Source organism: Chaetodon trifascialis, chromosome 3 (assembly GCF_039877785.1).
Source record: "Chaetodon trifascialis isolate fChaTrf1 chromosome 3, fChaTrf1.hap1, whole genome shotgun sequence".
In the NCBI taxonomy this organism is placed as follows: domain Eukaryota; kingdom Metazoa; phylum Chordata; class Actinopteri; order Chaetodontiformes; family Chaetodontidae; genus Chaetodon; species Chaetodon trifascialis.
The window spans coordinates 5489583-5613881 of record NC_092058.1 but is presented as its reverse complement, the minus strand read 5'-3'; the positions used below and the strand labels follow the sequence as shown (position 1 = coordinate 5613881).

At 43.8% G+C, this 124299-nt stretch overlaps 1 protein-coding gene across 5 annotated transcripts; it reads right to left on the bottom strand.

Moving 5' to 3' along the window:
• Window positions 1–10148: 10148 nt before the first annotated feature.
• On the bottom strand, window positions 10149–98068 carry LOC139328621 (plasma membrane calcium-transporting ATPase 1-like). Of its 5 annotated transcripts, none has more exons than XM_070958473.1 (22): window positions 97367–98068; window positions 64174–64597; window positions 50728–50925; window positions 49432–49689; window positions 48550–48675; window positions 47601–47726; window positions 44525–44560; window positions 38130–38303; window positions 35873–36087; window positions 35432–35674; window positions 34147–34388; window positions 33764–34001; window positions 32166–32345; window positions 31498–31585; window positions 31187–31293; window positions 27885–28076; window positions 24627–24840; window positions 24266–24477; window positions 23828–23935; window positions 22283–22465; window positions 17022–17235; window positions 10149–13652 (listed from the first exon to the last, which is right to left on the bottom strand). In XM_070958473.1, the coding sequence occupies exons 2-22, from the start codon at window positions 64367–64369 to the stop codon at window positions 13648–13650; spliced, it is 3555 nt and encodes a 1184-aa protein (XP_070814574.1). In that variant the 5' UTR covers window positions 64370–64597; window positions 97367–98068; the 3' UTR covers window positions 10149–13647. The 5 variants fall into 5 exon arrangements, with proteins under 5 accessions (XP_070814574.1, XP_070814576.1, XP_070814577.1 ...); XM_070958476.1 differs by having other exon boundaries at window positions 13270–13652; window positions 17146–17235; XM_070958475.1 differs by lacking the exon at window positions 44525–44560.
• Window positions 98069–124299: the final 26231 nt, after the last annotated feature.

Genomic DNA, 124299 nt, shown 5'->3' with positions numbered 1-124299 from the left:
TCGGGTACGACCTCCAGACCCTTTATAAAGCCCCTGACACACACACACACACACACACACACACACACACACACACACACACACACACACACATCTCAGACCTCCCATAGGCTTCAGAGTCACAACAGATTGAAAGTCAGGTGTTTGATTTGCTAATGAAACCAACGTCAGCACCATCATCTGTCTGACATGTGATTTTGTGTCTGTGGAGGGAAAATATCAAAGATTTTGCACGTTTTTTGTGTTGATACAATCCCAAACCGCCTCCTGCACCCCAGTCTGACAGCGGAAGAGGTTCACACACTCACACACACCCTTTACATAATCAGGTGTTTTGAAAAGGAGGATGAAATTCAATTGAGGGATTATCATTTTTCTATTTTCTGGTCTAATCCGCCTCGCTCCTCTCTGGGAGATTCAGGCGTCTGACAAAGAGGAATTTAGAAAAACGGTTTTATTGATGTTGAGGGAGCAGACACACAAGCATGAGTCAGAGTGGAGAAACTGAACGTCAGCAAACTGTCTGTCAGCGCAGGTGGAACTTTTAACGCCGCTCTGTTTGTAGTTAAGATGCTTGTCGCCTGGAGCTCTTCTCCAGCTCCTCGACATGACGACCAGCGGCACTAATGAACCCAAATAAACCGCAGTCTCTGGTTGCCGCGGTGTCGCCGCATGCAGTCACCGTTAGAAACGCAGTCGTCTTGACAACAACTTCCAGGACGAGTTTCCCTCAGTGAGACATGCGGGCCGCCGTCAGAGGCGCGTGGGCGGAGACGGAGAGAGGAGTGATTTAGTCCATTAAGTGATGGCGGTGTGAAGACATTCAGAGACAAATGGAGACGGACGGAGGAGAAACAGAGACGTGGTCAGACTGAAACAGAAAAGGGAGAAAAGAGGAGAAACCGGTCAGAGGCCGATGGTTCAGACCTGATCCAGCTCAGAGCTCTGATCAGTGATTAAAAACTCCTGCGTGGGTGCGCAGAGCCTCGAAGGGCTTCACGTTTCACACGCAATTAACTTTGTGTAAAACTTCAATCTCATGTTCTTCATTAATAACCCATCACTTAGTAAAATACCCGTCTTTAACAGTACAGCAGGTGAGGGTAAACCCTTGTCTCTGATGCTGCGTTTCAGCAGGATTTGGACTCAATAGCAGACAGTGGCGTTGCTAGGGTCTCTTGGGACTCCAAGCAAAAAATCCCTGGGGCCCCCACCCCACCCATGCACGCCACAAAAATTTGGTTTTTGCACATAAATGCACAATTTTTGGGACATTTGAGATGAAAACTGGAAAAATAGATTAGTGGTTCTCAAAGTGAGGTCCAGGGACCAACAGAGGTCCCTGAAAGCCCAGACCTATCAATAATCCATCCATCCATTATCTATACCGCCTATCCCTTTCGGGGTTGCGGGGGGCTGGAGCCTATCCCAGCTACAATGGGCAAGAGGCGGGGTACACCCTGAACCGGTCGCCAGCCGATTGCAGGGCCACATGTAATGACAAACAACCATTCACACTCACACTCACACCTACGGACAATTTAGAGTCATCAATTAACCTAATGAGCATGTTTTTGGTCTGTGGGAGGAAGCCAGAGTACCCGGAGAGAACCCAGGCATGCACGGGAAGAACATGCAAACTTCACACAGAAAGGCCCCGCCTGACCCGGGGATCGAACCGGCAACCTTCTTGCTGTGAGGCAAATAAGTGGCCGGGGCTCCAAGCAACTGCCTGGCTTACCTGTCTGCAAGCCCCACCCCTGATAGCAGGTATGCAGACAGGGAACAAAGGTACAATATGGATTTATTGAATGGATAATGGAAGGAGACTCCAGGTATGCAGGAAACTAAAGCTGGGGAATCCTGGGAACAGCAGGTGAGACACTGAGGTGGAGAGCAGTTCAGGGATACGCTGGAGCACACAGAGCTCAGGTGGTGTGAGTACAGCATTGAGGGCAAGCGGTGAAACTAGGTGGGGATGGTTGTGGACCGGAGGCTCAAGACAGGTGGAGACAAAAGGTTGGAGCTGGAGATCGGTGCAGGAGAACTCACACTAAGCTGTGAAAACAATGAGCCCGCTGCAGTCCACAGTCTTTATGCTGTGCTTGATTGTGATGAGTCCCAGCTGTGCTGGATCCAGCTCCCGGCCACCTGGAGGACCACAACCAGCCTCTGCCAACCAGGGCCACAAACAAAGCCCTGCACCTCTTCACAGTACACAAGATAATAACTGAGTATCCCAAACCACCACAGCTGTTTCTTTTTCCTAATTATGCTTACATGCTTTTACTTGAGTCACCTTTTCAATGCAGGATTTTTACTTGTAACAGAGTATTTTCAGAGTATGGTATTAATAATACTTCCTCCATCACTGTCCAAACCTGTAGAGAGAGGAGACATGAAGGAGACAGACTGACACTGTTCAACCTGAGTCCTGGAGTTGATCTGAATGGAGATATATAGATTACTATAATAATATAATGACAAACTTTATTTGTGTGGCACCTTTCAGAGAAGAAATGCTGCTCAAAGTGCTTCACAGCATGAAAACAGGGATGGACACTATTTTTTCCTTTTGCTGACAAAGTGACAGCGATCAGTTAAAGTGTCTCGGGATCAGTCGGTGCATTGGAGCAGGACTGTCCTCGACTGTCAGGCCTCAAGTTTTACTCACGTCAGAGTAAACTGTGAAGTGCAGCACACATGATATGTGTCCCAGAGCCAGAATGGTCCAGAATCAGCCTCAGTGGTTTAAATCTGATGGTTCACGGATCAGAGGCAGCCTTTCCCTCCGCCTGCACTGATCAATGGCTGATCAATGATCTCACTGTGTGTCAAAGTAATATTTACTGACATTGATTTACAGAATTAAATGTTATTTCTGTCTATCGCCATATGTTTGACCCGCAGCAGCAGGTCTGTCAGATGTAGAGCAGCCTGCGTCCACATGGGGGCAGTGTTGCACTGAGCTGACAAAGAAAAGTTTCACAACTGGAGCTTCAAATTTAGGCCAAGACTGAAAACACTAAAGTGAAACTACAATGAATTGGGACTGTTAGGCTGCGCCCCCTAGAGGTAGCAATGATCATTACAGCCACAATTAGAGCCTCAGCAGGTGAGGAGCTGAGGGTGTGAAGTTTGTCCTGATAATGAGCTGAAAGGAAAGTCGTAGGGTCGCTGGACTCTAAAGGGTTCGACACCTCTGGAGTGGCCAGAGAGAGAAGATGCACGAACCTGTCAGTCATACCCGTTACTATAGCAACAAGGATGTGATCCCTCACCGGCTTCCCACCCACCTGACGCAACAGCAACCTCAACCTTTTCAACCAGACGCTGAACATTAGAGAAAGTTCAGAGAATATATCAACATTTCTGTCGCATTAAGTTCTGACACCAGGGCTGAAAAATGTTTGCATGTTGAAAAGAACGAACCAAAAATCAGAGCTGCAAAGAAATGGACACATGGACCTGTGTTCATTTAAAAAAAAAGAAATAATATCACGATATGAGATGTGGCATCAACAGAGAAAAAACAAGTCTGTAAGATCTGATGTGTGCACGTTTACAAAGTAAGCCTGTCTAAGCCTATCAGATGTCAGTGCATAATGTGGATGGAAATCAGCCCAAAATAACTTCACAATAGCAAACAATTGAGTAAATCAGTTTCCAAAAAGCATTTGAGATCAGCTTCTGTGCTGTGACCACGAGTTGTTCAGGGTTTTAACCAGTAAATCCAGTATGAGGAAGCTTTTCAGTGTTTCCTGCATGGAGCATAAAGATGAAACAGGGTTACTACGATACTCTGATCGGCCTGTTTTCAGTTCCCTACTAGTTTTACCTCCACATGATTTACCACATGGGCGAGTTATGAGATAAATGTCTGCTCTTGTGGTCAAGCAAACAGGAATAAATTTACCAGTTTGAGCATGTTTGAATGACGAGCATCAGGAAGTGAGACTGCACGCCCCACAGCGGTGGCTCCCATCTGTACTGGGACCCCTGCGGAGGTAAACCTGTGATGTGTGATGACGTCCCAGTCAATAATATAAATGGATATCCACTGACTGTGCATTACTCTCAGCCTTGTGTTGAACTTACCTTGAGTGTTTTTGTAACAGGTCCACATATAAATCCAGCACAGGAGCTCTCTGCTGCTTATCATCCGTCAGTCCCTCTCTATGAAAATAACCTAATTTCTTTAACTTTTTAGTCAAAAAATAAAAGATGGGTTAAAATGAGAGTGAGTCATTATGAGGCCGTGGTGGGAAAATCACTTGTTTCATCATCTTTCCAAGTTCAAAGCATTTTGATCATTTTCAAATGATCGATACGACTCTGCTTCTTTTGGGTGTAACAGCAGAACTAAGCACCTTTTTTACCTTTAATGAGAGCAATAACACACTGAGGACGTTAACAAATAAACCTAATCAGAGTAAATAAAATCAGACAGACTGATTATTAAAGGACAAGCCTGGTTTTATTCTACATTTTTCTAACTGTCAGTAAATCCAACAAAAACACCAAAACCAACGACGTGTCTCTCAGCTTCACTGCTTCCTATTGAAGACGCAGATCTTTAAAAACAGCTCACAAATGTATTATTTGAAAATGTCTCAGTACTTTCATGAAACAGCTGGTGACTGTAACTGAAAACAGGAGGAAATCGGTCATTTATTGGGGACTATTTTCAATGGCGGATTAATACACAAATACACATAATAAACCACAGTATGTGTGTGTGTGTGTTCATGGTAATGAAGGAACATGTCAGCTGACACTTGGTGTGCTTTAAACACCAGTGAGCTCCACAGAGGAAGAAGACATCAGGCTTTGATACTCAGATAACACTTGTTCATGGTTTTGGTCTTTTTATGAGATTTAAATGTTGAATAATTAAAATATTGAATATCACCTGAAGGTCTGCGCTCCTTTCAACCCTTCATCATAATCCTGTCGATCTGAAGTTTCTTTTTATGGACAAAAAGTAATAAAGTGCTGATCTTTATTAAAGCGTCCAGGTTTGTGCTCTGTTACATTTCACGATTCATTTAATGAAATTCACGAGGTGTTGAGATCTCACTGCTCCCAGCACGCATTGCTCTCAACTCAAGCCACATTTTGGATCCCAGGTCAGTAAACGCACCAAAAGTCTGGTTTCAATAGAAAAATCTGCATGAAGAAAAAATCACAAATTGACACCAATTTATTTCAAATTCCAATGGCTTTATTTTATGTATATAGATTTGTATATATTTATATATATTTATATATTATATATATACTCATGTAACAACTTTTACTCAGTTGCTTGATTATCATCTTTTGTTCAGCTTAAGTTCAAACGACATGACACTAAGACCAAGGCATTCCACACGATCATATCTTACAAAAGAGTAAAGAAAACAACATGAGTGTGTGCGCCTGTGGCACACACACACATACATACGTCAATGTACAGGTATCGTGGTTCTGTTTGTAGAAAGAACTAAAAAATCAAAAGTCGGTGGAGACGGAGACGAGGGGACAGAGTGAGAGCGTGAGGGAGAGAAAGCGAGGGACCGGATGAACGGCTGGAGTCGAACTGGAGGATTCTGTTGCATAGATTGAAGCAAACAGGAGGAGGATGTTTGATAGAAACAGACAGGATGAGAGTGAAGGAGGGAGAAGGTGACACACACACTGAGGAAACACACCTTCACCGAGCAACAGCCCACCTGACTCACACACACACGTGGGGAAGCACAGGAAGTTTTATTTTGGCTCACAAACAAATCACTGCTGAGGCTCAGAATCTGCCAGACAGGAGCGAGGACACGACCGAAGACACTGAGGTCACGTCCTCCATGTTTAGCTTTACGGCGACAATGCTAACATGCTAATTCAGCAGGATCAATATTTACTGCAATCACCATCTTAGCTTGGCCTTTTAGCATGCTAACATTTGCTAATTAGCACTAAACACAAAGTGCAGCTGAGGCTGATGGGAATACGGTTAGTTTTGCAGGTATTTTTGGACAAATTAAACTTTTGACCCGATAGAAGAAAAGTTCAGCGTAACACCAAAATGACTTTAATTAATTATTCAAGGGAAATAAATGCTTGCAGGACATTTCATTACAGTCAATCCAATAAACATTGAGACATTTCACTCAAAACTACAAATATCAACCTCGTGGTGGCGTCAGATGAAACGTCAGAGGATGACTAAACGGCTAAACTAAATTTCACAACAATCCGGCGACAGTTAATGAGATATTTCAGTCTGGACCGAAGTGGTGGATCGACTGACTGATGCCGTCACGTCTGTTATATTCAGGACGTCTGAACGGTCAGTGATGTTTCCGGTTTGTGGTGAGTAAAACTTTGACGTCAGACTGGTGATTAATCCTCACGATGCAGTCCATCATTTCTAAACACTATCTGACCAGTTTTAGGTCAAAAACACACAAAGGTTTGAATGTGTGCTCAGCAGAAGTGTATTCCTGTCTGTGTGGAGGCGGTTTGGATCCAGACCTCCACGGAACTGAAAATCAGGTCACCGGATGAATCAAACAGCATAAAGCCAAACACTTAAAGAGCGGGGCTAAATTTTGGTTGCATTGAGGGCGAGTTGGATTCATGACCTCAGTATTTCTTGAATCCTGCTGCCAGATTTGCCAAACCGACATCTCGACGTACTTTAACGTGCCCGCAAAGTCCCACACTGTCAACACGATCACTTGACGGATATTGTACAGCCTGAAAACCAAAAATAATCCAACATTTGAATCAAATTTGAGGAGAACAGTTCAGCCGTGTCAGAACTTTGTATCGAACAAATAACCTGATGTGTTCATAAAACATATCGTCACTCACTTTTCTTTAAATCTCTGCTGCAAGGAATGTTTGATAAAATACAAGTTTAGCCTAGCTTAGCATAAAGACTGGAAGCAGAGGGAAACTGCTAGCCTACCTCCATCGAGGAGAAAAGAAAATTTACCTTCCAGCTCAAGTGTCTGCTTTATATGCTGTTTGTTTTATTGTTCGAGGCTTGTGTGGCTTTGGCAGGTTTTTGTGGTTTTCATGCTGCTTTGGACTTTAAAATTTAAGGCAAACATGGTCAGATTCAAATGTTTTAACAGTCGGCCATGTTTTTCTTGAATTACAAATTGTCATCACAACAGCGCTGCTCTCAACTGTCTCACTGACAGCGATCAATATTCATGTAAAGTCTGATTTTTTTTTTTAAATGTGTTTTAAACACATCACTAAACAAACAGGTTCAATGACGATCTCTAAAATTCAATTATTAAAGAATTGTGGCCAAGATACAAAACGAATGGGACATTTTACTAGAGCTGAAACAATTAGTAAAAATAGTTGTGGATGAATTTTCTGTTGATCAATCGATCGGAAACTACTCAGATATCAAACATTCTTTGATTTCAGCTTCTCAAATGTTGTGATTTGCTTTGATTTGCTGCTTTTCTTTGTCATAAATGGAGCTAAACTGATTATCTTTGGGTTTTGGACAGATGGAGGGATTTGAAGACGTCACTTTGCACTCTGGGAAATCATAACAGGCATTTTCTGACATTTTAAAAAAATGACATACTGATCACTGAAAAACAAAAAATCACACATAAATCAATACTGAAAGTTGCAGCCATACAGTTTACAGTCGTCAGTGCGCTCTGGTGGACGAACTGAAGGTCTAAATGACCTTTTCTTATATATGCTGATGTGGATGCATCTGTAACGAGACAAATCAGACTCTGACATGCACACAGCAAACTCCATTATCCTCATTTCTCTCCCCAAACTGGCCCGTAGAGAGAAGCAGGAGGATGATGGATGATGGAGATCAATGGATGTGATTGGTGAGATGACGACACCTGCAGAGCGGAAGCCTACCTGAACCACATGCTGAGTGTTTGAGGTCTGACAACTGTCACCGTCTCCCTCCTCCTCTCACTGCACAGATGAGTGGGTGATGAGTTCAGGACAATCTGTGAATCTGAGTGTTTGTTTGTTTGTGTGTGTGTGTGTGTGTGTGTGTGTGATGGGAGGATGAAACTGACAGATCTGTTGTTTCGTTTCTGGACAAATGAGACGATGGAAACAGAGAAGAATCTTCTTTCATCACTCTTTCATCAATCCATCCATCAGAAGTCACACAGCTTTAATTTCCTCAGTGTGTTTCACCTCACAGTGCAAATACGGGCGTGTGTGTGTGTGTGTGTGTGTGTGTGTGTGTGTGTGTGTGTGTGTGATGTTGTGGGCGTGTGTTTTGCGATCCATTTGGAAAACAAGTTAACATTTGGGATGTTTCATTCCATACTAAAACATGCAGAACACAGAACATTGAACACATATACTGAACAGTTAATTTTATCCAAATGCAGTTTCTTTTTTTGTTGTTTTTTTTTATCTCTTTTCGCACAGAGTGGCTTTAGGCTACACAGAACACGACGGAACCAATCGCACCAGGTTGGACATATTGCTTTAAACCACCAAATTTTGTATATATGTCATGCATGCCACATAGATGATATTATGTTTATACAAAAATAACACCAACGCCTATTACTGTGTATCATAGTAATTACAGAAAACAAATCTTTTTCAGTCTTTTTTGCAATGAAATTCAACTGAGAAACCATATATATATATATCTATGTATTCATATCTAATATATATATACACACACACATATATAAATACCAGATATAAATATATAGAGATAATATATAAATATCTAGATACATGTTAAGTGGTTATGACTTTTCCAACTGTGATGTTCCAGTTCGTTTGAACCCTTTTTTTACTGGTGATTTTTGAGGTGGATGTGAAGGTTCTCCAAAGAACTCCTTAATATCCGACGACAGGAAGCTGTTCTGAGAAAGGCAGCGCTCTGAAGAGGAAGCAACGCAGTCAAAACGCAACAATTACTGGATAAGAAGCGAGTTCCTTTTCCCATACAGAGGTCCTATTGGAAAAAAACTAAAACCAGGTGGGTTTTCAGTCCGCAGCCGAGTCTCGTCTGGACTGTTTTATTTGTGACGCAGCTGAAACCAGACGCACAAACAGGGCTGGAGCGTCTCCGCCGGCGGGGCTGCGCTGCACGCCTGGCACGAGACGTGAGGGCAACCAGTCCAACCGACGACCACCACAGCCACGCCAGGCCTATGGCAAGAGCAGAGGGGCAATCTTATCCAGGTGGGTGGGAAGGGGGGGTCATGTGACGGCAAACTTTCCAACCAAACTTGTACAGAAGAAGAAAAGAGAAAAGGACTTTGGCAGAACATTCTTAAAGCTTTGCTGGGCGATGACTGGCTGATTGCCCCCTCTCCCCGGCCCCCATCACCGACACAGACAGCAGGTACACTTCATTCACTTATATGACAATATTTACATGGCGCTGACCGCAGGGGCGCAGGTGTGCCGTCAGATTCAGCAGTCGGACAAAACAGAGAGGAAACTCGCCATCGTTCGGAAGGTGCGTCTCATTTAGAGCCAGCGGACACAGGGCAGGAAGAGGAAGTGATGTCACGAGCGCTTTAACAGTCCTGCTCTCTTCCCAGGAAATGTTTCTGAAGTTGTATAAAATGGCGATGACACCTACAGCTGCAGCTGCGTCCCGCCACAGGCTCTGAATCCTTACGTGTCCGAATTTCATGACCAAATACAAAATTAGGAGCGAAGCTGGAAAATGTGCCGTCCTTTCCGTCTTAGACCGGGATTTAGACCTCACAACCTGGGGTCCAGGACGAGCCGAGTCATGATTGACTGACATTTGTAATGATCAAATGAGTGACAGAGAACATTTTAAATGATCAAAAGCTGTTCGGTCATTACGGGCTCTGCCAATGAGTTAAAGTTTCACCAAACACTCCCGAAACTCAAGACCTCCAGGCTGGAGTGGTTTGTTTTCTGACATGGGCCGGCTCTGCTTTGCTCTCTCGGTTTTGATTGGTCTGATGGGGTCGGAGCTCGTTTCGGACGAGGGCGGGCGCGCCCTTTCGAAGGAGGCGGAGCCTGAAGCAGGACACAGCTTTGATCTTCTATCAAGTTGTCAGCTCCAGTCAGTTGGAAAACAGCATCAATCCACTCGTTCAAAGAAATCAGTTGTAGAAGCTTCAAAGTACAGAAACAAAGAAACCCAGAGGTTGGATAAATAATTATACACTCCCATTTAATGTTTGATACAGTTAGCTGTATTCACGTTGCATTGGCTGAACTCTAATGGAGTTGGATAACTGCGAAATCACATAGCGTGTAGTGTATCAAAACATCTTAGATAAAGTGAATATACTCATGTAAAAGGGGGCTGATGAGAATAGATTGTTGAGACTCCAATTGAACGGCCAACAGGAAGTAAACAAGTCACTGCAGGTTTCTGAGCCCTAACATCAGGTGACCAAGACGACACACGTGGCATAAATATTTAGAGAGCTGTAAAAAGACAGAGTCCACGTTAGATCATGTCATTCATGTACTGTACTGTCACCAAACTCTTCAGCCTATACATATATATTCATATATCTCCAAAATATTAAAAAGTACTTAATATAAAAATACAGAAGAATTGTAAAAAATGAGCAAAACATTGAATTTTATATGAAAACCATGCAAGAAAGATTCCCCATTTAGTTAAACAGTAACTCTAAGACTCAGGAAAGCGAGGGAATGAAAGGGAAGTGGTCGGATGAGAGAAGCGCAGGCGAACTGCCACCCACTTTCTTTTCATGTAAACATTGTAGAGGTCCTTTAAACTTGGTTCGGCAGTGACGACTGAAGATTTTCTCCTTGCTTTTTGGTCATGTTTGGAGTAAAGGGCCGGGGTGGGGTGGGGGTGGGGGGTCGAGGGGTCGGGGGTGACAAAGTCCAAAGGAAACCTCGATAACAATGAGATAAAAAACAATACAGACAACCTATAAAATATGGCTCTGAGTTACATAGAAAAAGCTCATCAGAGGGGAGAGGAAGAACCTAGTTATGACAAAAAGTTGGAAATATGGCAGTAGTAGCACATTACTTCAATAACGTGTCCTAGTTCATAGCTTGATGGCTGCTAGTCAGACTAAGAGGGGATTAGACGCATCGCTGCTTCTGATTGGAAGATGATTCCTTCTTTTAAGACAGCGGACAACGGCAGGCAGGAAGTACTGAGCGGCAGCAGGGACACACAGTGGATTTAACTCTACGGGCTGACTGGTGACATCATCAGTCTCCCATAAACCTCGGTGCGGACGCCACGCCGACGCCTGTCGATCAAACACGGCCGAGCGGAGAGGGATGACGATCGAACGCCTCCTCCGCTGCCGGCCGTGTGATGTCACTGACGGCTGATTTCGTTTCTGTTTGGAAAATCTGACAAACGAGGGAACAAAAACATCAGAATTGGTACTAAGATTTGTCTTTAACACAGACAGACGGTCCAGACCCTGTTCAGAGACGCATTAACTTCCTGTCTGTTGGACTGAACTTCCTGCGCTGTGACCTGAAACAGACTCATCGATCGACGTTAAAAGGTCGTTCCCCTTTTAACGTCCTCTTAAAGCAGAATTTAGAGGCGTTTACGTATACAGTCAGCGGAAAGACACATGTGGGCACTAACGCTGAACTCGCTCTGGGGAGACGCAGCCCGGTGGACTGCAACCCAGATCGGAAAGAAGTAACTAAGATCTTTTATTTTGAAGGGACACAAGGATGAAAAGTTCTCTTCCTGTGGCCCAAATGACTGTGAGGGTCCACATGACATAAAGGTGGTCACCTGTGAGGACGGTGCAGGCAGTGGTTGGCGGGGGGGTCACCTCACAGTGTCACGGTCACAGGCTGTCATTTGTAGTTTTTATTGGTTGCCAGACTTCCAGAGGGCGGGTCTTATCTAATATGAGCCAATCGGGGGGAGAGACGGCAGAGAGACAACGAGAGAGAGGAGGGAGGAGGTGAGAACGCAGGAAAGAGATGCACAACGAAGGAAAACAGTCATCCCTGAATCAGTGTGGTTTAGTCTCTGTCCTCAGCTCAGCGCGCGGCTGTCGAATCCAGAATGAGCGAGTGGCGAGCGACACTTTGGGCGGTGAGTGGAGTTTCAGGTCCCTTTCTTGTTGTAGACAATCAAGGCATCCAGCGTTGTGTTGTGGCCCCATTTCATCAGTACTACATCTGCTGTGACGCCAGCAAGAAAGGCACCATGGCTGACCCCCCCCCCCATCTGAGCTGGGATGGGCTCCAGCCCCTCGACATGTACTCGTGTCTATCGCCTACAAGAGCGTCGATGTGTGGATGTGTGGAACACGCATACAGAGTATTTCAGAGCTTTAATGTTTCCTCTCTGTGAGTATTGACGGGTCTGCTTGTGTCTCATTGTGGTAACAGGATGTTCGGTCCTGCAGACAGGAAGTTAACGGAGCGCCGAACAGACGCTGCTGCAGACGAACACACACATGGTTGTCTGAACAGAATCTCAAATATTCATTCCTAAGTTATCATGCGACTCAACACGAATGAAACATAACATGCATCCTACTAGAGGGGGAAACTCGAACCGCACTCCTGTTTCCTATCGACACCGTGGACGCATTCGGGGAGGGGCAGAGAGACCCAGAACCTGGACTGGATGAGCTGAGGTCAGCCCCCGCTGAGCGGAGAGCGAGCCCTCGCTAATGTGGTTTGCAATTTTTGGGTAGTAAACATTCTGTCCTTCCACATGCAACACAGCAGCTAAAGAAAAACCAACACGTACAGACACGATAAAGGGAAGAACATGTTTTTAACAGTTGAACCTTGAAGACTGTAGTGTCACAGGACATTCTGAGGAGTCTGAATCAACCATCAATTAACAATCTTTAGAAACAAACGAAACAAAAAAAGGTTACATTTTTGCATTTGCCTAAAAATCTTCTGAACACCAAACCCGGCTGTTAGCTGTGTAGAGGAGCGAAAGCGTATGTACATGAGAATCACTGCACTCTCTGAAAAGTTCGGTGCCGTTTTGGAGAGCGTCACGCAGGAATGAAGCGAGTACAGAACACGACATGCTGCTGCGAGTCCTGCGAGGATCGAACTCGACGTAGTTTAAAAGCTTTTTAAAACAAACATCAAGTAAAAAATATACATGAATGGACAAGGACAGGCCTTCGGCAGCGGAGACGCTGGACTCCGCCCTCTGCTGATACGTGTGTGTGGTGGTGGAGCGACAAACTTACAGGCAGAGCGACGCCACAGTCAGTATGAAAAACACAACGTGGCAGGAATGACTGAGGGGGGGTGAAGACGAAGTGAAGCGCGAGTGTGTGCAGGATGAGGGGATGAGCAGAGTGATGACTCCCCTCCTCAGCGCGACAGTTCAGTTGGTGGGATGACAGATGATGCTGATAGAGAGGAGGGAGGAGGAGGAGGAGGAAGGGGGGAGGAGGAGCTCAGATGGATGGCTCGCGGCTGTGGGGGGAGGCGCTGGGCGGCTCTCCTCCTCCCTCCGCCCCAGAGGAGGGGCTAGGGAGGGGGTCGATCTCGTCTCCAGTCTCCTCGATGGGGGGGATGCGAGCCTCCTCCTCAGACATGGGGACGAACTCGGGATGGGCCATGAAGCTGTGGATGGAGCTACGGGACTCTGGGCTCTCCAGCCCCGCGTACAGGGAGCTACGGAACGCGTTCACCACCTTAATCTGAAAGAAAGAAGGAAGACAAGCGTCAGAGGAAGAGCGCAACAACAGCGAGTGTGACATCAAACAGGCAGCAGGGGCTGATGGGACACATGGCGGTCGTGCGTCTGAATCTGGGCGGGGAGGCGCAAACCACAAAACACAACGTTAACGAGGGAAACAGATGTCGGCCGGATGAGGACATGGTTGGAAATGAAAAATAATCTCCACAAAACATCAAAGCAAAAGGTAAAAAAAAAAAAACAACGTGATGTCAAACGGCAACCAAAAATCCACCAACAGGCGGCCGAACGTGGAGCGAATCACAACAGCTGCAACACACACATGCACGCACACACACACATGCACGCACACACACACATGCACGCACACACACACATGCACGCCCACACACTTTTTACCTGTAGCAGGAGTCACTGACTTTTAGATCCCACACTTAAATATTTAAATTATGTGTCCAAAAGTATGCGGACACCTGAAAATTACTTTGATGTGAGACATTTTCCGTCAATCTGCTGCTCTGGCAGCCTCCGCTCTGCTGGTTTCAGGCTTTGCACCAGATTTCGTAATCTCTTTGCAGGGATTTGCTCCCATTCAGCCATGGGAGCATCAGAGGTCCAACACTGATGCCGGGCCATCGGGTCTGGCTCACAGTCAGCATTGGAGTTCATCCCAAAGACGTGAAAGGGGTTGTGGTGGGGGCTCCGTGCAGGGCCATTGTCACATTGAAACAGGAAATGGGTTTCCCCAAACTGTTCAGATAAATTTAGAAGCACACTATTGTCTGAAACATGATTGTTTACTCTCATTAACGAAGCCCAAAGAACAGGAACAGGAAAAACACACCCAGACCAACATTTGGAGGCGGAAGGCTGTCCCTCAGACTTCTTCCTACTGTAACAGCGATTTCCTGAATGAAAATCCTCACGTTTGTCTCACCTGAAGCTGAACCTGCTCAAACCTCAAATAAAAGATCAGTCTGCCGGGACAGACTCTTCGGTCCTCACAGGGGACACGTGTCCTCACAATGTGGCTCAGGGTCCGGTCCTCCAAACACAAGGAACACACAGTAAACACTGAGGCTTGAAGCTGAACCTGCAGTCTGAAATGCATCCGTACTCTGTTCAGGTAGCTCCTGGTTTAAAGCGCAAGCTGCCTCCTTTCAGACTGTACTTCATCGGATTCAGACCTACGTTATTCATACTGGTGCCACAGGGCAAAAAATGGAGCCCTCTGTGAGACGAAGCAGTGTTGGGACACTACACGCTCCAGGCGTTCACTGTATTAATCCTTTGTGTTCATTTAATTAAACACAATCAGGAATATGCGTGATCACAACACGAACTGAAATAACAGATGGTTTTCACAGGGCCCCTCTAAAACACAAGGACCCATCCATGTTTATATTCTACTTCAGTGGTTCAAATTCACTGACAAAGCATCAATAATTCAAATATTGATGCATGAAAAATTATATATAAAAACCAAAAAACAACTGATATGCTGGAAAACAGTTCTTTCGGCCTCCTGGGGTCTGGAGCCCACTTTGCCAACTGGTAGTTCAGCCTTGATGGTATCAGCGCGAGAACACAACATGTTCAGTAGATACCCAGCCCCAGTAAGCAACACACACACGCGCACACACACACACACACACTGGGGAAAAACAACAAACACATGCACACTGTTAAGTATTTATAACAACGCTCAGAGTCAGAATCATTTTGTCCTCTAGCTGCTCTCTTCTCTCTGCCTTAAGTCGTTCCTCTGTCATGAATCCACAGAGGCTGCAGCTGATCACACTGATTTATACGCACCAGCAGACACTCTTCATCATAATTAATAACCCTGCAGTTCAAAGCTCTCTATTACTGAACCACAGGAGAGCTGCAGGCTGAGCACTGCAGCTTACAGCATGCATGCAACCATCACACGCACACACGCGCACACACGCAAAGCTCACAAGTTAAAAAGCTCTTGGCTGTTAAACCATGAGAGACTTGCTGAGCCTGACAGATTTAACCCTGCTCAGGATTAACCCATAAAATTATCTTGGTGCCCAGGCTGTCGCCTCGGAGAAAAGGAAAAAAAAACCAAAGAAAATAGAACGTGGATTTTTTTTCCTCTCTGTCACGAATCAGAGCGACGCACAGCTTCTTTCTCTTCTCTGTGGCCACGCGTACCAACAGTTACGATCTGTCATCGACTCGTCAGGCAGCAAGTCACATCAGGGTTAATAAGATGCATGTTAAAGAGTTTAAATCTCCACAACATGCAGGAGGAGAGGCAGCAGGCTGAGAGGGAGGTGATGAGAGGCGTTTGAAGAAAGTGGAGAAAGGGATTAAGATGGAGGGAAATAAAGCTACAGCAGAGGAAGGTGAAGCAGGAAGCACACAGAAACAGTGTTGGAGGTAGAAACACAGATCAGGTCGTCTGCAGGTTCATTTTTAGAGCGTTTAGGTGGTTTTCAGTTCAAGAATAAAGCTGGTCGTGTTCTGTATGTTTCCTGCTGTCAGCACGTGAAATGAAAAGACCTGTTTTTGTCTCGATTAAAGTTCAAGTGTGTCGGCTTTAGTGGCGTACCCTGAATACCCCTCCCCTTACCCTCCACCACAGTAAAAATGCAAAGTCCCTCTCTAGAGAAAGTGTTCGTCCATTCTGGGCTACTGTAGAGACATGGTGGTGCAAAATGGCAGACTCTGTGGAAGAGCGCCTGCTCCCTCTGTAGCTATAAAGAGGTCATTTGAACAGAGCCAGGCTAGCTGTTTCCACCCGTTTCCAGTCTTTGTGCTAAGCTATGCTAAGCTCGCCCTGACTCCAGCTCCACACTGAACACACAGACATGAAAATGGTTGTATTTTTAAATCAAAATTTGTGACACATTTCTAGCTATTTTGTCTGCTGATGAGGTTAAAGCATTCACAGCTCGGCTCGGTGTCCTCCCATTGTAGAAAAATACTGATAAATGTGTTTTGACCTACAAAAGTAACAAATAAAAGTGAGGTTTTAAGCACAAATTATGATGAAATACTAATCCTAATTCATCATCTTTGCTGCTAAGCGGTCGTTTCAGGGCTTCCTACAGTCAAACTGTAGCTGACGGTTACTTCAGGGCACATCAGTCACATCAGTTCCAGCTTCATGTAAATTACCACCATGTTCTAGCAGTCAGTTTTTTAGAATATTAGATAATCATTCAGATATTTCACATTAGCTCAGGATGTGCAGACACCTGCAGACGACAGAAACAGTGAGAGGGATTTAGTGCTGGTGAGTCACGCAGCGTTCAGTGTTTCATGCAGGTCAAAGAGAGAAAAAGAGAGTCCAGCCAGGTGAAGCGAGGTGTTAACTGGCCTCTCGTCACCGACTCACTGCCTGCAGTGGAGGAGGAAGCAGCAGCAGCAGCAGGGGGCGCAGCCCCGGCCGAGTTGGTGAGAGAGGAGGAGGAGCTAAGCCCTACGTGGGTGGGGCTAGAGAGAGTTTTGGCGGCAGTGGCGTCATTGTGCTGGCTGACGACGGAGGGCTGGCGGCGCAGGGCACCGGGCACCGGCGCCTGGCCCGTCTGGAAGGTATAGACCACATCCATCTGAAGGAAGGACAGCCACAACACACTGTTAGATAGCAGAGAGACAGAGACAGAGCGAGGAGACAGGACAGGACAGAGGAAACAGGAAGACTTGTGGAGAGGTTAGAGAAGGTGACGTTTGACAGTTTGGGCTTCGAGGGTCAGTAATCGTAGTTCATGTTTTAAAAGTGCAGCACAAACCGGACGGACAGAAGAAGCAGTTCAGGTAGAGGCGCTGGGACGTGAGAAAGCTGCTGCTTTCTGAAGAGGTGAGTATTAAACCAGGGCAGCGGTGTGTCCTGCTGTGTAGATACACTCACACATGCTGCCTTTAACAGCGTCTGTCCAAACACAAACGATCGACTAAGCTTATTAAAAGTGAGTCGGTTGTTTGATGCTCGTAAACAGGTTTCAGATAACACAAAACGGTCTTCACTGAGGCTTCAAACCTCTGGTACTGTGGATGAATGAGTCTTTGCATCAAGGACAGTTTAGTACAGTCAAGGACGTTTACACCTGCATCAGTGTGAGTGTGTCTGATCCAAATGAAAGAGGAAGACGATGAGAGAGATTCTTGTTTCTTTAGTGTTAGCATGTAGCATGTTCCACAGGAAAACCTCGACAGCAGAGAGACATTATAATCACCTTGACAGAAAGTGGGAACAGAGACACACATGGACATGAGACTGAAAAAAGACAAGGAGAAGTGCATGAGGAGAGATGAGGAGAAGAGGAGGAAAGTTTGAGGAAAAGCAGTCAGAGAGAGAGAGAGAGAGAGAGAGAGAGAGAGAGAAAAAGCCTTCATTTCGTTAGTGAAAGACAAAACGTGAAAATCCAGAAGAAGCTCCGACAGAACGAAGGGATGAAGGAAGAAACGGAACAATGAATAAAGAGCTTTTGAATCGGGCTGAAAGCACTTTGAGAGACGAAGACAGGAGGACGAGGAGAAATTGTGTCACTTTGAATGACTGATAAAGTTTCGGCAGCGAGGTGCTGCTTGTACCAATTATTCCCCCACTGTGTTTGACTGCCGAGGCGTTGAGCGGCACAACGCTGCCCACCAGGATTAGAGAGGAGGAGGACAGGAAGAGGAGCGTGGAGAGATAAGAACCTAATTAGCTTGCAGCCTTTCGTTACCTCCCCCTCCATCCTCCCATCCCAGGAGGATGACAGACTGATATTACAGATACACAGAGAGCTTCCTCTGTTCTTTACAGTGAGTCTGATGTTGGAGACAGACGAAGGTAAGAGCTTTATTTCTGTTCCTCCTCGCATCGCTTCCCTCTCTCAGGACGCTCTGCAGCTTCACAAAGGCCACACCAAAGTTGTTTTCCGACACTCGAATCAGAATCAGGTTTCCATCTTAGCTTGCCTGCATCTGAACGCCCGCTTAGTAGCTTCTGATCACATGATCTTACTCAGCTGATGGAGATGCTAAGTTGTCTTGGAGTTGTAGATATGTTATTTCTGAGCACTTGAAAGACTGCTCATCTATTTAAGAGCGCTGAGTGAGCTTTGAACCTCAGCTTTTTAACCTGACTAACCTTTTGGCCACATGCAAACAATCAATTGCTTATTTACACATTCAAGTTATGGAGCAACACTCTCATTTAGCTGGAGTCCTATTTCTGGTCATTTCTGGAGTCCATTATTTGCTCCCCTTCTAGCTTCGTTTTTGTTCTCCAACGACATCTAAGGGAAATATTTGGCTCTCTTTAGCAGCTAAATGCTCCACTTAGTTCATCCATTAGTCTCTAACTGTGTCTGTCTGCCTTTTAGTGCTAAGCAGGTCGTTGGTAGTTGCAGTTGGTTTTTAGAGTTTTCTCTGACAATTGCTTCCTGCTGCAGCTGAAAATAACACGACCAGAACAGTGAGAATGAACCAAAACAGTGAAGTTACTGACTGTATAGATAAACAATGAGCTTAAACTCACTATAAAGCTGTGTAAAGCTGAGGGGAGCTGCACATTCAGGTGATAATTCTACATAGCTTCATGATTATGAGCGACCTAGATGCATCGATTATCAACACTTTAAATTAAAAGTAAGTGTGATGTCTGAAGTGTCAGAAAACATACTGTTGGTTGTTTCTGGAAAGGTCACATTTGGAACAACATTAATACACCAGGAAAGTCTGATATTCTATCAGTTAGTCTGAGTCTGAGAGTTTTCAGAGTCTGTGTGAAGAAGCAGACAACAGAGAAACTCGAGAGGACGAAGCAGAAGGAGATATTAGTTATTATTAATTCAGATGTGTTCACCTTCCGGCCACAATAAGCACACGTTAGCCCACTGCTGAGAGGAGCACACCTGACATCTCTGACTGACTGCGTGTGTGTGTGTGTGTGTGAGCAGAGCACTGGCTGCTGTTACTGTAGGTGGGTGCTAGCATTGAGGCTAATGAACCCCACAGGGACAGAATGGGACTGCTTGTGGACATGCTAGGGCTCAGCGAGTGTTGATCTATTCTGTAGGAGGAGGACAACACACACGCACACACTTGTCTCACACACACACACACACACACACACACACACACACACACACACACACACACACACACACACACACACACCACACATACACACAGTCCCAGACTGCGATGAGTCATGGGGGAGGACAGCGCTGTGAAAGTGCTGCTGTTTACGTCCTCTGAAGAATAAAAGTATCCAATAAGCTTTTTGTCCCATGCCGGATGCCATCTTTAATTTCTGTGTTTAATAAAGTGGTTCTGTACTGAAGCTCTGCAGCAGAGTGTGAAATTAACTGGACAAGTGTTTTGTGAGTCTGTGTGTGTGTGTGTGTGTGTGTGTGTGTGTGTGTGTTAAATATGAGAAAAGAAAGCAGAATAATGTATGTTGCATATGCTCAGTTCACTCAGTTTGGCACAAAGACAGTGAAAACTGGCAGGATGAATCCACACTGAGGAAGTAACCTCTAATCCAAAATGCAGCTAAGATGCGGCAGGTTTTCAGCCGCTCTCAGCCTCGTCTGGTTTTCAGTTACATAAACACACTCAAGTGGAGACATTTTATCAGCTGCTTAGTTTGGTTTGTATGAAGATTTACACGTTTTTTTTTTCTTCTCTGCTGAGGACAGGAAACCCATTGTGCAATCCACCATCATGTCTGTGCTTGACGATGGAGATATCTTTCACTCCCACACGGCTAATTCCACCTTAAAACAACTCGCTGCAGCTCACCGGCGAGCCCTGCGGTTCATCGCCGCGCTCTGTATGAAAAAGTAGGCTGGTCCTCACAAGCAACAAAGAGAGAATTACAAGCTACATTTTTTCTTGCTACGTGTCTCCTGCTGAAGCTGCCTCAGTATTTATAGCTACTGTTCATCAGAGTTGATCCCAGGTCTGTTAAACTCTAATTACCCTCACAAGTAAATAATGAACTTGGGAAGACTTCCTTCTACACTGCAAAAAATCAGCTCTGGGAGACATTACTTCACATAAGGAAAATGATCTGCCACCACAACAGGAAAATCTAGCAAACCAAGAAAAATATCTAATTTCAAAGAACGCACAATAATCTGAAAAGCAGTGCAGTCAGACTCAAAACAAAGCAGTTTGTGTTTGTCAGCGTTGATCAAACAGCTTCATAATTCTAGAAAAGCCAGTCTCAAGCATTAAATGACAGGATTTCAGTAAGAAGTGTCTTATGAAGATAATTAAGGACAAAAAAGGCTGAAAGAAGTGAAACGCTCCGACAGGAAACTGCCTGGTGAGAAGATCCATCTCATCAGATCGACAGAGCTTCTGCTGCTTTGGTTTAAAAGGTTTTACAGTGTAGTTCCTCCGTTGGCACCTTAAATGCAGTTAATTACAAAGGACTTTAAAAATCAAAGTCTCGTCCTTTGAATGACTTTAAAGGTTTAATTTGGATCGTTTTGGAGGTGTGTGTGTTTCTGGTGCTGTCAGTGTGTGCCTTTGAGTGACTTGCTGTGTGTCTTATCTCAGCTCTTCTTCTGCTGTTACATGAGGTTTGACAGCATTTTATCGAATCCTTTCAAATCCCTTATCAAATCTTTTTTAGGCAGTTTTGTTTATTATGTTTTGTAGGCTGTTTTTAATTCACCCAGCGTCATATGTGAACCACAGAGGTCCGGCTCTGCTGAGAGGGCGGAGGGCTTCCAAACATATTTTATCACTGCTCTGTCATATTCATTAATCACGACTCCTTTTTGCTTCTGCTGTGAGGGAGAAGTGTTTGCTCCTCACCAGGGGCCTGCAGCAGCCACAGCAGCTTAAGTAAGACCAAAACAGTGGAAATAATATTAATTCTGCTTTAGCGGTGTCACACCAGCCCAACAGCAGCTTCTCAAGTTACCAAAAATGCCAAAAGATCTTCCTTCGACGTGACGGGAGGTTGATAAATGTTGTGTTTATGTCATTTGATCAGTCAGTCTGGTTGAGGACGGAGTTATCTGATGGTCTTCTTCGATGACGGACTACATGAGATGATACCAGCACTGTTCACCTCTGTCTGCCGTTGGGTTGTAATCACGTTGTCTGACTCATTAAACATTAAAATCCGAGCAGGATATTTTGTTTTTCTTCGACATTATCATCGGTGGTTTCTGTATTTTGCAGAAATCATTATACCTGCTACTTTTTTATAATCTTCTAAACTTTAGAATCTTTTCAAGACCTCGTGTTTACTCGTTTCAGTCCAAGAACCCTTAAGATCTTTGGAATAAATGTATCCACGATGGCCCACGCTAGTTATTTAAGCTATCTTCTCCCAGCCTACAGTTTGAATATGTTTGGACTGAAATGGACTGCAGCGCTTATAAACTGTCAGAAATGTTTCTTGTGAATTAAATCTCGATGAAATACGACGACTCTGCTGAGAATGAAGGCGAGGAGGCCGAATTTGATTTAAAGTTTGTCTGTGATTAGAAAGTCGTCTTTTTTCTTCCAGAGCCTCCTTCATCATTTGACAGCTGATGCTTTCTGCAGCGCTCATGACACAGCAGACATTTGAGTCACGGCATCTCGGAAACGACATCAGGAAAACCTTAAAACGAAAAGTGTCACCGTGAGGCGCGGCGGTCGTACCTGCGTCTGGATGCGGTTCAGACCTCTGAACCAGAGGATCTGGCCTCTCCTCAGCTCCATCTCGGCGTGGTCGATCTCGTCGGCGCCCTCCGTCAGCTCCTCCTCGTGGATCTCCTCCTTCGTGATGCCGTGGCCCGCCTCCTTCAGGAACTTCAGGTGGTGTGTGGGGATGGCCGAGATCAGCTGACGGTGACAAAATGAAAACATTGCGTCACTCCAGTTTCCTGGTAATGGTTAGTCCTACTGAGCCTGTGGACACAGTTTAAGTAACCCTGATGACATCACGGTGACATCATCAGGGTTACTCAGCTTTGGCTCTGAGAGAACTTTATAGTAAAAAGCCTTCATTACTACGTCACTACACCAGTTGCATTATGGGAAATGCAGGATTTGCTTGGATCTTTTGGACCCGTTCAGGGACTAAACGTTAGGATATCTCATCCTCCGCTGCTTCAGCCTCTTTTTAGTCTGACACTAAATCATCAGATTTTCCCTTTAAGAGCAGCGATGAAGTTTTAAAAAATGATGCTCAACTGCTTTTTATCAAAGAAATGTGAACTATTCAACTCTATTTTGGTCAGTTTTTCATATTACTGCAAACTTTTTTTTTTTTTTGTAATTTATTTTACATCAATTTAATGTCAATAAAACATTTGAAAACCACTGGAAAGAAAAAAGCATCAGTCTTGAGAAAAATGATTATTTTTGGACGGAAACTCTGAACGATGTATTTTCTTTTGCTGATTTATTTTCTTCACTATCACTCTGTTGACATATTTTATTGTGTTGTTAATCAAACAGACATCTGATGTAATGGGAATATGCTGTTTTTATACTGCATCACCTGTAAAGTTGGACTGGTTTGTGTATTGTTGTTTGTTCGTTGTTCAATTAAAACAGCAGAGACAGACACACCCAGCCTCCTGCTGCAGCTGCACATCAGCTTTTGATTTTTCTGTCACCTTCTCTCTCTCTCTCTGTTAGAAACAAAAGGAGTTTTACCTCTAAAATAAATCACAGACCTCGGATCAGTGTGTTCCTGTCAGCATCTTTCTGTCTCTCTGTTCTCTGTCTCTGCCCTCCAGCTGAACCCACCAGCTTCTTATGTCTGAACTTTTTTTTTCCTATAATGTACACTCTCTAAGCCTGTGTGTGTGTGTGTGTGTGTGTGTGTGTGTGTGTGTGTGTGTGTGTGTGTGTGTGTGTGTGTGTGTGTGTGTGTGAGACCAGGATCGTGCATGTGTTGGTGTGTTTGAGTGTGTCCACAGAGGGACGGACACGCTGGGTTTGTTTTCCCTCTTTGCTCGTAAACAGGAGTCGCGCTGCTTTCATGTGCCGAGCTCATTACCATGGCGATGGTTGTGATGGCAACCCCGCAGCAGCGCGAGTGTGACAGGCTTCCACACACCTTCATCCGTCTCTCTTACTGTACCCACCTCTTCATCTTCGTCTCAGTGCGTGTTGTTTGAACTCAGATTTTTCGTGTTTGAATGCTGTTCGTTCAGAACAAAACGTCAGCGGTTCTGGTTCTGGTTCTGGTCTCACCTGTCCCCACAGCAGCTCTCCCACACCTATGAACACACACCACAGCCACTGATCGATGGTCAGAGCCGTGCAGGAGAACGGCTTCCCTCCGAACTGAACGATGATGATCTGAGGAGGAGAAACACACGCGACACGTGAGCTGAGTGAACTTCGGTTTAATCCCAGACCAACAATGAACTAACAAGCATCGTCTGTGTATCCAGGGCCTGATACATCTCGCTCCTCTGCGCCGTAGAGCTCCATTAAAAACACATCAGTGAGTCACACTGTTGCACTGGGTGACATGTTCCTCCATTACTGTGAACACACTAATTTATTTTGACTCCATCCCACATTCGCCACCCCACTGCAGGACATATTCAACAGAGCGCCAAATGTGTGTTTGGGAGTGACTGCGTCAGATGATGATGATGATGATGATGATGATGATGATGTTACCTGCAGGGCGAAGGTTCCCAGTACCACGCTGCAGAAGATGGGGTTCCTGTAGACGCCCTCGAACACGTTCCTCTCTCCGTGGATCTTCCTGGCATTGATCTCGTTGAAAAGCTGCATCATGACGAACACGTTGAACACGATGGTGTAGTGCTCCGACGGCGGTGCGTGCAGGGGGGAGTTACGGCCGCTGTCGATGTCGAAAAACTTCTCACCTGAGAAACAAAGTGGAAACTTAAAGATCTCAGAGCCCAGAACAGACTGACGATTCCTCCACTGAGGGAACCGAGCAGGCAGGTTCTGGCTGAATGGCTCGTCTGCCTTCTGCAGCTGGAGTTTTCCCTAGCAGTGTTGTTAAACTCACCGGCGAAGAGCAGTGTGAAGATGATGACGAGCTGGTACACGGCGTGGCCCAAGATGTTCTTCATCATGGTCCTGGAGATGAGGGGCTTGTCGCGGCCGTAAGGTTTACGTAACAGCAGAGACTCGGTGGGCGGCTCGGTGGCCAGAGCCAGAGATGCCAGAGTGTCCATGATGAGGTTGACCCAGAGCATCTGGACGGCCTTCAGCGGAGAGTCCTGCAGGAGGATGAGGAGAGCTCAAGAGTTAGCAAACAAATGACAGGAAATCATAATCCATCTTGTTCTTGTGTTATTGTGCACGTTGTGTGCGATACAGATTCTGGATAAGTGATAACTACATAGCTTACATACCATAAGAGACAGATTACATTGATCGAATGACATCATTTTCAGCATACTTGAACCCTCCTTCACCTCAGTTCACTTTGCCCCCTGCAAATTTGTCTTTGCATTGTCTTCACATGCAGTCACGCCACCTCTAAAATTCACTTCACATTTAGTCTGAGTGTCACTTCCTGATGATGTGATGTCTGCAGCCTCTGGTGGTGTCTGCCTTTGGACCCCAGCCAGGCCAACACAAAGAGATCTAAACACATTTTTGTACATGGAAGCTGAATGTATGTGTAGAGTGGATGTTAAGGCATTGAGATCTGAGGTTAACAGTCAGGACTGAAAAAGTCTCTGCATGTTTTTCAAGACAAAAATAATAAAAACATGTTTACATTTTTTTGCTTCCCCATTCTCAAACTTGTAGTTTTTGGACCCAACCACACCGACTCAAGTGACATCACTTGAGGCAGTTTTTAGTCGCAGCTCCCTCAAGAGCACAGGTCTCAAACTGATTCCACAAAGAGCCAAGTGGCTGAAGGTTTCCTTTCCAACCAAGCAGCAGCACACCAGACTTGACTCACTTCATCAGCTGATCTCAGTCTTCAGACAGCTGATTGGTCAGACTGCGTGCTCTTGATTGGTTGGAGGAAAAACCTGCAGCCACACGGCCCTTTGTGGAATGAGTTCGACACGCCTGCTCTAGAGCCTCCAGAGCCAGGACCTCCACTGCAGTAGTGGAGGTCCTGTAAACAGACTGTGATGTGTAGAACTGGTGGAGCTGCACTCCAAGTGTCTTTAGCAATATAGAGTTTTAAATGGCATTCCTATTTTCATGATTATACTGCCATCATTAAGCACCATAAGCTGTTATATCACAGTGTGCTGTCTGCTAGACTGATTCAAACACATATAAATGCAGCATTTACACACACACACACACACACACACACACACACACACACACACACACACACACACACACACACACACACACACACACACACACACACACACACACACACACACACACACACACAAACTTCATAGGACCCCTTCCACTTCTGAAACCAAACCTACGCCGATGCAACATCCCTCTGTACGTACGATAAAGACGAATCAGTTTACCATCTTTTAATGATCTGTGCCAACATGTCAGCGGCCTAAAAGAAACCACGCCACTGATGATCAGTGAGTATAAACACACCACAGAGACCACAGACCTGCTGAGCCCCTGTTATATTTCAGGATTATGATGGTGACGTGTTGCCATGGTTTCAGGCTGTATCTTAGCCTACTTTGTGCTCTCTGCTCTGTAGATGAGTTAGTTATCTGTCCTGCCAGCTGTGAGCCTTTCAATTAATACACAGCCGCAAGTTACTTCTTTTTATTGTGTCAGGAGTTCTGTTTCCTGATTAGAGACACATTATGAAACAAAAAAATGTGACCCGGCTGCGTCGCCTCCTCACAGCTCAGAGACGGTCACGTCAAACTAAAAAAATGACTCCATACCAACGTTTAGCCTGGTTCTGCTGAAAGACTGAAGCTAAGCAGGTGTGGACTTGGCTAATTCTTGGATAGGAGCCCTGGAAGTGGTGTTGGTGGGCCAGCAGGGGGCAGCCTTCCCTCTGGTCCGGATAAAAATCCCTATGCAACAGTGCAGTGATGGCTTTGCTGGAGGAGACACCGTCCTTCGATGAGACACATCACAGACGTCCCGACTCACTCACTCATGGCACTTACAGCAAAGAGGAGGGGGTTCCTCTGCGTCATGGCAAAATTCCCGACTTTGTGCCCTCCATCTGGCCACCTAATCATCTCCCTGTGTAACTGGCTCAATGTTTCCCCTCCTCTCCACCTCAAGCTGATGTGTGGTGAGCGTTCTGGCACAAAATGGCTGCCGTGGTGCTGCATGTGGTGGTGGTTGAGGTGAGCGTCCCCCTTCCTCCTCATGAGTTTCATGATAAAACACTATGTAAAGGTATCATTACTAGTTTCATTGCTTCTGTGGAGATTTGATCAAATCAGCGAGCCTCAAAATGTAATATAACTATCGAGCTTCAGTTCACGCTCAGTCTTCAAAGTCCACACAGAAGGCAGAAACACTGATTTACTGACGCTGAGCAGACTTCAGCACAGCCGCCATATGCTGCACGACTCAGTCTCTGGTCTCTTTATTTATCCTCAAGTTCTCATCTTTTCAAGTTCACATTCATGTGCAGCCTGAATCAGGTTAAATCAGCCGTCTGACGGCTGGGACACGAAACATTTAAACCTGAAGATATTAAATTCTGACTTTATGGATGAAAACTGGACTTTTTCTGTGTCTCAGCTGTTAAATTGACCTCACGTTAAGACACGTCTCATCTTTTAGTTTTAACAACTTCAGGCAGGAGGGTCAGAGGGTTTAGAAAAAAATAGATTTCCTGTTTTTTGTCTCTAAATGTGTCTGGAGGGACTTTTTTTAACTCTTTAGTTAACTAAGAGTAAACAGTCATGCTAGCAGCTATGTGTGGCTATATTTAGGCACAGTGGTGCTTTGACCTAAAAGTTAGCATCAGCATGCTAATATGCTAACATAGTCAATGCTAACATGCTGATGTTCAGCAGGTACATCTGTTACCATGATGACCATCTTAGTTCAGAGAGTTAGCATGCTAACATTTGCTAATTAGCATTCAACACAAAGCTGTGGCTGATGGGAATGTCGTTTGTTTTGCATAAACCAAAATATCAGACACGTTTACATTTTGATCTGATGACAGATGAATTTTGACCTTGATTGAAAGTTGGATGATCACCAAAATTAGAACAATTTAACCGCAGGAGGAGACGAATGTCTGAACTAAATATCATGACAATGTGCGGGTGTGATGACACCTGTGCAGTAATCCCACAACAACATCAGACTCAGCGTGTCGCCTTCAGCCTACCTGTGTGATGCAGGCGCCGGTGAACGCCACGATGACGGCCACCACGTTGACGGTCAGCTGGAACTGCAGGAACTTGGAGATGCTGTCGTAAACGTTCCTTCCCCACATGACGGCCTTGACGATGCTGGTGAAGTTGTCGTCGGTCAGGATGATGTCCGACGCCTCCTTTGCCACGTCTGTGCCAGCGATTCCCTGACAAGAAGCAGAGGGGGACGGTCAGATCTTAGATGGAAACTGACCCTGAAATCATCTTTGACTGAAACTACAGAAGGGCTGATTTTTAAGTCTTCAGTATGAACCAGTTACTGATGACGTGCATCTCATATCAGAATGAACGTAGACGGAGGAATCAGCACATGAGCTGCAGCATCTGATCACTGGATCAGAAAGAATCCAGATATCAAACAGTATCTGCTGGTCAGAACCTCAGATGCCGTCTAAAAGAAAAACGCGGAATTTGGTTGTTGTTGAGAATTATCTGATCCACCGATCAAATGCATTTTTCATTTTGTGCTTTCAGAAACAGAATAAATCAGATATTAATACAATTCTCATCATCATCATTATCTGTGCTGCAGATTTGGGCTGAATGACACTTCAGGCTACATCATCATTATTGCATTGAACATTACTGTCTGTTCTTCCCTCAGATCCCATTTGGATTTTTCCAGTCTTTGATAGAACAATAATTTACTTTTGTAGCAAGGCTGCAAAGTCAGAACATAAGATTGTCTCTCTTCTCTCTCTAAACCGGACAGAAAGGTCCAGCTGGAGCTGCTGGAGGTTCACGGGAGGCGGACAACTCATTATTTTTGGTGGAGTTTAATGTGACTGCTTCCTGTCTCTGCAGGACAGAGCTGCTGTGCTCAGGACTACAGCCTCGGCAGTATTACTCTTCAGTACCTGCAAAGCAGTATGACAGATACAAGGGAGAGGAGAGGGACAGACAGACCAGCTGCTCAGTTCAGGGTGGATTCAGTTGAAATAAACTTTTTCCGACGCAGTTTTCTTGGAGAGAACAACTTTGGCCAGACGCCCGGTGATTTGAGCTTAACACACCTGGTTTATTTAACTAAAGTGAGCATATTTTTAAGCCAATCAGCTGACTCAGTGGTGGAAATGAAGCAGGAGAAGCAGACTGGTGCTCAGAGAAACATCAGAAGCTGTGATGTGAGTCGCCGTGTCTCTCTGCAGTGTCAGACGCTCCCACACAGACGGAGGAGGATCGCTCTGCTTTCTAACCGAACAGCTGATAATTGAACAGCAACACTTGGGTGCTAACTGAAAATATTCCAAAAGGGACACATTAGGACAGGAAGGGCACTGGTTTAAATCCCCAGACTGCCTCTGAGATGTGTTTAGGAACAGTAACTACTGTCTGCTGTTTGACAGCACAGCAGCTGCTCAGCAGCCTGCAGGAGATGCGGGTGTTCAGACGACTTTCCTTCATAAATAAAGGTCACAGCAACACACGGAGGAGGCAGCTGATGTTACTGAGCTCATCCACAGGCCCTGCCCTGTGTTTTTAATTGATCATCAGTGCTTCAGTGTAACTCTTTGTGCTCTGATGGCAGCTGGGAGAAACAACGCAATGTGAAACTTTTCAGATCAAACACAACAAATGATCAGAGCCAACATCAGCAGCAGCTGGATCATTAATTGATGACAAACACTCTGGAAATGAGCAGAGCTGCTTCAGGTTTCCATCTGGCTCTTTGTCTCTACTTCAACAGTATTTCTCAGGTAAACCAGGTGCTGCTGCTGGTTCACGACTGCATCAGACGGCACAAACCACTTATTTACAGCTGTAATCACAGTCACTGTATGTCTTAGCTTGGTGTTTAATAACTGATTGTTTTGAGACTGTGAAGACCTGTCAGAAATGTATAATTTGGCATGTGAATGATACACATGTTCAAGGAATACAAGACCAACGTTGATGAGACACTCTGAGCTTCAGTTGTGTCACAAAATGAGTGAAACAAAAACAATTTTCATGGATTTTTCTCATTCCAACTTTACATTTTACTTTGGGATGAGCATGTTTTGAGGGTTTTGGCACCACCATTCCCATCATGCTTTGGGTGATGTTAACATGGACTGTTTCCACTGAGTCAGTCAGTTAGCTGTGGGCTACACATGAGCCCTGAAGTTGTGGGCAGTCTGAAGTTATTACCGTCACTCCCAAACGTCTGTTTGGTTTATCCATGTGTGGAGCGGCGAGGTCACATGTCAAATGTCAACCCTGTTCTGTGCTCATGTAGTAAACACTTTTGACAATGAGCTGGCTGAAATGATACTACATTATAAGACACTACAAAAAACACTAACACCACTGAGGGACGGGGGGAGTGGACAGGTCTCCACGCAGGGGGAGGAGGTGGAGGATTGACCTCCCTGGGTTCTAGTGGGGCTGGTTTAACCTGGCTACTCTGTTGGTTGCTGTTATGTTTATTGGTCAACCTTTACTGAAAGAAAATTTATTCTAATATTCACCTGTCAGAGATGTAAACTGCCCTGATTTTACTAATTTCTCTGTCGGCTCTGTGTGCAGATGTGTTACTAATAAAAAAACACACATCAGACTGTGCAAGCCGGGTAAAGGGCCGTACCTGTGTGTAGCAAATTGTAGCTACTAAACTCCAAATGTTGAGAAAACAATGTTTCCACTTCTGGAACACATGCTGCATCATCTTAGATGATCAGACGCATTTTTCTTTCATTTCATGGAGCCACTGGTTCTATATTCATTTCCATGCGGCATAGAAAATCTAATGACTCTTGAAACTTATGTGAGCTGTCTCCTCCATCACAACAAACCAAACTTTACAGATGATCAACACTGATAATGTAACTGTGACAACAATGAACACAGACATGATGTTCGCTGTGATGAATCATTCAACTTAAATAAGTTTGTAAGACTTTTTTTGAGCTATTACTTGCTGTATAAATGACAGACATAAGCCGACGTCATGAATAGCAGGACCAGCCTCCCCGTTGTCCCTCTCTGTGCTGCTCTTTGGAGAATAAGCAGACCTGACTGTGCTGATGAGCTGAGGCACCCAAGCTCAACACTTATTGATTTATTATTCCATTTCACAGCAATCTTAATGATTTGATGGCATTAAACTCAAATTATTGTGGATGATGTCTAGAGAAAATACTTATTTCATGGCAGCATTAGAAATGTAATTAAGTCAAAGGTTTTCTTCGCTGTTGGTAATGAAGCAGAACGGCAGCAGCAGATGAGTGAGGGAAAAAACAACAACAAAAAGGTAAAAGAATGAAGCTGTGCTTACCATGGCGAAGCCAACATCAGCTTTCTTGAGGGCGGGGCCATCATTGGTACCGTCTCCCGTCACTGCCACCACCTGCCGGGTTTCACCCACCGTGCTGTCAATGATACCTGATCAACAGAGCGGAAAGAAAAAAACAAAAAACACCTCCATGTCAATGAGTTTATGAACATTTCAGAAAACACATAACTTTAAAACCAATAAGAGATGTGGCTTAAAAATGAAGGACAAATGAAGACATATGGGCAGTAAAACAACGTAAACAGGATGCAGTACACCTCAGACAGCACCGAGTCCTGTCAGAATGAACCCACCTTTGACCAGAGTGTGTTTGTCTGTCGGTGAAGAACGAGCCAGGACGCGAAGCTTCGGCCAAACTTTGTCCAGACGCTCTTGTTCCACCTGGAAACGTAAACCATGAAAAGAAGTTTCATGAAATTCTGTCTACACAACACATGAGATGTGGTGGTGTAACAATGTATTTTATTAAAGATAATATCTCCTTATCAGATTTCTTAAACTCTCTTAAACAGAGAAAGTAGTTGTGCTTTCTTGTGTGAACTGGCCAGCATGCTGTATGAAACCAGCTGTCTGTCTGTTACCACAATAACAATCCAACAATCATTTGACATCTGATTGGTTGTGTGGCAGGTGTGGCTGCAGGTGCAAACACCTTAGCGGTTACAAGTTTCTATCATTAGTTCCTGACATTTGTAACTGTTTCAATGACGACAGTAAGAAGTAACTTCCATCTGTTTTGAAGTTTAAGTGTCTCCCACCATATGATAACACTAGCTTACACACAGCTGCCTAACAGCCTGCTGAAATGTGCAGTTTCTTGCTAACATGTTAGCGACAAAGACTTGATAAACCAAAATTACATCCAGGCTCGGCTGCTGCGATTTTTGAACTACCACAGCTTTGGGTCAAATTTTAATAACCTACGTGTTGGCTTTGTCAAACATGTCTGTCCTCGTCTCACCTCTCCCTTGTCGTTTCTGATCTGCTGGTTGAACTCTTTGCCCTCCAGACACAGGAAGTCCTCACCGGGCTGAATGATGCCACACTTGGATGCGATGGCGCGGGCAGTGTTGATGTTGTCTCCGGTGACCATACGTACAGTGATGCCTGCGCGCTGGCACTTAGTGATAGCTTCAGGTACCTAGAAAGAGTGTCAGAAAAAAGAAACATCAAAAGGTCAGAGAAACTTTGTAGCGTCTGTTCCTGATTTTAATAACAAGAGGCTGAAGGACGTTTACTCATCAAACCAAGAGAGACACTGTCTGTTTGGGTTTATTTTGATAAAACAGATTCAGGAGCCGACATGTGGGACTCAACTCATCTAGTAACAGCAGCAGCAGGTTCTGCCTGACATCCCATTGCTATTTTTCATCCAATCCCACTGGAGAACCTCATTCATCTCAGAAAGAAAGAGTGAATAAAGAAAGATATAGTATAGGTGGACCTCCTTGGGGAGTCCATGGTGACATAATGGTCAGCTGACAATCAGAAAGCTGCGGGACACTTCGTCTGCTCATCAGGTGGCTCAACTGGCATTTGATGGAGACCAACAGGAGTTCTCTGCTTGCTTGTTTATTATATCTTTGATTTATGCTGAAGGAAGCCTTGACCTGTCACGGTGGGCTTCAGAGAGGGTCACCTGACACCCCTGCGACACAGAGTGCAGAGGAAGCAGAAGGCAGAAGAATCAGTCAAGGTTTTCAGCTGATCTTTGGGCTCTGCTCTTTGATGGTGGAGTTAATCCCTTATACAGTTTCAGTGTTTGTACAGATAGAGTTCAGACGACATGCTGTCAAGTCGGAGCCACATACATATTTCATGCAGTACAATATAAACATAAAGAATTATTTTATGCCTGAAAGCTAAAATATTCCCAAGATTCTTGTGTCCATCACATCATAGGCTGTGTGGAGACAAACATGGAGCTTGTGGCTGACTCCCGCTGCTCTACAGTTATTTCCATCCTGTCTGTGATCTGTGTGCTCTGACATTAAAGCAGCAGGCAGCGCTGACGCTTTCTGGGCTTCATTACAGGCTTCATTTAACACTTCAGAGCATCCAGACTCTGCACACCTGACCAGGACTCACTCCATCCTCATATTAGGAAAATACTGTTTGGGTATTGAGTGTTTTCACCCCAACATCACATGACCATGAGCTGTCAGATCAGCTCAGTTAGGTGCTTGATGTGGATGATCCTGTTGAAGTCTGTTGTGAAGTTGTAAAGTCGTAAAGCCCCTTTCACACATTCAGTCTCTGCCTGAAATGTTCAGGAACATTTCCTGCATGGGGTAATCAGGGATCGATATTCAGGGAAATCTCTATCGCCAATTTCCCACCTCGAGACCTTGTAACATGTCAGGGAAAATGCCGGTGTGGCTGTGTTGTGAATGAATGCAGTAACAGCTGGCAAAAAAATGTGGTGTAATGACATTTCAACATTAACATCTAACACTTTTGAACAGGTTTTCGAAGGTGATTAATGATTAATTATCAACACCTCTACTTTCCAGACATGAACATAAGCAGCATCAGTTAAGACTTAAATCTGCTCCGTACCTCAGGTCTGACGGGGTCCTCGATGCCGACCACGACGATGCAGGTGAGATCGTTCAGGATGTCGTTCTCATTGTCCCATTCCGGCTCTCCGGCCTCAGCTGGAAAGTCCCTGTAAGCCACGCAGATGGTCCTCAGCCCGTCGCACGCCATTGGCTCAATCACCTTACGCACCATCTCATCACGGTCCTTAGGCTTGAAGACACGAGGCTGACCCTGGGCGTCCAAGATACGAGAACATCTGGGAGAGGAGTGAGATCATTAGGTAGAGTAAGAAATGCCATCCATTACCTGTCTATCCATCTGTCACTCCGTCCTACCATCCATTCATCCCTCTCGCCTCAGACAGATGAATATTCCTCAGTTCATTTGATCTCTTTTCTTACTTTCTGAGGACGATCTCCGACGCTCCTTTGCTGTACATGCGGAAGCCTCCGTCAGCGTTCTTCAGCACAGTGCTCATGGACTTGCGAGAGGAGTTGAAGGTGTAAACCTTGTAGAGTTTCTCTTCGGGGATCTCATCTCTGATTGGCTGGTAGTCCCTCTTCAGCTCCAGCACCAGGCCCAGCAGAGCGCACTCGGTCTTGTTGCCCACATGGCGGGGGAGGCCGCCTTCTTTCTCCGGAGGCTGAAAGGAACAACGGTTTGTATGTGATGTGATATTAAAGTTTTAAACCAAACACAGAGGTTTTCTCGCTGTGAGTGACTCCTCTCCTTCCTCTGCGAAGGGCGTCCTTCAACAGTACAATCAAAAATAATTGTCTGTTAGTGCACAAACTGGCTGTTTGTCACTTTCCATCATGACACACAACATAATACGACCTTGTTTAGGATTGTTGGAGTCTGGAATTAGGACACAGCTGGTGTGTTTTTGTGGTTCAACAGACCAACAGAGCGGTCAGTCAGCTGGTCACAACACACCAGTTTCAGGAGCTGGTCTCCCAGTTTAAGATGATCAACTTCATAACTGTGAATCAGGACCTCCAGTATTTGGACCAAGCAGGTTTTTGAGATTCAATAAAGGATTCAGATTCAACAGAATGCTGTAAAAGCCCAAACTGAAAGCCTGTGGATGGTTCTCTGAAGGGAACACTGAGGAACTGTTCTTGTGAATTTGTATTCCTACGCAACAGCAGTTTCCTCCTGCAAATGAGAGAAGACGAGGTCTATTAAACTCCACTGAAGAGCAATCAACCGTCCAGCTCTCCTGAAACAGATCAACCTTTCTGTTCAGAAAAAAGACATTTTGGTTCACTTCTGCTGATTGTATCTAATGTATTTAAGTTAATTGCAAATTAAACTTGCTCTTTAAACACGAAAAGCTGATTTTTATGCTTCATTTGTGTCTTAGCTAGAAAAATAAATAGTCTAAAACTAATGAGTAAAACAAAATTACCTGGGAGCCAAATTTAGCAATAAAACCAAAGCCTTATTAAACTGCCTTGTGGGCTGGAATCGGCCCCTGGACAGGTCCTTTGGAGCATTGGTTAAGGTTACTATCAAGTTAAGCCTTTTGGGAAACAACACATGGACGAACAAGTTACAAACAAGAACATGCGTCTACTCTTGGACTATTTGCATCTTTGTGAGGACTGGCTTTTGACCTTGAAAGTGGCCATTTTGGAAAAACATTTAGTGGTTTTGATGTAGCGGTGACAGTGAAGGTCTCACCAGGATCTTGGTGGTGTAAGCTGAGTTGATGGAGATGCTGTTGACCATTATTTCCAGGGTCTCTGGTTTGATGACGTCCGGTTCGGGGACGGTTTTGTAGTGTGTGTCGCCGACGTACGCCTGCACCACCGTCATGCGGTTCATGGTCAGCGTGCCCGTCTTGTCTGAGCAGATGGCTGTGGCGTTACCCATTGTCTCACAGGCATCCAGGTGACGCACCAGGTTGTTGTCCTTCATCATTTTCTAAAATAAGAACGACGAGGTTAGAGGCTTTTTTTGCTTTTGGACGTTGTTTTGAAAGTGAAATGACCTGAAAGTTAGTGAAATGTCTGATAAGTGTAGCTATCAAATCCTCAGTGAACACGACATGATTCTGTGAGGTTAGACAAAGCCATTAATTTTATATTTCCTATAATCCCCTTCGTTTCCTATCCTGCTTACCTTGACAGAGTAAGCCAGAGAGATGGTAACGGCGAGCGGCAGCCCCTCAGGGACGGCCACCACCAGCACGGTCACACCGATAATGAAGAACTTGACAAAGTACTGGATGTAGATTGGGGTACACTCGGCCACCCAGGACCGGCCCTGGACCCCGAAGGTGTCGATCACAAAGTAGAGGATGAGGATGATGACGGTCACAGCCGACATGATCAGACCTGGTTAGAATGAGCAGAGTTTAAACACAGGGCCTTTTTCCCCCCTGACAGTGACGAGCTTCTGTTTTCTGTTCTGGTGACAACTTTAAAATGTCTTGTGGTGCATTCAGGGACAATCTGATGTCCAAACACTCCTGGCGGTTTGCTGAGAAGCAATGATGACTCATACTGCTGGACAATTTAATTCACAGAAGACAAAGTAAGGATGGTGAAAATTAGATTTCTGTTTTTCATTTATTAAACAGGTTGAGAGGTGTCCCTGTGGACAAGTCTAAGACTCACACGGTCTGTGTCCAACCAGGGATCGTTAGATGCATGTCATCTGTTTTGACATGCAGAACGTTTGCAGACTTGTGACATGTTTGTGAATGCACTCATCCCTTTAATGTTTGACTTGACTGACTGCTGCATGTAACATTTTTACACAGTACATCAGGTTTATAAAACACACTGAAATCACAGGAGGACTGCATTGAAACTATAACCAAAAAAGTATTATTGCTTTGTATTTCAGGCAGTGAGGTCTGGATGCAAAACAAACATAAAATTACTTGAAGGTGCAACATGTAAGGATGGACAATCTATTGATTTCATATCCCAAACAAATAGGGGGCAGCATATCACCAAGCAACTGCTAACTGTAGCTGCTGTTAGCTAGTTAGCTCAGTTAGCTGTGCAGCTTGTGGTTCTTAGTTGACCCTGCTTGGAGTGGGAGTTCGGATCATCGGGGGGAGAGTTGGTGTCTAGTTTACTGCTAGCACAGATGTTTGAATGCTCTAAACAAAAGTTCTTGCACCTTTAACACTGTAGACATCCTGACTGCGAAACCAGAAACAGGTGAAATTAAAAAAAAAAAAAAAACACTGCTTGTGTTTTTTTTGCTTAATTTCTCCTGTCAGTCACCTCCTGTCAAAGTGTTTTGGCCCAAATTCTATTTCTGTCCTGTAATGAGGGGCAGTTTATTCCTGAAACTGGTCTGTGGCTGGTGCCTCCCCTCCACTCTGTCCTGAAAGCCCCTCAGAGTATTAAGGTCAATTGAAATGACATAGAAAATACCTTCAACTCAGGGATGAATCATGCTCCCAATAAAACATCGATCCAATAAAACTGAGTGCATTCTGACCCCCAGCCTCTCCGTCCCCTCACTGCCTGATCACTTTGTGTGCTATTAAAGGAACAGCCCCACATTTCTGGAAATCCTCTTGTTCTTTGACTTCCCCAGAGTCAGATAAGAGGATGGGCCGGCATCGGTTTCACCTCTGTGTGTCCAGTACAGAGATAAGTCCAGGTTTGTCAACCTAGCATAGAAAAAAACACTGGAAGCAGGGGAAAGCTGCTAGCTTTGCTCTGACAAAAGAAGAAAAAAATCCGCCTCCCAACAAATTTCAAAGCTGTGTGATTCACAAGTGGAATCGTTTTAGCTAACAAGCTATCACCTATCCATCCCAAGACTGGGCTTCAACCTGGACACCCCACAATGAGCTGAAGAGGCACAAATGCTTTATTTGCTTTATGTATAAAACAGATTAATGGAAGTGTGAGCAATGAAGTCATCAATGACAGCATGTTGGCACTGTCACTCGGTGCATGTTAGCATGTTGGTGTTAGCGTATAGCTCAAAGCACTGCTGCACCTAAATACAGCTTTACAGAGCTGCTAGCAAGGCTGCAGACTGTCAGTTTGGTTTAAATAAGCCAAAGTCCCCTTAAATACAACATCACTTTATGGTTGCTTTAATATTATAAGCTTATTTACCAATTTCTTTCTTAATACACTTTGTTTTTAAACGTGCTCTATACATAAATTGACCTGACTCGAGTTGTTGAAAGGTGGAATTTGATGGAGCTATCAGGCTATCAGTCCCCCTGCCTCCAGTCTTTGGCTTCACTAAAGGACCTATTTCTGTATTGAACACACAGAGATAAAACTGATATAGTGCATGTATTTTTGTGTGTGTGTGTGTGTGTGTGTGTGTGTGTGTGTGTGTGTGTGTGTGTGTGTGTGTGTGTGTGTGTGTGTGTGTGTGTGTGCGTGCTCCTCACCAGCCTTCCCAATCTGCACAGCCAGTCTGGTCAGTTTGCCCTGCAGCACCGACTTCTCCTTCTTGGTCACATTGACCTTCTTCACCGGTTTGGCCTCCTCTTTCTCCTCGGACTCGGCAGCCTCCTCGCTCTTCAGCGGCTGGATTTCCAGAGCGATGCCGTCCTGGGTTTTGGCTGGAGGGGAGGTGGGGGGGTGAGGTAAGGTGGTGGTTGGGGTTAAAAGGAGGAGGTGGAAGGTTTTAAGGGGCCAATGGGGGAGGAGAGGGAAGGTGGGGCCGAGGTGAAGAGTAAAGGGAAATGAGGAGAAGGTTTAGGGGGGTCAGGAAGAGGTTTGTGAGGAGAAAGGGGTGGAGATGAAGGAGGATGAGGAGGGAGGATGAGGTATGGGACAGAGTGATGGATAGAATGAAGATGGAAGAGAGGGAATGGTCAGGATTGAGAGGAGAGGATGAGGGAAGGCAGGACGGGTTGACAAAAGGTGAATGAATTAAATCAATAAATAATAATAAATCACAAAACAGAAAAGAAGTCGGGAGCAGGGTTCAGGAGTGGTTTGGGATGAAGGGCAGAGAGGCAGAGAACACGTTACAGATTCAGTCGGAGCGAAAGCTGAAAACGACTGGACGAGTTTTCTCAGAGATCAGAAAAGATTCTCAGTGTTTATCATTAACATGGTGACCTTTGGCTGAATGCAGGCAGTCGCATTTCATCAATTAGTGATCACAGAACATTCATGAAAAGGTCCAGGTAGCTTTCAGAGAGTGTCACAGACAAGTTTGGAGCAGCAGTTCATAATGAAGAGCAGCAGACAGAACAGAGAACAGCAGATAGAACAGAGAGGATTTAACCAGAGGCTGTCGATCACACACACACACACACACACACACACACACACACACACACACACACACACACACACACACACACACACACACACACACACTGTTTGTTTCACATCCGAGCTCACAGTTTGGAACGAGGCTGAGTTCTGAAGTCTGACATGGCGTCTGGTTTCACGTCCTGCTCGGCGGCTCTGCTCCTCATTTGCATAAACAAACTGTGTATTTACATTTCACTTCATCAGCTGGGATCCTGTTTGGACTGTAGTTGAGCGTGCGTGGGGCTCTTTGATCTGTTTGTCATATTTCCACACCAAAGAAATGTGAGCAGGTGATGAATGGAAACAGAACAAATCTACACTAATCTGACACACTGAGCATTGTGCCGTTTGTCCTCATGAACGACTGAGCCGACAACGCTGACTGAAACCGGGATGGTTTTAACTTGAAATCCCGTCAGTTCCTTGTTGGGTTATCAGATAATGGAAATGTTCTCATTGGGTCATTAAATTGATACAAATACTCAAACGGTGTCCATCACCTGAATGTATTTTCCTATATTAAACCCTGTTGGCGAGTCACTGCTGGTAACAATGTCAACATCACTTCTGAAACCAACATACCGACAGATCATGGACATAAAGCAGATTTAGATTCCTGGATGACCAATAAGAGCTTCTAAACTTCAGGCGTTCACTGCTAAACTCTGCCCAGCTTATCTCACATTTTATTTGAATAAAACGTCTCTTGCAGAACCTGTTCCTGTTGTGTTTGTATCACCTCCTGAGGTGTCAAGCAATGAAGCCTGCTGAGATCAGGTCGACTCAATTTGGGGTTTCTGCTGCAGAAACGTTCACTGGAAGCAGCCAGTAGCAAAAGAAGTCAATCACAATAATAATAATAATAATGACAGTTGGAATCTTAAAACGAACTGTTTGGACCTCATGCAAGAAACATTTGAACAAACACGATGGTCTTAATTTAAGAACTTGTCACATTAAAGTATTGAGCGAGTCACATGATACACGTACAATACATGACGAGATACATACATACATAGATAGATGTGGAAGCTTGTTGTGTTTTATTGTAGATCTTAATGCTATTTCACTTTGTTTTAATCCTTTTAAATCCTATTTATATGTGTCTTTTCGCACACTTGTCACACTGCATTGTGTTTCTTTCATATCTGGCCTGAAAGCCTTTACGTCTTATGTACAGTAAAGCTCTTTGAATTGCCTGGCTGCTGAAATGTGCTGCACAAATAGAACTGCCTTCCCTGCACAATCTAATGCAATGAAAGTTCAGTTTAATGCTGCCTGTTATGTTCTATTACTGTTTCAGAAGTGTTAATTAAATGACATTTTCCGGCGCTGAGGTCATGGTTAAACGTGGACTGGACTGCGTTATATTTAGAGGTGTCCTTAACTTTTTTGTCCCCCCATTTACACACATGAGGGGGGCAGAATATTGGAGGCACTGTCCAGTGCATAGCTAAATATGGCCTCAATATTAATATAAATAATTTAATTAGCACCTCCATGATAGAGGAAAAGCTGTTCTGGAGGTGCTAATACATCGTATACTGACCATTTAAGATATAACTCCTTTCACTATATTGCATAAGAAGTTTTGGCTGCTAAATTTGCATTTTTGTCTGCTGATTTCTGACAGCAGGAGCTCAGCAGCAGCAAATTATTTGCCTTATTGATTATGCAAATGCCCAAATCTCTGAAAACGTACACCACGTACAAACGAGTGAATGGGGGCATCCTCAAGTTAAAATGAGAGATTTATAACATGGCCTGTTTGTACACCAGCTTGAACGTTCTTGTTAGCAAACCTGACGGTAAAATGTGAGTGAGATTCAGGGTAAGGAGACTGAAATGTCCTTGCATGGGGTTCAATGTGTCTAAAAAAAGAAATTTGCTCAGATTTTCTCTCAGCTCACTCTTGATATTTTGTAGAAAACTTCAAAGATTTGGTGATTCTAGAGCAAAAGCAATGGAAGTGTATCTTTAACGTGAAGTGACTTTCATCCTAAAACTCCTTCACTGTCATCATCGCTGTCTCACTGAGTTTTATCAGGTTCAAAATGAGAAGCCCCCCACACGGAACTTTGCTAAAAGGGAAGTCACTTCAAGACAGCATGAGCTCGACGTGACATTAAGACATTTTCAATGTGGGGATGAATCTGTGTCAAACCAGGAAGCTGTGGAGCTTTATGCACATGGTCCACTCTGAAGACAAGCCACAACATAGAACTAACCGACACAGCTGCACATGAACAGGACTGAGACCCACTGACCAACCACAGAACTATAAACAGGCGCAGCACTGAACCATGGGAGAGCGCACGGCGGGCAGAGGGGAGGGGGTGTCTGACAATCAAAAAGAAAGCAAGTCAACAAACAGAAGATGAACTCAAAGGATCACCCCAGAAAACAAAAAAACGACAGCGATGCAGAACCACGACAGAGAGAGACAGGAGGAGGTAGAGGAGGCTGCAGAGCTGTGGAGGCTGCAGGAGACTTCAGCAAGACAGAAAAATAACAGAGAGGAGGGAGAGAGTCAAACAGTGATTACAAGACAACATGAAGTCCTGAGCAACACCCTGCAAGGAGGCAACAGTGAGAGAAATGAGAGGAATCAAAGGCGAAAAGAAACTGAAGATACACAAACAGAACAGACGACAGCCCACAGCCCACTAATACTGCAAGGGTGCAACTCCCACACACGCCGACAGCCTCGCCTCAGCCAGAAGCATCACCGCACTGTTTGGATCTGCTGCTGCTTCTCAACGGCGTCGCATTCATCAGGATGTAATCGGTGCGCTGAAATGTGCGATGGGAAAACCGAACGTGAAGCCTGCACAAATTCAACTTTTTTTCCATTGCTGTCCACAAACCTCGGCACTTCCTGCACAGATATTTCAGATTAAAAGCCTTCCAGCAGCTCAAAAGACAAATTGCTGCTTTCCTGATTGGCTTTTAATGTGAAACATTTGCAGGAAATGTTGAGTTAATGGATTTTAACATTAACGGAGTGTTGATTATGATGTGACGATGAAACTTCTCCTTCTCATCCACTTCTACTTTAAATTTGTTAACTTCCACTGCACCACCTGTACAACAGCTGAGTCACTGCACCATTCCTTTGCCAGTTTTTATTCATTAATTATATCCCGTTGCTTCTACATTGCTGTTTTTTTCTATCACAGTTCGCCAATTAAACTTCCTACACAAATGTATGACTTTAAAGGCTTTCCAGCAGCTCAAAGGGCACCATTTAAGACATAATTTAGAGCTTAGTCCATTCATCAACCAGCTCACCTACAGAAAACTAATTGAGGGTTAGGATTAGGTTGTTAGGATTGGAGGCGTGGATTTTGATAACTGATTAATTGTTGGAGTGATATTTCAAGCAAAAATGTTAAACACTGTGTAGCTGCAGCTTCTCATTGGTGAGGATGTGTTGCTTTTGTCTTATGTGATAGTAAATAGAACATTTTTGGGTTTTTGATTGTTGTCTGAAAAAAACAAGACATTTTGAAAATGTCAAATTGGGCTTTTAAAAAGAGTGATGGGAAGATTAATCATCAATGAAAATACCCACAGATGCAGCCTTAACACTCTTTGAAGGCTTTTAATGAAACATCTGCAGGAAGTGCTGACATTCACTGACAGCAGCTTTATAGTGATAAAAAAACAGCAAAGTAGAATCTATGAAGGCATCAGAAAGGTATCCATACCCTGTGGGAGTATAGCTTAAAGGTGCATTGGTCATTTTCTGGCTACTAGGGGGCGAAGACAAACTCTGACAGATGGGTAATTCAGACAAATTATAAAGAGCAAACAGCTGCCTCATTCTACATCTACAGACATGAAGAAACATCATCATCCCACTGGAACTGTGTGAAAACAGCGTCCTGCTGCTGGTGGAAACGCGGCTGATGACAGCGCTGAAACTAAAACCACACAAGAAATGTGCTGGAAACCAAAAATAGGAGCTAAAAGAGGCCAATGAGCTCAAAAGAGCTGCAAGAAGTCCAGGCGAGCGAAGGTGTTTCTGCAGATTTTGTTCTCTGTGACATTTGAGTGCAGGTCGTCCATGAAAGCAGCTCTGAATTATTTCTATGGGCAAAAGTGTGATGCAAGGTGTGTGTGTGTGTGTGTGTGTGTGTGTGTGTGTGTGTGTGTGTGTGCATCAAGAAGCATTCTGTCTGCAGCAGATGCTCAAACCATGGGAGGTTGGGAGGAGGGGAACTGTGTGTGTGCATGTGTGTGCGTATGTGTGTGTGTTGTGTGACAGCTTGCAGAGGAAGTTGGACATGTGTTGGATCACACGGGACATAGAGGACGGTTGGCTGGTCGAGTTTGGAGGTTGCAGCGATGGCGTCATCAACACAAACACGCAGTCATCAAATCCATTAAATATTAAATGTTTACAGGCAGTGAGGGAGCGCTTGATTTCGACACAGCGTCGCCCATGAAGAACACCTTAGAGGTCAGGGTGTTGGAGTGACCCTCACTGACGCACTTGCATTTGTGTCTCACTTCTCAAAGTGCGTTGGGACATTTTGAGGACAGAAAATTAGCTTTTGCAAGCACAGATATCATATTCTGTTAGAAGTTATCACTCAAGGAATAATTTAATCCAACAATTTGTTTTTGTAAATGAATTTTGTGTTAGATAATATCAACATGCGTGCACAATAATAAACTCTGTCACTCAAGTTTATGCATTTTATTGCTTGTATGTTATGTTTTTGAACTTTTATTAAATTCTGTTTGGAAGCTAATGTGTATTTTATTAGCTTGTAACATAATTGTCTAATAATTATCTTATATTGGTCGTCAGCTCACTTGCTTTTGCCAGATAAGCAGTAGCTAATTGAGCTAGTTGGCTAACTTGACACTGCCAAGGAAATACAATCAGTTCTTTGAGTGTGTGGAGCCCTGAACTGAGTGAGGTATTTATACAGATAGCTGACTTAGTAATACTATAAACAACCCTTGGACTGCAACTAGCAATTATTTTCATAACCAATTAACCCTTGATCGTTTTTATGATCAATCATTAAGTCTACAAAACCACAAACAAGCAAGAAAGTCAGCAAATATTCATATTCGAGAAGTGGAAACCAATTACTTTCTGACATATTAGCTTAAAAACATGACTTGTACCATTAATTACAAAAATAATTCCTCATTCCTTTTCAGTCAACTGACTAATCGATTAACTGACCAACAGTTACACCTCAAAATGTCTCAACACACTCTCAGAATTTAAGGAACATATATAATCCTATGTCACCCTCTGACAGTTATCATTACGACTGTGGACGTTGTGATTGGCTGTCATAGACCTGAAGGTTGAGAGTTGCACCCTTTTACAGGTAAAGCAAGGCGAGAGAACATCCCCCTTTATACAGCAGAGAGAGAGAGAGAGATGGACTGGACACTCCCCTCCTGCCGCTGGGTGGAGGGTGAGGAGGGGGAGTAACAGGGAGGATGGAGGGACAGAGAGGGACAGATGGATGAATGGAGGGGTTACCTTTGTTGCGATTTTCAGGGGGTCCTTGTTTTTTACCTGTTCGGACAGAGAGAGAGGGCGGAATGCTGATAAGATGGCTCAAAGGAAAAATAAGATCAAATCAAACTGAGGGAGAACACAAAATTCAAACTGATAGAAACCCACAGGTGTGTGTGTGTCGTGTGTGTTGTGGGCAGGAATGGACCAATCAGAGGAGAGAGACGCACAACTTCCTGCTGCAGAGAACCAACAGCCACAAGGTTTGACAGCAGACCAAATCAATTTATCAGTAACAAAAAGGTCTTATGGTTTATGTGGTATACTGGTGTTCATGCTACATAAACTGTAGCTACACCCATCAGTGCACATCCTCCATCCTGTTTTTCATGTGTATATTCATTCATTCATTTCCTGCCCTTCACTTCATTGTGCTGGTGCCTCATCGGCGCAAAGACAATAAAGTTTAATTTGACCTTAACTTGAAACCAACGGTTCATTTTTGGTAAATTTGTAAATGAGACATGGAGAACAAAGTGTTTGTAGCAAACAATTCCTCTGAAAATTGAAAATACAACGATAAGTTCTGTTTTTTACAGTTTCTGGCTATGATTAACTGTGCAACGCTGCAATTTTCTTTTCAAACCCCCTGGGGGTTGTGGGGTTCAGAGGGTTCAAACGATGTGTGAACTGTTCCTTTCTGAAAAGACTCAGACGGACGTAGTTTCCTTCTTTTACTACAGAAGGTGAATTCTGACCTTCATGGCTGTTTACATATGTACATCTTAAGAGAATGTGACATCTGTCATCGATCTGTGTCAGCTGTCATGTACCAGATGTCACAGGTGCAGGTCAGGTGTGTTTCCCCCTCAGGGACATTAACTTAGTGGTGTTCTGATGTGGAGCTTTCTGCCTTCATTGTGAAAGGAGGTGTGGCAAGGTCAAAGCCAACATTAACACAGGCGCACACACACACACACACACACACACACACACACACACACACACACACACACACACACACTCTTACACAGCTCTTTGTAATTCAGCTGGTGGCTGGTGATTGATGACAGAGACTGAACTGTTAAAAGTGTGTGTGTGTGTGTGTGTGTGTGTGTGTGTGTGTGTGTGTGTGTGTGTGTGTGTGTGTGTGTGTGTGCACATAGTGGAGGCTCTTATGCTTGTAGGATAAGCAATGGGTGTGATTTTTTATGAATGCATGAATTCATAAAATTGTGTGTGTATGTGTGTGTGTGTGTGTGTGTGTGTGCGCTCACGGCCAGCTGGTGCAGCCATTTGTGACAGTAAAGTCTGCTGCGTGTCTGCTGTAAGCAGAACTTGAATTTCTATTTTTGTGAGGGCCCATGAAAGCAGTGAGGACATTTCTCACTTCTTCACGTGGCTTTTTTAAGGTTCATGTCTGTTTGTAGGATTGCTGTTAGAATTCAGATTCAGGTTACGGGTGTGGTCTATGTAATGAATTCAGTGACGACCGCCCTTGCAAATGCTGAAGTGCAGATGCCTGTATGAAATGCTGATCTAAATGCTGCTCATTTTCAGTTTTATTTCAGTCGAATCAGAAAAGAGTCCTTGTGGTTCTCCTCATTAGGAACTCGCTCCTGGTTTGCTTTTGAAATCACTGGAGGCCGAAAGGTAAACCTGAGCGTCTCTCTCCGCTGAGCTGGTACATTCAGCCAGTTCACAATGAATGCCTGACAAACTCAAACTTTAGCCAATAAAACAAATGATCAGACAAAAACAAACTAAAGGAAAAGACATGAGTAAAAGGGGGTTAGCATGATCACAAGCAAATCAAAAGCAATAGAGACCGACTGCAGAAGCCTGTTGGTTTACATCAAACTGCTGTGATAGTACGAGGATCATCTGTGGCTTTTGAAGGGTTCCACTTCAAAAAAGCAACTGTATATGAACAGAGGAAGGTCGTTTGGCATTTTTAACCAACGTTACATCACTGTGAAATCAATACCTCAATGTAGCGGCCATAAACTACCATGAATAAATGAGACCAGATTTAGAAAACCAGATTTTTGTATTTTTGTGGCTTATTTTGGCCTTTTTAGGGTCTGCGTGACTGAAATTGTTCTGTTTACAATGACAGTGGTAGATTAATCATTAAAATCAACAGGTCCTTGATTTCAGACACAAGTAAACAAAAGCAGCTTCTTGACACAACTGGCACGTTTTCATCAACTCAACAATAACTCCCCTGAGTTGCTTGAAAATCCTAAATTCAGGATTCAAATCCCCAAGACATGGAAATAAAGGACTAACAGTTTTCTGTTTATCCCTAAAGTCATCATACAGTTTAACAAGAAAAACATGGATGGTTACTAATATTTCTTTCAGACTCAGTCTTGAACTTTACAGCTGTAGCTAGTAAGCTAGTTAGCCAGTCATGCTAATGTTGGTAGTTTATGCTGAGTACGAATGACGCTGCCATGCAACTCTTTGAATTCAGAGTATATCTTTTACTACACCTCCATGTACACTGCTTCAACATGTGGAGAAATCCAAACAAACGCACTACTAGAACACTGTTAGCACACTAACAGGCCCGCTGTGCCTTGTTATGCTTGCAAAGCTTTGATTGGATAATCACTGTTCAAGAAGGGGTTCACAGAGCGGTTGTGGACTTGCTATTGTTCACGTCCTTCTTGGTCAAATCTCTTGTCAGTTGTGTTTAATTGCTGTTCAGCGGATATGATCAGTGCAGGTGAGCTCATCCGTGGTCTCATTTATTCACTGATGACTTTTGTGATCGGATTGAAGCTCACACTAACGTTAAAATGTTACAGTTAGACCCTTCAAACAGCTCTGCTGTTATCAGCTCGGAGTCAGCTAATGCGACAAGAGAAACTTCAAATCAACACCAGCTGATAAAAATGTGCAAATATTTCCAATCCGCACTGTACAAACAGTAAAGTAGAAATATTCAGAAGCTGACATGGTGATAGTCGTCTTTCTAGCCCGACTTTCCTCCCAACACTTCACACAATTAGTGTCCTCGTATGACCTTCGACACTTGGGCATGAGATGTGTTTTTTCAGACGTGTGTGACAGGCTTTGTCTCGCGTCTTACTTTTCTTGACCTTCTTTTCTTCGTCGTTCTCGCTGGCGCCCAGCAGAGTAAAGATGATGCCTGTCTGAGAGTTCAGTCCGACAGCTGACACCACCATCCTGCCCGATCCCTCCATTACGTGGGTCCCTAAGGAAAGATCCAGAGCTACGAGTCACAACAGGAACTTTGTTTGTTTCTGTGTTACTGCTGCTTTATGATGTCGTGTTAACTGTCTGATCGTCTCTTCAGCTGCATCACTGAACACTGTAAAAGACCTCTGTCAGCATTTTTGTTGTTCAGCATTGTTGCAGTTTCCAAGGATCAAATCCTAGGGTCACTACTTTTTTAATCTTCCAGCCTGTAACCTCTCAGCAGTGTCACCAGGAGATGTGTCATATCTTTCTATGCTGATGACACACAGCTTTATGTGGCTGAGTGTGCTAATGACACAGGATTATTATTGATCTTTTCAGGAGCAGATTTTAGATATTTAAGATTGAGATGCCCATCAAAATACACCTTTAGTTCAGTTAGATTATCAAAGTACAAGTTTTAATGTTCTTGAGAACAAAAAACAAGACAAAAACTTGCTCTTGCTCTTTTTTGTGCACTGAGACAATATGTTACAGAGATGTAAACATATTAACAGTTTTCCATATGCATTAGTCTCCAATTGTTGTGTGTATTTGTACTGTCTTATTACTAACTTGTCAGTTACCCATAGAGCTCTCTGAATAACACTAACCTGTATGAAAAATGCTTTACAAATAACACTTGACTGATCATTTATCTTGGCAGCTGGTCTGATATGAATATAATGCGCACTGATTAACAAGATCTGAGTCCACATCCTGAGTAAGAGGATTTTCCTTCCAAACAATAATGAAACAAACAGTGGAAGTGTTTGTTTAAGGGCAGCAAATATCAGCAGATATCAGTATTGGTCATGAGACTGTGAGCAGGCACTCACCGGACAGCAGCATGGGGTCCTTCTCCAGAGATTTGCGGACCTGATCGGACTCTCCAGTCAGAGAACTCTCATCAATCTTCAGGTCATTGCCTTGGATCAGGATCCCATCAGCGGGCAGCAGGTCTCCTGCAGGCACAGAGGCCAGAGGCCACATTTCATTTACTCCACAAAACAGTTTCAGTGTAAACAGATTTTTGCTCTTTGCTGCGGTCCTCTAATAGTCTGACCGAGGATGAACACTTAAAATCACACAGGAAACTTCAACCAAACACAGCGCATACTGTTTACTCTGTTACTAATGATAAAAACAGATTTTACTGTAAAACAGAAGCAAACAGCTGGAATCTTAACACACAGAGTCAACTTAAAACAACATTAAACAAAAATATGAAGTGATGTCAATTTGCCTTTCTTAGAGGTTTTTTTTTTTTTTTTAATTGAAGTTTTCTTCTGTCCCTCTTAAACATGATGCATCACTTTCAGTGTACGTGAAGACTTCCTGCCAGTCAAACACTACCTGGCAAACAGGACAGTCCTCAGCTCCAGTGAAGAGAAATCTTAATGCTCCAGCATACAATGATATTTTTAACAATAGTGTGCTTCCAGCTTCGTGTCAACAGTTTGGGGAAGGAGCTTTCCTGTCCATGAAGAAATGGTTTGTTTATTTTCCGTGCCTGATCCAGAGTGAGCCTGAGGGGTTTGGGTAAAATTCTCAAGACTTTGAAATATCTGTCACAAATGTGCATCAACGTAGAAACAATGAGAATAACAGACAGAGACTGAGATAAAGCAGGGACCATGTTTGAGCCTGTCCTTAAACCCCTGAGGCAGATATTAAAGTCCCAGGTCTGATATTTCAGTCTGGTGAGTGTGCTCTCGTACCGTATTTGATCTGAGCAATGTCTCCGACCACGATCTCGGCCACGGGGATCTGGATGACCTGGCCCTTACGGATGACGGTGAACTTTTGCTCCTGCTCGATGCGACTCTGCAGCCCACGGAACTGCTTCTCCTTGGACCAGTCGTTGAAGGCCGTCACCAAGACCACGATGATGACCGAGAACAGGATGGCGGCGCCCTCGATCCAGCCTGCCTGGGACTCGCCCTCGTCCTCGACGCCGCCGCCGGCCTGGCCACATGCTGCCACAAAACAAGATGTCGAATTTCAACTAGGGAACTTTGAAAAACTGTCGTTTTGAGTTTATGTCATTTTGTCAATGAATATCCAAACAGTTCCAATGTCTGTCTCTAATTCAAATCATCACTTTCACCAAATAAATATGTCAAGTCCAAAACTGATCAGAGAACCTCAAACTTAAGCTTCAAATAATTTTCATTGTAATATTTGTTTTAACAGCATTTTCATCACAAAAGCTTCAGCATGAACTTAAATATAATATGTTCTTTTTCTTTTGCATATTCAGTTCTGGGCCAATTATTACCAACTGTAGAATAAAACAAGATGTATATTTAATCTATATATGCAATAATTTTCTTTCAAGTTTTCAATATGTTTGCATTGGGTCGTAACCAGGATTTCATTAATCAATATTGAGGTCATATTATATCATATTAAAGGACAATAGATTAATAAATTATATATGAGGGGATGAAGGATGAAGATAAAACTGTGCAAATATGAAGCAAACCAATGTCTAAAAAAGTTGACAAATATGTAAAAATGTTAAACTAAATTTTAAATACTGAGCCCACGCTGCTGATCATTGAAATAAAATAATATTCTATATAATAATGAAAAAATAGATTACAAGAAATTACAAATTAAATGTATTCAGTTAAGGTCACAATATCCTGTATATTTTCTTTAAATTGTATTTTCCCAACACAAACGCCTACGTGGTGTTTTTCTAGGAATTTAATCCTTGTGGAGAAATACTGAAATCTCGATTTAATTATTACGCTTTTGGCCCAACAGAGATCAAACTTAAATATACGTATGGACAGTCTAAATATACTGGGATCAGCTTAAAAGTACCCATCATGTGTTCTAATTGTAGAACTGCAGAAGGTAAACTATCCCACGCTACAAGAACCTCCTAATTTACACACACATACAATTATTACTTGAAGTAAAATAGTGAGGACGTGACTTTAGTGTCCTCAGTTGTGTCTGTGGCCCAGCCTTTGAAAAGCAGAGTTCAGACCGTCTGTACCGACCTTCACTGTCGCCCCCTGGTGGATGGTAAAAGGACAGGCCCAGCGAGATGATGGCAGCAATTTCAAGGATGATAAGTGTGACGTCCTGCAGAGCCTCCCACACCAGCTGCAGGAACGTCTTGGCCTTCTTGGGGGGGATGAAGTTCTGGCCAAATGCCGCGTGACGTTTCTCCAAATCAACGGGGTTTCCAGACAGACCTGCAGACACCAACACGAGACGTTAACATTCACAGCGAAACAGAAAACTTCTCCAAACAAAGGAAATAACTGGAGTGTGTCTTTGCTTTGTAGGCAAAAGCTAAAAAAGCGTTTTTGAAAAGAATCCACACTGAATGCTCTTTGGAGTCAAGAAAGAGAAATTCAAGGCCCTCACCACACAGCCTTCTTCAAGGCGCCAGAGGAAAAATCAAACACAAGACATGACACAAATGAATTTTAGGAGCATGTGTCGAGTACACAGATCGTGTATACAGATCATGTCATAACAAAAAAAAAAAAAAAAAAAACAATACAAAAGGCAAAATTCATCTTACACTGAGGGAAAAATGACACGCTCAAACGGATGGACGTACTATAGAAATGTTGAAAGGCCTCCTGAAAAAGGACTTTTATAAGACTGGTATCGCTCTCTTTAAAAAGAAAAGTACAATCACTGGATTCATTAAGCAGTGTGTGTGTGTGTGTGTGTGTGTGTGTGTGTGTGTGTGTGTGTGTGTGTGTGTGTGTGTGTGTGCGTGCTGTAACTTAAAGGGTTGTAATCCAAAAGGTTTCCCTTTGAAGTAATTTTAGAGTCAATCTTTGCTTATTATGAACTCAGCAATCACTTCTGCCCCTGAGACACTAAATTATTTCATCTCGGGTCCCGGGATATCATAACATCATAACATCATCACTTAGCAACAGCAGCTGTACAGAAACATGATGTGCTTTGGTCCCTCATGTATCACAAGTTCAAATGGATGTTCGTGCACAATAGAGAGCCAAAGTCATGACGTCACATCCAAGCTTCTGTAACTCAATGCAATCTTTCATTCAGCATTTCCTTCATCTGTCTCCCTGAAAGACATGAGGTGTTCTGGGATTTATCGTCCATATTCTACAGCAAGACTGCATTTACTGCAGCAGCTGTTTTGGAGACTGAAAACTACGTGATTATAACAAAGTTAAACAACATCTGCTGCCCTGACTTTTCCTCCATATCAGTAAAACTCACCAACGCTCAGCTCGAAAGTCAATTTCTCCACATTCTTGTTGTAGTATCAGCTGTCTAAATACTCCCTCTTTGTCCTGCTGTTATTACAGACATGTCTGAGCCAACCACTGGGCGAGCTTCTTTTGTCAAGCCGTGACGTTTAGCCTGCAAACATCTCGCGCTTATGAGAATTTGTGTTTGTTAAAGTCCCCTAAAAGCCAGAAATACTGAACAAACACTCATATTCGGTTGCTTTTTCAAAGAACTGTCTTCTTTATCTTAACATATAAAGCAAGCCGCACATCCTACTGCTGAACAGGGCTCCGCTCCACTGTGGTATCTGTAGTTATTAGTGCAGTTACAAAGGTCAATGGGGTTTTGAATGAGAATTTCTTACCAGGCCGGAAGATCTGGTTTCCCTTCAGCTCTCTATCTCACCACCAGCACTTTCAGATGAGCACCTGTTTCAGTGCTGGCAGAGCTCTATAGCTGTTGCTGCTCAACTGACACTGTTTCATCCACCATTTTGTCAGATCCACGACCAAGGAAATGTTAACAGGCATCTTTTATCTACTCCCCGAACTCCCTCGTTGGATCTCGATCTGTAGATGTTTTTATGTTGTTTTTTTTTTTATTGTAGCTGTTCTGTAATGAAGTGGAAGCTGTTTGGAGCTAATGTGCTGCTACTGAAACAATCTAAATAACTGTTGATGTACGACTGTAAACATATTTTATCTTTATTAGATTGATCACTGGTTTCTGCTTGAAGTTGAGTGATCATTTTCTCTGACAGCAGCTTCCAGTAAAGACCTCTAAGGCGAACTTGTGTCGTAAGCCTTTACTGGAGGTGTGATTAGCTTGCTGCACAGCTGTGCACCTACACACAGTGAGGGCAGAAGATGCGACGTAGTTAGGAAAAGCCTGGATTTTACACATTTCTATAAACAGTAGTTTTGCAACATGACCTACTTTTGTTGCCACGAAAGACTGCAGTGCTTCCATATACAGTATTTATTTGGGTGAATCACCAACACGATTTGTTCCACCCAGAGAAATTATGTATTTTGGGAGTCATTATTCTCTCTTTTCTGTCTGGACATTCACTTGAAAAAGTCATGATAAGGTCAGATAAATGGTGCGTTCAGGTGCAGACACAGATGTGGCAAATGACCTCTGTGATCAGGTTCCTTCAGCAACCTTCAGGTTCCACAGCAGTGGTCCAAACCCGTTTTCGCCTGTGACTCCATAAAACGACCCCTTGTTACTATTTCTATTTGTCTACTGGTTGTGATCAGGGTTTTTCATATATCAGATGTCTGTTTTCTGTGGTTTCCTCTTCCTGTCAATCATCCTGTGGCCCCTCATGTGGGTCCCGGCCCCCAGGCTGGACAGCACTGGTGTGTGCTGTCTGTGGTAGTGATGAGTCTACGGCAGCCTGAACTGACCTGAACCCTCCCTGCTGTACGCACAATCTGCTGCTCCTCTACAGCCAAAAGGCTCCATGTCAACACAGCACCACCTGACCAAACCAGACCGAGTCAACTCATTTGGAAATTAGGAATCAAAAACACAAATAAATAAACCCACAGATTCATCGATAATGAAATCGTTAGCTGCAGCCCAACAAACATGAAATAAGTGGAATAGGAAGATTTGAATAAACAAATTGGAACATGTGCTGCAGTGTGACACAATCCTCAGCTGCAAACTTCCTTAAACATCGGCCTCAAGAGTTCTTCCACCAACTGATTATTCCAGTTAATGAAAAAATCTGTTGGATGTTTCTTTTCTTGTCCCTCTGCAGAAAGACCTCTCGCAGTCCTGCTCTAACTGAAGACCAAACAGTATCTGAGAGTTAATGATTCCAGAGCTGTGACTGTCATTTTCCACCAGTGACTCACATCTAACTGCTCATTCATTCCCCATATAGAGACAATAAAAACAAAGACCCAGACGCTTACGGACGGGAGCCAGCCAGCCAGAGGCTCCGTCTTTACGGCCCCTTACGTTTGGCTTTTATTTAAAAATCTGGGTGAAAATCTGATTTTAAAAACACATTTACCATTTATACTTGATTTATTAAACTCAATTAATTACAGACGGGTAACAGCAGCTTGTGTTCATCTTCACTTTCTTCTTCTTCTCTAAGCTGAGCTCGTCACCACAGGACCTCATTAACTTTAACTTCAGTTTAAACAGTTTATTTGCAGCAACTTCTGGGTGAACGAGGATGAGTCTGAAGGAAACTAGTTCGCTTCATTTTGATAAATCTTGAGCACTTCTCAGTAAAAACTGAAAATCTGTGACTTCCTCCGCACGGCTGTGTGGGCAGCAACATGGCTGCTGAGGATTCTTGGTGGAATTGGGAGATGTGCAGTGGAACGTGATCTGAATGTTAAAAGACTGCACTGCCAGGATTTCTCATGAAGAAGGACTCTGTAAGGCAGCATGAGACATGTTTCTGCCTTCACATGTTTTAATAATGGCCTCTTATTCCTTCTCTAATGATTCTCTAGACAGAGCGAGCGAAGAGTTCCCCTCTTCCTCCTCCTCATGACTTCTCTCTATCCTTCTCTCAGTAATCAGGAAAAACTACCAGATACAAACTGTTGCTATTTTGAGGTTATTATGCAACCAAAGCGCACACAGAGGTACTCGTTTCCTCATCTCTCATGTCATGTAACCCTAATTGGACGCCTTCAATGGCGGAATATTTAGATTTACCCACTGAGAGTTAAAGGTGATTGACATAAGAGATAAGATGAGATGAGAGAGCTGCGACGCTATGTGAAACGTAAACAAAACAGAACGCAGTCATTTGCAAACAACCTGTAATTACCAACGTTTTCCAAAGTGTTTCCTGAGCCCATGTAGGAACATCCTTTATCCAATCATGTGTTCACAAAGTGGTGAACCTCGCTCCACCCTCGCCTTTGAATCACTGAGTTTCCAGGACGCCCCTTTCATATCCAATCATGATACTCTCACCTGTTACCAATGAACCTGTTTACCTGTGGAGCGTTCCAAACAGGGGTTTTTGGAACGTTCCACATCTTTCCCAGTCTTTCCCAAATTCAGAATAAACATATATCTACAAAAATCAATGAAGCTGATGAGGACAAACATCAAACACATAGTCTGAGAGAGGAGACGAAATGAGAGGAGTTGAGGAAAGACAAGGTGAGATGACATCCTGAGATGAGGTGTTTTAGCATGAGATGAGGTCAAGTGGTGAGGTGAAGTGAGAGGATTTGAGATGGGATTAGATTAGGTAAAATTAAATAAAGAAAGTGAAAGTGTATGTTAAAAGATGAGATAAGACAAGACAATGTAAGAACAGTTGAGATGATCTGAGCTGGATGAGGTCCGATGAGATTAAGTAAAATGACAAAGTGAAGTACAGGTGAGAGAAGAGAAAGCGATGTTAGGAGGATGAGGATGAGAGGATGAGATCAAGTAGTATGGGATGAGGGGATGTGAAGTGAGATTACATGAGATGATGTGAGACAATGAGGTAGGTATCAAATGAGGTAGATGAGAAGCTTTTCAAAATAAAACTTATAATGTCACAGTGTTCATGAACGTTTGTCTTTTTTTAAAGCAGCTATTTATCGACAGCGCGGCTTCCTAACATGTCTGACTGAGTAGCTCTGCGGTTTACAGAAGCAGGAACATCTTCATGAAGAGCCGGAGCACAAAGATTTAAAAAATACACCGATCGTTAAAGTCATCAGCAGTAATGTTTCATGTGGTTTAGTTCAAAGTTTGATTTCATCATTTTAAAGCCAGTGATTGATGCTGAAAGCTCCTGTCACACTAAAATAAGGAGAAAGCGACTCAAAGGGAACCTTTACTGGCTGTTTGATCGATACCGGCCTGTTTTTTCTGGTTCAATGTCGTGATTGTGACGGCGGGTTTCATCTGGTGCCTGGCGTCGGCCTGTCGCATTGGTGAGCGTCCCCCTGGAGATGCAGATTAAAGCTCTGAGATGATGTTCCAGTAACAGCAGAGCAGTCGGCTGCATGCTCGCCTGTCACAGATGTTTATGAATTTCAGCTTCCAGCAGAAATAGACTTCATTGGTCCCAAAAGAGGTCTCCTCCAATTCACAGCTTTATCAGTCAGCATGCAGCTTCAGCTTTTACCACACACAGTTTTCACTCTCATTCATTCTCCCTCTGACAGATGGAACCACAGCAGCAGGTATTAACGTCTAGTCTCATTGTTCGGGATGTTTGATGTCCAGCACAAAGACACTGGACTGTTTCTCCTCTCTCCTCCATGTCGCCTCTGCAGCCCATCCACCAGTTCTGCATTTGCCTCCGTTAGCGATGCTAACATCGTGCTGCAGCTTCAGCTTTAACTGGATCTGACCGATTTCAAGCAGCAAAACCCTAACCCTAACTGTGAAAATGTCTTCATACAGAAAACAAAGCACATTTCAGAGGAAATAAAACTGTGTATAAAATAAATGCAATGACGCACAGTGGACGCACAGTGTCCCCCTCCAGCATTTACAGCAGAGACGGTTTGCTGTTTCCTGCTGCTAGCATCAGAAAACTCCTTTAACTCCGTGTTGTGTTGGTCATTTAGATGTCTTATCTCCTCCTCCAACTACCTGCTCAACTGTCAAAGGGTTAACTGTGCGTTGCCATAAAGTGGTATCGGGTGCCATGTCATCAAGTACATGCACACTGGTATCGATAGTGGAATATCTCTACTTATTCTTATGGGTCAACGTCATTAATGTTATTTCCTAGAAGTTTCTGGTAAGTTCTGTGATCAAAAATTTGGAAAATTAAATGTGAATTCTTGTTGAAACTTGATATGAACCCCAACATTTGAGTTACCTGACGTGAACTGACAGTCGTGATCACTGTTTCTCTACTGGAATTGAAAGAAAAGACTCCAAAAACCAGCACAGTGCCAGTCAGACCCAGGTGAGCGTGATTTTCAATGTATTTTCAATGTGGCACCCAGAATGGCACACATGGACGTCTTCTGGACAGATGTCAGAGGTCTCAGATCCACTATTGAAAATTTTACGTTGTCAGGCAACGACATTAAGTGAGAGAAAAACATCATTTAGCTCTTTGCCCACCAGTTAGTGTGAGCTCAGTGCTGCCAGAACATGACCTGCAGTACCAGTGATTAAAACTGTCATCTCCCAGCCATCAGTGGCATCTATATTTGTACTGACTTAAATGATAAAATTAACATTTAAAGTGAGAACATGGAAGGGCATCAATTCTTTCTACAGGCCCTTTTTTCAGTCGGCAAAAGAAGTCAAAGTTTCCAGATGTTCAGTGTCTAAACACGAGCAGCCGTTCGCTCTCAGTGAGTCCAACAACATCATGCCTCTTACCAGACATTTGATCGGGTCACATCTGATACTCAACAGCATTTAGAGCAAACATAGAGTTTATTCTGTCAAATGAAGTGGACGTGAGGAGTGGCCTTCCTTTGTATAAACAGTGCGTGTGACCTGTGACTGTGTCCACATTCGCCTTTGGATGCCTACAGACGCCGTCCTCTCAGCTGCTTCGCACTGTTAACTAACAGTCATTGTGATTATTATTTTATTTCTATCTGTCTCTACCGTAACGCTACGATCTGTCTGACTGGACATACTGTAATTACTTCATTAACTAATGTGCACTCACTGAATATCAAAGATTTTTTTCTTTGGTCTTCCGGGAAAAAAAAGCCTTTTCACTCTGCTTAAAAATGCATGAAGATATGTGGCGTCTTAGCATGCAATGGTATGTGGTGACACACAGCTCACGCACACGCATCTACAAACACACACATTCTGTCCTCTGCACCATTAAAACATTTCTTTTAGAAATGACATGCGTGCGAGGCCGCCTGAGATACTCCAAATATAATGCTTTATAACGCCGGGATCAGCTGGGATTGGCGCCAGAATCCCTGCGACCCTCAAGGTCGATTGAAGGGATTTATATTTTTCAGCTGATTTCAGGTTTTTGTGAAGTCTGGAGAGAGAATTTCAGCAGGTGAGATAAACTACAGATAATAGTTGATTCTATTTTTATGATAATGGATGTGACTGAATGAAAAACCTGCTGCAAAGACAGAAGAAAGAAAAGAAAGACATGAAGAGCGTTGCATGTCTCGGTGTCTTTCTCCCTCTTGCTGATCACTCAGAGGAGCATTCTGCTTCAACTGGCAAAGACGTGGATGACCTAGGGCGGTGTGTGTATGTGTGTGTGTGTGTGTGTGTGTGTGTGTGTGTGTGTGTGTGTGTGTGTGTGTGTGTGTGTGTGCTAGTTACAGTGAATGAGACTCGGGTCACGCAGATCAAGCTGAATCTCAGATTGGTTGCTGACTTCTCACACCATCGTGCCTGAAAAGATCTGACACGACAGCAGGCCAACAAACCTCTGAACCTACTACTACTGTATGTGTGTGTGTGTGTGTGTGTGTGTGTGTGTGTGTGTGTGTGTGTGTGTGTGTGTGTGTGTGTGTGTGTGTGTGGATACCACGACAAGTCCAATGGGACCCAACGAGTTCAGTTGGGTTTGGACAAAAAGGAAACGAGGTTCAGATTTGGTCACATTAGTTGGGCTAACCTATTTGACACGGTGCTTTCAAGTTCTTTAAGTGAAAATATAGTTTAAAATAAATAAAAAGAAGGACCTGGGGTGAACTCTGAAAGTTTAAATTACCAAAATTCATGCAGGGAAATTGACAGTATGGAGGAATTTTGATTTGGGTTCAAAGAGGATAAGAGGGAGGGAGCTGGTTATGTGAACTGTGGGGTTGCTGAGGAGGGTAAAGAGCCGGTCTGCTGCTCCACAGTCAGGAGGGAATCCGCACTGCTGCCCCTGAATCCGTGCCTTAAGGGGGATCCTGAACAGTGTGATACCCTAACAACTGGAGCACACACTCCAGCCCCCCTTGTTGAAAACAGAGAGTGAGGGAGTGAGGAGATAAGTCACATTTGTCTGTTAGTGAAACTTTCTTCAAGCTGCTGCACATCGCCTTCACTGAGACATGAAGGAGGAAACCCATTAATGAATCTAAAATGATCTGTAATCTATCAATCATGAACCACTCTCCGGTGGCAGCTCCCCCACCACGAGCTTTTTCCTTCTCTGTTTCATATCACTGTAAACTGAATCTCTTTGGGTTTGGCTGGTCAGACGAAAAACACACGTCATCAAAACAAGCTTTGTTTTTACAGTTTTCTGACATTTGATAGACTGAACTAAGTTGTTTCCAATTATTTCTGTCTAACATATCCCAACAGTCCCATTAGATGTGAATTTTTGGTTCTATAATTTAATTAGTGCCGTATCTGTGTGGGCGGGCTTTGTTCAGAATATCACTTCAGCTCCTGCAGCCACACAGGCAGTTAATCAGCTGGGATGCTGACGTTAGCTTACTCCCATCACAAATTTTATAACCCCCCCACATGATTTGAATGCTGGGAGGTTATTTTGCCATCACCACATTTAATCCATTGACATGCAGCAATGCTGCACCTAGCTGGACCCTCTACTTTCTCCAGGCCGAGCACAGGAGTGTGCAGGCACTGCTGATGACTGAGGGTTGATAAACAATGAACAAAATCAGTGCTAATGTGCGAAAGCTAGGCTAAGCAGTTTCCACTCTGAGTGGAACAAAAACGTAAGAGCACAATGGGTCCTCCCAAATGCTGAATATTGTAAATGGGTCAGACATCTTAATTCTCTAACCAGGCATGTAATTAGAGGGACGAATGCAAAGAACGCAGAGCCGGCGAGCTGAAACTGTGGTGGAGGGATTGTGTGGACACAGGGTTTGGGGTCCTAACCCACGAAAATCTGATGCTGTTTGACTAAAAACTGTGCATGTTCACACACTTTGACAATTACTATTAAACTACAGGTTGTAGTTTTTCACAATACACACAAAAAAGGGGAAAAAATGTGCTCATTGATGAAGAAAGTGTGATATCCTGAAGAGATCCTTCACAATTTGTGAGTGATCACACTGTGTGTGTGTGTGTGTGTGTGTGTGTGTGTGTGTGTGTGTGTGTGTGTGTGTGTGTGTGTGTGTGTGTGTGAGCCCCACCCTCGGTCAAACACGCTGAGCGGAGAGCAGGGAATCTAAGCGTGGCCGTAAAATATTGTTTTTCGGATCTGCATGATTCACATGGGTCATATTTTCAGGTCGGAAAATCCAGTATTCCGGATACATCCAGGGAAAAAAATCACATCCCCGCTAATGGTACACATCCAAAGTCATGTGGGCTTGTTGAAAAGGGGAAATCAGTGTTGGAGGATATACACCAGGACATTCTCCAGCCAGTATTACAGCTGTAGTCACCACAGAGGTTGACAGCTGCAACGCTGAGTGTCAGATTTAAGTCAGCAGCCACCCTGGAAACCGCTGGCCGAGAGGCCTGAAGCTCACATGCTATGTTTCACAGTTATGTCGAAAACTTTTATTAAAAAGTACTCTCTTAACATCTGCACAACAGCAGTAGTGCCAATGCTTATATCTAAATAAAAAGCGAAGATCGAGTTGGTGAAGCTTGCATTTGTAGAAGCACATGAACATAAGAACTTGAACATTTCAACCGTTTCTTCGTCACATTTTAACCTGTTTCTTTGGTTCAGGCGGTCAGGTCCAACACAGAAACATAACCTTCATCTTTGCAGTATTTGTCCAATCAGCTGCTGTGGTTTCATGTTCTCCATAGCTCTAATCTGAGGAACGAATATCTGCACATGAAAGAAACATACAGTTTGTGCTTGAAATCAGCGTAAAACTGAACGTCTGATCATCTCGGATGACACCGTCAGTGGCTGTTTAAATCCATTTTTATCCGCTCGTTTCAGCTCTCAGTTCTGCATGTTTGTCTGAAGAGACAAACTCTTTGACATGAAGAAATAAAAGTGACACTACGGAGACAAAAAGACATCATTTCCTGTCTTTTTTCTCTGCTAGGTAGTGGTAGAACATGCTGTTCATTAGCATTTTCCTAAAATAGCTGTTTATTTTTGGGTCCTTCTGTGTTTCTGTATGAAACCCTTTGTCACCAAGGTCCTGTTTAAATAAAGTTTACAGGCTGTGTGTCTCATGAGACCACATGTCCCTGCAACATGAAATACATTTGGTAAAATGATGAGAGGGCAATCAATGACCTCCAAAGAGGCAGCAGACCGACTCATCAATGCACATTAACCAGCGGGATGCACAGCTGAAGCTGACCGTGTGTGTGTGTGTGTGTGCGTGTGTGTGTGTTTGGTCAGACTGACCTCAGGACGATGACCATCAGCTCAGTGTACAATCAGAAGCTGAGTCTACAGACTGAAAGTACAAGCAGCTGAGGAAGAAACATGTCATTATCGCAGCCGGCACAGTGAGCCGATACAGCAACACAGTTAAATATAACTGTGTGAGGTCGCTAACTGCTAACATAATGCCTCTGTTACTGAACTAATCGGTTTAAGCTAACTGTCAGCTGGCTGTCAGACAGCAGAACACGTTTTGTGTCGTCTTTTAGGATGCGAGAAACATGATTTATCTCACCTTCACACTGATTGTGTTCACATGAACCAGATCAATGTCAGAAATCAGGTTAAGGTGAGAAAGTTAGAGATAGCCGCCGTGTGAGACTCAAGCAGGTTTCCTTTGTGTCACACAGACACAAAACTGACTTGTACAGGCTCCTTAGAAATGAAAGCACTTCACTCAAGTTAGAATCATTAAGATGTTCATTATTTCAGTCCCCAATTTTCAATACTACTTATGGATCAAATTTTTAGAGGTATTCAATGTGTCTACATTGTGTGACTACCTCTCCACATACTAGTTCTCGTTAGTGCCAGTCTGCCTTTCCTGCAGCACATTCAAATCACCTTTACATGCACTAGAGATCCACAGGAAACAGCTGTATGAAGGCACTGCTAATGCAAACACAACGAACTGGCAAATCATGCTTCTGCTCTGAAGCAGCCGAATGAAAGTCAACAGATCAGATGCAGATGACTGGTTCTGCTGTGGTTTCAGAAAACCAGCACACCTCCAAGACACCATCGAGGCAAACGACTCCTTTTACCACGCTGTGCCCGCATGAAATCTGGCCAATCAAAGGCCAATTACTGAATTCCATGTTCAATCAAAACACCTTGAATCGATGAATCCTCTCATCTACACTTTCTTTGGCTGCATTACAAACAGACACAGGAGATCTTCTTCTGCTGATGCGTTTCTGACAGAGCAGCTGCTTAAGGTGCGCCTGCTTCCCCCAGAGCTTTCAGATGAATCAGTTGTCATGGAGATGGATCAGTTGACACGCAAGCGCAGCAGCTGTAACCTTTAACCTGACATGGACAAGACATCTAAAGAAGTCTAAGGGTCTAAGGTTGAAATCTCGCCAATGAAAAGACGTTTTACTCAGATTTCTAACTCTAAAACGTTTGAGACATGTAAACCAGTCCATAATTAATATTGTTTTAATTTATTTGATCTTAGCTTGGGCCGCTGTGATCCACAAGTTTACTATTTTTGCCTTTTTCAAACCTCCATATCCATTAAAGATGCTGACCTGTCGCAGGAATTTAATGTGACAGGTCGGGACGGGTGAAATGCATTGTGGGAAATGTAAGATCCAATGGTTCTGGCTCACTGAAATACTGTAAAACATCAGTAAACATGGACATGGACGTGGTATTGTTAATGATAGTACTATAAGACAGACAGTCCCTGGATGGAGACGGGACACTCATTAGTTACCTGTAACAGTCAAGAACGGCGTGTGTTTGCCCTCAGTCTTACATTTAGGTTTCCCTCTGTTCCCCCCCCCCCCCCCCCCCCCCCGCATTGAAAATATAATTACAGTTTCTTCATTAAAGTGAGTAATTTCTTGCGTGGAGGACGCGACTACAGCTGTCCTCTGATTACTAAATGGAACAGAGCAATGATCTATGGAGCCATTAGGGGAACGGGCTGGAACTAATTTCAATCCTGGAATGGACCGATAGCTGCACGAACAAACACACACACGCACAAACACACACACACACACACACACACACACACACACACACACACACACACACACACACACACACAAAGAAGGATCAAAAGATGAGAGAGAGAGAGAGAGAGAGAGAGAGAGAGAGAGAGAGAGGAAACAACAAACAGCAGCACGTCGGCCATTTTCTGGACGCACATAAAGCTCCGACTGAAATCCAAACTGATCATCTATCACCACAGAATAAGGCGTGTGTCTGTCTGTGTGTGTGTGTTTTACCAGAAATGTGTTTGTTTATATGAATAACAGTGGTTTAATGGCTCACACACCCCCTGATATGTGTGTGTTTCTGTGTCATTACCATGACCACATCAATCTGCTCTGTACATTTTAACAGCGCGGTGATTCCTTCAGTCAAGCGCTCGTCGAGCTGCTCTGCTCTCCGCATCCAGCAGTCAGCTCAGCCCGAGACTTGCTTTGTAAAGGTTTAGAGCCTGACATGCCGTTATCTTCCGCTGCTCTGTGTACAATTATGCAGCAAAATGATGCCTATTAGGGGGCTCCAGAGGCAAAAATTTGCTTTTGGCCCATAGATAAGGAGTTATAACTGGAGGGCAAAACAGGAAGCGTTTGTTGATATATTAGTGGTGCAAATTGTCAAACAGATTCACAGCGAATGAACCACTAGACACACAATGGAGCTGGGGCTTTTAGCGGCTCACGTGGGTCTGGGGGTCCCGGGCGTTGCCTGCTTTCCCCAGTCGGTAAATCAACCATGCTGATTCGACTGAATGAGATTGAAATTGGCAGCTCCTGGACTGATGATTCAAACCATCAATTTTAATATTGACTAAATGCAGTATCAGTTAAAGCACTGATTCCCAACCCCCAGTGTGCGGACCCCTTCCAGACCGCGGAACATCTACTATCGACTCAAGAGCGCTGTGATTTAGCAAAATCATGAATAAGAATCTACTCGAGTTATTCGGCTGTTTTTGGCTTTGTTTGAGGTGACAGCCATGAACAGTCATCTCCTACAAATAAATGTAAAAATTATTTAGAGCTTGATGGAGGTTTGATCGTAGATTAAAGGCCACAAGTGTGAATTCTAATGTCCAATCGTTTGACCTTTTAGTGTTTTAGCAAAAAACTAAATCTAAACATCTCAAAATCAGCTCTTTCCTGGTCATATCCTGCATATACTGACTCTTTAAATCAGTCCACACCAGACCGAACAGACATTTGGAGCGCTGGTCGCGTCTTACCTTCTATAGGTGATGTTTTCAGGCGGCGGCAGATGCCCTGCACATCTCCATATGTGTCCTGTATCTTGTTGACGGCCTCGGCGCTCCGCAGCTCCATCAGGCTCCTCAGATCCGCCGTGGTCACCCCAAAGTCCCCGTCATGGTTGCCCTCTGCAACCGAATTCCCCGGAGGGTGGTCCGCCGTGTTGTTGGCCATGTCAGTCCTCGTCACAGCAGTGTTGTTGTTGTAGTTGCTGTTCCTCTGCGTGTCTTTGTAAAACTGATCCAAACTTCAGATCAGGGATTCAGTTCAGAGGAATTGTGGGTAGTGTAGTTCTCACAGAAGGCAGGCAGAGATGATGAGTGCTGAGGTTAACTCCCAACCTGGATGAACATGCTCCTCTCGGACTACCATGGAAACAGGCGAGAAGACATGTTCTTCTCACTGCAGAGAAAAGAAAACCAGAAAAGTGATTTTTAGAAACCAGATCCAGATTTTTAGAAACCAGATCCAGACAGGAAACAGTGTGAACACACAGTCTCATCAGCAGCAGAACACAAAGCGGTTCAGGACTGTTTGATTTTTACTAATTAATAGCACAGCGACTAATTGGGCCAATTAGAGAAGAGTTTCTCATCTCAGATTATTAAAGGACTCCGCTGAATCACAGAGGTCATTATGTTATAAACTGATTATCGGTTTACGCTGCTCCTCCGAGACACTTAATTGGTTGGTAAATATCTGCACTCCCTGAACCGTCTGTGGAGTTTATGACTCTGATGTTGAAAGAACAGTATAATTATTTTTTTTAAAGTCTAATTTTGTCTTTCGTCTCGTTCATGGAACAGTTATATTTCATCCATTGTCTATACCCCCTATCCCTTTTGGGGTTGCGGGGGGCTGGAGTCTATCCCAGCTGTCAACGGGCGAAAGGCGGGGTACACCCTGAGCCGGTCGCCAGCCGATCACAGGGCAACATATACAGACGAACAACCATTCACGCTCACACTCACACCTAAGGACTATTTAGAGTCACCAATTAACCTAATGAGCATGTTTTTGGTCTGTGGGAGGAAGCCGGAGTGCCCGGCGAGAACCCACGCACGCACGGGAAGAACATGCAAACTTCACACACAGAGGCCCTGTCCGGGATCGAACCGGCGACCTTCTTGCTGTGAGGCACGCGCACTGCCTGCTGCCCCACCGTGCCGCGCCAAGTTATATTTCATTCTTCACAACTTCAAACTGGAGGGCATCATCACAAATCAGACATCAAATTCAATGTAATTCAAGTTAGAAAAGTGAACTCATATCAAAGGTGTAAAATAAGAGAAAGCGAGCAGTGATTATAATAAAAGCCTCCAGGTCAGCATCCCGGCACACCTCAGTAAATCTATAAATCCTCACTCTCTTGGTTATACAGTGAGCTAAACACATTTCCAGTACAGGCTGACTTCAGCAGTTTGCCTTGAATCCATCAGTACACACCAAAAAATTCAGTTATTATGATTACAAATCAGAAAACAGACACCATGATCGCGTGAAGTCCAAAGGTATGGTAAAAATGAACGAGAGCAGTAACCAGGACGCCAGATTCCTGTGTGCTGCTGATGAAAGACCAGAGTTCAAGACTGAATACACTGCAGCCCTGAGAGCCAATCAACACCAAGCAGAGGACGGTACACCAATGAAAGGGAGAACTCCACTGGGTCAGTGTGTGAGCGTGTGTGCGTGTGTGCGTGTGTGCATGTGTGCGTGTGTGTGTGTGTGTGTGTGTGAGCGTGTGTGTGTGGCCAAAATGTGGCATTCCAACCCATCAACACAGATTATGTAAGTGCACTTCAATGACCGTCCTCCATTTTTCACTGTTTAGTGGTCCGTCATGCACACACACGCATGCACACGCACACACACGCACACGCACACCGCACACACACATGTTAGTACTATTCTTGTGAGGACACTCATTGACATAATGCATTCCACAGCCCTTTACTCCATCATGACTCAATGCTTTACTCTAAACCTCGCCTAAACTTAACCAAGTCTGATCCTTCAAACAGCCCTCTGAGCGCCTGTCCGAAAGTGAGGACTGGCCAAAATGTTCTCACTTTCCAAAAATGTCCTCGCTCCCAAGGCCTTCTACTCAGATTGGTTCACAAGTACACACTCAGACACACACACTCAGACACACACACTCAGACACACACACTCAGACACACAGCATCACAGCCTGTTGGAGAAGTAGTACTGCTGGTGCTGGGGTCAGGGGAGGGAGGTGGTTTGTGGTAACAGGCAGTTGCACAGTTGGTGGTCCTCAAACTGGGGGGGCGAGCCTCTGTTTTGGACGCTGAATATGCAACATGGCTGGCTCCTTTGAGCAGTCACAGTAATGGCTTTTTGTCATTCAAACGAAGGTGATTTTAATGTTTCTTACTGCAGGATGAAGGTTATTTACAGAAAGGAAATGCCGTGTCATGACGGCAGTATGATTCAGAAGAGAAGTTTAACGATAGGACGCGTTTCCCATTTTAAAACCTGTTGGCCCCACAGCTGTACAAATTAATTCAGTCCAACAACAGCCCTTCCATAGCTGTCTTTACGGAGCTCATAGTGATCAGATTTGATGATTTTGCTGTTTTTTTCACTTCATATACCACAATTCCTAGTACAATAAGAGGCAGAGTGTATGAGAGTCCTCTGTACTGCCACCTGAATTCACCAAAGATGTGCTGGATCAACTTCTAGGAATGTGCACCATCCTTTCACGGTCTGGATCATAGACACGAGCGACTCTGGGACGGTATCCTGAGAGCTGTCTAGGAACTGGTTGGTCGGGCACTTCCTGAAATTCACCACACAGCAACACCCGCTGTTACCTGTCATGGATGAGTCATCCCCAGCTTGCTTCAAAGACAGAAATATGCATACACATTCCTTTTATGAGCCTTGTAAAGCTACATGTACGCCTGTTCTATAAATCTCATTGTGGAACTGCATGTACGCGCGTGAGCCTCATCACCACTCTGACAGTTAGCCATAAATGACACCATTCGACATCCATTTGCATGTGGACCCTTGTGGCGGCTCCACCACTCATTAGACCTGTCACTGAGAAGAATGGCAAAGACGAGGAAATATTTCACAGATTATGTTACATCTTGTGTTGCATGCACACTCGTCATGTACAGAGATTTACTGCATGTTCCAAACCTGTGGAGATGCAGGGAAACAACTCAAAGTGAATTGCATGGTGAATTGTTTATTGTATTAAAACCTGTCGCTGGATGTGTAAATGCAAATTTATTCCATTTCTGAGTAGCTCAATATATTCAGCCGGGGCACTGAATGGGACTCCACCTAGGGCACCAAAACATCCGGGACCGCGGCTGTACAGTGTTCTGTTGGTTTGTTCCACGGTACCGGTTTGTAGCTCAGAGCCTCTGTGGTGTCTGCGAGAGGGCTCTCTGTAGGTCCCTCAGGAACTAAACCCCCGGAACCAAATCAGGAAGTAAAGTCTTGACTCATTAACTATTCATTAAACAAACTCAATAAACAAGATACAAACTCAGGGACTCAAGGTCGCTTTAGCACATTCGTGTTTGTGTTTTCCACAGCGTCGAAGGAACAGTAAAAAGCACGTCAATGACAGCGACAGAGTGTCTAAATAAATAAATAAATGTCTGCAGATGGAAACAGCAAATGAAAACACGGCTGTGCTGTCGAAATGCTCCTCAGCTTCCTCAGTTTTTAAAAAGGTGGCTGGCTTCCTCCCTCCTCCATGACTTGACTCCCAGATTGTTTCTTCATTTTCGCTTCACAGAACACTCCACTGTTTGTGCTTGTGTCTGCTGAACGGGCCACGACAAATGCCCCCTCTCTGCGTTCCCTAATCATCCGTCTGTTCACTGACTGGAAGTCCAATCAATATCACAATGAGACAACAGAGAAATAAAATGAAATAAACTGCCCACAGACCTCACCACATTAATGTTAGCTGGACGTTATTACACAAATCAGGAGTGATGTCATTATGATGGAATGTGCTAATTATAGATGATGAGATTACTTAATTATACAGGCACCAAGACGCGGAAACGTACAAGTATTTCATTAGAAAAGATGAAATAGGTGCACAACTCTACAAACGATTCAGGCTTGAGCAGCAGCATCGGTTAGTGTGTTCTTATCTTTCATGGAAATTATGATAGTGCTGTGTAAATAATAATAATAATTAAACGTGGTTTAAGGAGAACAAAGAGCAGCCATTTTATCTCCGATCATATCAGATTAAATGACAGTTATCTTGCTCCGCTTCCAACTGATCTGGTTTTAAATTCTTTCGCTCTTTTTTTACACTTCATGAAACAGATTCATAAACTGAGACAAATCCACTCTTCCAAATGTCAACACACAGCCTCAGGGTGAACAGAAACTAACACAATGCTGATTTCACGACAATGTGACCATTCGAGTACTGGAAAACACTGGCTCGCTGTGTTCTGAATCCGACGTCAGTGAATGGTGTCAAAATGTTCATTTCTGCGTGTATTTGTCCATTTTTTAGCAGTGGGAGTAAATGCATGAAAAAAACATTGGTGATTACGCCGTTTTTAGTGGGCACCCTGAACACATCACAGCCTTCATTAGCCTTTATCAGCCAGAACAGTGCAAACAAAGACACAGCAGTCACTGCAGGACCAGCGAACCAGCTGGTCTGTCTACATCTAACTGGACTGGCCTGACTTGTACAATACAAGCTTGTGGACCTGCTGAACACAGCTAGTTCATAGGTGCTGGTTGAACACTGCGCATGCATTTCCCATGACTGACATGACAGGACATGACATTACGTCACTCCTCACAGCTCAGCTTTAACACTGGCTTTGGTACTTGTTAGCAGTAATGCAGAGATGGCGTGCAGACGGGCGAGTGGTGCTAGTGGCTTGTAAGAGCTGAATATAACTGTGTCGTCCACAGTCCACAGTCAACGCTGTGCCTTTTAGCTATTAATGACAGCAGAAGAAAAACTTTCAACAAAGTTCTTGCACTCCAGGAAGGTTTAACGACAGTAAAACTCAATAAACTGTGACAAGACTAAAAAAAAAAAAATACCATTCACTAAAATTCAATTCATGAACTTGACCTGATGAAGCACTGAAAATAAAGTACAAGTATTGGACAGTGTGCAGGACTTTCCCTGCTATTAACACTGAACAGGAATCAGAACAGTTAGAATCTCATAGAATGTGATTGATTTCCAGTCAACAGTCTGAAACTTCAAACAACCAAGCTGCTTTAGTTTATGGTGCACAATTAAAGTATTTGATGTGAGATCATTTGCATAGACCAACAAAGCAGTATACCACTCTCTAGAGATCCACCTACACCACCTACCACCTACCACCACCTACCTCTCCAACCGTCCACAGTATGTCAGGACACGGGACTGTGTGTCAGGGACTGTCCTCTGCAGTATGGGGGCCCCCCAAGGAACGGTGCTGGCACCGCAGCATCACAACAGCTGACAGGAAGAGGCTGGACAAACTCATCAGGAAGGCCAGCTCTGTCCTGGGATGCCCTCTGGGACAGGTGGAGGAGGTGGGGGAGAGGAGGATGACAGCCAAGCTGTCCTCCATGACAGACAATGACTCCCACCCCCTCCAACACACACTCACTGCACTGAGGAGCTCCATCAGTGACAGGATGCTACATCCAAAGTGTGTGAAGGAGCGGTATCGCAGGTCATTCCTTCCTGCAGCCGTCAGACTGCACAACAGAAACTGCTCAAAGTAATCTGATAATTTATCTGTTAATCATCTGTAAATTACCTGTGCAATAATCTGTGCATTTATCTGTAATTTATCTGTAAATTATCTTTAAATTACCTGTGCAATAATCTGTGCATTTATCTATCTATAAATTATCTTTAAATTACCTGTGCAATAATCTGGGCAATAACTGGCGCAATAATCTGTAATTTATCTGTAAATTATCTGTAAATTACCTGTGCAATAATCTGTGCAATCCATCCTGTACATAACAGTCTGCAAATACAATTTCTAACTTAAGATAATGCTTATATTTATTACACTCTTTTGTATATACTTGCTGTTTTTTACCTAATCTAACTTTTACTCTTTTACTGGTGCTGCTGTAAATTGGAATTTCCCCTTGCGGGACAAATAAAGGTATATTGAATTGAACAGCGGACTGTTAAAGGTCGATATAATGATACTTTGAAGGAGGAAAAGGTCAATGGACGATGGATCGTTATCTTCAGTCCAACCTAACAACCTTTTTACGCTCATAATTTACTAATGAAGCTGCTTTATATTAACACTCATTTAAATACTGCAGACAGACATCGGCCACAACTGGAGCAAAGTTTCGTGATGATACAGATTAATTGGCCAATCAACCGAACCAATTCATCGTTGGACTTCTACTGTCCACTTTCCTGTTGATCAGGTTTGATGTACTCCAAGGTGATCGTGGTGTGACATGATTTCACTGTGTTGTAGTACTAATGGTAGTATTTCAATGTGCTAATCTCATTGACCATGATTTTCTGGCCATAGTGAGTTCTGATGGCTTTTTTCTGGCCTTGTGCTGCTCTAACACTTGAATTTCCCTTCTGGGGGGATCAATAATGGATTATCTTATCTTTGCTTTTAATCATAGCATGAAAAATTGATAGATTTCTAATATGAGATGTGGGAAGAGCAGAGAATACGAGTGAATTATCAAAGAACAGCAGATTTTGGGTGGAGTTTCGACAAACAATCCCTTACTGCTTGTTAGCTCCACTGCCACTGCCATCCAAAGGTGAGCATTCCTATCTTTAGCCCGACATGACACACCTGCTGACACACAGATTACACGCGCACGCACACACATTCTTGCCTGCCATGTGACTGATCTTGTACGTGGCTGTTATGCTTCGACGAGCATGTGTTTGATTAACACGCACTAATACAAACTCAAACACTTTGCTAACACACACACACACACACACACACACACACACACACACACACACACACACACACACACACACACACACACACACACACACACACACACACACACACACACACACACACACACACTCTCCACTAGCTCTGCCACGGTGTCACTTAGCACTTTGCTTGACACGTAGCATTAGATATCTATTTGGAGGCGAGAATAACAAATGATGAATGTCTGCAAGATAGGGAAGGAAAGTGATTTGTAAAGCATGCCACAATACGCACGGAGAGACGAGCGCTGGATACAGACGAGTTCTGACAGCTGATCTTCATCACATACTGAAGACGCTACTTCCTGCTTTCATCTTTTTATTCTTGAATATTTTCAATCCTTAAATCCTAAGAGCCGACCTGGGTCCAAACGCTTGAACTCTGTAATTATGTCGAGGGATTCAAAGGTCTGCTGAAGAAACAACTGAGCCAATCAGGGTTTTGTGGGTGGGGCTAAAGTTGAGGGTGATGTTGTTGAGCTGCATTACAGTCTCATTGATCATTACATTTCTGACACAGTTGCAGTCAACAGGTTCATTGTTAATACTCATTAATACTCATCATTAATACATAGTATATAACAGATTATGTAAACTGAGGTGAAGCAGGACAGGTGAGACAGGTGAATCAGACAGTGCAGGTACACCTGGATGATGGCAGGACCATCTCCACACTGTTGGCTATGATTACAGCTACACACAGCTGCTTTCACCACGCTGCTGACAGACTGCAGGTCTGATTGGACCGTCATGGCGTACAATACAGAATGTAACTCTGTGATTTGTCCGTGAAGTGGAGCAACAGCGCAGACTGGATTAGGCCTGCGCCACAAGATACACACAAGTTTCATTTTTCAACCAAGACCACAGAAAGAAAGCCTCAATGAAAGATTGTATTGAGTTGCAGGAGCAAGGCAGGAAGTGATGTCAGGACTTCGGCTGTCCCTATATATAGATGGAGTATCAGTGTGTGTGTGAGAGAGAGAGAGAGAGAGAGAGAGAGAGAGAGAGAGAGAGAGAGAGAGAGAGAGAGACAACGTGTCTGTTCTTTGTCCATCTTATCTGTCTGCTATTGACCTCAGATGAAATTAAGCTGCAGCCACCATGTTGCCAGCCACTCAGCTTATATGTGTGAGGTACAATAAGCCTCTGTGTGTGTGTGTGTGTGTGTGTGTGTGTGTGTGTGTGTGTGTGTGTGTGTGTGTGTGTGTGTGTGTGTGTGTGTGTGTGTGTGTGTGTGTGTGTGTGTGTGCAGAAAATCACTAAAAAGTCCAAGCAGAACAAAGTGGTTTATGTGCGTATGTGGGTGAACCAGCATGGTGGACAGTCTGTAATCCTGGACATGGTGTCTCTCTCCAGAAATCTTTTCGGTTTTTCTTTCAACACAGATTTTTTAATTTATGCTGAAATAACGTGAAATTATTTGTTTCGACAGTTCACATTCTGTAGCACAACAAAACCCACGAGCATCCTGTCTCATGCTGTGTTCACATCATGCAGAGCTGGAAAGATTCCATGTTTATGACTCGCGCCATAAACGTTAATTGCTATTGGATTTTCCGTCCATATTCTCATAAATGTATCTGACCGGCACAAAAACCCGCCGTGAAGCAGAGGGCGGTGGAAAAGATCTGTTTCTATTGTTTTGGTGTTTCCGTGCGGATGGAAACATTTTGAAATACACCTGAAAACATAAAAATGTTTGGACTTCTTCTCGCATGTAAACAGTTTTCCAAAAATAATCCACCTCAGTGAGGACATGATGTGTCTTTTGGCACTTGTCCGGATTACGTTTGGTGAAACTAAACAAAACCAAGCAGCAGAATGACTCACGCTGACTAACACCACATCTACCATGTTGTTATTGTTAGGAAATCAGATGTATATTAACACAGCAGACCGGCGAGAATTCTCTCATGCCTTATGCTTATTATGCTTATTATATGCTTATTTTAAAGGGGCCAAAATTCTCAAGAAAATGGTCATGATGACAGTGTCAATCAGCTGTTATCAATAATCCAGTAATTACAGATGTAGTCAGGCCTCAGTGTGTCAGTGGGAGCCTCCTGGTGTGACGTGGCCATCGAGCACGGCGAGCGTGCTAGCAGCAGCATTTGACGAAGTTGTAAATCATGCAGCATCTTATCAAACACTTGACTGCCATTAATCTCTGTCAGCCGATCAGAGTCCCTCCTGCTCTACGCCTTGAACCATTTCGCCACGCAGTTATGAAACAAGAACATGAACTAATAACAGTCCCTGAATGGCAGGACAGTCCCACCCTCTCCCTCAAAGCGGCTGGACACTGGAGAACGTCATGGTTTCATGCCTGTCAGGCATCTCATTCACTAATTTTACAATGTTTTATCACATTTTTCTCAACACTGACCCTCTGTGGTCTCTTTTTTCATATTTGCATCCAATGGTCCAGCTGCTGTCACGGAAATCCTTCGGTTTCTGCTATGAGATGGCATAAATACTTAAAAAAAATGACTTGACTGAGAATTTTCAAATCTTTCCCTCCCTCTCACACACACACACACACACACACACACACACACACACACACACACACACACACACACACACACACACACACACACACACACACACACACACACACACACACACACACACACACACACACACACACACACACACACACACACACACACACACACACACACACAGGATCAATTTTAGGTCATAGCAAAGGTTCGGTTCTTCTCTCAGTTCATTACATTCAATCAGACAATCCCTCTGTTCAGCTGCTGTTATCCCCCTTCCTCTTCCTCCTTTCTGCCTCTGCAGACACACCTGCTCTGCATACTAAACCAGCAGCCTGCACCGCTTTCCTCCCCACACACACACACACACACACACACACAATCCCACTATGCAAACTCACTGCTGGCCACACCCTCCACACAGAGAGGAACTTTTTTCTTGTTGCACCCAGCAACAGATTACACAGACACATACACACAAACACAAAATCCCATTGAATCATGTCACAGTGGCTTCACACAGACATTTCTACATGCAGGGCACGTCAAACAGCCGACACTGAGCCGGTGTGTGTTTGGTCTAGACAACGATGTGTGTGTGTGTGTGTGTGTGTGTGTGTGTGTGTGTGTATTGCAGCATGCCAGACAGAGTAACAGGAGAGCCAGAGAGAATAAGAGAGAGGCCAAGAATGCAGGAGACCACACCCATATCTGCAGTCATGTGACCAGAGTGGAAAAAGGAAATCCCCACACTGCAGAGAGAGAAGGCAGAGATCTGGACTCACGGTGGAGCATCTTGCACACACACACACTTAGCCATACACACACGCACACACACTTACGCATGCATGCATGCACACACACACACACGAAACTCAAATCCAAGTGGATCCAGGAATCATCTCCAAACCTTTCCCCACAAACACACACCTCTGTGTGTTTCAGTTCACTTTGTGTCAGTGGTGCACTCAGATGGTGACAAAGTGTGGACAATTACCAAGGATCATCTTAAAATTCTGCGCACACACAGACACACACACAGACACACACACAGAACTTGGTAAATGACTCATCACAGGAAACAGAACAGGTGACGACTTGCTGCCAGCTTCCTGTTGGTGTCTTTATTAATTTATTCATTTTAACCTGCTCTCTTAACCCCTTACACCTGACTGGACAGGCAGTGCAAACCAGTTTAACCTTAACCCAGCCAGTAAAATTAAGGACAGAAATTAGCAAAGAGAAAAAAGATTTTTTGCAGTGGGAGTTGGGGGGGGGGTTAAATGCATTCTTTAAAGGTTCAGGCTCTTAAAGCTTTGGTGAATATAAATTATTACACACATGGAGGAAGGCTTGAGATCACCTTCGTGATAAATCCATTAATGACAGCTGTTCTCTATTTGGTTGAAAGTCTAAGCAGCAGTGTCCTGTCCTGTCTCTAAAAACTTTGTATTTCACCCAAATGGGCGTGGTTTTGCAGGACGAAGAGTGCACGTTCATGAGTGACTTCCTTGTTATACAAATAATGTAGTTACTACTTTCAAATGTGGTCACGCTAACATTAGAACATGCCCCATGTGCCATGAAAACGGTGGATAAAACTGTCTGGCTAGCTGGAAGATGATGAAAATAAATTGCAGTATGATACTTTGATGATTGCATTTGAAGTATTTTGGTGTATTTGAACTATCAATTACAGCAATGGTCAGTTTAAGCTTAAAACAACAACAAATTTTGATTTTGGGGGAAAGTTTATTTAGTGCTTTGAGCTCCAGGTAAAGATTCAGATCTGCAAACTAACAGCAAGGCTGCAGCTGACACAATCAGGCCTCTTAATAGATGCATGCGATCAGCAGCTGCATACTGATGAGTGACAGGTAGGAGGAGACGCTGTGGACTGATTCACCTGTGGAAACACAGTGTGATCTCTACACACAGTCCACAGTCTTTGGTTTCATGTAGAAATGTCATTCCTGGGATTCCTGACAGACTGGCTGGATGAGTGGACAGTTTAGACAACCTGAGGCACCCCAGTCTATTGTGCTGCTGTGTGTGTGCATGTGCTCATGTATTAACTCACGTTGTGGGGACAAAAATCTGTTTACACAGTCACATGTGGGGATAAAATACAGGTCCCCACAAGTCAAATCATTACATTTTAGGATGAAGACTGAGGATAGGGTTACAGGTTAAGTAAGGTTAGGTCAGGTAGGTAAGAATAGGCAAATAGTGGTTATGGTTAGGGTTAGGGTAAGTCCCCACAAGTGATGAAAACCCCCTTGTGTGCTTGTGCTTGTGTGTATGTATCTATGTATGTGTGTGTGTGTGTGTGTGTGTGTGTGTGTGTGTGTGTGTGTGTGTGTGTGTGTGTGTGCGCGCACGCTTCTGATTACTTAACTGTTGTAGTAAAAATAAAAAAACCTGAAATAAAGCTGAGCGGTTCACTGTCTTTGGTCCTTGTCTCTTTTTAAAGCATCAAACTACGGCAAGCTAGGAGGCCAAATTCCTTTAGCTTTTACAAGCTTTGTATCTGCTTCTTAACAGATTAAAATTTGCAATAATCTCATGTTAAATTCATGTAATTGTGTTGAATTTCGTTATTATAATGCTGACTAAATTCCAAATGTTACCTTGTCCATCCAAGTGTCCACAAGGATCCATGTTAAGTAAATGTAGTCATCTGCTCATGTCCATGAAGGTCTGCATGCAGCCCAGACTTCATAAGCACACAGACTGAACACATGCGCCTACGCAGATAATCGATGAAGAATACTCTCTGCATGTGAGGGCCTGTTGACAGTGATTCCCTGCCATCACATGAGGTAGGGTGAAGGCAAAGAGGCAAAGAAGTCGAGGAGAGACACTGCTGATACACTCTAAATCCAGAAGGACACAGGAGACAGCAGCACAGAGGACATGTCCATGAAAGAAGAAGGCACCAGGGAGAAGATCTGAACCAAACAAAGCAGCAACATCTGGAGAGCATCCAGAGATTCGATAATCCTGTTTACAGCCTGACACTCAGCCTGTTCAACACTGCAGATACCTCATCCACACTGATCATAACCCAAATACTCTGAAACAGACCTGCAGCAGCCTGTGTGTGTGTGTGTGTGTGGGGGGGGGGGGGGGGGGGGGGGGCACATCAGACACTGGTGGTGCTGGTCAGTCCCCAGGTGTGAATGTGTAGTCAGATAAAAGCCTCCATTGTTGCAGCACATGAAGGAAAAGAGGCTGCTAAAATCAAAACACGCAGCAGAGCTGAACCATTTAGAGCACTGTCCCTTTAATGTTTGTGCTTTTCATCAAACAGTGCTGTCCATTGGGGTTTCTCAGGGAGGCAGTCTCTCCGGGCCATGCTGTGAACGGCCTGATCCACTGACCAAACAATGCAAAATATGTCCGCATCCAGCTGATTATACCAATGAAGCTCCACTATCTTGGTGACAAACACACTGCATTCCTTTTAAAATCTTCACGGGAGCGGTCACAGTTTGTGTTTCCACACCAGACCGTCACGGCACGGGGGTCGCATACAAATACACATTATGAAGATCGATGCATGTAATGTGGAGTGCTGCGCATGTGCCGACATGCTGATTGGCCAATCAATCAGTCACACTACGGCGAGCACAAATGAACCGGCGGAGCTGGAAGACCAGCGGGATGAGATGTTTGGGAACAGTTCTGGTTCCTGATCAGTTCCAACAGCGACGGAGCACAAGGTGATGAGAAAAGGTCGGTGTGTTGAATGTTAAAAGCCAGAGATGGCTGAAAGCAATCAGTAAACAACATAACCCCCCTCCCAAACAGAAAACAGCGAACATGATCGCCATATCAGACTGAAGAATAAAGAGATGAGAAACAAGCCGGTCTCAGGTGTTCTCTGGTCCTTCCTCACCAGCAGAGGAACCTGTTTACTGTAAACACTGCCCAACTTTACATCGACAAACACCACAAAGTTTTTATGCCTGGCAACATTAGACCCAATCACTGTAAGCCATCTGATGCTATCAGAGGTTGAAGGTATTTTTCTGTGTAAGCTGGTAAAATGATGAGCATGCTGGACTTGAGATGAAGCCTCCACGTGTCCTAATTGTGCATGTTCATGTAGAGTAAGTTTGTGTTCATGTTTAACATCGTGCAAATGATTGACAGCACTGCTCACAGGCTGAGCAACAGGCTAATGTCTGCATGTCAGTATGCAAAAACTTTGCAGTTCAAACGGGGTGATGGAGGTGTGGGTGGAGACGAGCAGTCCTCCACGGCTTCATATCTGTCTATAACTGTTTTGGGCGGCGTGCTCGACAAGCCGCGGCCAGTTTTGAGCGTTTGATCAAATCCCTTCACAAATATATCCGCCCACACATTCTGTTTTACTCAGATAAACGTCACGTTACACAAGATAAAGCTGCTCTAACGGCTGTTTCACTGTGACTTCAATATATATATACATTTCAGATGACTGTGTGCTTCCACCTTTGCGTCAACAGTTTGTGTTTGACCCTGTTTCAACATGACGACGCCCCCTTGCCCAAAACAAGGTCCACACGGAAATGGTTTTCTAAGTTTGGTGTGATTCCAAAATTCAGCGGAGGGACTCCAAGAAGCGGAGGCTGTCATGTTCATGTGTCCACCCTGTTTCATGTAGTATGTGGTGCAGACTGGATTTGCAGTTGAGAAATTTACCGAACTCAACTAAAAATGATTTCAACTCGGATTTAGTATTAACCATAGAGGAAGTTATGAAAGGCCACCTCTCTGCAGGTTCATCTATCCTTCACTCTGTTCTATAAGGGAATCCTCCGAGTCAAACTATTTAACATGGATTCATACATATATTCATGTTCCTCCTCCTATTCCCACTCTGACCTGTGTGCTCTTTGAAGGGTAACTCCTTTGAAGTGCGTCAGCATCTGTGCAGCGGAGACCCACCCAATTAGTTCCGACAGCTAACGAGCTCTGCGGGGCTGTGAGGGTGGGGCGTCCCGGCTTTGATACGGCCCAGGTGAGGGAACCTGCAGCTGGGGCCGGAGCCAGCTGACCTCCTCTGGGCTGCATACCAACAGGTGGAGCCCCGAACCAAAAAAGGATTCAATGGAACACAGCTGCTGTCCTGACAGACAGGAACAGAAGGTTTACAGTGATCATCAATTCTTACTGAAAATCCTGGTCTGAGCCTGATTTTCCATTGACTCATCTTTTTTTTTTTCCATTAACTATTGGCAAAGAGCTCAAAGAGGAAATGAAACAACCAAATGGGGACTCATAACTGTTGCTGTTTGTTAGCTAAACCAGTGAGTCAGATTAGCTCAGCACCATCAGTGGAGAGAGAGGTACTGTCCGATCACACTTCTGTTCTATGAATATTCATGTAATCTGAAGCCTGCACAATGGGCGAATTCAAGCATGTGTTTCCTGTTTGTGTGTGATCTCTCTCGCAGACCGATCGCAGTCTGGGATCCATCTGCTCGGTATTTATTTTTTACATGGGCTGCCACTTTTTCAAAAAATCAAGTCCAAACAAATTCTAACTGACATGAAAGTCATTCAAATTACAGCCCAACCATGCTGTGCATTAAGCTCTGTGAGAGTCTGTGAGAAAGCCCACTTCATCAATCAGATTGAGTTACGATCAGCAAAATTCCACGTATCTCCAGTGTCCAGCCTTTCTGACAGGCTGTAGACTGACCTGTCATTCAGGATATACTGACAGCTGCACATGAAATAAGAGATGCAGCAGAGGAGCTTGGCTGCGATGAGTGCAAAGACAGTGATGGAGAATAATTACAATAATGCATAAAAACGCTGTGTAATTTTCAACTTTGCGGACTGCTTTTGTTAGCACACTAGACATGCTAGCTATCACGGTTTATGTTTACAACCCTACCCATGTTTTCTTCGCCAGGAGGGATCTGGTTTAACCATGTTCTGTTCATTCGTTTAGCCTCTGCTGCCTCACTGGTTCAGCACCGGCCCACTAAGCTGATGGACACGCATTTCTGAGTCAATGACCATGATGAATTTTGATGGTGGCAACTGTGAGTCAACAACAGCAATCCACATCATTTAGGTTTGGGAGCTTAATGAGCGGCTGTGGCTCAGGAGGTAGAGCGGTCCTCTGCCAATCAGAGGGTCGGTGGTTCGATCCCTAGCCTCGGCAGTCCACATGGCGAAGTACGCCTGGGCAAAATACTGAACCCCAAAACTACCCCCGATGCTGCACCATCAGTGTGTGAATTCATATGCACGTTGCTTTGGATAAAAGCGTCTGCCAAATGACTAATTTTAATTGTAATGACTTTTCAGGGAATTTTTACAAACATCGGTCAACCGGAGATAAATAAACATTAAAGAAAATGGGCAAAGCAATAACACTTGTGGGCATTTGGAGCATTTTCCTCTAAATGTGGACTTCGAATTGGGACAGTGCATAAGATCAGACAAAAAGTCCTGCAGTGGTCAGTTTTCCAACAAACCAGTTTGGGGGTCCATCTGTTATTTCCCCAGTTTCTGTGCATTGTTTCATCATTCAGCTCAGTGTGAGTCTTTACTGCATTGTGTTGTCATTTACAGTCGTGCTAGCTCTCTCCTCTCCTCTGCTCTCTCTCAGTGTTTCATCGAGGGCCCACCCCCCATGCTAGTGTGATCACATTAATATTGAAACCAATCTGACTCCAAGGAAAAAAGGCCTGAAAATGACTTGACATCATAGTCATGAAGGAATAAACAGTTTCCCCTATAGAGCGTCACACAGTGGATTTGCAGAGGAGCGTGTGTGCTGTGTGTCACATGGAGAGTGTCTCTAACGCGTTAGATAACAGAGGCTGTCTGCCGTTCGTTGATAAGCGGGGCACATCGAGAGGGAAACGCAGCGTTTTCCTCATGAGGTAAATGAAGAAGATGACAAAGCTAAAAATATGACAGCACGGGGGCTGAAAACATCCTGACAAGATAACACAAAGACAACACATCCTACGAGTCAGACTCCAGGCCCCGCCCCTTCCTGATGGCATCAGCATCAGGGTCATGAACGGGTTTGAGAGGCGCAGGAAAAAGTGCGTTCATACATGTTCATTACAAAACCACGTCATGTCAGGTGACATCTGTCACACGCTGAGTTTGTCACTTTACAGGTATGAGGCGTCACCAGGTGAAGCATTTGCTTGTACTGGAACTGATCCTGGTTCACTCCCAACGCTGCAGCCGCTTGTTCTACAGACAACGTCTGAATACCTCCACACAGAATATCTCCATTAGCATTACATTTTCTTATTACATTCTTCTATAAGCATTACATTTTCTTCTTAGTGGCATGGTGGAAAATGGGTAACACTGTCGCCTCACAGCTAGAAGGTCCCGGGTTCGATTCCCACCTGGGGCGCTGTGGGCGCTGGGGGAGTGTCTTCCACCATGCCTTCAGTGCCCACTGCTCGAGGAAAGGGGCCTTTCTGTGTGGAGTTTGCATGTTCTCCCCGTGTTCACCTGGGGTATCCTCCATAAAAAAACCCCCACTAAAAACATGCAAGAAGATCACCACCTGACTAATGGTGACAGGAAGGAACTGGGACCCCGGGCGCCGCCGTCGGCTGGCAGCCCACCGCTCCTGGTCTGCTGCAGAGGAAGGACAACCAGGATGGGTCAACACAGAAGAATTAATTTCACAGAAGCATGGCGTGTGCATGTAATGCATGTGTGGAGTGATTGATGAAGTATGTCTCTTCTCTTCTTCTTCTCTTAAATTGGTCATTATCATCGAAGAGTCTGATTCACTGTAATGTGGATCTGTAAAGAAATGAATGAATGAATGAATGAATGAATGAATGAATGAATGAATGAATGAATGAATATGTGAGCCAAGTCTGACTCATTGAGCTGCTTCACATGTAAACATGCAGTCCTGGTCTTAACAACAGTGCAGGTCAAACTGCAGTGATTCACAAACAGCTGTAGGAAGCAGCTTATCTCAGTTGTTTGAATCTTTAAAGAGCGACCTTGTCTGAGCCTGACCGCATCCAGTGAACATATTCAAAAACCAGAGAGCCCCAGGCCTGCCGGACTGGGAGCACTGGGAGCATTCAGCAGCTTCCTGCTCTCAATAAGCAGTCGACTGCTACCGCAGCCCAGATTTAAAGCCGCTGTGTTCCTGTCGCTTATCAAGGAGGAAATGCCGAGCTGTTATGATGGCCATCAGTTTCTTTCCTTCCTCTTTGTTTCATGTTTCACGGTCGCTCTCATTTTCAGTCCCTCCCTGATAATCTGCAGAATTTATTACACAGCCTACTGCGTGCACACCCAGAAACAAAGAGCGTGCACTCTGCCCACAGCCATCATCACCACCAACTACAGCTAACAGTCCGCAGGTTGGACACGTAACTGCAGCCACGATGAGCTCTCTTCTTCACTAAACTTTATTGACAAAAATGTTTCATCAGCAGTCTGCTGCTATTAAACAAACAGCTGCTTCGGAGCACATGACGTCCTCACTGCTGTCTGCCAGTTGGTGTTGCTGGTGAGTGTCTGTTTGGAACAGCGGGTCACCAGTTTTCAGTTTTCTGAGTTTGGACAGCGTCGTCATCATTTCTGAAAGTGAAGACAAGCTGCGTCGCTCCCTCCTGTAGTGTGGTTGACCGAAGAGCGAGCAAACCAGGCAACACCACCGCCAACCTTGTAAAAGCAGCCACACATGTACAGGGTTTCCCACAGCATATCACAGCAGAAGCATACTGCCTGACTGGAAATGAAGAACTGCTGTAATTACATTAGAAGAAATGGTTGCACTTTTTTTAGGCGAACCAAGCAGAGGTGCCACATCACACAGGAAAAGCCACATGTTTAATGCGTGAGTGAAAGAATGATGTTGAAATGACAAGAAAAAGAAAGCCTTCAGGGTTCGTACAAGTTGGGAAAGGTCACGACAAGCAGGCCAATCAGTCACAGTCATGTGGAAATGTTTAAGGAAAAACTGAGCGAGCTCCTGCAGGAAGCAGTCACATTTCATTTTTTATGGATTTAGACACTCCATCTAAAAAACATGTTTTCTCTTAATGGTGGCTGAGAAGCGGCAGCACTGACTCTGTGCATGTCAGAGTAGATGGTCCACATCCTCCACAGGACAACACAGAGGCTGAAACTCCTGTGTTAAATTATTTTTAACCATTTTTTAACTGCTGGCAAACCCTCCAGCTCAGGAATACAACCATGTCTGTGAGTTTTTAACCATGCAACTGACAAACTTAGTCCATCGTAAATGTGACTGTGCGTCAGATCTAAGTGTGATGTTTGATACGGTGTAATCTCCACAGGCAGCTGTTCAAATCTCACACATGTTTTACTGCATTGATAGATCAGGGCCTTCAGGTTCACTGGGAGCTTTCTGGTTTCACTGTGGATTTTAAGAGCTACGGCGGACAGGGAAATAAAAATCAATCAATCATTATAACTAATGTATCTGTTCCTGTGAATAGAGCATACTGTGGAACTATTTCCATCCAGTCAATTTGTGGAGCCATTTGGAGGTCGGACTCACTGTGGATCGAATGGATAAACACTTCAGTAGAGTTTACACACACTGCTAACATCTGAGCTCACGTCCGATGTAAACCTGAGGTCAGTCGAGCTCTACAGTCCTTCTGACTCGTCACAGGTATCTCTGCTGTCCACTCAAACTGTCTCTAATGATATTCAGGTGACAGTTTGCTGTTGACTTGCAGTCAGACAGACGCAGATTGTTTTCTGTTGGACTGGACTAAACAATGATGACAATGGCTGTCGGGCGACACAGAGTCAGAGGAAAGGTCGGACACACAACACAGGCTGTGAGAAATACATTCAAAGCAGTATTTTTCCTGTCAATCACAGGGATAAATTAAAGAGCCAGTAAAGAAAATCAATGTGGCCATCAGCTGAGGAGGTCAGGTCTATATCCGAGTGCTGCACTCATTATGATGACTATTATTCATCTACAAAACCACTGCCCACATTTAGATTGGAATCACTTTGGGCTGGGCAGGAAGACTAAAACATTTAGACGGATTTCATGACCAGATGTTTCAATTAAGTACAGCATGGACATCCCGTTAAATAATCAGTTTCAGCACAGGTAGAGCAGAAAATCCAGCACACTCATTCATCTGCTCCTACTGCTTACGTTCACTGAAAGCAGCCTGACATCTGCAGACAACTGGCTAGCTAACAGAAGAGCTACATCGCACAGCAAAGGCCTTGTATTTAACAGAGAAACGGCAAACAATGTCATCTTCTAACTGAATTGATCCCGAGGTGAGACAGGTCACCATCTGTCTGATTCAGCTCAGGAGGTTATTGACTGATCAATCTCATCACACGTCCACCGCGTATTAATCAGAGCAGCGTGCTGCAATGTTGGCAAAAAAAAACATTGCAGCATAACGCTCGGTTGGGCACGGCATTTGTTGGGACATTTTCTTTCCTATTGTGCAGTGAAACACCCCGACACCAATCAGCCTCTTCCAGTCCTCAGCCGTGACACAGCACATTATTCAGCATCAGATGACTGCTGCTGGAGCATCTTGTGACCGGGAACCGAGCGGAAAAAAAGCTTCACAGTTGGACAATGTGATAGCAAACATTTCTGGGCTTTATGAGAAATAACTGTTCAGGCTGACAGAGTCAAAAACACAAGCTGCCATTCATGTCAGTGGGTGGGAGGGGTGTATCTAACAGTCCAATCAGAGAGGCACGGAGTGTGACAGGATGGTATTCAGGGGAAGAATGCGATGTGAGGAGGATGCACATTTGGAAATACATTTCCAAAGCCAAAGACAGTGTCTTTGCCCAAGACACATGGAGATACAAGGAGCCAGGAATCAAAAACCCACTAACCCTGCAATGTACTGATACGCCCTGACCTAGAGTCGCCATTTTCATGAGGAAATGTAGGCATGTGGAACGACATCGAGCTCCCTGATGCTGTTGAAAGCAGAAAAGAACAAATATGACACGTTCAAAGTCACATGAAGACTGTGTGGTACACCATGTTGTATGGACAGCCCCACACACACACACACAGACACACACACACAGCTCTCATGGGCCTCTCCTCCACCCTCTCCTGCTCGCTTTTTTCTGGTGAACTTTGAAATGAAAAGCCACTTCAGTTGCATTGAGCACATGATCTCACAAAGCTGAGGCCGAAGGCTTGCTGACTGCACCGAGAGTCGAAATGGGAAAAACACAATCATGGGTCAGACGAACAAACCTCCAGACCTGGTTCTGGTCCCCGGAGTCAGATGTCGCAGAGTTCTACCGACATCCAGAGTTCAAGAAACTCGAGTGGAACAGCAGAGAATAAATTCTGCCTTTGTACAAAAGTTGAGATTTTCCCCAAACACCGGAGGAGCGAGCAGGTCCCTGTTCCTTTCTGATGTTCTTTATGTTTTAACAGATTTCATCTTGTCCCAGTTTTGGGAGCCTTGGCTGTGACAGCAGAGGGTGTGTTCAGATCCGAGCTGTGTTTCTGTGTGTACAGGCTGTGATGAATGGCAGCGTGCTGATTGTGTTCAGTCACCGTGGCCAAACAGGGCCACGCCCAGCTCTCCAACACAAACACTGCATTCCAGCGAGTCCACTCCTCGCACACGAACCACAAACCAGGACCAGCGCTGAGGTCTGCGCAGGATTCCGACCTGGTGCGCGGAGGTGGCGTGTGTGCGTCGCAGAGTTCCCCGTTGGCAGAGTTCTGGGTCTGCTTGACATCACTCTGACAGGAGGACAGAAAACAAGGCGCAGCAGGGGCTCTCTGCAGCGTCTGCAGTCTGAACAGGAACCAGGACTGAATGTCAGCAGGGATTCCCCACCAAACTGTTCAGCCACCAAGACTGACTCACCTCATCTGGTGACCAGGTGTCATGTCAGCAGCCTATATATAAATATACATATATATATAGGGGAAAGAGTTTTGACCCTTTTAGGTTGCTGTAGCTCATCAATGTGCAGTCTTTCAGCAGCATAGTAGCAGACCGGGTGAGCAATGTGACGTCAGCAGCTATTGGTTTGTTTCCTCAGAGCACAGCAAACATATGCTGTAAGAATGAGCACACATTGCTTTGTGTGAGGCAAGTAAAATAGCTTGTTTGCTGAGGAAATATTACCATGTTTGCAGTGCTAATTTTCCATTCGCGCCTACATATACGTGTGTGTGTGTGTGTGTGTAAGCGCTTGTACAGGTAGGGTGTTCCCTGAATAATACATTCAACTGCAAAAATGTGTTGAAAATGGGTTGAGGTTAGCGGTGCGTATCTACCTCTCTGACTCCTCTGCCCTCAATTTCGTACAGACTTTGGGTCAGATCTTTGTTTATGTATCAATGTACTCTACTCAAAATCACTGACTCTTGTGACTCAGTTTCACGAAATGTTTATCACATGCCTACTTTTTCCTAACATTGCGACATGCTTCTCTGATTAATCACTGGGAAGCTGACGTACATTGAGATCGATCAATTAATCAGACGCATCTACCCTCATTATCAATGCAGTTACTTGATGATAGTTTAAACAATTGCATCACTTGTTAAGTGCATGGCTGTTGCTGCTTATTTTCTTTTTGATGTTTACTAAGCCTAACACCATTTTTCGTGCAGTTAGTGGAGCTGCTGCTTACTGAAGGAAAGATGCATCCACAATAAAACATAGTGGGAAACTTTGAGATGTTCATTTACTGTTATATAATCGGAAAAGTTTTAAAAAGTCAATATAGTGTTGGACTGAAATGTGACACACGCACGCACGCACGCATGCACACACACACTCACACACACGGCACCTGTTTGCTGTGTGAGTACAGGGAAGTGAAATCTAAGCTGTTGCCAACACAACATGAGGAAACCATCAAGCCTTCACTTCCTGTTGGCTCTCCATCCGCCCTCCATCTGCTCACTTCCTCCTCTGACCGACGCCTTTCCCTGTATATCTCTGAGAGGATACACTTACTTACACACACATGCACGCGCACGCACACACACACAAAAACACCTCCACCCTATAATCTACCGTATTAGTACACCTCAGACAGAAAGACTCCAGAGTCTTAAGTGGAACCGGGTTCTAACGTTGAACCCATGCAGCTTACTGGTCTGTTCTTACTCTGCTCAAATGTTTTTCATATTTTTCAATCTTTCTTTAGACCAATAAAACAAACAAACAGCATTCTTAGTGCTGTGCAGTATGGAAACATGCCCTGCAAGATGAGATCAATTTGTCAGCTGTCAGAGCTTTTACATTTTACACTGTGGTGTCTCTCCTCTTTAACATGTCTGATTGTATTCAGCCATTGAAGGCAATGTTACGAACCAATGAGCAGGGATGATTTATGGTGATATGGGGCTTTGACAGTGTGCTTTGATTTGACCACAGATGGTCTTTTTAAGTCAAAGGTGAGCACATCTTGATACACAGCTTGTGAGCAGATATCACACCATTATCCCCTGATTAGATCATTGATAAACTAAGGATAACATTAAACTTAAAATGCACAAAGTTTGGACAGCGGTGAAATAACGAAGCACCAACTGAATCAGTTCACTTCCAGCTCTGTACTGTGTTTCAGTTCAGGCAGCCGACTGGCTCCAATGCACACTCTCTCTCCTGCGGCATCCCTGTCTTTATTCTCTCATCTTTATCAGTTGTTAACATGCTGCAGAGGGATGCCAACAAGGCTGGCAGCATTAAATATACACACACAGGTTTGCGCAGCTATCCTAGTGAGGACATTGCTTTGACTTCCATTCACTGTGGGCAGCCTTCCCCAAACTTAAACCCTGACCTTAACCAGGACCTCAGTCATGACATTTCCAAAAGCCCCTGATAAATTACAAAAACATCTATGTACACACAGATGCACGCACACACAGAGCGGACTACCCCATATGCACAGACACTGGTCTCAGCGGCTCAGTCCTGGACCTGAGTCGGTTTACTGCAGTCTCTAATATATGATATTGGACATTAAGGACCTCCAGACAGCGAGTGGAGCCGTCTCTGCCTTCATTACCTCTGCTGTAAACATGACGGCAGGCGTGTCAACGAGGTGGCCTGATATCAAATTTGCCATATAATCTGATGCTGTAGGGTTGCGAAATCCCTGGAATATTCAAGGTGGAAATTTTCCATGCGAATTTAAGGGAATTAACGTGAAATAATGGGAATAAAATGGAGACATAGGAGTTATTTCCTCAGGCTGTTTCTACAATGTCATAAGCAGCATAAGCATTTGGTTGATCTGAACTTTTTCCTCTCAGGCCTTCAGCATAGTTCGTGTGTTGGCAGCGGCGCGAGCTGCACATGTGATAGGAGAACACACTGTGCACGCAGAGGGTTGTAATTTTACTGAATTCCTATTTAATGGGATGCTGGCAAATTATCTGGACATGTGATGCAGGAGTGGAGTGTGCTGCTGAATGGAGTGCACAACTTAAAACTTAATTAAATGGTCATACTTTCACCCTGAAGTTGACGTGTATCTTACAAACAAGTTCACTATTAAAACACGTCAGATTTTTAGATTTGCAATAAACGTCAAACTTCCAGAGCTTAACTTCCCTTTAAACATTTACAGCAATTTACTGATGCTTTTCATCGCAAGTTCTATCAAATGCGTGCTTTAAGCAATATTTCTTTAAACCACGAACAACCTGAAGGATTATTGGGGATCATTGGTAGATCAATCTGTGGAGACCGAGTATCAGCTGATAGAGCTCCACAAACTGATAATTACTGATCCTCATGGCAACTGTTGCTGCACATCAACGCTGTTACAACCCACAGAGCAGCAAATACACACACATGTAACTTTCCCACACACACACATACACACGCACGCACGCACGCACATCCATGTGTGTTAGTACACGGCGTCACACACCCACACACATGCAGCTCAGCTCACTGCAGCTCATCACATTCACAACAAGCTTCAACACCTCTCTGCACCGACGGCTTCATCAGGATTAAGACACACACGCTCACATGCGCGCGCGCACACACGCGCACTCACACATACATGTGTCACAGCAGCACCCTCACCTTCAGGAGGTGAGAAAAGTTAAAGTTAGAGCATCGGGATGGAAAAATCAGATACAGACACAAATCCTCCTTTCACATTTCAGATCAGCCCTTTATAATGATGAAAGCTAAGGGTGTGCACACGCTTTTATAAGCTTTTATAATCTGGATTTCCTACATAAGATTGTGGTTAATTAGTCTGTTGTTAATTTTATTTTTCCTCCTCCCTGTTTTTTATCCTCCTAATTTGTGTTATTAGTTTATTCTTATGATGGCAGTTTGTACATACACATTGCAGATGTGAGGATGCATGAAACCAGGAAGCAGCGATGCAATCAGACGGCAGCATCGCATGTTTTCTTAATGTTTGGATAGGGAGGAGAAGCTTAATCGCTGCCTCCTCTTCAGACCAAGAGCTTTTCTTTTTGAGCTTCATGTTCACACCACAGCACCTGATCGGCTTGTGTGCGATGAGCGTGGTTCCCGCTTCATTTGAATGTGGTATACAAAACAACACATGTTGCTCCTGTTGAGCCTAAAGGATGGCAAACACCTGCCTCTGAATCATGGTCCACATCGATGATGTTTTCCTCTGCTGCTGTGCACACCGACAGCTGTTTCGCTGGATGGGAGAAAACTGACCAATCAGAGTTGTGTGGGTGGCTGTATTCCTCCTTCACTCCCTGAATGTATGTGTTTCTAGGTTTAGTACAAGTTATCCAAGTACAAGCAGTGTTATCATGGTTGATCCGACTTGTATTTCATGTGAAAATAAAACAAGATATTGGAGTTCAACTGACGGGTCACACACTGTTGGCGCTTACTGGAAAAACATCACATAAAGGGTTGGGTTCTGATAGCCGGTCTCATTTCAGATTCAGTTCCCAGTTCCCAAAATATCCGGATTCGTTAAGCTCTGGCACTAATCTCTTCTCAAACCTTTTATCTCTCCTCACTGTTTTTTATTAGCTAAGAGCAATGTACAAAAGAGGCAACAGCTCCACATTTTTAGCCACTGCTAACTGTTGCTTCCCCTGTCACCGGCAGCAGTTTGTGTTAGTTGCAGATAATTAACGTTAAATCCAGAACGGTTGAAATCAAACTCTGGCTGTTGACTGGTTGACACACACTGTGCAGCTGATGGCTGTGCTCGGAGAAACACCGCTCTGCTTTCAGTCAAACTCTGGACCTCCCATATTTGGATCTGACACGTTTCATGTCTTCTGCCGCTCGTCTCATTTTCAGGTTGGAGCTACAGGCTGTCACCATCAATTAGTCCACCAGTAAAAAGATCTAAATTGAATGTTTGTGTTTTAGTCATTTACACTATTAGTTACTTGCAAATGATGAAAGCTGAAAATAATTAGATTTGATAATCAATAATGAATAATTAGATTGTGGGTAGAGAAACAGACTCTTTGATTTACTTCATCGTTTTTAAACGTTGTTGAGGAAAAGGCTGTTGTTGACTGTTCATCCTGCTGCTCAAAACTTCCTGTCTGTCACACAAACACACACAAACACACACACTCCCACATTGCCACCCACTAAACACCTGCCAACCATCACACACAGGCATTATGTAAGTGTGTGTCAGGAGGACACTCTCAGATGGTCCAGTTACAATCATCGATCCTGCTGACGCCTCCGCGTCATCTGTGTGGATATTTCCAAAAAGCAGGTGCAGAGCGAGCCCACGGTAACGAGGGGTCTCCGTGTAAGGCCGTCAGCAGTCAGTTTAATCCGCGGTGAGGTCAGTTTCACCTGTCAGCGAACTGCTGAGGGAGCCTGACGCATCAGTGCTGTTGTTATGGTTAGCTGCACTTTAACATGTGCTTAACAGTCCAGAACTGGTCTTAAATTTGCATGTGTTGCTCATTCAGCTGGTGCGAGTGAGGAAGAGTGACACAAAGGCAACGTTATCAGTCCACATTTTAATCAGTGTACTCCTCAAATTTACATCCAAAAACCAACAAAGATTTAATGTTTAAAAGTAATTTTTAGGTAAGAGCCTGCCCTGAAGCTGCAGTGGGAGGATGAAATTGTGTCCAAACTTGGCCTGAATTTGCCAGAACAGTTGGACTTCAGCTTAGACTGCAGACACTTTGAGAATTTATTGAAAATGGCAGCTAAAATTCAGCCCCCACACAGACCTGAAAAGACACCTGCCAGACGTTAATTAAAGGTTAAACTTACAAATAGATGAATAAATAAAAAATTAGACATGGTCATGTTTCAGCAGTTCTTCATTGCATGGGGATCAACTCTTGCCTGGTAGCAGGGTTATAAAATAATGATAAAGGCCAATAGCTCCATTATATTCACAAACACTCTCTGCTGAGCTGAGAGCCTCCATATCTTAAATATAGGACTGAGCCGTTAATAATTGATGTGGACTTACATAAGAGACAAAGTGTGCACTGCTGGATCTGGTTCACAGGCAGGAATTCCGTCTGCAGAGGGGTTTCCACATTTCACTGAATTTCAAAAACCTCCGTCCACACCGGCATAAGGGACCAGCACCAAATGATATCGTACACTGATTCTACAGAAGCAAGAGTCTCTGGAGGTGTACGGCTGTGTGTTGGGGACGCAGTGACGGATCGTTAACACCCATCATCTCCATTTTAATCAGAGGAAAGAAACCCGTCGACTGGATTTACTCACTCACAGGATTCAGTGGTTTGTGTTGGATTGTGCTTCTGTCGTGTTGTTCACACACACAAATAAGGTCATCATGACAAGATACTATCACAATATGTTACCCAAAGCACCATCATAAGGGTAAAGCAGCATATATACCATGATTAAATATCACAAGACAGTCATCTGTGTTACATCGCATCTGTGCAACCAACTCGTCTAATGGGACCATGAATGCATAATCATGGACGGTGCTTACTCACTACAGCTGTCAAGCTTCAAGCTCGATTTTGTCATTTTGGGTTGAATGAAATATTGTTTCTTCGAGTCAAGCATAAAAACCGACAAAATGTCAAGAAAGGCACAAAAACATCATCGTGTACGTGTAATCAAAAAAACACATTTTCAGTTCATAAAAAAGCATCGCGAGTGTCATCATTCAACAGTTTAACAGTCCCAAACTGACAGAAGACTCCCAAAAGTTCAGAGTTCAGCAGTGAGGAAGGAAACTGGGCCTCTGGGAGACTCAGACCATTGTGATCTGTAAATCAAGTTCCAGATGGCTGCGGACCCTGGACTCCATAGTCCATACTCCATAGTTTGCAGTCTCACTGTCAGCGGAGCAGGTCAGTCAGAGGCGTTGACACTTCAAACCCACTTCCACCAAAAACCACACATGCATGAGCACAGCTGCGTTAAAGCATAGATATACATCTGAGGGTCGTCAAGACTTCATAGAACTGTGGTTACGTACATAACTCTGATGTTAATGTTCAATCCAGCTGAGTAACAGCTTATGATTATGCCCCAAGTGCGACGTTGCAGTGCACTTTGGGGAGCTGGATTTCCTCTGGAAGAAGACAATGAACCGCTGTTACATTGAACACGACCGGGACAAGAATGAAGGCGTCCTCAGCTCAAAAACAGTGGATTTAGAGGGCTTTTAAAAGAGACGCCATTTTGAAACTAACATTTGATTCACGGAGAGAAATCCATCAGCCAAGAGGAACCACAGCGACCGGTTCATCAGAGCCACATGTCGCATCACCTGCAGCGTCTGACGGACGGCAGGTAAAACACAATGACAACCGCGATGGCTTCGTTCAACATTTCAACAACCAGTGAAGCACATAACTCAAACCTGGACATTTACTATCTCATCTCTTCTGTCTGCTTGTCAAAAGGTCTTCTGGGAAATGTAGGAAAATCACCGCTTTATGGTGCACAACGCAGGTTGAAAGGAACGCTGATGGAACTGAAAAAGAATTGAAGAATTTCATGCTGTGAAGTGAGGAGAGCAGTTTGTTCATCCACACAAAACAGGAAATTCAGACAGATTCATTCATAATTCAAATCAAAAGGACAACAGGAGCTCACAGGCCACCACAGGCTTTGTCCTCAACGTGAGGTCGAGCTATTCTTTGATTTAACTGTCTGATCACAATCACTGACACAAACAAAAAAAAGCTACTACATCAAGCTGTTCCTTATCAAACTTCAGCCCAGAGTCTCACCAGCAATTTCAAAAATCGATCGTTTAAGTCTTTAAATAAACCAGACACTCGCTGGTGTGGTGTGATGACACACAGCTTTATATGCATATGCAACCGCAGACTCAGCACTTTACTTCAGTAAAACCCTCTGGAACGTGAGCAACAAGTGACAGAGGTGAAAGTGACACGTGGGATTAGCACAGAGCCTTCCCCGGTAAAGAACCTGACTGACTGACTGAATAAATCAAAATGCAATATTAAACCTATCCCTCTCGCAGCTGCTGAAGGAGTCTGAACATTCTGCCGGACGGCAGGAGGGCAGACACGCTGAGTCAGCACCCGTCACTTTCTGTGGTCATGAGGACCTCAGCAGCAGCTTCCGACACAAACAGAGCACTCATCTGTCTGCAGGTGAAGCGGAGGACATACGGGCATGTCCTCCGCTCAAAGCAGGGTTCACGTCGAGGTTGCAGGGATGATATTCACCAGAGTGAAAGCTGCATTATTTTCATTATCTTCATTAGGATAATTTCAACCGCATGCAATGAAAGGTAACTAATTTGTCTTTGCTGGAGACCCAAGCTGGCTCCATCCATCCTGCTATTATCTATACTTATCCATTATCCTGTGCAGGGTGGTGGAGGGCTGTACCCAATCCCAGCACAGACTGGGTTACAGCTGGACAGGCCACCAGTCCACCACAGGGCTGACTTATAACTTCTCATACAAAAGGCAGTATTCAAATAATGGCAGTCTCAATTAACAGTGCAAACAAATAAAGGCCTGAAAAGCATTGCTCTGTCATGTCACAGTCACCACGCTGCTGCCCTCCCTTTCTGTTTTAAACACTAATATTTTCATTCTCAAAGAATTTCCAGTTTTTCTCAGTCGATGTTAGGATACAGCCAATGACGCTGAACACTTCCTGCAGAGTTTTCACATTAAAAGCTAACCGATTAAGGGAGAGCTGAAAAGCTGGAGTGGAAACCACACCCTTCCAGCACAAAGCGGCACTGTGCCAGCCTGATTTTGGAGGGCACCCACTCATCACTTATTAAGTGTAACCGGAGACATTCATCTGCTCACATCAGGGTTTTCCCACAGCATGTTAAGATGGACTTACGCAGTGTCAGGCAAAACCATTCTGTTCAGAAACTGTATTCAGACAACGGAAAACTGACAGTGTAAACAAACCACTACATCCACAAAACAAACCTGAAAGAATTCAGATTTATCAGGGCAAACAGATGGAACAATGACCGGATGGACAACAACCATCTTAAGAGCCTTGAAGAGGGATTCAGTTTCCCTGCTGTGCTAGATGACCACTTGTCAGGATGTTGAAATATAAGTGCACCCAAATTCTGACAGAAAGACACAGAAAACTTACAACAGGATGTTAGATGAACCAGTCAGCTTGCTCGTCACATACTGTATATCTGAGTGACGCATTGCTGAGATTTGGGGGGTGTGCATGTCAGCTCTGCTGTGCAGGCTCATAGAGGTGTTAACGTGAATCTCTGCAGGTGCATAATTCCCACTTTTAGCTAGCACTGAAACTAACAATGGTTAAAATTTTCTCAATCAATTGATCAGTCGCTTGTCTACAAAATGTCCATCATTGAGGTCACCCGTTTGCAGCCTCACTGCAAAGGTCAGTCAGAGGCGTTGACACTTCAAACCCACTTCCACCAAAAAACACATGCATGAGCACAGCTGCGTTAAAGCATAGATGTTGTCAAGACTTCATAGAACTGTGGTTACGTACATAACTCTGATGTTAATGTTCAATCCAGCTGAGTAACAGCTTATGATTATGCCCCAAGTGCGACACTGCAGTGCACTTTGGAGATTTCCTCTGGAAGAAGACAATGAACCGCTGTTACACTGAACACGACCGGGACAAGAATGAAGGCGTCCTCAGCTCAAAAACAGTGGATTTAGAGGGCTTTTAAAAGAGACGCCATTTTGAAACTAACATTTGATTCACGGAGAGAAATCCATCAGCCAAGAGGAACCACAGCGACCGGTTCATCAGAGCCACATGTCGCATCACCTGCAGCGTCTGACGGACGGCAGGTAAAACACAATGACAACCGCGATGGCTTCGTTCAACATTTCAACAACCAGTGAAGCACATAACTCAAACCTGGACATTTACTATCTCATCTCTTCTGTCTGCTTGTCAAAAGGTCTTCTGGGAAATGTAGGAAAACCACTGCTTTATGGTGAAGTGCACAACGCAGGTTGAAAGGAACGCTGATGGAGTTAAGTTAAGCAGAGCCCAATGTGATCTGCCTGACCAACAGCCCACAAACCCAAAGAAGTTTACAGCGATTTATAAAACAGATCCTCGTCAGATTGTGCAAATTTTAATATCTATCGTCCTGTGGAGAAACCTGCAGAATTCTGCACATCGCTATAAATCACTTGAGCCCACTTTATCAATATCCATCTCTAAATTCTACCTGGTGACGGTCTAATGACTGAAAACATGTTAACTGAGTTTTTGACCTGTCAATATGACTTTGTTGTAATCACATCGCTTTGCAAGGTTTATGAAATTGTGTCATGTTGGTCTCACACCCTTACTGATCCTGTACATCAGAGCAGTGCATTGCTAATAATGTGCTTTCTCCCTTAAATTCAAGTGATTGTAAATAAGTTTTGTTAACAAATGACAGATGTGGACTCGGTGAAGTTCATCAGTGAAAGCAAGCACATTTTATCAAAACCAGCCATTTTCCCATTGGGATCCAGTAAACAACAGAGTCACCGAGCCATCGCTCCCCTCAGAATCACCTCAAATTCAACCTAATTCGACAAACGGACATCAAAGTTTTCTCTGGATCTGATTTTCCGTGCAAACCGCTCCTCTTTTTGTTGAATTTAGCAGCAGAGGAAAACAGAAGGAGCAATGCCCTCGTTTGGAGGTCACAAGCTGAGGAGTCACCATGATCCAAGATGCGGGATCCCCCCTCCTTCCTAACGCAATAAGGCAGGACACACCCAGATCGAGAGGGGCGGAGGAGAGAGGAGGAGGAGATGGATGAAATGAGAGGAGAGGAGGAAAGAGGAGCGGCGCTGCTACTGGTGCCCATCCGCCCATCTTGGCAGATGACGTAAGGACGGTTCTTCGCTCGTTAATTAACACAAATCGAGCTCGTGGAGCTCGCGGAGGATTTTTTCCATCCTCGTTAACTGCCGCCCGTCATTGTGACAGCCTGAAAAGCAGAACTACTATTTACAATGCAGGTGCTAAATGTGGACGAACCACTCCAACAAGCTGAACAAGCTTCTCCTGAAGGCGCCGCATTCATGACAGCGGCGTGAGGACACCACGGTCACCCAGAAACACAGTTTTTCATATCAAAACAGGAGCAACAGCCGCAGCAAACACTGGTCCCTTTCTTGATTAAGTTACCAGAGACCGTCTCATTTACTGAAGACAAAGGGCTCTTTTGGTCACCAATGGGAAATATCACCCGGAAAACAAGACATTGCACGTAGAGACTATGTGCAAACTGTTTCCAGACACTGAGAGACATCCGCAGGCGGTCTGACTCCTGCCTCGCAGCCACTGCAACAGTCGACACATGCCGATCTGTCGCACGGGGATGCCCGTCGCAACAGCGCCATTCAGAACCCGACCACTTAAAAGGCATTTCTTGGTTAAATAGGGGACGTGAAGATTCGGTAAATTTGTAAAAAAGATATTCAGAATCACTGGAAGCAGCTCGCCAATTCGGCATGTGTCTTGTACATGTACAAACATCTTATTTCACTAAAATTATAAGTTTACCAAGTGATACGCACCCGCGGTCTCCTAGCTGGAAAACACAGCGGCGGGCGACAGAAACTAGCGAGCGCTGCATACCAAGTCTAAAAGTTGATGTTTTCTCAAAAATAAGTGCTCTTCGATCTATTATAGGCGTGTTCATTTGTAAATGACCGTACGGTGCCACAGTGTAGGCTCTAACAAGCGTTTTGACCAGTCGAAAAGCGATGCAAGTTAGCGGAGTTTAACCTCCGCATTTTTGAATGGAGACCTGACAGCGCTGACTGCAGACGAGAGGAAGGCACGTATCGACGCTGTAACCTAGCTAACTGTCGGGACGTTTGGCGAGAAGAAACGGGTGGGAAACGTGCCCTGGGAGTTTGTGAGACACTGTCAAGATTAATCTGGCGGAAAAAAACAAGAACATTGAATTTAACATGTCCCTGAACGGGATAGTTGTGCGTTCACACCTGTGGAAAATCCCAAATTCGCCTGTAGTTGCTAATAAGTGGGTATCAAGGTAAAGAAACAGCAGTTATGAACGTTACCCGGATGCTAAGCGGTGCGGACAACTGGGGACACGACATACTCCTTAAAACACGTTTAAAAATCACTTTACCGGGCACCGGCAGACAAACGACGTGACGTTTGTTGCTTTTCAGCCACAAGTGAGGTGAAAGAAATCGGACTTGTGGCGAATAAAGTTTGAAAAACAGAGAACAGACGTTACCTCCACTCGGGGGATCCTCGTCCAAATCACGTCCTGTGGTTGTGTTGGTGAGGCAGGGCAGCGTCTTCAGTTTAGAGGGGTTTGTCCATTTCCCAGCAGGGCTCCAACTTGACAACTGCAGTGGTGAAAAATGATTGACAGACCGGGTGGGGGAAAGATCTTCAGCGTCCCTTTGTTCCGGCGTTTAAACCAGTTTCTTTGACTGTAATTACATTGGTGGGGGCATCGGCTCTGGTCCTGCAGCGGCAGCCTCGAGGAAGGAGTGCGAAGCAGATCCGGAATCAGTCAGAAATCAATCCGTTAAAAGGGAGAATAAAACTCGCTTTCTCTCTCCTGAAGTAAAAGCAGAGGAGGGAAAGGCTCTGAGAAACAAAGAGCAGATCCAGTGGTAGAGGACTGGAGATGTGTTTGTGTTGGAGAGCGGTGGGTGGGACTGTGGGGGGGTGGCGGGGTCCAACACATTCAAACAGGACCAGAGAAAAGACCCAACGTCCGAATCAGCGTCCTTTCCTGGCTAGCTGGTGAGCCGAGAGAGGGAGGTGAGGTGGTGCCGGAGACGGCGAGAGAGGGAGGGACCAACCCGGGATTACCCTGTATTTAAGGTGGATCTGTGAATTAATTAGGTAATCAGACAGAAACAGAGCCCCGCTATCGAGAACATCAGCCCCGGGGTGAGGAGCCAGGCTGAAGCCCTGGAAACTTGAGAGGAAGAGTCATCGGAGAGGAAGAAGAAATCCACATCTGGATCTACTCTGAAGCCTTGTATGGAGGCTCATTTCCGCCCATGCAGAGAATCAAATGATGAGATGCTATCTCATTTTATTATTGCAGAGTATCTTCTATCTTATTTCCTAAAATATAATATTAAGAGGGAGGATTGCTGCTGGTAGGAACAAAAAAATAGATATTGAGAATTAAGTCGAAATGCATTGAAGAAACAGGCATAATATTTCAAGAATAAAGTTGTAGCATGTTGTGAATAAAGTCATCATATTTCAAGATTCAAGTTGATAACATTTCAAGAATAATGTTATATTCCAAGAAAAGAGTCATATTATTTACGCAGAAAAGTAGCATTTAAAGAAACAAGTGATAATATATCTAGATTAAATCTACATGTAAACAAGCTGTTACATGTATTGGTTTGAGAAATGTAGCCAAAATAAAATAAAATAAAAAGGTCATAACCCAATCTTTCACGAAAAAGTAATAATATTTAAAGAATACAAATCATAATATCAAGAGACAGGAGATTGGAGATTGGGAGGAAAAAAGAGACTTTTGAGAATAACATTGAAATACATAGGAACAAGGTCATAATATTTCAAGAGGAAGGTCGTAATACTTTGAGAAAAAAGTTGTAATATTTAGAAAATCAAGTCATGATATTTTGAGATGATCTAAATCTAGAAGTCATAACGAAGTTGTAATATTTTGACATTAAAGTTGTAATATTTAGTGAGTGGTGAGCTGTGACACACAAAGGCGGTGGACCAGGGTATGGAAGCCCATTCATGCCAGAAAAATAAATCAACAGATGAAAAGTAAGGAATGGTTAAAGTAACTCATAAAAGTTAATTTCATTAGTGAAATCTGACATGTGTTTCATGCAGTAAATGAAACTATGAGATTTTATCTTATGATTGTGATTTTGTCTCTAATTTTGACAAAGTCACAATAATGAATTCATACCATTGTCTGTGCTAGTAAATCAACACATTAATTCCATTTAAATTGATTGATTTAGGTCGATAATTTTGCTGCTAGAAATACTTCTGTGATAGGGCCCTTATAGAGATACTCCAGACAAATTCTGGGCAGAATATTATTGTTGGTTGTGTACTATTATTGATACATTTAAGTTAATTTTGCTTTTAATACTTTTTTCTTAAATGCCGTTACTGCCTAGAGCTGTAAATAAAGGTTTTTTGCACATAGCACTGATGCCACAGAGGTTCAAAGTTTTCTAACACAGGCCACAAAATTGTAGCACAAGTATAAACATCTCTAAAAGAAACCCACAAGTAGTAAAGTTCATCACTTAAACGGGTATGTAACAGGCAAGGGACATTAATGTTGCATACAGGACAAATCTTAACAACAATGTTGGTTAATCTCCTGAGATATCCAGGTTGTAAACTGTTAAAGAGGTTTATTGAAATCACTGGACAATTAAAAGAACAATGACCAGGATGTTTTGGTGTTAATCCAAACACCATCATCAGTTATAAAGTGACAGGAAGTTACTCTGGTGAGAAATAAAAAGAAGTCACATGATCAGCACATGAACTGAGATATAAAATTTATACGACTACTGAAATGTCACTAAAGTGAGTAAAGTTGGGGAAAGAGGGAAACCTTCAAGTTTTTTTTTTGAAGCCACTAATCATGTTTGACCCAAGGTTATCTTCCAAGCACACTGTTGTTTGACCGGTGTCTAGCTCAACCCCTGCCTCTTTAAGATCCCTCAAATCTTTTACAAGAGGACTTAACACTTTCTCCTCCTAATATACTTTCAACCTTTTCCTTGCAAAGCATATCAAGCTGTATGGAGTCTACAGAGGACCTATTATGTGGAGAGACTTCTGACAGGGGCATAGAAACAGCAAGTTGCTACTGCTGAGCCAAGGGGATTTGCCACTTCAAAGGAATCCTGGTACAAGATAATGGACACTGAAGACATGCACTGCTGACAAATATCCTTGTCTTTAAAATTCCTGCCATCCCTTACATCCTCCAGCAAATGTGGATTATCTGATCTGTGTGCCTACTGTGCTCTGACTGACTTATGGATCAAACGCACTTTGAGGGTCTTGCTTACCAGAACATGCTTCAAGAAGCAGTCCTTTCCTTTAGGATTTCTACTCAGATGCACTTTTTTTTAGGTGCCATACAGTTAAAATTCCTCTTAAAAATTTGTCTTTCAGGTTTCATCACACCTAAATACTCCTTCATTATACAACCTTAAAACATTGCTCTTGTTTAAACCAGCTATGATGTTATCCTTATCAATAACTGACATATTGCAGCTTTGTTGATTCAAATTCAAGTCTCACTTTTGCAAAGATGTGTTGCTGTTATGCACCACCTGGAATTCTTCTATTAAACTCTGGAGAGTGGAGGCTGGTAGCAGCAAATATAACAGTGCCAAATTGGTTGAAAAAAAAAAGTGTCTTCTACATCTTTGCCATGATCATGTTTAATCTCATATGACTGTCAGCATGTATGTAAATGGAATGCCTACAGCTTGATGCAGCATTATCTGCGTGTGCAGGGTCCTCCAAAGAGTCTGTGTTTCCTGCTGACGTGAGGTGTGAAGGATGATTGACATGAAAATGTGTTTTTAGAGGTGGGAGAGGGGCAGGTAACCTTTTCCCCAACTCTTGCGTGCCATTTTAAATGGCAAACTAGGAGATGTATGCTCGCAGCCGTCAGCATGACAAATCACTGCATCCATCTGAGCAGGTCTGCAGCTAACATTAGGTTTATTTGGTTGTATGCGCTTCTGACACATGTAGGACTGAGCTTAAGTGCAAGTGTTGACTGAAAACTGCAAGGGCAAGTCAGCAACTCACAGCCACAACTATTTATATAGTGGTAAAATCTGGAAAACAGTCGTACAGATGATTTACACATTTGTCACTAACTAGTTCCTTGATCAACGGTGAATATCTCCAGCATGTCGACATGGTTATGGTAGATAATGTTATCTACGAGGAGAGACTGCTGATTGTATCACTAGTTTATTTATCCTATGTCTATTTAACTATAGGTTGTAACATTGCTTTGGGTCATTTAGTTGGTTAGCTCACCAGTTGTTACAATGGCAGACCCCCCAGCAATCTGGACCACGATTCGGACCACATACTTAAACTTAAACTTGAAAATAAAAAACAAAAGCTGCACTTAAAAGCACTGCTTAACAAACTCAGTGTTTATCAAAGGTGCTGCCAAACTAGCTTTGTTCCAGTGGCTCATGTTAGTTTGCTGTTAACATTACACAGAGGCAATGCAGAGGCAGAGGAACATACAGCCATTAACACTTAGAGATTTATGTATTTCACACTAATTTTATACAAGAGGATGAAACCATCAATAACATTATGAAACAAAAATGATTAGAATAGTGTAATATTTGAATAATGGTAAATGGACTGTATTTATATATAGCACTTTTTAGTCTGACAACCACTCGACCACGCCCATGTACGAAATAGAAAAAGTAGTTATCTGGATGTAACTCCAGTTCAATGATTTTGTGCGCAGTAGCCAGCTGGGCTAGTGGTTAGAGGGCGATGAGCAATGGGTTTTATAGGGGGAGGATACTACCCCCTGTCTGGTTAGTCAGTACAAAATCCATTCTTAGGTGCTGAGGCTGAGACTCAAGAGAGTAAACCAATAGCAAAGCCTATTAGAGGGCTACTCATGTGCTCATAGAGCTGGATTTACACCCAGGTAACTAGTACTTTTGCATTAAATAATAATAGAAATAATATACTTACAATTTTGCTGAGTTACTGCTGTTTAATTTGTCCATTTACCACCACTTCCTCCACACATATTATTATATTAGATTACAGTAAAATACTGTTCAAATTAGAAAAAAAATAGTTACAGTGTATTTGATATGTGTTTATCCTTTGGAGAAGAACAGGTGCTCATCTTTTCAAAGCTATTAGGGGGGTTGACAGTTATGTTTAACATTATTTGATGCTTTTTGCACCATTTTAAAGCCTCTGAGCCCCAATGCACATCTGCTTGATATATACTTATGAAAAGAGATCACATCATTATAAATAAGAGATGGAGATGCACACTGATGAAACTGTGCTCATGTGGTGAATATTTCTGGTCCAAGCACAGAACATGAACAAAGAATCTGAAAAGAAAATTCTCGGTGACTGCCAAATGGCCACTCAATCAGCTCTGCCTCCTACGCTATGCTAATGACAGAGAGGCAGAGAGGTGGTTAAAGCTGCCATTTAACAGTACAGTACACTGCTTCACTCTCAATAAAAACTGACTGCAGATGAAGGAGAGCTACTGATTCTCATAACTGTTCCCAGGAGTCACCATCAGTCACCACCACAGCTCCTCATCCTGACTATGTGTCTGACAGTGCTGAGTCCTGATCTCGGATCTGTATTCAGTTTCAAATATTTGTATAGTCCAATATCACAATTTACGATTTACGATCTGTACATCATATGACACCCACTGCCTTAGACCCTCGATTCAGATCAGGAAAAAGTCCTCCAAGAAACCTTTTATGGGTAAAAAATGGAAGAAACCTCCAGAAGAGCAACAGAGGAGGGATCCCTGTTCCATGATGGACAGACAAGCAATAGATGTTGTGTGTACAGAATAGATCAGTTAAGTATAACTGCAGTATTGATAATCAGGGTGACAAAATTGTAGATTGTAGAGTATGCTACATCCACTACATACAGGGAATTTAATTGCGACTTTAATTATGCTCATATCTGTTTCAGATTTCTTTCCTTCTTTGTTGTTGTTGTTGTTGTTGTTGTTGTTGTTGTTTATACAGATGCTTTGTTCTTAAAAGTTCCTTAAGTAGGGAAACATAATGGAGTCATAAGTACTTCAACTGAGAAAAAAAGAAAACTAGAATTACTGCATCATGGTTGAATTCCTCTGCCAACCAGTCAGAATGTAGTTTACACCCATGTCACTCCAAACTCGTAAAATATATGCAGTGAGGACTTCGAAGGTATTTTCTAAAAGGCACTGGGTGTATCTTTTGGTGAAACTGAAGTTCTCACTGCATTGACATGTGTGATTCCAGTGAATACCTTGAGACATGCTGTCTTCACTGAGAGACTGTTTTTCCAGAGGACCCTGCAGCACAGAAGATCTAAACAGTCAGCACAGCTTCAAGGTGGACGCCAAAGATTAGAGTCACCAGTTCAGTATCTGACCAAATGTGAAATATGGTCACAATGTCCTCTTCTGCTCCTGAGTTATGGTGTTGAATAATGGGCAGAAAAGAGTTTCTGCAGAACATTATTATGACACAGTGAAGTTGACCTTTGGCCTTTTGGATATAAAATGTCACCACTTCATCATGTTATCCTATGTGATCTTTGTGTGAAATTCTGTCATAACCAACATATGAGTTATGGTCAAAAATGTGTGTGTGTGTGTGTGTGTGTGGGGGGGGGGGGGGGGGGGGGGGGGTGATCCAGCAGTAACCTGTGACCTTTGACCTCCAAAATCTAATTTATCCTCAGGTCCAAGTTAACATTTGTGCCAAATCTGCAGAAATTCCCTCAAGGTGTCCCTGATATATTGCATTCATGAGAATGGGACAGACATACATACATACACACAACCTGAACACATCATGCCTCCAGCCACCGCTGGAGCCGGCACAGAGGCATAAAAATGAGTACATGCAAATAAAATACATGAACGTGATTATGGTGCTTTTCATAATAAAGATATTCTAGCAAAAAATAGAAATTCTATATAATTAGAAATATCTGACGTGTTTGCAGCGAAATGCTGCACTATGTTCACCAGCTAGCCTCTAACTGTCTGTAGTTTGGTGCAGGCAGGTAGTGTGCAGTGAGTTTAACAAACATCTGACTGAGGCTGTGCTTTGCAGGAAAAGTTGAGACAGCTCAGCCTTTATAGGCCTCTGTGTCTGGACCCCCATTGTTCACTAATGTTGATGTGAACATGACCTGAGCTACAAAGCTTTAGCCCCATTTAGGAGGACTACCAGAAGTAAGATAAGAGTCGTTGTCTGTGCAGAGCCAACGGTCTGCAGTCTAAACCTGACTGTTCACCCTCTATTCTGGTCAAATGTGAACAAACTTACAGTTTGAATTAGTTGCACAGATTTTACTGTCAGCCCACAAAGAGATTTTCCTCATGTGTATTATTGAAAATTGTGAATTTGATGAACTTTCAAAGTCACCTGATAGTGCTGGTGACTGCTTGGTCAGCTGTTTTGATGTGTGTCTCGATTCTTATTATGTTTATGTAACATTTGAATGCTGGTGTTGGACCCCTCCATCCCCCCGCTGTGGTTCAGATCACAGGAATGTGCCGTGTCAGGACTCACCTGCCTGATTCGCTGCAGTGCTTCTCCTCCCCTCCTGAACACACTGTTGCCACAACACACCTGTGTATCTATTGTCAATACATCCTGTCGGAGGCAGAACAGGTGGGAGGAGAGCAGAACATTTAATCTGAAGAGAGTCTGACCACAAAACCCAGCATCTGTGAGGCAGAGGAGGACGCTGAGACTGAAATGCGGGAGACAGAATGTAACCATCAAAATTTGATGTTTGGGGAGTCCCATATATACAGCAACACCAGGTAACCCAGTGACGGCTGTGAAATCATCTTTATTTATTCAGTCATTGTAATTGGGAATTATTTAATGGAAACTTCATGAACCGTTGAACATCGGTGGCTCTGGTTTGATGAATAATTCCACAAACGGCTGAAATACTCCAGTTCTATCCTTGCTGCATAAATTCATGTCTGCAGCTGCACAGTCGTGGAACATCGTGCACTGTGCAGCTGGATTGTTTCAGTCTGTTGATGAAGTGATGGAACCTCTACCACCATCAAAATATTCTCAGCCTTCCTGAAAGCTCTTTATCACGGGCAGAAGGAAGCACATCAGCAGCAGCAGCCCATAGTTACCACACATATTGTACAGTACGTCAGAGTGGATGGCAGTGCAGCTGACGTTCTGATAAGCAACGCTGGTGCACCTCAAGGAACTGTACTGGCACCATTCCTCTTCTCACTTTTCACCTCAGACTCTCTGTTCACACCACCTCAAAGTCTTTGATGACTCCTCCATTTTAGGACGCATCAATGAAGATGGAAAGGAGGTGTGCAGAGGACTGACTGCGAGAGCAACAACAATCACTTGAAGCTCAACTGTAAGACCAAAGAGCAGGTGATGGACTGCCGGAGACACTGAAGGCCCCCTGTTGTGATTATCATCCAAGGAGAGGAAGCGGAGAGGGTGGACTCATACAAGTACCCTGGGGTCCAAATCAATCGAGAACTGGACTGGACACATGACACTGATGCCCTCTTCAGGAGGGGATGAAAACGAGTTGTGGAGAGGAGGCTGAAGGACGAAATCAAAGCCAGATAACCGCTCTCACCCTCTGCACGACGCGCTGTGGCAGAAGTGCAGCTCATTCATCCTCCGGATCGTCCCACCTAGATGCACAACAAGAGCCTCAGGTGCTCATTTGTGTCCGCTGTCATCAGACTGCACGACAGCGGAGGAGACCACAGACCCAGCTAGCTTTGACGTTATACTGTTTTATTACATAATAAACTACATCCCATCTCTGTTGTATTTCTGTATTAACACAGAAAAATGCTAAGTATCATAAGTCAGTCACGTTATATATATATATATATATATATATATATATGTGTGTGTGTGTGTGTGTGTGTGTGTGTGTGTGTAAGAGGACTGTTCTCCATGTAATTTTGAGTTTAACTGCTCTTCACTAGTTTCTATTTTTATTTCTATTCTATATACTTTTGATTGCTTGTTTTTATCCTCTATTCATCTGTACTTATTTCTGTCCTTGGCTGCAGCAACACCTGAATTTCCCCTCCGCAGATCAATAAAGGCTTATCTTATCTTAGTCTGAAAAAGAAAGAGGCAAAATAAGATATGAAATGTGATCAGATGTGTGTCTGGCACACTGAAATGACAGCAGGAGCCACTCTGGCAGCTTCGTTGAACTACAAACACAGTCACAGCACTCACGGTTGAAGAGTTGTGTCACAGATTGATGTTTGCCTTCAGTCACAAATTATCTTTGGCTGAGTGCAGATACTGTTTTGCAGAGACGACTAAAGAGTTTAATTTTATGGAATTAACATGATTTAGGACCAGTTTGTCATATTAGCTGGTGAAAGACTATCAGTACTGACTAAAAATGAGCTAAAGTTACTAGAACATTTTGCACTTTGTGCTAATAAAAAGAGCAAGGAGAGAAAAAGTGTTCAATGAGAGATTTGTTAGCAGCCAAGCTTAACGAATCCTGTCAATCCAAAATGGAACTGGCTCCCAACCCAACGCTCCTGGTCTGACTGCTTAACAAGCTTATTGAGCTGCTCTCAAAGGAAAATTCCAGTAAGTTTCAACCTGCGTCTTACCCTCATAATTGTGGCTGTTCTGACGAGTCATCATGGTAACTTTGTACTCACCTCTAGCATTGCAGAGGATAACCTTAGTTTTCTTGAATATCCTGACAAGATGATGACACAAGAGCAAGTGCTAAATCAACAGCGACACACAGCCTCACACATGTAAACAAACTGGTTTCAGCATTCAAAGTGATTCATATACAATTGCCATCATACATGTTGTTTCCTCAATCTGTTAAAAGGAGTTGGCGAGTGTGAAGTCATCATGAACCATAGTCAGAATGACCACGATTTTACCAATAAAAGACTTACCTGTGACTGACACTGACACTTTTTTTGAGGGGGAGGGGTTTCTCTTAACTTGACATGTTAGAAGCTTCCTCTTGCCAAAAGATGTTTTTGTGAATGGGGCCCTGATCCATAACCCAAAGCATCCAAAGCATTTATTCAGTTGCTGGAAGCGCTCCAAAGCCTGGATGGAGAGTGTCCTGAGAGACGGAGTTCAGGTCAAAGAAGTCACCTCTCCATCTGCTCATGGCTTCAAAGGCAGCAGGAGAACACACACACACACACACACACACACACACACACACACACACACACACACACGCAAAGAGGCAAAGGAGACTGGATACTTTTATTTTCCTAACGTGTCTTTTTGACAGACACAGTAGCCACAGCATCTCTGCGTCTCATATCCATTTTATGAGATGGAGGCGTTGGAACCAACTGCAGTGAAAAAGCAGCTGGGACATTTCCTGGACCACTTGTCATGCAAAGGATTCCTGCACGACCAGTACATGTGACCAGTCCCACCAGTCTCATGCAAGTCCTGTATGACGCAGTGTGCTTTATCAGATCTATCTTTTAAGTTTTTCTGTCTTTAATTCAGTTCCTCCCTCTTCATTCCTTCAAAAGGAAATGAAACTTGTGACTCGGACTCATCCTTCAACACCAACAGTATTACCAGAATATTATTAGACATGTACAGAGAATTTCATTAAAGAAAAGGTGTTAATGGTAGAATCACTGCTGTAAGCTGTATTTGTTAAATATATGCTTGGTGCAGCACGGACTGAAGAGAGGCTGCTGACTGATCTTGTTGTCTGCAATGTAATAGCATCATACATCACCGTGTGATGTGTTATTGGTGCTTCTGCCCTGCAGTTTCACAGATACGAAAGACTGATTCCACCTGCAGCTCAGACTTACTGCAGCACTGAGCAGCTGTGGCTGAATTTCATGGAAACACGACTTTACATTTTCTGTTTTATATTTAGCTGCGTGGCTGTGAACACTGGTCCACATCAGGGTCCTCAGGGGAAAAATCATCACTGTTTTTGTGTCCTTTATTCTTTCCAGACTGTCTTCTTGGTTTACCTTTACCTTTACCGACCATACTGCACAGGCAGATTCGACTGTGTGGACAAGGGAGCATTGCCTCCCCAGGAATTTGACGGACCACCCCCTGTTGGTGTCTGGGTCCTCTCTCAGGATCCTTTTTGACTTGTTCCATGACATAGAAATAATTATGGTATCGAAATGTTTACCTTACAAAAAACGGTTTTGAATTAATGTGATTGGTGTATTGAAAAGGTCCAGTTTGGAGGCTTTCGTGGCATCGAGCACTGAAGATGTACACTGTGACCAAATGAATACCTCTCGCCTCAGCCCTCCCCTTCCAAGTGTGTAGGAGAACCTACAGTGGCTGTGAAAATCATGAGAAATATAAAAGGCACTCTTTTGAACCAGTGTTTGGTTTGTCCATTCTGGGCCACTATAGAAACATGGCGGTGGAAGAAGAGCTGCTCCCTCTGTAGATATAAAGAGCTCATTCTAAGGAAACAAAAAGAGGACTCTCATTTTCAGATGACTAAACACTAATGAAAACATACTAAAAAAATATTTTATTTCATTCCTGCTATTAGATCCCCCTAAATCATACACTCTGGACCTTTAAATCATATATTTGAATATAGCATTGATTAGTGATTAGGGGTTTCTAGGTCTGTGTTTTAACACTAGCAGTTTCCCCCTGGCCTTTGTGCTAAGCTAGCTAGCCACATCCTGACCCCAGGTCTGTACACAGACATGAGAATGATGCTCATGTGACCATCTCACCCTCAGAAAGATATTTCAGGTTTTCCAACTTCCTTCTGCGACACAGTTTTGAGCCTTGAAATTTAAATAGCTTTTGTCTTCTTAGCTTGGATGTACGTGAGCAGTGTCTCTGTGTGATGAGGGATAAAACCATTTAAAATATTTCGGGTGCACTCACTTTCAGCTTCCTCTCCAGGACAAGAAGTTAGACCATCTGGATAAAATGGGGATTTGAGTTGTGTTTGCTCAAGTGGTCTGATCCTGATCTGTTTGACTGTGTTGAAGTGACGTCTGGAGGTTCAGCTCATGTAGTTAATAATTCTTTAACACCAAATCTTAAGACTGAACTTCCTGAACTGCGACTGTCAAGTCAGCCGGGATATACAGAACATTACTGCTGCCAAGTTAAAGGCTAACAGGATGAGCATGATTTCCAGACACAATTATGGTGATAACTTATACACAGAGCGGAGGACAGGCCCAATATAAAGTTTAAACCAGCAACAACAGGCACATTATCAGATTGTCACAATGCTATGAATGCTGAGTTCATGGCTTATAGAAGTAGCAAAGTAACATGCTGAAGTGAACAGTAAGAATCATCTACATGATTTTCAATTATCAGCAATGACATCGCTTCATCCTCAGCAGTTAACAGCAGTAGTGCCCTCAAAAAATCCCTCAATGGATTGAAACAAGTAGTGCCCTTGGCATGTACTCTCTCTCAGTGATGATGTTATGATGATGATTCATTGTCCCAAATTTCAGTTTACTGCTCACTAAAGAACTACTGGGAGTTCATTATGCAGAGGTGGTGAAGGAGTGAATGACGGAGCGATTTCAAACACAGCCTTGGTGAGTAAAAGCCTTTCAGAGAGGATAGTAATGATTCCCAAACCTCTGAAGCGCTGTGAAAAGCAGAACTGTCCTTTAACGTTTCATTGTGATTTTAAAATAACATGTTAACACTTCAGCAGGAGGCTTTCATGATATGTGGGAGTTATCTGTGAAAAGAGCAGGAGCCAGCTGAAATCAGTGATTTAATCCTGAAATCATTGATCAGCAGTTCTGCTCGAACGCAGCGCAGTTTTCCAGAGAAAGTTTTCAGTATTAATGTTAATTATGAAATGGAAGCTGTGATTCAAATCCATCAGGCTTATGTAACGCTGTGACTTCCTGGGGTCAGGATCCACCTACACTGCATCTATCTGACAACACACAGCATTTAGACAACTACTTGAGGTGGAAACACATAAATCTCTCCATATATGCACTGACAAGGGTGACTGGATGTTGTATCCATGGCTACCTTCTCACGTAATCTGTATTATTTTTATCACAAAGGCTTTTCTGTTTTTTCTCCCGAGCCTCCTGCTAACATGATATACACAGATTTAGTTCTATACGTGAAGGAACTAAAACCAAACAGGCTCCATAAGGCAGAGAGAGGTTTTTATTGACTGCAGTATAAACAAACTGGAGTCCATCTGACTTAAACTGGTGTACAAGTCAGAGATTTCCAATGTTCTGTCTGGTAGCAGATGTGATGAAGATAGACAGACATAGAGTAGAGCATAGCATCTGTTTAAACTGCTCTTTGCCTGCATGGCATTTCAGTCAGTCCCCATCATTTTACAGCTGCATCTGACTGGAAGAGCACAACTTACCCATTAAACAGGACTACAGGTCTGCAGCCATGTTTGCAGCTACGCGATGCTGAACTTAGGCACAGCAATGCTTGGAGCTAATGCTAACATGCTGATATTGAGCAGGGACAGTGCTCACCATGTTCACCATATTCATTTGACGTGAGCACAAATCACAAAGTACAGCTGAGGCTGATGGGAATGCCATTGTTGCAGGTGTTTTATCACCAGTATGTGTTGACCAAACTGGGATTTTGGCCTGATGGTGGCGCTAGATGAAAAGCCAGATGATCATCAAAGTGATTGCAGTTCATCCAGAGGTGGATGCGGTTGTGTGTACTGAATTTCATGGTAAACCATCCAGTGGATGTTGAGATATTTCACCAATAACCAGAAATATGAACCTTGCAGTGAAGCGAGATGAAAAGTTGGGGAATCACCGGAGTCGTTGGCATTCCTCTTCTGAGCTTCATGGTCATAATCAATGAGTTAATTCAGCCTGAACACCAGCGGTGGACCATCCTAGTGACCGACACTGTGGTGCATAGAGCCACGCTGCCAACACTCAGTCATTTTTTTATCTGTATTTATGTCCATTCTGTCTTTTCTATGTGAAGCACCCACTTGATGCATGTGATTTCTTTCTTGTAAAGCACTTTGAGCTGCAGTTCCTGTATGAAAGGTACCATACAAATAAAGTATTATTATTATTATTATTATGACTGAAAAGAAACATTTTTAATGATTCTGTCCGTGCATTTCCTGACATTTGGAGTGTCTGGATTGCCTTCTTGTTTAAAATACTCTGTTTTCCTGATTTTCCAAGAGCACCTGTGTTGGATTACATCGAGCAGCCGGTCTTCTCTTTTCCCTCTGTAGTGGAGAAAACATGCTGGACAAACCAACATGTCCAGGCCCTCATTAGTGTTTGTTGAGAGGTGGACAGTCAGAGGAGACTGCAGTTAGTGGTTACAAACCCAAAGGTGGACAAGAACATTTCTCAGCAACACAACCCACAATCAATCAAAGCAGGAAAAAGAGAAAGGATCAAAGAACATTACAGTAAAATAGATGATCACAGTGCTGCAGCAGAGCCAACCGAAACACTTTGTCTCTGGATGCTGTTTTGGCTCAGGACCAGCTTGTGCCAGCTTGTCACAGTGTTGGCCAATTCTCACATTTTCCACTTTTTTCTCCTGCCTCATGCTAACTCTCCTGCTTCAGATCCTGCCCTGCAGTGACCCCGGTGTTCCCGCCATTCTCCATCACCTGACCTCCCCTGCCCAGAGCACACCTGTTCCTTCTTCCCATCAGACCAGTAGAATATACAGCACTCAGTCAGCCATTGTCTCTGCCTGCCTTCTGGACACCTGGGGCCAAATGTACAAACCATGAGTACATGGGAAAGTGTACTTATACCACTTTCCACACAGGTTTCTGACTGTATAAAAATCCATGGGTGGAGAGAATGTGCTGTACCACATACGCAGTCTCATGAGTCTGATTAATATGATGTTGTACGTTGGTAAAAAAGGATGAAAGTGTGAATTTGGGTGACTTTTATTTAGAGTTTTGTGTCACTGCACTGTTCAGATGTAAGCTAACATTTAAAAAACATTCATGATTACATAGTGATGCATGAGTGTTAAGTGAGTGTGAGTAAATATGTTTGTCATGTATTATAAGAAAACACACTGCTGCTTGGCATCATGCTTGAAACTAGACCACATTTTAAACTTTCCTCCAGGGTCCATTGCTCATAATTAATGGCTTTGGTTACTTTCTGCCATTGGGCTTGTTTGATTTTGTTATTAATGTCAGAGGTTGATCTTCCAAACGCTGCACGCTCTCTTCTGTCAGTTTGATCAACCGTCATTTCAAGTTCACAGTCGGTAACGCGCTTCCTCTTCTTCTTCTTCAGCAGCTGCCATTTCTCCTCAAAACTAAACTAAATGCTGGTCCTTTATATGCAAACCAGGTACTTGGGCCTGTGTTTGAAGCCAGTTATAGTGAATTGTGTGCATGGTCACATACAGGTATGTGGAGAGATGTCAGTGTATGTGTGTTTCCTGTATTGTGTGCACACAGATTTCTACACTTAAATATCAGCAGGTTTATACATTGGCCCCCAGTGTTGGGAAAGTTCACTTTCTACATGAACTAGTTCAAAGTTCAGTTCACAAATTTTCAAATGAACTAGCTCAGTTCATAGTTCAAGTTCAAGTTCAAGTTCACCGTTCCAAAAATGAACTTGTTCATAGTTCTTTTAGTCCATATGTTGCTGCGAGCTATTATTTTTCAAAATTATTGACACAGCACATACAGAACCAATTATTTTATCAGTGTTAACACCGTAACTATGCTTCAGATTTCATCTTCATATCCAATTTTGAATCCTTATCTAACCAGGGTTTACATTAGCACTGAGGGGACAGCATTTCCCCATTGCTGCTTTAATGCTTTGTTGCCGTCCATTCAGTCCACACTAGCAGCAGCTGCAGCTTTCACCCCATGTGACTGAAGCGCGGATTTTCTTTTTGAAAGCCGGCGGGCAAAGTTTGCACAGAAATGTCAGATTTTTCCCATCCTCACACACCTTGTCATAAAACTCGTTTAAATGATCGTATGACACCTCCTTCCTGCTTTGTCGCCTCCATGCTGCTTGCATGCTTTTTGTTTTGATGACACATGCGGCGGTGCGACACCGGTGGCTGGTGTTGCCAGATTGGGTGTTTTTTCCGCTACATATTAAGGCCTGCTTACGGTGTGTTTTGCAGAGTTTTCGCCTGGAAGGCTCTATAGAAATCTGGCACCCTTTTGAACGAAGTTAAACTGCGAGAGCGTGCCGTTCACAGACACCAGAATGAACGAGTTCACAGTAACGTTCATCAGGCAGTCATACAGTACGTTCAGGTCACGTTCGCCCAAAATATGAACGAGTTCATGACAGCACTGCTGGCCCCTGCTCTCCAGCCTGAGCCCCTGTTGGATAAGTGTGCATCATCTCCCCTGCCTGCCTGGTTTTGACTTTTCCTGTTTTCGACCTTGAGTAAACTTTTTATTTTATCAGTTTGGTCTCCAGAGTTTTGTTTTTGGACTCAAACCTGTTTTCACTGAGCCTTTACACATCTCCAGCAGAGACCTGGAAAGAAAATCTAACAATATCAGCACTACTTCATCCATTTTTGTCCGTCCCACAAACACTGACTTCACTGCCAAACAGACCACAGAAATGCTGCAGTGACCCCGCTGTGTTTTTAATAAGTTATATCTGAGAAATCCCACTTTATTAAACTCAGTGGAAACACAGAAAGACTCACAAGATTCTTTAAAGTTCAGGTTAGAGCAAGGGTACAAAACAGACCACATGATGGCACTTCAAGTAGCTGCTGTTTAGTCTCATACAGTGATATTAAAGGACAATTCTGCTTTATTTGTGTAATTTTTCGATCATCTCTATCGGCTTATTTAGTCATGGATATTTAATGTTATTGAGAAATATTGAAGATTCAAACCGGGTGTTTAGCAGCTTTAAGGCTCATTGCATTTGGTTTATATTTATTTAGTAAATACCCATATTTTTCTACATAAGAGGATCTTTATGTTGATTTTATGTCCCCACACAGAGGAAGCCATTCAGCAGGATTTCCAATCAACCCTTTAATAAAATCCAGTTTTCGTTTGTAGTTTTCTGTTTTTTGTGTCAAATCTTTCTTTCATCAGCTTTGTGTCAATTCGCTGATAAATCTGATTATTTTGAAACTGAAAATTAGAGACTCAAACTGATTAAAACCGTTCTGGCTGCAGCCCTGGTCAAACCGTCGCTGATATCTTTGTTGAAACACCAGAATCTCCAGACTTGTCACACAGTTTGATGCACGTTGTTCTGACCAGTATCTCCAATTGATTATCAGTGAAATAAAAGATACGTGCAGTACAATCATGGCGTCAGCAGTTTTCAGGCTTGACGAAGAAGAAATATGGCCTTCACCGGTCGAGGTTAAAGGTCAGGAGAGGATCCATTCAAGCTGACGTTGGTCCAGATGGAACATAAATCCCTGTCACCTGCTCAGGGAGTTTCCCATCATCCCCTGCGCCGCGGCTCCTGCAGCCAGCTGTCAGTTGATGGATACGCAGGCGGAGGACTCCCCGCGCTGGGCAGCGGGGTGAGGCCTCCCTCCTGGACTGGAGTTCTGCTGGCGGTCCCTGACATGGAGTCCAACCCTGTCATTACCTCTGCCCGGGGGGGAGGGGCCGCTCACTGATACCATTAACTTTTCATCAGCAGCTCCAGCTTTGAAATCAAATTTACTCTGCAGTGTGCGCCGCCGCCCAGATCTTGAAAGACAATTTGCGAACACCATCAAGGCTTTTCACCTGCTGGTGTAAGCAGCCAGTTAAGCGCCCCGATGACTCATTGCATTGTGTTGTTTTAGGTGGAGGAATGATCAAGGGAGGCTTGTATCTATGTTTTCTGCCCATCCCTGTTCACATCCATCCACTCTCTCTCTTCCCTCCTCTCATATCCTCTTGTTCACTCCTGTGCATACCTCTCCCATCTCTCCTTTCCCAGGTCCCGTCTGGAGCGCGTAATTGGCTCAGATGACTCAACTCCCCCACGCTGAGTCTCCTCCTCCCCGGCCTTCAGCATATCCGTTCCAGACTGACCTAAACAGACAGTTTCCTCCCCCACGTTCACCCCCTTCCTCACATTTATTCATCCATCCTCTACATCCAATACTCCTCATTTCATTTGACCCTTGCTAATGAAATAGGAGAAAGTTTGGTTTAATTCCAGAAGCTGTCAGACTTGTGTAAAAGAGATGTCAGTTTAGTTGTGTATAGATTAATAAGTGCGCTTGTACTGTGACATAATGTGCCTTCATGGTGGCCTGCTATGGCCAACAACCCGCAATTATCTCGAAATCAATTCTGGGCCCAATCCTGCCCATTAATACATGACTTGACACGTAATCAAACAAGGGCAAGATTACACGACTACAAGCAGTCTGACGAGCTAAATGTTCGTTTCTGAGCAAACACATCTTCATTATTTGACACGTGGCAAGTCGAATCTGTCACATTAGCACCACACACTATATGTACACATGCTTGATGTCTCCAAACTGTGCACAGATCTGATTTATACCCCCTTAAAATCTTGTTTTTGTTGACCTCACATGGTTTAACTCACTCACTCGCATCACTGTGGTTACAGATGCATCCGACCTGTGGCCAATTAAAATCTTTTAAAGATGTTGCGAGATCAAGGATGAGCTCGAACTGTAAGTTTGTCTTTGTTTTTCAGTCTCTTTTTTACTTTAAAGGCTCCATCAGTCAGCTGGTTCTGGACTGCAGCAGACATTTCACTGAGGGATCAAATCTTTCAGTGAGGAAATTGTGTTTGCGAGACGCTGAAAAATGAAGTCCCACACTCTGCAGTTCCTCGAATGGCCACTTGAGGATAGCTTCAAAAGAGAGTCAATCCCCATGTATCAATCCCCCATATTAAAATGCCTAGAAATAATCATGTTTACAGTCTGGTAAAAGAAACGGTTTTGGTCTCTCTGGCTAATTTCCCGGTACAGTGTACAGGGGTGAATTTTTACCTTAAACTCTTTTAAGGCTTAAAGTTACGCTTAATTGTGAACATGCCTGCTTTGAGTGTCAGCTAGCTGCTAGATTCCAGCAAACAGGCTTCATTCAACCCACCTCAGCTCACCCTGACTCCACCTCTTTGCCCATTTTTGGATTAGCCAACACTGAGTTTCACGATGGCTCTTCAGAGACCTGTGGTTGATATCACAGAGACTACGTCCACATCTTCAGCCATTATCTCTGTGTCACATTTCATATCTGACTTAATTCTGATCGGCATGTGAACTCCCCTTCATTTGATCATATTTATTTTACACTATACATTTCTTGGTGCTGTTTGTAATTTGTAAAGCACTCAGTCATTTTCCCTTTGAAAAGAATAAAATTATCATTACTGTCATTAATGAACTTGTCCCATCAGCTTGCAGACCAGGGGTCCACAGAAAGAAGGTCTACAGTCGGACCCTTCTTCGCAAACGTTCGCTGATCAAGAGCAAATTATCCAGACGCTGTAAAACCTCCAGAGACCGAGCAGTTCTGAAGTAATCCCTCATTACTACATCTTTTTATTCTGCTGCAATTGTCCAGTGACGGCTGATGGAGGTTTTAATTGGTCTGCGTTTAATGCTGATGTGTTTGTGGGTCTGATCCTCCTGATGATCTGCAGTGAGGCAGCAACACATCAACACATCCAGCCTGTTCTCCGATTCTCCACCAGGATAAGTGTGAAATGGCAGGTTGGGATTGTGTGTGTGTGTGTGTGTGTGTGTGTGTGTGTGTGTGTGTGTGTGTGGGCGGGCTCTGGCCTTTTCCCCTCCTCTCCCACGTCCTCCAGCTCTGCCGCAGCATTAGCATGCAAACAGCAGCTGCAGCGCTGCACCCCATTGCTCACTTCAAACAGCAGCACAACCTCAGCTCCCACACACACACATACGCGCACACACACACACACACACACACACACACACACACACACACACACACACACACACACACACACAGCTTCACACTATGACCATGTAGTACAGTTCATATATCACAACAGTAAAGAAAAAGCACTTTGTACATGTCAATGAGATGTATTCATTTGACATTCAGCCCACGCAGCAAGTGACACACACACACACACAGCTAACAGCCCACACAGTATGAGCTCTGCGCACACACACACCTGCACACACACACACACACACACACACACACACACACACACACACACACACACTGCTAACCTGCAGAACCCTTTCAGCTGTTCAGGATGTTTTCTTGTTTCTTCACTTTCCTTCCAAAGTACAAATTCAATCAGCTTCAGTCTGAGTGTTGAGCTGGATTCAAACTTGTGCATTAGGAGGTTAGAACATAGCAACAGAGCCCAGGAGCCTCTGCAGCTACACCACAACCTCCACCAGAGCTGACCTACACCTCCTCAAAAATGTAACTACCCACTGGGACTCTGGATAGAAGCAAAAAAATGAATGGACAAATCTTTGGTATATTTCAGGTCTGCACTGGCACATACTGCTTCCAGGAAATAGCCACAGCCTTCTGAGCTGACTCTGAAACCACACAGCTATCCAGCCTGTATGCCATGAACAAAACATGTTACTAAAAACATTTTAAAACCAATGAGCGGGTTTTTTATCTCCCGACTAAAGTCCTGCAGTGCAAAGCTTAACATGAACCAAACAAACATGAAGCCATCTGTTACCTGCAATTATCTCGAAATCAATTCTGGACCCAATCCTGCCCATTAATATATGACTTGAACCGACATGTAATCAAACAAGGGCTCTGCGTTGCTGCTGGGCAGTGCAGGTAGGAGCTCAGGGTGTCAGTGTACTGTACACAATGAACCAGGGAAATCAATACATCATAAAAATCCCAGTGATATCACATTGCAGATGTTTCTCAATGGCTTCTATTCACATTTCTCCATCTTTTAGGCGACCTAGAAGGCTTGAGTTCTAGCTTCTGCCTTGCATTTCCTCTGTGTTTTACAAACCAGGTTACAGCAGATGAAACGTCATCATTTCTATGTGCTGTTTGGGAGGCGAATGTAGTTCAGCTGTCGAACAGACAACTGAAGAAGTGGCACTGACATAGATGTTGAAGTAAGACTGAAACGCTGATATTAAAATAATAGAAGGGCCTCACTCACAGTCGGAGATCGACACAATGGAGCAAAGAAGACACACAAGACCTGCTCCATACGAGCTCCCACCCCGCTGACCAGCTCTCCAGAGCTGGCTGCATCATTCATGACAGGTCGGCCAGTTGATTCTGAAGGAACAGGAGGGAGGAAAGACTGCAGCATGCAGAGAAGTCACTTTCTTCAAGAGAAGATAAAATGCAGTGATGAGGAGTTTTGTCACTCGGCACCGCTTCTCAGTGGAAAAAACAGCTCACTACTGGAAACGATACATGATCTACCCGAACGTTGGTGGGAAATGTAATGAAACCAGAAGCGTAACTGTGCAAACAATCTACAGTTTACACGTCAAATAAAGGACAAGGCAGCAAAACACGCACTGAATCACAGTATCAGCTGCGTACTGAAACACACTCTCTGCGCCATACATATCTACACAGTAGTCTGGTGATTGCAATGCTTGTCCCCCCAGAGGGCACCTGGAACTTTGATTCAGTATGACTTCCTGCACAGTGCCCAAATGTAGTTCCAGGCACTCGTCTCCAAAACAGGCAGTAGAAACATAAGTGAAACCCGTGATAACAGCTACATGCTAAGTTGCTGTAGCAGCCAATCAAGTGCCTCCCGAGCTACAGTATAGCAGTGATTGGATGAGATTGGCAACAATGTGATGAGAACCTGTACGACGCAAATTAGTCTGCAGTTTGTTGATCATCATGTAAAATCCATGGATTCATCCATGAGTGACCTCAGGACTGATCTCTGCTTCAACACAGATGGTAGTTTCTAATTACACATTCCCAACATTTGGGGGGTTGGTGGGAACATGAGCAGAGCGTAATAATTAGCAGACATGTTCAGATGGAAGCTGCTCTTTTAATGAAATAAGATCCAGAGCTGCAGACCAGAGCGGGCTTGATGAGTCTTTCTGTGTCTTTATGTTTCCGTGCTTGTACGTTCATGACCACATCAGCATAATGGCTCAGTGATAATCTTTCACTTGCTGACATCACACAAACAACCTGTTCTTGCCTCTGGTTTCTGGTTTTTCTGCAGGCAACAAGGATCCAGAGCAGCAGACGTTTTATTTATTTTCTGCAGGAGCTGAAATTAGACGACGGTGCTGAGGTGGTTTGACTTGAAGTCTGCAGCAGCGGAGCTCAGGATGTAGATAATACAAAGCTGTCAAAGGGAGTTTTTACCCCTTTTTTTACTTTTTGTCTTCACACTGAGACTGAAAGACCCAGAAACACACAAAAAAAACAATCTGTGAGGATGTAACAATCCTGTATGGTAACGTCAATGCCGTCAGTTTTAATTAGTTCAGCTTCATTCCGGAGAGACGGCGCTGAAAGTCGACCCAGAAGTGAACTGATTTAAGATGCAGATCATATTCAGTAGTTTTCTCGCTCAGTCTTGAGCGTCTGCCTGTGGTTAGCGGTGCACGTCACAGAGCTGGGTGATGTTCCTTCACAAAATGCATCTAGGGAGTTGTAGTTTACTTCTCAGCCAAAGGTTTATATATTTGACTTTCATTTCAGAGAAGAAGCTTCTTTCTGACACAGCTGTTCATCCTTTGGACTGATGGTTCAATCAGGAGAGTTTGATGCTGGTCCAAGATGGGAAAAATGAATGGGACTTCTCCAGAACTAAAGGTGGAATAGTTTGGCCCTGTTCACACCCTTTTTCAAAGAAGAAAAGTTCTGATGAGTAGCCGAGCTCATTTTACTTCTAATGATAGCAATATGAAGGCAAAACAGACGTAATGAAGAAGAGATCAAACCTCCACATCAACTATTCATGGACCATCACGTTTTGCATGAAAAATATTCTAACATTAGCCACTTCTTCACATATTTGGAACATGATGGATGGTGTCGATGAGCTCATCCGACAGGTCTGTGAGTGAGCGTCTGACAGGAATGGCTGGAAACTGTGCATCATTTCACTGTTTCAAACACAAGGATCCACTTTCTAAATGTTTGAGTGTTTGTTGTCAACAGCTGGCAGCAAGTGAACTTGGACCCAAGCTGTTTCCATAGCAACACAATCCAATAATACCACATAAGGCTAGTCACAAGCAGCGTCAGACTTTATGAGACAAAGCTAGGGGACCGATAACTGCCTTTTGAACTATTCACTCACATATATCACAGTAACACTGAAACAGAGCTGTTAGCGTTCAGCTAAAAGTCTATGTGCCCCTTTTTAACTGACCTGACTCCAACAACCCGCAACATCAGTTCCTAAAGCTGCACACATCACACACGTCAGACAGGCTGCAGATCTCAATAATTATCCAATAATTATCTAAGTAAAAGCCAAACACATGTTTTGATTTAATAGAAATCAGAGCCCAACCACAGAAAACATATGCATTGCTTTTGTCTACAGGCTGTAAAACACGATATGTTTTCCATAAAGATGTGGGTGTATATGTGGATGTATGTGTGGATCTATGTGTGGGTGTATATGTGGATGTATGTGTGGGTGTATATGTGGATGTATATGTGGATCTATGTGTGGGTGTATATGTGGATGTATGTGTGGGTGTATATGTGGATGTATGTGTGGATGTATGTGTGGATGTATGTGTGGGTGTATGTGTGGATGTATGTGGATCTATGTGTGGGTGTATATGTGGATGTATGTGTGGATGTATATGTGGATGTATGTGTGGGTGTATGTGTGGATGTATGTGTGGATGTATGTGGATCTATGTGTGGGTGTATGTGTGGATGTATGTGGATCTATGTGTGGGTGTATGTGTGGGTGTATGTGTGGGTGTATGTGGATCTATGTGTGGGTGTATATGTGGATGTATGTGTGGATGTATGTGTGGATGTATGTGTGGGTGTATGTGTGGGTGTATATGTGGATGTATGTGTGGATGTATGTGTGGATGTATGTGTGGGTGTATGTGTGGGTGTATGTGTGGATGTATGTGTGGATGTATGTGTGGATGTATATGTGGATGTATGTGTGGATGTATGTGTGGGTGTATGTGTGGATGTATGTGTGGGTGTATATGTGGGTGTATATGTGGATGTATGTGTGGATGTATGTGTGGGTGTATGTGTGGGTGTATATGTGGATGTATGTGTGGATGTATATGTGGATGTATGTGTGGATGTATGTGTGGGTGTATGTGTGGGTGTATATGTGGATGTATGTGTGGATGTATGTGTGGATGTATATGTGTGAAAGAAGTGGAACCATTTCACATGCAGCCAGCTCACAAAGGCAGCTGATACTAAATACTGTGTTCTGTCTTTCCTCCCTAACTGTGACACGCACACTTCAGTTATACTGTGTGTGTGTGTGTGTGTGTGTGTGTGTGTGTGTGTGTGTGTGTGCGTGTGCGTGCGTGTGTGTGCGTTTGATTCAGATGTGACTGTGCCACCTAAATCATGTAGGCGCTGCAGCAGAGTGTCAGATATCGACGCCATGGCAACAACACAAAGCTGTGTGGTTACATAAAGGCGATCAGAGTTTCAGACTGAAAAGATAAACTGATCAAAAACAGAAGGAGACTCACCTGAGGAGCTGCCGCCTTCATCTGATCTGAACCGATCTGGTGTGAACCGATCTGGACTCAAACCGCATTCAGCCGCTTCGTGTGTCAATCCGATGTTTAAAAAGTCGATTGCATCCAAGAAGCATTAGACAGAATGAAACGCATCGGTGTATTCTTGCCACATGTTTGAAGATGTAAAGAATGCAAGGTGCATTTGTAATCTTTACATTACAAAGTATAACTACGTCAGCAGGTGATGTGTGGACGCAGTCTCCACATCTGGGGTCAGCTGCATGGACATAGACCCGGTCAGACCTGTTACTTTTCACTTACGTTGATTAAAGCTTCCCTATGAGTGACTAATGGAAGACTGACTTAAGTAGCCTGTCGCATAATGCATTGTGGGTGATTTGATTTTCCAGCTGTCAATCATCACATCGCCTGCCTCTGAAATGAATAGTGAAATATCTGCTTCATAGTCCCACCTGCAAAACAACCTCCATGTCATGAGAGTTGTCTTTGCTCCTCCGGTGGCGCCTGAATTTGGACCCACTCTACAGCAGCAAGGTGACAACTCCAGGTGTACGTCAGTGATGGTGGGATAAACGAAGGCCGCGACGGGGGGGGGGGGGGTGGGGCAAGCATCGCCTGCTCAGAAATCGTCTTCTGTGCGACGAACCCTAGCGGTGTCTACGAAGAGGGGGAGGAGGAGGACTAGATTCTCCAGAATTTAGTTTACTGGGCACCAAGCTCCCAGAAAACTAAGTGGACTTTGACGCTGTGCTGTGGGCAGAAAAATCCGCCCCTCTCATTGGTTCTAACAGACTGTTGCCATAGTGACAACAATAGGAACAAGCACAGCTAGCAGGTTGCGTAAAAAGTTGTAGGATCTTACAGCAGTTGATGAGAGCCACCTCGAAGGCTCTTTTGCACTGATTTTACCCCTGTGTGAAGAAACGCTGCTCCCACGTTCACTTCAATGAGCCCATTCCAGCAGCGCGATGTCAAACCTGCCAAAGGTATGACATCATCTGACCAGGTGCTGCTGTGACCAATCAAATAAAAGCAAATGCACGTTCCTGGTGGAATTTGAATGAGAACAGAGTATTTCCACCGTTTACCTCATGATTGCGGGATAAAATGGTTGTCACTATGACAACTTTCCAGACTCTGAATCTGAATATATTGGTTTTATGTTTTGGTGTCTGATGAACATTAAGCTCATGGATCTGTCACTCAAACCAGACTTCCTGTTGTTTCAAAACAAGACATGTCTGAACACCCGCTAGCACATCAATCTTAACTTTTACCAAGAAATCTGAGCGCAGTTTCTCGTGGCTCAGACGACTGTCCTGAACCCTGTTATTGACCAGCTGCCTGAAATCTTGATTTTTATTTTAATGCAAGTCGCTCAGATTTGGACGTGTGTCTCTTAAGAGGTGTTTTTATTTCATGATTTGCCTTAGCTTCCCCTTGACAAACATTAAAACAGTCACGGCCAAATGTTCTGCAAAAAGAAGTGCCATTTCAAGCTCTGATATGTTCACTTCGAATGTGTTCAGTAATGTGCTCTTAATATTGAAAAAGAAAACACCCACTTGAAGGATGAGACAGGATATGAGTCACTGAAGGTGCCTGACAGTGAGACTGTCCTGCCTCCAGATGGATGGATGCTGTCACATACTCATTTTTAAAAGGACCAGAGCATGATGAGGGTATTATATAGAAATACTTCAGTAAGCGTCTCATAAAAATGGAACAAGGCCTGCGACAAAGGGAAACTAAACTGTGTGTTTCCACATGAAGCACAGTGCTTGATGAGTGCTCCAAAACTCGGATGGTTTCATTATTGTTGGTCCAAATGTCCCCCAATCACCCAAATTCCTCTCTATCTTTAGAACAGGACTGTTTGTCAGCCTCTCATTCACAAATTAAATGTACCCCTTCAGTGTAATGAGCCGTACACATAAACAGTGATGGGACTTAATCACTACTGAAAATTTAATTAAATGTTAGGAAACAGCCAAAAATCTGACCCAGTAATGTGCTGTACAGTTTCTGGGCTGTGACCCAAGCATAAACAACACGAGTCACAAATGATGGAGATTTCCACTGCAGATATCTGACTCTTCAGTTATTCTATAAAATGTCCAAAATGACACCGAATGTCCGGCGATGTCGATGTGAAAGTTGTCGTGGTGATGGACATGCACAGAATAATAAGCTGAATCTGCAGCTTCACCTCAGCTTTGTTTTAAGTCCCAGCCCACAGATCTGCTGTTTACAGTCACTTTCAGCTGCACCAGACAGCAAGCAAAGACCAACCTGCTCACAAACCTGCTGGGCACCGACCAACACACACACACTGTTAGCGACTAGCTTGTACACAAAGTGGAGCATTAAGCAGCTAAAGAGTCAGACATTTCCTTCAGGAGATGGTAGAGAGCAAAACCAGAGTGAATATTAGACCGACATTCATCAGGTCATCAGATCTTTAACTGCTGCAAACTGACATTAAAGCAGATTTTTGCTCAGAAATCAGTTACATATTTCTGTCATGCTGACTCGTGTTCTCACATGGTTACATCATAATTATATAAATAATTATCCCAAAGAAAACGTTTATTGTTTACCTGTTTCTGCAGTGACTGGGCCCTCTACATCAATGTTTTCCAGTCGACATAAATTTTTAACACCTGCTGATGATGTTGGAAGTGTAATTCGATTGGTGCAAGGCTGCGTCTGTGTGGGCGGGCTTTAA

Excerpts from the sequence above, each read along its gene's own strand:
- LOC139328621 (XM_070958476.1), bottom strand. The coding sequence starts at position 64,369 with ATGGCCAACAACACGGCGGACCACCCTCCGGGGAATTCGGTTGCAGAG. Across the intron at positions 36,088-38,129 it reads TGTGCAGATTGGGAAGGCTG|GTCTGATCATGTCGGCTGTG; the intron begins GTGAGGAGCACG and ends CATTCTAACCAG. Across the intron at positions 28,077-31,186 it reads CTGATGTTGGCTTCGCCATG|GGAATCGCTGGCACAGACGT; the intron begins GTAAGCACAGCT and ends GCTTCTTGTCAG.